This window comes from Phocoena phocoena, chromosome 1 (genome assembly GCF_963924675.1).
Source record: "Phocoena phocoena chromosome 1, mPhoPho1.1, whole genome shotgun sequence".
Taxonomy (NCBI): Eukaryota; Metazoa; Chordata; class Mammalia; order Artiodactyla; family Phocoenidae; genus Phocoena; species Phocoena phocoena.
In genome coordinates this window covers 168776381-168920559 of record NC_089219.1, presented here as the reverse complement: position 1 = coordinate 168920559, position 144179 = coordinate 168776381, and the positions used below count along the sequence as shown (strand labels likewise).

The following is a 144179-nucleotide window of genomic DNA, read 5'->3' as shown; positions in this document are numbered from 1 at the left end:
GGAAGCAGTAGAAAAAGAGATGCCAGTGAAGGAGACAGAGGACAAGTCACCAGAAAGATTGGAGCAGCATCATGGAAGCCGAGGAAAGAGTTTAGCTCATCAGTAAACTGGAGGCAGCCCACTGAATTTCTCTGTAACTTTTTTCCCATACACAAAAGGTAAATAATAACTTCTGACACTGTAATGTAGATCATGCTTTGCCTTGTTGCACGCATGATACCATATGCCAATATTTTAAACTTTATCCAAGAGTACTTTGCAAACTATAAAGTTCTACTCAGATTTACTATTATCACTTATGGTAGTCCCACAAAGTTGTCTTAAGATAATTCTATGATGGTTCAGCCTCTTGCATGTATAATTCTCTAAATGGAACTAATTTCATTATGCTAATGTCTTAAGAGGAAGGAAAAAACTGTCATTGATGAATCAATACCAATTAAAAATGTGTAATCACTTGACTTGAGCTGAGCTAATGGCCACATTTGCATTCGCGTTGGAGGGTCCACTTGACACATAGTTAAAAATAATAACTAACTTTAGAAAATGAAATTACCCTACTTACTATAGTTTTGTGTCCCTGTTGCCCTATATTCAACAATTGGCTGAAGTCACCCCTCCACAAAGTTTTCATAGCCCCAAGCTATCCCCTCTGCCTCTAAAATAATAACATTTGTATCACACGTTTGACAAGACATTCCACTGTAGAACCTGCAGACTCAGTAGATTCAGATCATTTGCCAATTGGACAAGCCAAAGATGAGATAAAGTATTTTCAACAACTGAAGGAAGTAGGAAACCAATTCCGCATTGTGTTCATGGAAGATCTAAGGCTAAGCCACACACACACACTGAACTAAAGCTCCATCAAAAGTTTCTTTTGCATCTCCTCTAATATTGGTGAGCACACATGGTAGGCATGTAAAACTCTTACTATTATGGAAAAACATAATAAAATCGTGTTAGTATTTTGAATTGCTCCTTTCTTCCTATAATTTTCAATCGCTTTCCCCCAAGTTAATGAGATTTCATTTTGTGTTTACAAAAAAAAAAAAAAGGGCTTCCTAGTGGCGCAGTGGTTGAGAGTCCGCCTGCCCTGCCGATGCAGGGGACACGGGTTCGTGCCCCGGTCCGGGAAGATCCCACATGCCGCGGAGAGGCTGGCCCGTGAGCCACGGCAGCTGAGCCTGCGCGTCCGGAGCCTGTGCTCCGGAACGGGAGAGGCCACAACAGTGAGAGGCCCGCGTACCGCAAAAAAAAAAAAAAATCCAAACAAAAGTACAATTCTTCGGTAGTCACCAAGGATTAAATTGGACAGCAGAATCTCACATTCTCCAACTCCTGAACCATTATGGAGTTAAGCTTTAGGGAGGAGATAGGAAAGGCACTTGAAATTTGGAAGGTGAAAATGACCTGGTGTCTGAATAGAAGACGTGGAAAATAATAAGAACTTGCATTTTATGGCACTTCACTGTTTTCAAAACACTTTCACATGTATTATCTTATGTGATAACCCTCGCCTTAAATCTAAAAGGCAGGCAGGGCAGGTATCATTACCCCTACTTTATTGATAAGGAACTCAGGTGCAGAATGGTTTCATGAATTATCCAAGGTCACGCAGTCGTCTTAAATATAAATGCGGAGACCTGAATTAGAGCTTTGGACCCAAATTCTGCTTTTCCCTGCATTACAGAAGAAGCCAAGGAGAGTGAAGTATTATTTTTTTTAAAAGGCACACACATTCATGAGGGGAGGTGGAGGGCTTATAAAAAGCCCTTTCAACCAAAATGCATGAAATTTCATTTTCAGTTATGATATCCAGGGCATACGGCTATTTTTCAAAATGCTTAGCAAATTGATCTTCTCCTTTAAAATGCAACTGCCCTTGTATTAGTCATAGAGGTTTAATCATTTGTGAAGAATAAAATGGCCCTAGCTTTACCAAATGCCGTTGTAATCACTTGGGTAAATAGTCTGGAGCCATTTGTATTATTCCTTACAGGGTAATGGGTTCAAAGTTGTAAAATCTGGAAATATTTTACCACAAGAATGCTGCTATAGGCATTTCCCATTTTGAACCTCAGATGTCCCTGCCCACAGTTATATCTTGCAGGTCAAGAACTTCATTTTATAATGATACATTTAGTGAACAAACCAATTCTGAAGCTACCCACACATGGCCTCATAGACCTGGAATGGACCCCAGAGAGGTCACCTCCATCTCCCACTCCCTTCTCTTCTGATGGAGGTACAACCCCTCTCCCATCAGCCCAGCTCCAATCAAGAATGTATTCCCTTCCTGGCTGTGGTTACCCTACACTCTCTGCCCTTTCCAGTGGAGAGCCTGGCATCAGTGAAATTCACCAGGCTGACCCTGTGTTGGTCGCTGGTAGGGAGAAGGTAAGAGGGTCCTTTTCTTAAAGCACTTGGGGATCATAAATGTCAAGGTGCCCACTATGAGAGTTCAACAAAGTGGAAGACATCAATGTGTCTTTACAAACACTTACCATGCACTGATAACTGCTACTTGATCTAATCCTCTCAATATTCACTGATCTTGGTGCCTTATGGATAAAAAAAAATGAGAGTCACAGGGAGGAAAGGGAATTAACATGTGTTAAAACTTATGACACAATGAGCCCCTTATACTTTCTCCAGCATTTTAATAGAGGTTAAGTGATGTGTCTAGAAACACACAATTGATCAATAACCAATCCAGCATTTGAGGTATGTCCAATGCCAAAGCCCATGTGTTTTCCATCACCTGGAAGCTTTCCAAGCTTCAGTCATTCAAAACCACCTTCATGACTTTTGCTAAAATCTTATGCCATGTACTCTATTACTTTCTTAGAGGCAGTATTGTTTAGTGGTTAGAACACAGTCCTGAAATCAACCTACCTAAGTTCCAATCCTGGTGCTGCCTCCTACTAGCTTTGTGACTTTGGGCAGCTGACTTGGCTTATGCCTCTTTCCTCGTGTTTAAAATGGGAGTGAATTCCTTGTATCTAGGAATAAAGAAAAAGTATTGAATAGTTAAATTTCCTTTTTCTAATTAAAATATGTATTTAATCAATGTTTAATGCAAAATTGGTACATACATATATCCTTAGGTTGAGGAAAAAAAATTTTGTAGCTGTTAATTTAATGAAAAATTTCTCTTGTGAATCCTTGAAAAAACAATAAGCAATACCTTTTAAAATGGTGTAACCAAAACAAAACACAAATATCAAATTAAAATTTCCCCTTATAAAAATAATAATAAATAAAATGGGGGTGAATAATAGCACCTACTTCACTGAATTGTTTTGAGGATTAAATAAATTAACATGTTAAAACACTATACTAAGTGGTCAAAGTTAACTTGCATTATTTCAGAATTTTCTTTAAATCAGGCTTTTGCTAGTTAAGGAAATATATTAAAAAGGAGAGCTTTTATAACACAGCTGTGAATCTATAAGTTTTATGTGATAGTTATATTTCAACAAACACTCAAATCAATACACTATATTTTTTTAAAAATGTGTTTGTTCATGTATCACCTAAAATATTTCCCATATCCTGCTTTGGGAATACAGTTCCATATCAGGCTGTCTGCTATCCATAAAGAGAAGAGAGGAAGTTGAGTTTTTAAAGCTTAAAGGTAATCTTAGAGAAAGTTTTAAGCTTCTTAGATGTAGGGGAAATAAGATAAAAAATAAAATAAAAAGATAGAAGTGGAATGTAATAGACCAGATGCCAAAACTCTCTAGCAAAGGAAAGAAAACACAGTTTTTGCAAGACTTCGATTTCCATGGATCCAGCTGTCTCCTGTGGGGAGGACATCCTGAGAGAACACAAGTGGCCTTCAGAACAGACCTTAGGCCAATCTTCTGACGCTTGAGTTACAAAGAGGTCCTGTGTGAGGGAGCTACAAGGGGGACAGGAGCCCAGAAGAATTCATTGCAAGAACATAAGGGAAAAGGATGTAAGATAAAAAGCCTTTAGGCAAAGAAAACAGGGCAGAGCTGAAGGGAAATAAAGATAGCCAAGAGCAGAACTGAAACACTCGTCATGTGCCACAGATGTACAAGCAGAGAAGGACACCAAAGCAAAGTAGCAAGAATTACTCAAGATGCTCAAGAATAAAACAAGAAACTCAAACATGAACCATGAGACCCTAGGATAGATGCACTGAAGGGACCCTGGAGATCATTCACCCAACGACTTCATGTCACAGAGGGAGAAAAGAAGGTCCAGGGGGAAAAGACTTATCCAAGATACGGAAGCACAGCCCAGTTCAAATCCAAGTTCATATCCAACATCCAAAATGTGACAGCAAAATAGAAACCCATTCTTTAATTAGAGGATAAAAGAGAATTCACTTAAATGGGGAAGAAAAACATAAGACATGACTCTTAAAGAGACACTCATTTAATGTTTTTAACTTTTTGAATCTCCAACATGGAATTTACAATAAGGCTTATTTACAATAAGCTCAATCTACAATTGAGCCTGTTCTCAATTGAGAACAGGCTATATAAAGGATAAAAGGTAGAATTAAGGGGGCGGAGTCAAGATGGCAGTGTGGGAAGACGCGGAGTTTGCGTCTCCCCACAACTAGGGCGCCTGCCAGCCACTAGTGGGGGAACCTCGATGCCCAAGGAGACAGGAGGAACCCCCAAGTGAACCAGTAGGACGTGGAGGGATTGGGGGGGGGAGGAAAGGTGGAGGCCAGACAGGACCAGCACCCCTGAGGGGTGGCTGAAAAGGTGGAGGGGTTCTCAGCCCTGGAGGGACCCACGGGGGCTCAGATCAGGGGGGAGCACGCCCAGCGTTTCCCCTGCCCAATTGGCCTGGGAAGTCTGCCTGGCTCTCTGGCCAGGTCCTATGGCCTCAGAGGACCCCTCCGGGCCACCTTGGTCCTGGGGGCGTAGGAGGGAGGCCGGGAGAACAGGAGAGGCAGGTGGGAGGGGCCCTCCAGGACCTGGAGAAGCAGGAGAGAAGGGCATTTGCCCCACCCACTTGAGCCCAGGAAGCCTGCTGGGCTCCCAGGTGGGATCCCCTGCCCTCTGAGACCAGAGGCACAGGCACCCTTGGGCCCTTCTGTTCTGTTGAGCCTGAGGTCCACCTCCCACACCAGCAGGGCCTTTTCCATCCCTGTGGGTCCTGAGCATAGGCCCCCCATCATCGCCCAAACCCCACCCCTGCTTAAGGCCCTCCCTCCACAGCCAAGGCCTTTTCCACCTTTTTTTTTCTTTTCTCCTCCTCTTTTTTACTACTGTGGTTCTCTTTTACCTTCCGGTTGTTGTTTCATCTGTATTTTTATTTTTATATTCTTTCTAACATATCTGTTAGTTTCCTAGTCTAATTTTATTTTTTACTTTGTTATTGTTCTCCTTTTTTCTTGTTTTTTTTGGCCACCCCACAGAGTTTGCAGGATCTTGTTTCACAAGCCCGGGGTTCAGGCTGAAGCTCCTGCAGTGGGAGCTCTGAGTCAGAACCACTGGACTAACAGAGACCCTCAGACCCCAGGGAATATTCATTGGAGTGAGGTCGCCCAGAGGTCTTCATCTCGGCACCAAGACCCAGCTCTACCCAATAGCCTACACACTCCAGTGTGGGAAACCTCAGGCCAAACAACCAGTAAGATAGGAATACAATGCCACTTATCAAAAAATAATAATAAGACGGCAAAAAAATATGTCACAGATGAAGGAGCAAGGTAAAAACCTACAAGACCAAATAAATGGAAGAGGAAATAGGCAAGCTACCTGAAAAAGAATTCAGAGTAATGATAGTATAGATGATCCAGAATCTCGGAAATAGAAGGGAAGCATGGATTGAGAAAATACGAGAAATGTTTAACAAAGATCTAGAAGAATAAAGAACAAACAAACAGAAATAAACAACACAATAATTGAAATGAAAATACACTAGAAGGAAGCAATAACAGAATAACTGAGACAGAAGAACGAATAAGTGAGGTGGAAAACAAAATGGTGGAAATAACTGCTGAGGAGCAGAATAAAGAAGAAAGAATGAAAAGAATTGAACACATCTCAGAAACCTCTAGGACAACACTATATGCACCAACATTCTAATTATAGGGGTCCCAGAAAAAGAATAGAAAAAGAAACGGTCTGAGAAAATATTTGAAGAGATTATAGTGGAAAACTCCCCTAACATGGGAAAGGAAATAGTCAATCAAGTCCAGGAAGTGCAGAGAGTTCCATACAGGATAAATCCAAAGAGAAACACACCAAGACACATATTAATCAAGCTATCAAAAATTAAATTCAAAGAAAAAATATTAAAAACAGCAGGGAAAAACAAAAAAAGTGGATACAAAGTAATCCCCATAAGATCATCAGCTGATTTTTTGGCAGAAACTCTGAAGGCCAGAAGGGAGTGGCAGGATATACTTAAAGTGATGAAACAGAAAAACCTGCAACCAAGATTACTCTACCCAGCAAGGATCTCATTCAGATTCAACAGAGAAATTAAAACCTTTACAGACAAGCAAAAGCTAAGAGAATTCAGCACACCAAACTGACTTTACAACAAATGCTAAAGAAATTTCTCTAGGTGGGAAACACAAGAGAAGAAAAAGACCCATAAAAACAAACCCAAAACAATTAAGAAAATGGTAATGGGAACATATATATCAATAATAACCTTCAATGTAAATGGATTAAATGCCCCAACCAAAAGACACAGACTGAGTGGATACAAAAAGAAGACCCAGGGGCTTCCCTGGTGGCACAGTGGTTGTGAGTCCGCCTGCCGAGGCAGGGGACACGGGTTCGTGCCCCGGTCCGGGAGGATCCCACAGGCTGCGGAGCGGCTGGGCCCGTGAGCCATGGTCACTGAGCCTGCACGTACGGAGCCTGTGCTCCGCAATGGGAGAGGCCACGGCAGTGAGAGGCCCGCATGCCACAAAAAAAAAAAAAAAAAAAAAAAAAAAAGAAGACCCATATATATGCTGTCTATAGAGACCCACTTCAGACCAAGGGACACATACAGACTGAAATTGAAGGGATGGAAAAAGATACTCCATGCAAACGGAAATCAAAAGAAAGCTGGAGTAGCAATACTCATATCAGATAAAATAGACTTTAAAATAAAGATTGTTACAAGAGATAAGGAAGGACACTACATAATGATCAAGGGCTCAATCCAAGAAGAAGATATAACAATTGTAAATATTTATGCACCAAACATAGGAGAGCCTCAATACATAAGGCAAATGCTAACAACCATAAAAGGGGAAATCGACAGTAACACTGTAATACAAGGGGACTTTAACACCTCACTTCAACCAATGGACAGATCATCCAAAATGAAAATAAATAAGGAAACACAAGCTTTAAATGATACATTAAACAAGATGGACTTAATTGATATTTACAGGACATTCCATCAAAAACAACAGAATACACTTTCTTCTCAAGTGCTCAAGGAACATTCTCCAGGATAGATCATATGTTGGGTCACAAAATGAGCCTTGGTAGATTTAAGAAAATTGAAATTGTTTCAAGTATCTTTTCCTACAACAACGCAATTACAGGAAAAAAACTGTAAATAATACAAACCCATCGAGGCTAAACAATACACTACTAAATAGCCAAGAGATCACTGAAGAAATCAAAGAGGAAATCAAAAAATACCTAGAAACAAATGACAATGAAACATGATGACCCAAAACCTATGGGATGCAGCAAAAGCAGTTCTAAGAGGGAAGTTTATAGCAATGCAATCTCACCTCAAGAAAGAAGAAAAATCTCAAATAAACAATCTAACCCTACACCTAAAGCAGCTAGAGAAAGAATAACAGAAAAAAAAAAAGTTAGCAGAAGGAAAGAAATCATAAAGATCAGATCAGAAATAAATGAAATATAAGTGAAGAAAACAAAAACAAAGATCAATAAAACCAAAACCTGGTTCTTTGAAAAGATAAACAAAATTGATAAACCTTTAGCCACACCCATCAAGAAAAAAAGGCAGAGGATGCAAATCAATAAAATTAGAAATGAAAAGGAGAAATAACAACTGACACTGCAGAAATACAAAGGATTATAAGAGACTACTACAAACAAGTATATGCCAATAAAATGGACAACCACAAAGAAATGGACAGATTCTTGGAAAGGTACAATTTTCCAAGACTGAACCAGAAAGAAATAGAAAATATAAACAGACCAGTCACAAGTAATGAAATTGAAACTGTAATTTAAAATTTTCCAACAAACAAAAGTCCAGGACCAGATGGCTTCACAGGCAAATTCTATCAAACATTTAGTGAAGAGCTAACACCTATCCTTCTCAAATTCTTCCAGAAAATTGCAGAGGGAAGAACACTCCCAAATTCATTCTACAAAGCCACCGTCACCCTGATTAAAAACCAGAAAAAGATATCACAAAAAAAGAAAATTATACGCCAATATCACTGATGAACATATATGCAAAAATCCTCAACAAAATACTAGCAAGCAGAATCCAACAGCATATTAAAAGGATCATACACCATGGTCAAGTGGGATTTATCCCAGGGATGCAAGGATTCTTCAATATATGCAAATCAATCAATGTGATACACCATATTAACAAATTAAGGTATAGAGTGAAAGAGGGGGCTTCCGGGAAGATGGCGGAAGAGTAAGACGTGGAGATCATCTTCCTCCCCACAGATACACCAGAAATACATCTACACGTGGCACAACTCCTACAGAACACCTACTGAACGCTGGCAGAAGACCTCAGACCTCCCAAAAGGCAAGAAACCCCCCACGTACCTGGGTAGGCCAAAAGAAAAAAGAATAAACAGAGACAAAAGAATAGGGACGGCACCTGCACCAGTGGGAGGGAGCTGTGAAGGAGGAAAAGTTTCCACACACTAGGAAGCCCCTTTGCAGGCGGGAGGCGGAGGGGGGACCTTCAGAGCCACGGAGGAGAGCACAGCAACAGGGGTGTGGAGGGCAAAGCGGGGAGATTCCCGCACAGAGGATCAGGGCCTACAGGCACTCACCAGCCCGAGAGGCTTGTCTGCTCACCGGCCGGGGCGGGCGGGGCTGGGAGCTGAGGCTCGGGCTTCGGTCGGAGCCCCGGAAGAGGACTGGAGTTGTTGGCGTGAACACTGCCTGCAGGGGGTTAGTGTGCCACGGCTAGCCGGGAGAGAGTCCGGGGGAACGTCTGGAGCTGCCGAAGAGGCAAGAGACTTCCTTTCCTCTTTGTTTCCTGGTGTGCGAGGAGAGGGGATTAAGAGCGCTTCTTAAAGGAGCTCCAGAGACAGGCGCGAGCCGCGGCTAACAGCGCGGACCCCAGAGACGGGCAAAAGACGCTAAGGCTGCTGCTGCCGCCACCAAGAAGACTGTGTGCGAGCACAGGTCACTCTCCACACCTCCCTTCCGGGAACCTGTGCAGCCCGCCACTGCCAAGAGGCTGGTGCAACGTCACGCCGGCCAATGCCGCCGCAGGCCCGCCCCGCACTACATGCCCCTCCCTACCCCCTCCCCACCCCCACCTCCGCCCCCGCCGCCTGAGTCAGAGCCCGCGAATCAGCGGCTCCTTTAACCCCGTCCTGTCTGAGCGAAGAACAGATGCCCTCCGGCGACCTACACTCAGAGGCGGGGCCAAATCCAAATCTGAGCCCCTGGGAGCTGTGAGAACAAAGCAGAGAAAGGGAAATCTCTCCCAGCAGCCTCAGAAGCAGCGGATTAAAGTTCCACAATCAACTTGATGTACCTGCATCTGTGGAATACCTGAATAGACAACGAATCATCCCAAACTGAGGAGGTGAACTTTGAAAGCAAGATTTATGATTTTTTCCCCTTTTCCTCTTTTTGTGAGTGTGTATATGTATGCTTCTGTGTGAGATTTTGTCAGTATAGCTTTGCTTCCACCGTTTGTCCTAGGGTTCTATCCATCCGTTTTTTTTTCTTAATAATTAATTTTTTATTTGAATAACTTTATTATATTTTATCTTACTTTATTTTATCTTTTCTTTCTTTCTTTCCTTCCTTCCCTCCTTCCTTCCTTCCCTCCTTCCTTCCTTCCTTCCTCCCTCCCTCCCTCCCTTCTTTCTTTCTTCTTCTACTAATTCTGCTTTTTCTCCCTTTTATTCTGAACCGTGTGGATGAAAGGCTCTTGGTGCTGCAGTCAGGAGTCAGTGCTGTGCCTCTGAGGTGGGAGAGCCAACTTCAGGACACTGGTCCACAAGAGACCTCCCAGCTCCACATAATATCAAACGGCGAAAATCTCCCAGAGATCTCCATCTCAACACCAGCACCCAGCTTCACTCAACGACCAGCAAGCTACAGTGCTGGACATCCTATGCCAAACAACTAGCAAGACAGGAACGCAACCCCATCCATTAGCAGAGAGGCTGCCTAAAATCATAATAAGTCCACAGACACCCCAAAACACACCACCAGACGTGGACCTGCCCATCAGAAAGACAAGATCCAGCCTCATCCAGCAGAACACAGGCACTAGTCCCCTCCATCAGGAAGCCTACACAACCCACTGAACCAACCTTACCCACTGGGGACAGACACCAAAAACAACGGGAACTACGAACCTGCAGCCTGCAAAAAGGAGACCCCAAACACAGATAAGCAAAATGAGAAGACAGAAAAACACACAGCAGATGAAGGAGCAAGATAAAAACCCACCAGACCTAACAAATGAAGAGGAAATAGGCAGTCTACCTGAAAAAGAATTCAGAATAATGATAGTAAAGATGATCCAAAATCTTGGAAACAGAATGGACAAAATGCAAGAAACATTTAACAAGGACCTAGAAGAACTAAAGATGAAACAAACAACGATGAACAACACAATAAATGAAATTAAAAATACTTTAGATGGGATCAATAGCAGAATAACTGAGGCAGAAGAACGGATAAGTGACCTGGAAGATAAAATAGTGGAAATAACTACTGCAGGGCAGAATAAAGAAAAAAGAATGAAAAGAACTGAGGACAGTCTCAGAGACCTCTGGGACAACATTAAACGCACCAACATTCAAATGATAGGGGTTCCAGAAGAAGAAGAGAAAAAGAAAGGGACTGAGAAAATATTTGAAGAGATTATAGTTGAAAACTTCCCTAATATTGGAAAGGAAATAATTAATCAAGTCCAGGAAGCACAGAGAGTCCCATACAGGATAAATCCAAGGAGAAATATACCAGACACATATTAATCAAACTGTCAAAAATTAAATACAAAGAAAACATATTAAAAGCAGCAAGGGAAAAACAACAAATAACACACAGGGGAATCCCCATAAGGTTAACAGCTGATCTTTCAGCAGAAACTCTGCAAGCTAGAAGGGACTGGCAGGACATATTTAAAGTGATGAAGGAGAAAAACCTGCAACCAAGATTACTCTACCCAGCAAGGATCTCATTCAGATTTGATGGAGAAATTAAAACCTTTACAGACAAGCAAAAGCTGAGAGAGTTCAGCAACACCAAACCAGCTTTACAACAACTGCTAAAGGAACTTCTCTAGGCAAGAAACACAAGAGAAGGAAAAGACCTACAATAACGAACCCAAAACGATTAAGAAAATGGGAATAGGAACATACATACTGATAATTACCTTAAATGTAAATGGACGAAATGCTCCCAACAAAAGACACAGATTGGCTGAATGGATACAAAAACAAGACCCATATATTTGCTGTCTACAAGAGACCCACTTCAGACCGAGGGACACATACAGACTGAAAGTAAGGGGATGGAAAAAGATATTTCATGCAAATGGAAACCAAAAGAAAACTGGAGTAGCAATTCTCATATCAGACAAAATAGACTTTAAAATAAATACTATTACAGGAGAAAAAGAAGGACACTACATAATGATCAAGGGATTGATCCAAGAAGAACACATAACAATTGTAAATATTTATGCACCCAACATAGGAGCACCTCAATACATAAGGCAAATACTAACAGCCATAAAACGGGAAATCGACTAACACAATCATAGTAGGGGACTTTAACACCCCACTTTCACCAATGGACAGATCATCCAAAATGAAAATAAATAAGGAAACACAAGCTTTAAATGGTACATTAAACAAGATGGACTTGATATTTATAGGATATTCCATCCAAAAACAACAGAATACACAGTTTTCTAAAGTGCTCATGGAACATTCTCCAGGATAGATCATATCTTGGGTCACAAGTCAAGCCTTGGTAAATTTAAGAAAATTGAAATTGTTTCAAGTATCTTTTCCGACCACAACGCTATGAGACTAGATATCAATTACAGGAAAAGATCTGTAAAAAATACAAACACATGGAGGCTAAACAATACACTACTTAATAACGAAGTGATCACTGAAGAAATCAAAGAGGAAATAAACAAATACCTAGAAACAAATGACAATGGAGACACGATGACCCAAAATCTATGGGATGCAGCAAAAGCAGTTCTAAGAGGGAAGTTTCTAGCGATACAATCCTACCTTAAGAAACAGGAAACATCTCGAATAAACAACCTAACCTTGCACCTAAATCAATTACAGAAAGAAGAACAAAACCCCCCAAAGTTAACAGACAGAAAGAAATCATAAAAATCAGATCAGAAATAAATGAAAAAGAAATGAAGGAAACAGTAGCAAAGATCAATAAAACTAAAAGCTGGTTCTTTGAGAAGATAAACAAAATAGATAAACCATTAGCCAGACTCATCAAGAAAAAAAGGGAGAAGACTCAAATCAATAGAATTAGAAATGAAAAAGGAGAAGTAACAACTGACACTGCAGAAATAAAAAAGATCATGAGAGATTACTACAAGCAACGCTATGCCAATAAAATGGACAACCTGGAAGAAATGGACAAATTCTTAGAAATGCAAAACCTGCCAAGACTGAATCAGGAAGAAATAGAAAATATGAACAGACCAATCACAAGCACTGAAATTGAGACTGTGATTAAAAATCTTCCAACAAACAAAAGCCCAGGACCAGATGGCTTCACAGGCGAATTCTATCGAACATTTAGTGAAGAGCTAACACCTATCCTTCTCAAACTCTTCCAAAATATAGCAGAGGGAGGAACACGCCCAAACTCATTCTATGAGGCCACCATCACCTTGATACCAAAACCAGACAAGGATGTCACAAAGAAAGAAAACTACAGGCCAATATCACTGATGAACATAGATGCGAAAATCCTCAACAAAATACTAGCAAACAGAATCCAACAGCACATTAGAAGGATCATACACCATGATTAAGTGGGGTTTATTCCAGGAATGCAAGGATTCTTCAATATATGCAGAACAGTCAATTTGATCAACCATATTAACAAAGTGAAGGAGAATAACCATATGATCATCTCAATCGATGCAGAGAAAGCTTTCGACAAAATTCAACACCCATTTATGGTAAAAACCCTGCAGAAAGTAGGCATAGAGGGAACTTTCCTCAACATAATGAAGGCCATATATGACAAACCCACAGCCAACATCGTCCTCAATGGTGAAAAACTGAAAGCATTTCCACTAAGATCAGGAACAAGACAAGTTGCCCACTCTCACCACTCTTATTCAACATATTTTGGAAGTTTTAGCCACAGTAATCAGAGAAGAAAAGGAAATAAAAGGAATCCAAATCGGAAAAGAAGAAGTAAAGCTGTCACTGTTTGCAGATGACATGATACTATACATAGAGAATCCTAAAGATGCTACCAGAAAACTACTAGAGCTAATCAATGAATTTGGTAAAGTAGCAGGATACAAAATTCATGCACAGAAATCTCTGGCATTCCTATACACTAATGATGAAAACTCTGAAAGTGAAATCAAGAAAACACTCCCATTTACCACTTCAACAAAAAGAATAAAGTATCTAGGAATAAACCTATCTAAGGAGACAAAAGACCTGTATGCAGAAAATTATAAGACACTGATGAAAGAAATTAAAGATGATACAAATAGATGGAGAGATATACCATGTTCTTGGATTGGAAGAATCCACATTGTGAAAATGACTCTACTACCCAAAGCAATCTACAGATTCAATGCAATCCCTATCAAACTACCAATGGCATTTTTCACAGAACTAGAACAAAAAATTTCAAAATTTGGGGCTTCCCTGGTGGTGCGGTGGTTGTGAGTCTGCCTGCCAATGAGGGGAACACGGGCTTGTGCCCCGGTCCGGGAAGATCCCACATGCCGCGGAGCAGCTGGGCCTGTGAGCCATGGCCACTGAGCCTGCGCATCTGGAGCCTGTGCTCCGCAATGGGAGAGGCCACAGCAGTGAGAGGCCTGCATACCGCCAAAAAAAATTTTTTTTCAAAATTTGTATGGAAACACAAAAGACCCCGAATAGCCACAGCAGTCTTGAGAACGAGAAACAGCTGGAGGAATCAGGCTCCCTGCCTTCAGACTATACTACAAAGTTACAGTAATCAAGACAGTATGGCACTGGCACAAAAACAGAAAGATAGATCAATGGAACAGGATAGAAAGCCTGGAGATAAATCCACGCACATACGGTCACCTTATCTTTGATAAAGGAGGCAGGAATGTACAGTGAAGAAAGGAGAGCCTCTTCAATAAGTGGTGCTGGGAAACCTAGACAACTACATGTAAAAGAATGAAATTAGAACACTTCCTAACACCATACACAAAAATAAACTCAAAATGGATTAAAGACCTAAATGTAAGACCAGACACTATAAAACTCTTAGAGGAAAGCATAGGAAAAACTCTCTGACATAAAAAACAAGATGTTTTTTGACCCACCTCTTAGAGTAATGAAAATAAAAACAAAAATAAACAAATGGGACCTAATGATACTTAAATGCTTTTGTACAGCAAAGGAAACCCTAAACAAGATGAAAAGACAACCCTCAGAATGGGAGAAACTATTTGCAAATGAAACTACAGACAAAGGATTAATCTGCAAAATATACAAACAGCTCATGGAGCTCAATATCAAAAAAAAAAGTAATCCAATTAAAAAATGGGCAGAAATACCTAAATAGAAATTTCACCAAAGAAGACATACAGATGGCAAGAGGCATATGAAAAGATGCTCAACATTGCTAATTATTAGAGAAATGCAAATCAAAACTACAATGAGCTATCACTTCACACTGGTCAGAATGGCCATTATCAAAATATCTAGAAGCAATAAATGCTGGAAAGGGTGTGGAGAAAAGGGAACCCTCTTGCACTGGTGGTGGGAATGTAAATTGATACAGCCACTATGCAGAAGAGTATGCAGGTTCCTTAAAAAACTAAAAATAGAACTACCATATGCCCCAGCAATGCCACTACTGGGCATATACCCTGAGAAAACCATAATTCAACAAGAGTCATGTACCACAATGTTCATTGCAGCTCTATTTATAATAGCCAGGACATGGAAGCAACCTAAGTGTCCATCGACAAATGAATGGATAAAGAAGATGTGGCACATATATACAATGGAATATTACTCAGCCATATAAAAAAACAAAATTGAGTTATTTGTAATGAGGTGGATGGACGTAGAGTCTGTCATACAGAGTGAAGTAAGTCAGAAGGAATAAAACAAATACTATATGCTAACACATATATATGGAATCTAAAAAAAAAAAAAAAAGGTTCTAAAGAACCTAGGGGCAGAACAGGAATAAAGACGCAGATGTAGAGAGTGTACTTAAGGGCACGGGGAAGGCGAAGGGTACGCTGGGACGAAGTGAGAGTGTAGCATTGACATATATACACTACCAAATGTAAAATAGATAGCTAGTGGGAAGCAGCTGCATAGCACAGGGAGATCAGCTCAGTGCTTTGTGACCATCTAGAGGGGTGGGATAGGGTGAGTGAGAGGGAGACGCAGGAGGGAGGAGATATGGAGATATATGTATACATATAGATGATTTACTTTGTTATATGGCAGAACCTAACACAACATTGTAAAGCAATTATACTCCAATAAAGAAGTAAAAAGAAAGAAAGAAACCTCCTGCCAATGCAGGGGACACAGGTTCAATCCCTGGTCCAGGAAGATCCCACGTGCCGTGGAACAACTAAGCCCATACACCACAACTACTGAGCCTGCATGCCACAACTACTGAAGCCTGTGCACCTAGAGCCCATGCTCCGCAACAAGAGAAGCCACCACAATGAGAAGCCCATGCACCGCAACAAAGACTAGCCCTGGCTTGCCACAACTAGAGGAAGCCCGTGCATAGCAACGAAAACCCAACACAGCCCCCAAAATTAATATAATTAAAAAAGCGAAAAACACTCTCTGGGCTTCATTTTCCTCATAAGTAAAAGAGCAAACTGACTTTGCAGACATGTGTGATGGTTAAATGAGATCATATATACATGTCAAGTACCTGGCACATAGGAGTGCTGAGTCAATGTTACCATTATATGAAGATGCAGTCTATGTTGTCAAGGAACAGCTTTATTTGAAGATATGAGACATTGTTGAATTGAATTGAACATTTGTGAAATGAATACTATTTTTAAATAATATTTTTCTGGTATTATATAAGTATCTTATACTCATTATAGAAAATGGGGTGGGGCAAAAAGTATAAAGAAGAAACACTTTTAATGGCATGGAGTCCAAACATACTCACACATAATACCCATAAAATTGTATGTAGCTTTAAGTCCATATGGTTTTCTAGAAGTAAAATTCATCAGTAGGAGATTAGATATTTATTGATATAGACATGCAATGGAATACTATGTAGCTATTAATAGAAACAGAGTGAATCTTTATGTCCTGACTTGGAAAGTAGCCAGAATATATTGCTCACTTTAACAAGCAAGTTCAAGGGAATTCCCTGGTGGTCCAGTGGTTAGGACTCCACACTCACTGCCAAGGGCCGGGGTTCAATCTCTGGTCAGGGAACTAAGATCCTGAAAGCCACACAGCATGGCCAAAATTTTTTTAAAATAAAAAGCAAGTTGAAGATAAATTGGGAGTATGGGATTAACAGATGCACACTACCATATATAAAATAGATAAACAACAAGGATAAACACAGGGAACTGTATTCAATATCTTGTAATAAATGATAATGTAAAACAATCAAAATAGAGTATAGATATATACATATGTGTGTGTGTATAACTGAATCAGTTTGCCGTACACCTGAAACTAACACACTGTTTTAAATCAATATACTTCCGTTTTTTAATACGAATAAAAAGCAAGTTGAAGAACAAAACATATAGTTGGAAATGGTTATTTTATTAAGCATGCTTTCCTCTGAGGTTTGGAATTATCTCAAACACTTTATACATGTCTGCACAATTTTGTTTTATGACAGTTTAGTAATTTAAAAAATAGTCCTAAGAAAGGCAAAAAGAAATCAAGAACCCCCAGATAACATGGAAGCAACCTAAATGTCCATCAACAGAGGAATGAATGAAGAAGATGTGGTACATATATACAATGGAATATTACTCAACCATAAAAAAGAATGAAGTAATGCCATTTGCAGTAACATGGGTGGACTTATAAATTATCATACTGAGTGAAGGAAGTCACACAGAAAAAGACAGATATCCTATGATATTGCTTATATGTGGAATCCAAAAAAAATGGTACAAATGAACTTATTTACAAAACAGAAATAGAGTCACAGATGTGGAAAACAATCTTATGGTTACCAGGGGGAAAGTGGGGGGGGGGATAAATTGGGAGATTGGGATAGACATATACACACTACTATATATAAAATAGATAACTAATAAGGACCTACTGTAGAGCACAGTAGGTGCTTCAGTGGGTTCAATACTCTGTAATGGCCTACATGGGAAAAGAATCTAAACGAGTGGATATATGTATGTGTATAACTGATTCACTTTGCTGTACAGCAGAAACTAACACAACATTGTAAATCAACTATACTCCAGTAAAAATTTTTAAAAAGAGAACTCCCAAATAACAAAAGACACTATCTTATCATATGAGCAATGGGGCTCAAAACATCTGTTTCAAATGTGATGGCCTGAAACATATGTGGGCGTGGAAGTCCAAGTCCAGGACACTGTAAAGAGGAGATAGGAGGCCAACATTGTTGGAAACCACAGATATCTCACACAGGGCATTCTTTGCGGTGAAGTGTTGAGCACTGAAGTGACTTATAAACTGTATATCAGAGCTTCATTTGAATGTTGGTGTCAAAAGAGAAAGAAAATACCTACTTGACAGACTGTGGGGTGAGAGGTGAACCACACTTCACCATTTACCTCCCTTCATTCATTCATGTATTGATGTTTGACAGATAGTTACCTGAGTATTTGGGTAACAGTCTGGCCACTGACAAGCTGTGTGACAGCCCATGCTAGGACACACACGTTAGCCAGACTCTCTCTAGCCCTGATTATTTGACACCATCTTATTGGTTACAGCAGTAGTGATGGCGGCAGTGACATGAAGAGTATTTCCTAGGAGTGACCACAAAAGAAGAAATCACCTTAGGCATCTAGCAAGTCTTCTAAGCATGATATTTAAAGGATTTTGTTTGTTTTTTGTTTGTTTTAGAGGCACTTTATTTAGACAACTAAAAACAATTAGATGCTCAGAAGCTGTGTAAAATGAAAGAGATCAAGCCAGTTACTTTATCATGTATTCCCCCTCTTCTTTATAACTAAAGCAAAAAAAATGGCTTTCTGCTTTAAGAGGAAAGTCAGAAAACTAGGCCAATATATTTTCCCTCTTCATAATAACATAAACAGCTACAAGAAATCTACCTGTAATAAGAGAAATTGGATGTTGATTTGCACATATTCATTAAAAAGACAACAGTGTTTTACATTAGGTCCTTTTCGGTTATCTATTTTAAATATAGCAGTGTGTATATGTCAATCCCAAACTCCCAATCTATCCCTCCCCGCCACCCTTCCCCCCTAGTAACCATAAGTTCATTCTCTAACTCTGTGAGTCCGTTTCTGTTTTGTAGACAAGTTCATTTGTATCATTTTTTTAGATTCTTCATATAAGCGATATCATGTGATATTTGTCTTTTTCTGGTTTACTTCACTTAGTATGACAATCTCTAGGTCCATCCATGTTGCTGCAAATGGCATTATTTCATTCTTTTTAATGGCTGAGTAATATTCCATTGCATATATGCACCACATCTTCTTTTTTCATTCATCTGTCGATGGACATTTAGGTGGCTCCCATGTCTTGGCTATTGTAAACAGCACTGCAATGAACATTGGGGTACATGTATCCTCTGAAACCCATGTTTTCCTCCAGATATATGCCCAGTAGTGGGATTGCTGGATCATATGGTAGCTCTATTTTTAGTTTTTTAAGGAACCTCCCTACTGTTCTCCATAGTGGCTGCACCAATTTACATTCCCACCAATAGTGTAGGAGGGTTCCCTTTTCTTAAAGGATTTTTTTAATAGTCCCATGATGCAAGGAAATAAAATGAGGCAAAAGGAGAAAGTGCATTTGATTCATGTCCTAAAAATGAGACAGTCATGGAGGCAGATATATACATAGAGGGGCTCAATAAAAACAGCTAACATTTTAAAGTCACTGAGTCTTTGCCAGGAACATGTGTGATCTCATTTTATTTTCACAGCACTCCTGGGAGTAGGTATCATACCTCACGTCGAAAAGTTTGGAGGATACTGACACTCCAAGAGGTGAAGTAACTTGCCCAGGGTCACACAGCTTCTAAGTGACCTTCTAAACAGGATTTAAACGCTCATAGCCTGCTTCATTAAAATGCATCAACAAATATAAGATGTACTGAAAATATGAAAAAGAGACAAGCAGGTCCCCTGACATCTGGAACTGACACAGCTCGGCCTTGGTGTTGCTAGGATTGGCCTGGCGCTCACGGCTAAGTCAGAGTGTTCTGTTGAACACAATGTCTCAGGACATGAGTACCAGACAAGAAGCCACTCTGCCCTCTGATCTTAAGCTCAGTTAAAAATAAGAGCGCTCTGCCAGCCAGAGAAATACTGGACATCTCCCTACCCAGGATAATATGAATGACTGCTGTTCTTTACCAATTAAAACTGAAGCCTCACTTCATTCCCCTCACCTTATAGACAGAATTCATTAAGACACCCAGTCATAGAATTATCCCACTTGCCGGCAGCATCTAACCCAGGGCAAAGCCCCCCTTCCTTGAATCCTCCCCCAGATCAGCTAACACAGCCCAGATGCTGTAACAAATCCTAGTGAACACACTCTTGCTAAGATGCTTCATGGTTCCCCATGGTGGACAGTCCCCTCCCTACATTGAACATTAAAACCCATTTGTTTTATTATTTATCCACAGGTGTGTCCTGGTGGTCTGTGGCTGAAAGGCAGTGACAGCCGTGGAGCTGAAGCCCTCACTGCTTCTGACTGGAACCTGGACCCAGGAACCCTCCATAAAGCTCTTGTTGGAGACGCCAACTTGGTTGGGAGGTGAGGTCCTGCAGAATAGGGCCCTGGTAATCCACTGAAGCCCTTCAGTATTGGGTCAATTTCGCTTTCCTAGGAACAAGGTGCCTTGGGATTTTTCGGTCACGTGATCAAGTCTATATTGTTCTTTGGTGAAATAGTGGAATGTGGCCTCTGCCCTCAAGACGTTTAAAATCTAATTGGGTGCCGACACTCAAAGCTGGTCTATGCTATACATTTTGGCATTTCCACTGTGAGTGATGAGTCAAAAAGAAGACTAACTCTTGAAATCTTACTTATTAAAGTTGGTAGTTTAAAGAAGGCCTAGCATTCCTAAGAGCATTTATAGATCCGGGCTCTGTGCTGGGTACTCCACGGGGACCATCGCCGTTAATCCTCCCCAAAATCTCATGAGGCAGGAATTAAGACTTTCTCCACTTTTACAGATGGTAAAAATGAGGCTCAGGAAACTTTTTTTATTCACAGATAGTGGACTTCCTGAGGTCAAGCAGCTGGTGGAGCTGGGAGTTGACAGCAGGCAGACCCCAGAGCCAGAACACTCAAACTCCAAGCTATACTTCATAGTTTATGTGAATTCTTATAATAAAATCTCTCTGGAAACCCCTTTTCTTTTTTCGTTAATTAATTTTTATTGGAGTATAGTTGCTTTACAATGGTGTGTTAGTTTCTAGTGTACAGCAAAATGAATCAGCTATATGTATACATATATCCCCTCTTTTTTTAGATTTCCTTCCCATTTAGGTCACCACAGTGCATTAAGTAGAGCTCTCTGTGCTATACAGTAGGTTCTCATTAGCTGTCTATTTTATACATAGTATCAATAGTGTATATGTGTCAGTCCCAATCTCCCAATTCCTCTCACCTTCCTGGAAAGCCCTTTTCTATAACCTAGATTTGGTCAGGCCATGGGCCAGATCCCGTCTCCCCACTTAGGAAGCCCTCTGCTGTGCAAGTTTTGACAATAGAAAGCAAAAGCTATAAAGCAAAGCTTCAGGCATCACTCCTTCTAAAAGTGTCATATTCGTTTTTTCTAAATACTTTTGAACACCAGAGGCAGATAGAAGACCTGGTTTTTATCATCACCGCTGCAAGCACATATCGACACCAGCCACTCTAAGAATTTATACCTCCTCCTTCCCCTCCCTCCCCTGAGAAAATGCAGGCAAAAAACCCACCCAGCCCTGTGGTTAAAAATTCCATGAAAATTACATTTGCATCTCCAAGCCTAAAAGAACCAGTGTGATATACCAAATATTGTGACTCTATATGGGAGCTTATTATAATGGTACAGCCACCTCTGTGAACACATGGTTCAAGTATGAGACAAAGGAAAGTCTGCCACCCTTCTGCCTTACAAAAATGAGTGAGATCGTGGCTCTATTTCCCTGCATGGAATGTATTCATTTCAGGGCATGCTCCTGAATCAGGACACTAGGGCTGGAAGAGTGGCAGTTTGTCATCCACAGAAAATCACCCTTTGGGGCAAAGTGACATGCTAACATAGAAAAGGAAGGAATCAGAAAAAAAAGAGAGAGAGAGAAAGCAGAAAGGAAATCACTTGGCTAATCTCATTCAAAACTCAAAAAAGTGAAAATGCCTTTGTAGGGTAAACAGAACAGGCTACTGTGTGATATTCACTCCCCAACTCATACAAAACTCCATTTACCAGTCCACAAGGAACCACCATTACACCCTCTCACGTTCTAACTTCCTTAGGTTATCTTGGTGCTCTTATTGTCTGCTGAAGAAGATAAAGCTTGCTGGGGCCCAGCGGGGCAAAGGGGGGCTTTGGTGACAGGCTGAGCAGTTTGTCCTCTTCCTGGAGCAGAGGGAAACAAGAGGGTCGACAGGAAGTTCAAGGCTGGTCAGCTTTCTGCACCAGCACAGGTGTGAGGTGTTAACGCTGCGCCCAAGAAATGGGACAGGAATAGAAAAGGAGGGGCTGATGTCAAGAGTCCTTTGAAGGGAACATTTATTGAGCGTAAAGATCAGTTAGACACAGGATGAGAGGGAAGGTGGTATTAAATGTGGCATCAAGGTTCCAGCTGGTCTGGGGAGAGGAGCATGGAGGAGGGATTGTGGGCGGAATGCTCCCACTAAAACCAACAGAAGAGCATCACGGAACGGTGATTTTAGAATTGGGATAAACTCATGGATAAAGAAGATGTGGTGCATATATACAATGGATACCACTCAGCCATAACAAAAGAACAAAATAATGCCATTTGCAGCAACATGGATGCAACTAGAGATGATCATCCTAAGTGAAATAAGTCAGAAAGAGAAGGACAAATACCACACGCTATCACTTATATGGTGGAATCTAAAATATGGCACAACTGAACCTATCTAGGAAACAGAAACAGACTCACAGACATAGAGAACAGACTTGGGGTTGCCAGGAGGGAGGGGGTTGGGGGAGGGATGGAGTGGGAGGTTGGGATTAGCAGATGTAAGCCATTATATATACAATGCATAAACAACAAGGTCCTACTGTACAGCACAAGGAACTGCGTTCAGTATCCTATGATAAACCATAATGGAAAAGAATATTTTTAAAAAGAATGTATATATACATGAATAACTGAATCACCTTGCTGTACAGCAGAAATCAACACAACATTGTAAATCAACCATACTTCATTAGAGAAAAAAAGAATTGGGGTAAACTCCCAGTGAATGTGGAATGTCTGTAGACTCCCGTGGGACATCCCCAGGGAGTCCTTAGCAACAGCTCCTGGGGCTCAAGATCCTGCGTGAGGCAGGAGATGAAGTGGTAGGTCTGCTGAACACAGAGCAGCATAGATCGTGGTGGGGAAGATGTCTGCATAAAATCGTTTCACCAAAAAACTTTGTTCCTGGTATTTCCCCAATCTGCACCCTCCAACATCCCTCCTACAAAAGCTTAGCGCCTGCTGCCTTAGAGAATGAAGTCTCAGCTCTCCAGATGGGTTGCCCTCTCCCTGTTTCTTCACCCACTGAACTACCCCAAGGCTAGTTTCAAATGGAAATCTTCTGCGCTGTGCTTGACTCTACATTCTCTCCTCTTCACTTTTACCCGTGTTGACAGTACCACTGTTTAGTGCCATTTAGCTTTAAGGGGCATTTAACTGACAAAATGCGATTACAGAGATGAGAGGAGGTGGGATAAGAGCAGGAAGGATGTGAACGTCAGATTGAAAGCATAAGATAATAAAATCCATTGACACTTAACTCTGCTCTCACCTATTTGATCTCCTAGGATTCCTACAATAACCCTGTAAGGAAGATAACACAGGCTTTCGTCATTAACCTCATTTATAGATAAGAAAACTGAAGCACAGTGAAGTTAAATGATTTGTCCAAAGCCTCCAACCCGGAACACCAAGTGCTGAACCTATTCATTCATTCATTCATTCATGTGCCAGGTACTGTGGCACTGTTCCAAGCACTGGGATAGAGGCTGAAGAACACAGTGGTGGATTATACAAAGCCTTATTCTACTTGGAGAGACAGGAAATAAACAAATGCGTAATATAATGTTACCAAGCGACAGTGCTACGAAGAAACATTAAGGAAGGTAAGAGACACAGAGAGAGGCTGGGTTCTCTCTTAAATGGAGTAGTCAGAGATTCTGCAACCTAAGCCCTAGAGTACTGAGTACTTTCACCTCTGCTCCATACTCCAGACTCTTACTGCTGAAGGAAGCTAATGGTCATGAAATATTATGTAACCCTCTCCTTTTGCAGATGCTGCCCAGGGCTTAGAATGTGCACATCTGAGCACCAGAACCCGTCCAGCACAAGATCCCCCCACTCCCCGGCCATCCAGGTTACAGGTAGCTCTCTTTAAACTCCCACAAAGGTGGACTGCCTTTTTCACATATAGATTATAAACTCCTTAGAGGCAAGAAGCACTTGTACATGGTTTACAATAAGTATAAGCCAATTAATCAGTTGACTGATGGGTAGCATAAAAGCAATTGAAAGAAATGGAAGACTGTTCCCCTTATTCAATAGTTATAAAGAGAGATTTTCAGATCTATAGGGTCTCTCCCCAAAAAAGCCTAACCTCTCACCATTCCCTAAATCCCAGGAGCTCCCCTCCTACACAAACCCATTGGGTAGCCCCCACTAGAAAACCAGATCAGTCCAGGTTACAGTAAGTAAGGTAGCTGGGTCAATTGGTGACATTTCTACCAAGAGTGGAGAGCGGCAGAGGGGTGTGAAATGGAGACAGAATTAGTCCTGAATTATTAAAATCAATCCACGGAGTTACTGAGTGGAAATTGACTATGGAGTAAGTGACAAAGACAAAATGCGTTCAGCTACTTTGCGTTACTGGTTTAATTTTCACAAACATCTCTCAGTCATATATTTATTTGAAAAACTTTTTATTGATAGCACCATTGAACATCTTCACTTTTAAAGGTATGCGTCTGTGCATACATCACTGGGGGACTTCACATGCAATTAGCGATGAGTTATTGAAACTTTGTGTCTTAGGGTTTTAATAATTCCCCCAAATGTGACAATTATACTTTGGCAAAATCACCTGTGAGGACAGAAGGAAGACTTTAAGCAACAAAACTCCACAATACTGTAACATAATTTCAGACCTCCAGGAAGGGGTTATTCTCCCTTGAAAATCATCATCCTTTCCAGATTATTCCCATCAGAATTCAGAGGAGATTCAGTGTCTCTGGCCTGGCTTTGTACCAAGAGGAGCCCACTGATCCATCTAGCAATAAGCAAGAAAAGTTCCATGTAAACAAAAAAGTCCAGAATGAAACACCTGAAAAGTTCCAGAAAAATATGCACATTTTCATTAGCTAAACTCCAAATTCATAAGAACATTGAGATTGCAGTGAGGATTAGGGTCTGAGGCAAGTTCCATTTGAGCAGCTACTTCCCCGATTCAACAGCTTCATTCCTGTGGCTAATCACATGTAAATACACTCAGAAGCACAAATAGGTGACAATTTATCAAGTGAACGACAAGGGCTATACAATAGGCATGCTTACTCAGCCTAAATTAGAAACCCAGATTAGGTTGCGGTTCGTCGTTTTTTTTAAACCAGTCTTTTTTGCGATCTTTAATTGCAAGAGTGTGAAGATACATTACACGCGGGGTAATTTAAAAACAGGAAATGTATTTTGTACTCTTGGAAAAAAACGGATATGATTTGGCAAAGGATTAAGTGAGTCATGAACAATAAAAAAATGTTTTTAACATCCGAATTTGTCATAGCACTAAGATGCGCTGTTGGTCAGAAGCCAGTAACAAAAAAATATCGTCAAGTTTAAAATTGGTAGGAAATTAAACACCTTAACTCCAAGAATCAATTGTGCTGATGTAACCCCTTCTAAAGACGACTGTATTTTTATAAATAGTTTTATCTAGCCTTTAAAAATATTTTTTTAAAGAGCAAATTCTTCAGAGTGATTATATTAAAAGGATTATTGGGCCCTGGAAGGGCTTTCATCAACAATATCCCTCAAGGACCCTTAGGTTAAGTCAGTGGCTCAGAACTAGGGGCTATTCTGCTCCCCAGGGGACCTGTGGCAATGTCTGGGGACATTGTTGGTTGTCACAACTTGAGGGGATGCTACTGGCATCTAGAGGGTAGAAGCCAAGAGATGCTGCTAAAAATCCTACAAGGCCGAGACAGCCCCACACAACAAGGAGTTATCCAGTTCAAATGTCAAGGACAAGGAGATTGAAGAAGCATAGCAAAAGCTCTTGCTACCTCAAAAGGCAGTTTATTACAATCCAAAATCTACCCCAGTGATTTCTTTGACATTCAAAGCACCCATTCCTACTGAACTTTGAAGTTCCTGATTTACCTCCACTAGAGTTTGGCCAGCTGGTGGCAAAAAAAAAAAAAAAAAAAGAAAGAAGGAAAAAAAGTAACTAAACATGGAGAGTATTCTAAATTGTTCCTCAATGTCTCCCTATTTTATTGATCAAAAAATTAAAAGAATAATATTTTTTTCTGTCAACAATGGAACCTGGTAGCCCCACAGGTATTCATAACGGACAAATATCATGATAAAAAACGTAACCTCCATTTTCACAAACCGAGTTGAAAGTTGGAAAATAAAAGTAGACTTAGTTTTTCCTATAGCTGGTGCTGAACTAATGCGGAAAGGACTCTTTCCATAGAAATAGGAGGCTATCCCTCATCCCCAGGTTAGAACACCTGATGGCTGGTCCTGATCTGACACCCAGAGGATTCCCTAGACTCTTAAAAACTTATTTTCAGTTCCTTAAAAAAAAAAAGAGAGAGAATTTTCTGGAACTAACCTATGCACACAGAAACGCGAAACTGAGTAGCAGTATTTTTGTAATCTCAGGAAAAAAAGCACTGTTGTTTAGGCACCACTGCCACTTTGCAGGGCTCATTCAAAGGAAAAAAGAAAATTTTTGTGTTTCCTTGGGAGAATTAAAATGCAGGACAACTAAAGGGAGAGTAAAACCCGAGTAAAAACACCATACAGCAGGCATCACGGTGCCTGAGTGGCAAATGCAAGCACCTAACCCGATAGAAAAATATTGCACTTAATTAGCTTGTTTGGACATTATTAAACACACCGAGCCCAACTGTCTTCAAAAGGTACTATTTCACATTGACTGCACTTCATAATTTGGTATGTTCATAAATGTCCATCGAGATAATTTTCTGAGGTTAGATTTAATTATGTTGGAATTAGCCTTTTCCTTTCCAGAAAAATACTTTAGAGATTAATTAAAGAACATTATTTGGATGTAAACTAATATGCATTCCTTTACCCAGCTACACAAAAACTATAAAATTATAATTTTTCCCTTTTAATAAAAGCAGAATGATATGAAATCAAATTAGACCTTCAAATCTGGAAGTGAGAGACATTTCTTCTTCGGCTCCAATCAGTGTATCTCAACCAACATTTATACAAGAGAATTTGGTCCACATTTTACTGTGGTGAGTTTCACAGAGAATCCTCTGTTTTGTGTGAGTACATGCCATGCTTTTAATATTAAAAGTAAAAATGTTGCCTTATATCTACCCCCATTTTAGCTATTAAGTACATACTATATAATAGCTATAATACTATATAATACTATTAAGTATATATGCTTAATAAACTCCTAGGGATAAAAACATATTTAGGCATTTTTCTATTTACCTAATTCATGGCCAATTTAAACTCGGATAATAAATTTTCAAGGAATAAAAATTTTCCTATTCTACTTATCACAGTTGCTTCTTTATTTCAGCCTTAGAATTTAAAACTAAGACACAGTTTTTTAAATGGTGTTTGTGTTGAAAACTGTGGGTGCTTTTTCTGTTCCCAATCCAGCATTTCTGATGAGAACTGTGAAGATTCTAAACTGCCCAGACAATGCTTACAGCCTGAGGGGTGATCTTTTTCAGTCAATTTTGCAACCCATCAAAAAAGATTCTAGGGCTTCCCTGGTGGCAGCAGTGGTTGAGAGTCCACCTGCCGATGCAAGGGACAAGGGTTCGTGCCCCAGTCCGGAAAGATCCCACATGCCGCGGAGCGGCTGGGCCCGTGAGCCATGGCCACTGAGCCTGCGCTCTGCGACGGGAGAGGCCACAACAGTGAGAGGCCCGGGTACCGCAAAAAAAAAAAAAAAAATTCTAGTTCTTTAGCGAGGCACCTCCCGTTTTCTTATACTTATTTTGAGATTGTTCTGGTGAAAATATTGCTGCCTAAACAGTTTGTTAAATTCATGTCAGATGTTTCTCCAGTACATGGAACGAAAATCAGATTCTAATAGATGTATTTGAACTTGATAATATGGGTCAAGAGACATAAAAGAAAAAGGTAAAAGCTCCTTGAAACACATTAAAGGCAGCAATTTAATTCTCATTTCTCCCTTGGACATACACTTTTCCATCAAATTACTAGTTGGCAACTATAGTAAATACCTTAAAATATGTCTAATTAAAGGAAAGTCAATCTAGCTTATTTTTTGGGCAAGAATGCATACTCAATGCCATATATTCTCCTATCCCGAGAATACTCATTTTCTCCTGGTAAATGCTACATAGATCAATGTGATCATATAAAAGAAGACTGAAGGGAAATTTGGGCAAATAAGTAAATCATTAATAAGCAATAAATGAAAACAGTCCTAACTAGACTGACTCTAAAAGACAGTATATAGGTACTGTGTCATACTTAAAGGAGTAGAAATATTCCCACACTTCCAAGTGAAAAAAAAAGCATCTTATGTATTTGAACATTTGAAGCATCCTATAGCTGTAGTTCAGTTCACAGCAGAAAGTCTTTTTCTCTCTACCTCTCAAAATGAAGAAATCATCAAAATGCATTTTCTTCCTGCCTTTCCCCACCCCCAATAAACCTGACATCCTCTAATGTTCTGAGAATATTTTCTACCTTACTAGGTATTCGTTTTACGTTTATTCAAAAATTAGTCAAAGAAAAAAATTTCTGCAGTTATAGGACTACTTAACTTTCCTCTTTTATGATCTCCCAGTGGAATAGAAAAGAATATAGCTATTATGGTTCTTAAGTTTTTGTTTGATGTGCTTGGCTATGAGCTCACCTGAGAGCCAGCTAGCCGTTCTAAGCAATCCCAAACAAAAACTACTTTGAATCCTGTTTCCACAATTATTGAGACCCAGCCTTCAATGTCCCTGATATGTATACTAGTGCATTTGCTTCGGAAAATAAATGTTCACACAAAACTGTTGAAGAGCAGCATGAAACACCCAGGATAACGTAAAAGGGTTCTCGGTCACACAAAAATTAACAGACAAGTTCAACTAACATCCCAAACAGCCAAAACCCTTACTGAACACAGAGTGTGTGCACACTGTGAGTGTGATCAGAGTCTATGACCCACAAATCTCTTCCCACAAGCCCAGCTAGTGGTTCCAAAGTGCCTCGCCTATACAGCTTACTGATGTGGGCACCAAACTAAAAATGTGTGCTGTTGACATAACGTGAGTCCTCCTGAGATTTGCTAAGAGCTTGTCCATGGTCACTCAGACAACCTTCCAAAGATACTTCAAGAGCCACTTCTGCTGTTTGTCGTCTCTCAAGGCCATCACTCCGGGACAGGTCCAGTGGGGGACAGCCATTGTGCTCGGCACAGCCATTGACATGGGCCAGAGGCAGTGCCCCGGGGGGACAGCACAGCTGCTTGGTGCAGTCCTTGGAGATGCAGGGTGAGCTGCAGAGCAGCTGCAAGTCCTTCTGCCCCAGGGGCCCCTTCAGGTCCACCTTCTCAAACTGGATGGTCACATTGTGGATTCCTGTGTTGTGGAAGATTTCTCGAATTTTTATACTGGCATCCTGATCTCCCCCATCCTGCTGATACTTGATGTGCAGAGTGGCAATGATCTTCCCACTTATAAGTTCCCAGATGTGAACTTCATGGACACTGCTAATTCCGGGCACGGCAGAGAGTTTACTCACTAGAATAGGGGAGAGAAAACAATAGCCAAGGTGAAGGTTCCATTTGAAACATGGAACCGCCACGGGAGGATAGGGTCCCCTTAAGCATTCTCACCAGAATGATGTAGTTACTAAGAATAACAGGAAGCAAAATAGCTGTACCGTATATGGCTACATCTTCCCATACATTTTCCCATAATCTTCTTCCTCTCTGAATTCCTCTACCATACACTGTTAGCCCATAAAAGGCAATTCAAGGGGCTTCCCTGGTGGCGCAGTGGTTGAGAGTCCGCCTGCTGATGCAGGGGACATGGGTTTGTGCCCCAGTCCGGGAAGATCCCACATGCCACGGAGCGGCTGGGCCCGTGAGCCATGGCCGCTGGGCCTGCGCGTCCGGAGCCTGTGCTCCGCAACAGGAGAGGCCACAACCGTGAGAGGACCGCGTACCGCAAAAAAAAAAAAAAAAAAAGGCAATTCAAGAAAATAAGTTTCATAACAATCCTCCCCACAAAATGCCCAGGGTGGTTGAGTTTACAAAGCATTTGACGCTCTGATGGACTGGAGTGGGAATATAAAGTAGGATGCCTTTTTTAAAGGGGATTTGGCAATGTGGATCAAAAACCTCAACCAGCAATTCTAACACTAGGAATTTAACGGAAAGAAATAACCAAATATTTATGTACAAGAATGGCTTGGACAATGCTTTTTGTGTTAATGAAAAAAAATGGAAATCGTTAAATCAATTATGTGATAGAATATGATACAGCTGTGAAAAAGTAAGTTGCATATTTAAGGATATGAGAAAGTGTATATAATGTATTTTTAAGTGAAAAAGCAAATAGCTAGAATGTATATGTGGTATGACATTCTTACCTCTTTTTTTTTTTAACATCTTTACTGGAGTATAATTGCTTTACCGTGTTGTGTTAGTTTCTGCTGTATAACAAAGGGAATCAGCTATACGTATATATATCCCCATATCCCCTCCCTCTTGAGCCTCCCTCCCACCCTCCCTATCCCACCCCTCTAGGTAGTCACAAAGCGTAGAGCTGATCTCCCTGTGCTATGCGGCTGCTTCCCACTAGCTATCTATTTTACATTTGGTAGTGTATATGTGTCCATGCCACTCTCTCACTTCGTCCCAGCTTACCCTTCCCCCTCCCCGTGTCCTCAAGTCCATTCTCTACATCTACATCTTTACTCCTGTCCTGCCCCTAGGTTCTTGAGAAATTTTTTTGTTTTTAGATTCCATATATACGTGTTAGCATATAGTATTTGTTTTATTCTTTCTGACTTACTTCACTCTGTATGACAGAGTCTAGTTCCATCCACCTCACTACAAATAACTCAATTTAGTTTCTTTTTATGGCTGAGTAATATTCCATTGTACATATGTGCCACATCTTCTTTATCCATTCATCTGTCGATGGACACTTAGGTTGCTTCCATGTCCTGGCTATTGTAAATAGTGCTGCGATGAACACTGTGGTACATGACTCTTTTTTTTTTTTTTTTTTGCAGTACGCGGGCCTCTCACTGTTGTGGCCTCTCCCGTTGCGGAGCACAGGCTCCGGACGCCCAGGCTCAGCGGCCATGGCTCATGGGCCTAGCTGCTCCGTGGCACGTGGGATCTTCCCGGACTGGGGCACAAACCTGTGTCCCTTGCATTGGCAGGCGGACTCTCAACCACTGCACCACCAGGGAAGCCAACATGACTCTTTTTGAATTATGGTTTTCTCAGGGTATATGCCCACTAGTGGGATTGCTGGGTCGTATGGTTTTTAGTTTTTTAAGGAACCTCCAAACTGTTCTCCATAGTGGCTGTATCAATTTACATTCCCACCAACAGTGCAAGAGGGTTCCCTTTTCTCCACACGCTCTCCAGCATTTATTGTTTGCAGACTTTTTGATGATGGCCATTCTGACTGGTGTGAGGTGATACCTCATTGTTGTTTTTTTTTTGTTTTTTTTTTTTGTGGTACACGGGCCTCTCACTATTGCGGCCTCTCCCGTTGTGGAGCACAGGCTCCAGACATGCAGGCTCAGCAGCCATGGCTCATGGGCCTAGCCACTCCACGGCATGTGGGATCTTCCCGGACCAGGGCACGAACCCATGTCCCCTGCATCAGCAGGCAGACTGTCAACCACTGCTCCACCAGGCATTTCTCTAATGATTAATGATGTTGAGCATGCTTTCATGTGTTTGTTGGCAACATGAATATCTTCTTTGGAGAATTGTCTATTTAGGTCTTCAGCCTATTGTTGGATTGGTTTGTTTGTTTTTTTGATAATGAGCTGCATGAGCTGCTTATATATCTTCGAGATTAATCCTTTGTCAGTTGATCCATTTGCAAAGATTTTCTCCCATCTGAGGGTTGTCTTTTCATCTCGTTTATGGTTTCCTTTGATGTGCAAAAGCTTTTAAGTTTCATTAGGTCCCATTTGTTTATTTTTTTTTTTCTATTTTCACTTCTCTAGGAGGTGGGTCAAAAAGGATCTTGCTGTGATTTATGCCATAGAGTGTTCTGCCTATGTTTTCCTCTAAGAGTGTTATAGAGTCTGGTCTTACATTAAGGTCTTTAATCCATTTTGAATTTATTTTTGTGTATGGTGTTAGGGAGTGTTCTAATTTCATTCTTTAACATGTAGCTGTCCAGTTTTTCCAACACTACTTATTGAAGAGGCTGTCTTTTCTCTATTGTATATTCTTGCCTCCTTTACCAAAGATAAGGAGACCATATGCACATGGGCTTATCTCTGGGCTTTCTACCCTGTTCCATTGATCTATATTTCTGTTTTTGTGCCAGTACCATACTGTCGTGTTTACTGTAGCTTTGTAGCATAGTCTGAAGTCAGGGAGCCTGATTCCTCCAGCTCTGTTTGTCTTTCTCAAGATTGCTTTGACTGTTCAGGGTCTTTTGTGTTTCCATAGAAATTTTTTGTTCTAGTTCTGTGAAAAATGCCATTGGTAGTTTGATAGGGATTGCATTGAATCTGTAGATTGCTTTGGGTAGTAGAGCCATTTTCACAATGTTGATTCTTTCAATCCAAGAACATGGTATATCTCTCCATCTGTTTGTATCACCTTTAATTTCTTTAATCAGTGTCTTATAGTTTTCTGCATACAGGTCTTTTGTCTCCTTAGGTAGGTTTATATCTAGGTATTTTATTCTTTTTGTTGCAATGGTAAATGGGAGTGTGTTCTTAATTTCTCTTTCAGATTTTTCATCATTAGTGTATAGGAATGCTACACTATTTCTGTGCATGAATTCTGTATCCTGCTACTTTACCAAATTCATTGATTAGCTCTAGTAGTTTTTTGGTAGCATCTTTAGGATTCTCTATGTATAGCATCATGTCATCTGCAAACAGTGACAGTTTTACTTCTTCTCTTCTGATTTGGATTCCTTTTATTTCTTTTTCTTCTCTGATTGCTGTGGCTAAAACTTCCAAAACTATGTTGAACAATAGTGGTGAGGGTGGGCAGCCTTGCCTTGTTCCTGATCTTAGTGGAAATAGTTTCATTTTTTCACCACTGAGAACAGTTTCAAGTTCAGTGCTTGTGATTGGTCTGTTTATATTTTCTATTTCTTCCTGGTTCAGTCTTGGAAGTTTGTGCTTTTCTAAGAATTTGTCCATTTCTTCCAGGTTGTCCATTCTATTGGCACAGAGTTTCTTTTAGTAATCTCTCATGATCCTTTGTATTTCTGCAGCATCAGTTGTTACTTCTCCTTTTTCATTTCTAATTCTGTTGATTTGAGTCTTCTCCCTTTTTTTCTTGTTGAGTCTGGGTAATGGTTTATCAGTTTTCTTTATCTTCTCAAAGAGCCTGGAAAAGGTTTTATTATTTAGTTTTTATTTTGTTTCATTGATCTTTGCTATTGTTTCCTTCATTTGTTTTTCCTTTATTTCTGATCTGATATTTATGATTTCTTTCCTTCTGCTAACTTTGGAGTTTTTTTGTTCTTCTTTCTCTAATTGCTTTAGGTGTAAGGTTAGATTGTTTGTTTGAGATTTTTCTTATTTCTTGAGGTAGGACTGTATTGCTATAAACTTCCCTCTTATAACTGGTTTTGCTGCATCCTATAGGTTTTGGGTCGTCATGTTTTCATTCTCATTTGTTTCTAGGCATCTGTTGATTTCCTCTTTGATTTCTACAGTGATCTCTTTGTTATTTAGTAGTATATTGTTTAGCCTCCGTGTGTTTGTATTTTTTACAGTTTTTTTCCTGTTATTGATATCTAGTCTCATAGCGTTGTGGTCGGAAAAGATACTTGATCGATTTCCATTTTTTTAAGTTTACCAAGGTTTCATTTGTAACCCAAGATATGATCTATCCTGGAGAATGTTCCATGAGCACTTGAGAAGAAAGTGTATTCTGTTGTTTTTGGATGGAGTGTCCTATAAATATCAATTAAGTCCATCTTGTTTAATGTGTCATTTAAAGCTTGCGTTTCCTTATTTATTTTCATTTTGGATGATCTGTCCATTGGTGAAAATGGGGTGTTAAAGTTCCCTAGTATGATTGTGTTACTGTCAATTTCCCCTTTTATGGCTGTTAGCATTTGCCTTATGTATTGAAGTACTCCTATGTTGGGTGCACAAATATTCACAATTGTTATATCTTCTTCTTGGATTGATCCCTTGGTCATCATGTAGTGTCCTTCTTTTTCTCTTGTAATAGTATTTATTTTAAAGTCTATTTTATCTGATATGAGAACTGCTACTCCAGCTTTCTTTTGATTTCCATTTGCATGGAATATCTTTTTCCATCCACACACTTTCGGTCTGTGTGTGTCCCTTGGTCTGAAGTGAGTCTCTTGTAGACAGTATATATATGGGTCTTGTTTTTGTATCCATTCAGCCAGTGTATGTCTTTTGGTTGGAGCACTTAATCCATTTACATTTAAGGTAGTTATCGATATGTGTGTTCCTATTACCATTTTCTTTCTTTCTTTTTTTTTTTTTGCGCAGTACGCAGGCCTCTCACTGCTGTGGTCTCTCCCGTTGCGGAGCACAGGCTCCAGACGCGCAGGCCCAGCGGCCATGGCTCATGGGCCCATCCGCTCTGCGGCATGTGGTATCTTCCCGGGCCAGGGCACAAACCCTTGTCCCCTGCATTAGCAGGCGGACTATCAACCACTGCACAACCAGGGAAGCCCCTTATTACCATTTTCTTAATTGTTTTGGGTTTGTTATTGTAGGTGTTTTCCTTCTCCTGTGTTTCCTGTCTAGAGAAGTTCCTTTAGAATTTGTTGTAAAGCTGGTTTGGTAGTGTTGAATTCTCTTAGCTTTTGCTTGTCTGTAAAGGTTTTAATTTCTCTGTTGAATTTGAATGAGATCCTTGCTGGGTAGAGTAATCTTAGTTGTAGGTTTTTTCCCTTTCATCACTTTAAATATGTTCTGCCACTCTCTTCTGGCTTGCAGAGTTTCTGCTGAAAGATCAGCTGTTAACCTTATGGGGATTCCCTTGTGTGTTATTTGTTGCTTCTCCCTTGCTGCTTTTAATATTTTTTCTTTGTATTTAATTTTTGATAGTTTGATATGTGTCTTGGTGTGTTTCTCCTTGGATTTTTCCTTTATGGAACTCTCTACGCTTCCTGGACTTGACTGAATATTTCCTTTCCCATATTAGGGAATTTTTCAACTATAATCTCTTCAAATATTTTCTCAGTCCCTTTCTTTTTCTCTTCTTCTTCTGGGGCCCCTATAATTCAAATGTTGGTGCATTTAATGTTGTCCCAGAGGTCTCTGAGACTGTCCTCATTCTTTTTTCTTTATTCTGCTCTACAGAAGTTATTTCCACTATTTTATCTTCCAGGTCACTTATCCGTTCTTCTGCCTCAGTTATTCTGCTATTGATTCCTTTTAGAGAATTTTTAATTTTATTTATTGTGTTGCTCACCATTGTTTATTTGCTCTTTAGTTCTTCCAGGTTCTTGTTAAATGTTTCTTGTATTTTTTTCATTCTATTTCCAAGATTTTGGATATCTTTACTATCTTTACTCTGAATTCTTTTTCAGGTAGACTGCCTATTTCCTCTTCATTTGTTTGGCCTGGTGGGTTTTTACTTTGCTCCTTCATCTGCTACGTGTTTCTCTGTCTTCTTATTTTGCTTATCTTTCTTTTTTTAAAAAAATGAAACATCATTGTATATATACACACACAAAAATGATTTTTTTAGATAGATTAAGTCTTGTTTTATTGAATGACTGACATAAAATATTAAGAGTGGTAATTTCTGGGTGGTAGGATTATGAGAGATTTCTATTTTCTTATTTAGGCTCTTCTATATTTTCCATACTTTCTAAAATTAGTATGTATTTAGAAAGATGGTATTGAACAGTGATGACGAACAACCTGTAGCCAGCTAGAGTTTGAATCCCAGCTAATCATTTACTACCTGCATGACCTTGTAAAATTTACCCAGTCCCTCTGTGCCTCGGTTTCCTTATCTGTAAATTAGGAATGATAATGACAGTACCTCATAAGTTTATTTTAAGGATTAAAATGAGTTAATATAAGTAAAGCATTTGGACAATATTACCTAGCATGTAATAAGTATCATAAGAGTGTTCCTATTGTTATTACACTTTAATTTTTTTAATATCTGCTTTTCAATATATCTACATTATTTTGTTAAAAGGCAATATAAGCCAATATATATCACAAGTTGCTTTGTATATGCTTCTTTTGTTTTTTCCATTGGCAAACAAGCCCCTGGAAGGAAAATGATGTGGTATATCTGCTCCTCGGAGCCTCTTTTACCTCTGTCGTCCTCTGCCTGCAGCACTGGGCAATGAGTAGGCATGCAGGACAGTCACACTGTAAATCATGCCTGTAGGGGGAAAGGCTATCCACGGCTGTTTAATATATTAAGACCTATCAAATCTAATTTCAGCTATTTGTCATGAAATAAGGTCTTCCAACTTTCAGCTGCATAGTGGGCCTGGGCTATAGTTCATGTTTACTGGCTCACTGATGAAGTAATGATAGATAGAATAATAGCAAATATTCATGAAAAAAATTTTTTTCCTATAAAAACTTCATCTCCATTTAGAAACACTAGAACTAAAGTTGCACATTCAGTTTCTCACCAACATCTGGAGAGTTCCCATTCAGACATCCTACAAAGTCTATAAAAACGTTCTATCCTCAGATGCACATAAACTCAAGTGAGAGTTTGACCTATTTGAGCAAAGCAAAGAAACAGATTCCACTACTGAATGAGTGAATTTAAATATGGTCCATTTTACTGTGTTATAGGACACACGGTGACTTGTGTGCCCACAAGAATTAGTTAACTAAAAAGCAGGATCTAGAATAGGAAGGAATGACTCATGTTTTCAGAATAGGGGGAATAAAAATCAAGTCCTGGATGGAGTGGCCTTATCTGAGTTAGAATAAATCTCTGACATGAAGGTAAATAAATAGCCCAGGAATAGGTATTGCCCAAGCAACACATTCTTAAAACTTTGCAGTAGAGTCAGAGGATGATGGGCTAAAAAGGACCTTTGGTTCTCAGAGCTGTGAGTCATCTTAGTAGCAGCAGTCATCTACAAAACATGTGAGGATGTCTCTATTGCTTTGTGATTTAAAGTATTTCAGGAGACAGAAATCAAACACTGCTCTGAAATAATGCTGGCCCTTTGGCCTGAAGAACAGTCACTGGGCAGTGGTTCAAGATAAGAATCGCATGACTTACTCAGCTCTTCCATGTTGACGCCTTTGGGGACCATCTGTAGCAGAATGGCAGCAGTCTCCTTGATGAGTGGGAAGGCAGATGACAAAATAATGATGACCATGATGACAGTCAGGCTGGGGTCAATGTAGCACTGCCAGTTACATGGGTCCTCATGCTTCAGGGGAAGCACGTAGAATATGATGGCCGTAATCACCACAACCACCGACCCCAGGGCATCTCCCATCACATGTAAAAGGACCCCTGCGGGGAAGAAAGAAAGACCAATAAAGCCCACGTGACACTCACTGACTTGGCTTCCCAAGTCTATGAATACCTGTTGCTATTTGTTCTCTGTTCAGTTAGAGCAGCAGGCTGGATTTGAAAGCAAAAAACAACGGCCACTGCTGCACAAAAAACAAAACCTCAGGCCACCATCCCAGGACCCAGAGAACCTGGAACAGCCTAGGAAGATTCTGAGCCGCAGACACCTGCGGGAAGAGGGACTGTGCCAGTTCAAGGTGCCACATTGCTGCCACCTACCACCCATCAGAGGGCACCAAGCCGGAAACAGACGCTATGCAAATGGTTTCTTTTTCTTTCAGACAGGTGTCTGTGATTTCAATTGTTTCAAACATTTCTTTTTTTTGGGGGGGGTGCCATGCCACGTGGTTTGTGGGATCTTAGTTCCCCAACTAGGGATCGAACCCAGGCCCACGGCAGTAAAACCACAGAGTCTTATCCACTGGACCACCAGGGAATTCCCAAACTTTTTTTTCCTAATTGAAGTATAGTTGATTTACAACATTGTGTTAGTTTCTGGTGTACAGCAAAGTGATTCAGGTATACATATTCTTTGTCATATTCTTTTCCATTATGGTTTGTTACAGATAAATATAATATTTATATTTATTTATTCTTTGTCTTCCCTCTACCTTGATCCATTTTCCCCTTCCCTAAATGCATTTACCTACTTCTCACTTAGCCTGTGGTCACTTAAACTGCCTTTGGTTTAAGAGGTCCTCCACAGTGTCCAGCAACATTCCCACTAAATAAAGAGCCCTTTGTAACAATAAAATAACATTTAAATTCTACAGATAATAACAAAAATTGTGGATGCCTTTACTTAAGGGAACCACTTCGAAAGTTTTCAGTCATGAAACAGAAAGCATGTAATTCTAAAGAAGATCTAAGTGTCCAGTTGTTTGTTGGACACAGACTGAACTGGGATTTAGTGAATGGAGTGGAGATTTGTTAGGATTATAAAGTATAAACACAAAGGTTTTTTCTTTACAGAAAGCAACATCAGAATCTTTCTTTCCAAAGTATGGTTTGCAGACCAGAAGCACCAACATCACCTAGAAGCTTCTGAGAAAGGCAGAATCTCAGGCTCCACTTCTTATCTATTAAATCGATTCTGCTTTTTTTTTTTTTTTTTTTTTTTTTTGCCGTACGCGGGCCTCTCACTGTTGTGGCCTCTCTCGTTGTGGAGCACAGGCTCCGGACGCGCAGGCTCAGCGGCCATGGCTCACGGGCCCAGCCACTCTGTGGCATGTGGGATCTTCCCAGACCAGGGCACGAACCCGCGTGCCCTGCATCGGCAGGCGGACTCTCAACCACTGCGCCACCAGGGAAGCCCCGATTCTGCATTTTAGTAAGATTCCCAGGTGACTGAAATGCACATAAAAGTTTTCAAGGCGCTGCTCTAGAAGAAAGTATATGGACTAACCCTCCATGTATCCGAGATTCACTCAGTAGAATTAATAATCATCCAAAATACTAACAACTCACTCATGGCTGCAACTGAATAGTTTCACTTAGAAGAGGCTACTTCCTCCTGGCAGCACTTCTAAGATTCTGAGTAGCATCATAGGTCGAATGGCATTTTGTAAACACACTAAATGTAGTTTGTGGCAACCTCCCCCCGCCACCAAAAAAATACAAGAATAAAAAGAATCCCCACATCTCCTTCTGGCTGAGTGTTTACTTATGGTAATAGGGTCCCGATTCAATAAATACATTAAGTAGTCCCATTTTTTAATTCTATGCCCCCTTCTTCCCACCCCACCCCTATGGGGGCTTCTTACTCCCCAGTCCCTGTCCTCAGCCAAAAAGAGAAACTCAACATGTTCCCAAGAGTTGGTCTCTACAGCTTGTTTCTCCAGGAGGAACTGAAGATCAAAGCTCTAACCTTCTCCAGGACAGTACAAAATACTACCATAAAAATATGAAGACCAAACATTTCCTATACGCACTCGACATCATTTTCACAGCCTGAGACCATCTGTTATTCTCTTTTTCATGGATGTCAGCCTCGTTTCCTCCATTAGACTAAGTAACATGAAGGTGAGGGTCGTACCCTGCATTTCCTTTGTTTGTATTTTAGCACTGGAGGCATACAATCTAGGCACTCGAAAAAAAACAGTTTTCTGGTTGGTCAGTCATAACTCCCGCGACATAGAGTGCCTTCTGCCTTTTACTTAATTATAATAACTGTAATGCTAGCTAACATCTATGCACCAGACATTGTTGTATGTTGCATGTATTTACACATTAAGTCCTCTTAAGGACTCTCTAAAGTGGTTACTCTCTCCACTCTACAAATGAGCAAACGGAGGCACAGAGTAGCTTAGTAACTTATCCAAGAGCACACAGCTACAAAGTGTTCGTGTGGGGATATAAATCTCCATAGTATGACTAGAGAACCATTGGGCATCCTGCCCCATCGAAGTCCTAAATTCCAGTTTCAAGTTCTCCTTCTGAGAAATCTCACTACCGGACCCTAAGAATTATATAAAAGAGTGTTCAAACTTATTTTTCACATAATCCACAGTAAGAATCTTATTTTGCATCCTAGCCCAGGCACAAACACACACTGAAACAAATGTTTCTCGAAAAAACAAAACCTATCCTTACGTGGGACTTATTACTATTTTCTATTCTATTTCATTCAATCCTAGTTAGTTTTCAAAATGCTGATCATACTTTACTAAATTGATTTTACAACCCAAATTATCGTGACTTTCAGTCTGAAAAACTGCTTACAGCTTCATTTCACTAAATTCCTGAGATATTGCGGTGTGTTTTCTGGCCTTCCGTGCAAAGATGGTCATGATCTTCTGGGGACCTCAGTCCACTGGCAGGGCTCCGGATAAGTGCGTCAGTAACTTCCAGAGGGAGGATTATTCCCTGTGATGAGAAATCTCAAGAAAGGCTTCTCGAGACATGGGCAAGACTCTGAAGAGGAGACAGGCTTCAAAAGGCAATAGTTCCAGGCAGAGAAACTCAGAGAAAAGGTGTTCCAAGCAGAGAACTCAAAGGAGGCTGCAGAAGAGGATGTGCTTGTCAGGCAACATGGGAGACAGGTGCGCTACATTTAGAGTCACCGACCTGACAGTCTCTGTGAGTCATGGATCTTGGGAAAGTCAACCTCTCTGAGCGGCAAGAGTCTCACTGGTGAAATGGGAATAAGAATAGTATCGGCCTCACTTCTCGAAGAGGCTAGTTCTGAAGAGGACGTGATACTAGAAAAAATGTGTATAAACATCTAACGAAAACAAAGCCGGTGTGTGTGTGTGTGTGTGTGTGTGTGTGTGTGTGTGTGTGTGGCAGGATAAACTGTTGAAATACTGCCATGATTTGCTTTTTGCTATTAACTGTCAGGATCATAGAATAACAGAGTCAGTAGAACGCTTGGAAATTAATATGACCTAATCTGGAGCTCTGAAACTTAGTGACTCAACTATCTTGAATACATTCGTGTTGCATGTTGCTATCTCAAAGACTTTCAGGGATAATGTCTTATTATCATGCTAGTCAAAAGATGTTTTATTTGTTATTTCTATGTCTAGCTGAAATTTGAGTCACTTCCTATGCATATATAATTTATAATAAAAATAAAATGTTGTAGAAATTAAAAAAAAATAGAGGACGTGAAACAATGTCTGAAAACCCACTGAGAAGTAAGTGCACAGAACTGATGGGAAGGCAATTCATTATGTGAATCCTCTGTGCTGTTCCCATCAGCCATGTATCTCTCACAACAACACAGAGATGTCAGCACTGCTATTATCTCCCTTATGTAGATAAGGAAACTGTAGGTCCAAGAGGGAACGTTACTTGCCCAAGGTCACATAGCTAGTGGAAGGCAGAGACAGAACTCAAACCAGATCCGCCTGCCTAAGCCCTCCTCACCCCACTATATGTATGTCTTAAATGGTGGTGAGACAGGCTGGGACCTGGGACCCTTTGCTGCAGTACTTGCACCTGGACAAACGTCTCCTTGAGCAGCAAAATCAACAAGCTCATTTGTATGAGGCATCTTTAAAAAAAAAGGCTCACAGATACAGAGAACAGATTGGTGGTTGACAGAGGTGGTGGAGGGGTGGGCAAAATGGGTGAATGGAGTCAAAAGGTACAAACTTCCAGTTATAAGATAAATAAGTCATGGAGATGCCATGGACATCAGGGTGACTATAATGATGGACCTAGTGGCAGGGCAGGAATAAAGACATAGACATAGAGCATCGACTTGAGGACACCGGGTGTGGAGGGGGAAGCTGGGACGAAGTGAGAGAGTAGCATGGACATATATACACTACCAAGTGTAAAACAGATAGCTGGTGGGAAGCAGCTGCATAGCACAGGGAGATCAGCTCGGTGCTTTGTGACCACCTAGAGGGGTGGGATAGCGAGGGTGGGAGGGAGACGCAAGAGGGAGGGGATATGGGGATATATGTATATGTATAGCTGATTCACTTTGTTATAAAGCAGAAACTAACACAGTGTTATGAAGCAATTATACTCCAATAAATGTGTATTAAAAATAATAATAAAGAAAATAAGAAAAAAAATAATCCTGTACCATATATTTGAAAGTTGCCAAGAGAGTAGATCTTAAAAGTTCTCATTATGAGAAAAATTGTTACCGTGCATAATGATGGATGCTAACCAGACACTGTTATTCATGTATTTATATTTATACTGTGGTGATCATTTCACAATACATACAAAGATCGAATCATTATGTTGTACACCTGAAACTAGTGTTATATGCCAATACTATCTCAATTAAAGAAAGAATAAAAAAACAGAATGTGCTTTGAAAAGGTGAAGTGCTATGATGGTGAACTCCATCTTAAAAACCCATTAAATATATATATAGAATATATATGTTATTAATATATATTACATATGTAATATATATTAATAACATATATATTCTATATATTTATATTTAAACTGAACCTAAAAAAAAGGATAAATTAAAGGATTATGAGTTTTCATCACAGATCCTCTTTCCAAAAAGATTCACCACCATGTTTTTTAGGAATTTCCCTGTTGCAGTTAAATTTTTTTAACTGATTCATTTAGAAATTTTTAGGAGCTCATGTGCTGCTGTCGTTCTTTTCTGATTTTCCCTCCAGATTCATTCTGGGTATCACTTTGTAAAACAGATGTGAGACTCTCAGAAATGAAGGCATTTCCTGCATTATTTGTTTTTCTTTGTATTATTTACCTCTAAGCCCCACTTCAGGCTTCCTCAAACCATCTAAAGGTAAAGGGCTGCATAACTTTTGTTGAAATTCTCCATCAGATTGGGAACTGGGCTTTCTTGAATCGCTCTGAAGCAAAATCTGTGCCCAAGAAGTTGGAAAGGGGAGATGTACTGTACCATGTTGGTGTCTGGTGAGAAACCCACTTTTGAACTCCCAGGGCTCAACTTTGCCCTGGGTTTGTGACCTTGAGCGCATGGTAGGAGGGATGCAAGTGATGTGCCTTCCTCTGTCTCCCCAGAACCCCTTCTTTAGACCTTAAGGTGGAAACTCAACTGAACCAACAGACCATCTCAGGAGCAGTTTTCTGACCAAAATAAGTGAGGCAATGAGGGTCAGTCAGCAAGGTCACTTGGGGCGTAACCTTGGATCGATCCCACCTACTCTCTTCCAACCTTTATCAAAATGATATCCAATTCAAACAGGCTGCATTTTATGTTAGCAATATCCACGGGCGGGCAAAATCAAGCAGTAGCATGCCAGGGATCTGTGAGACTCTGGAGCAGGCAGCGTGAGCACGGGCCTAAGTGGAGCAAGGATAAATCATTAGCAACTCTGACTCCCCCAGAATCGATGCCGTGATTAGGCAAGAGATCTAGGTAATAGTCTCTGCATGTAACCAGCCTACTTTCTAACACACCTATGAAAAGGCAAACAGAAAGGAAGAGTCCAGCCCAGTCCATGTGTAACACTGAAAAGGATTTCAGCTTGACCCCAGGTCAATCCTACCTCTGATATTCAGGGCTTCGGACTTCTCCTTTTTCATAGTCTCTTCTGGTTCATTCTGCGTAGTCAGGGAATCACCTGCATTCAAAGAAGAAACCTTGTGTTGTGTATAAGTTCTACAAACAAAAAGAACCAATGGACTCAAAAAAACGTTTCATTATTTTCAAAGCCCACTACCTCATCAGCCCCCGCACCTCTCCAAACACACAGCCCAGAGTGGCACATTTTGGCCTTTAAATCAGCCTTGTGATTCACCTTTGGACTTCCTTCACACTTTCATTCAAGTTCAAACAAACAAACAAAAAACGAGGCAGTGGGAATCCACCCCCAACCCCAAACCCATAACTCCCAGGGGGATGGACGGATGGGCAAAGGGGGAGGGAGAAGAACAAAGTGCAGATAGTATCCAATGGAGGAGGGAGAGGTGCGGAGTGCTATCTGTTGCCCAGTAATAATAACTGATTTCCGAAAGAATCAATACTCCTATACAAAGAGAATAGGGGAAGGGGAAAAGAAGCAAAGGGGGCCCGAGGACCCAGGAGGAAAAAGAAAAGAAATCGGGGGAATACGTTCAGTTAGCGGCACAGACTTAAAGCCGGCCAGCAGAGGAAATAGTTGTGGCTTTTTTGTTTTTTTGTTTTTAAAGCAGACAGGTAAAAAGAGGGCGTGGGGCGAGGAAGAAGGGACCGGGCGCGCGGGGGAGGGAAGGGCAACGCTGTCCAGAAGATGCAACCGAAAGGCACCTGCTACGTTGGAGAACACGGTTGCCCCCTTCTCGTCCTTCCTGTCCACCGAGGCCACACGGAGGGTCACGGCCGAGTCGCGGCCGGGGGCTGGCAGGGCGGCGGCGTGCCAGCGGCCCTCGGCGCCCTGGGGAGCCGGGAAGACGCCTCGAGGGCCGCCCCCGGCCGCCGGCTGCTGATGCCGCTTCTGTTCGTGGCGGCGGCGGCCGCAGCAGGCGAACCAGGCGGCGCAGTCCCGGAAGATGAGCAGCCCTACCACGTTGACGGCCAGCCCCAGGGCGCCCACGATGAGCACCAGCTCGGGGTCATCGATGCGCTCGGGCCGGGCCAGGCGCAGCACGGCCTCCACGAAGATGGTGAAGCAGAGCGCGGTAAGGAAGACGGCGTTGCCGAGCGCGCCCACCACCTCGGCGCGGGCGTAGCCGTAGGTGGCGCTCAGGCTCCCGCGGGGGCGCCGGGCGATGTAGCCGGCGCTCAGCCCCACGCACAGCGAGATCAGGTCCGACAGCATGTTGAAGGAGTCGGACAGCAGCGCGATGGAGTTGCCCAGGTAGCCCGACACCAGCTCGGCCACGAAGAAGGCGATGGTGAGCACGAGCATGAAGAGCAGCCTGCACGTCTTGCCCGAGTAGCGGCCCATCCCCGCCCGGCCGATCGTCCCGCCGCCACAGGTCGGGGCGCGGCGCCCTGGACTCCGCCGTGGCCTGGTCCCCGCCTCCCGGGCCGCCCTGCCCGCCGGCACCCGGGCTTCTTATAAGGCGGAGGCGGAGGCAGAGCGGCCCCGGTCCCCGCACGTCCAGAGTCTAAAGGAAGGGCCGGGCGGCAGTATCTAAGGGACCTTTCGCCGCCTCCCCGACCCCTGCCCCTCCCTCGCGGCTCGGCCTCCCTTGGCACGTGGCCACGGGCCAGTGTCTTTCCTTCTAAGGACGGAAGTGGGCAGAGAGGAAAGCTGCCGAAAAGAGGGTGCGTGCCTGGATGGCACCCGTCACAGACACCCCTTAAACACAAGTGGTGTTCACCCGACGACCCTTTTTCTCCAGTCCCTCCAATCATCCGTGCCGTGACTGTCGGCTTTTAGTGATAAGGACCTTGACTGCTGTGGGGTGTGTTCGCAGTGGTGGACGTGAACACCTTCGCGTACGTGCCCAGACACCGATTCATTACAGATTCCCTAACAAGCTGGAAGCACCGACCCGTCCCACCCTGCCCTTCCGGGTGCTTCCTGCCTTGCATTTTGCGAAGTTGGAGCTGATTGCTCACTTGGCACTCCCACTCCAACACCACACGTGGTGTAGCTATTTTATCCTCTCTTCTTGCTCACAGCCTTCATAAAGGGCACACTATCGCTTCTGTCACCCCCTCATGGCCCAGCATCATCCCTGTCCGCCTTTAGGAACTTGGCTCACAAGGTCACCTTCCAGAGGTGAACTGCAGGCAGCCCTGGGGGAGAGCTCAGATCACACTTCTGTGAGCCTGGCACTCCCTCCCAGCTCTCAGAAATACAGTTTCTCTGTCATAGGTGCAGGTCCCTTGGCCACCAAAAAAAACAAGGCTGGCTTCCTCTGTGTACTTGTCTCCGTTCTCCATTGGAGAGAATACTCTCCTCACCCCCATGGGTCCCTCCCAGCATGACCTGATAGAGTTCAGTGACTAACCTACGTGAAGGCTTATTCCAAATAGAGCCTTTCTGTTGACAACAGGCTGTGTTCCAAGTAAACGTTACCCAGAAAAGGACTGTCTCCAGGACTCGGGGAAAAACCAAGGATCGGGGTCCTTGAAGATGGGTGTTTGCTCTTGGTCAGTTCAGGGACCGGGGTGGAGGAACCTTGCAGGTTTCTTTATTGGTTTGTTTTGGTTTTATACTCTTGTCTCATTCCGAAAAAGATCTGAGGGTGAAGTCTGATGATCTCTCTTCTCCCTCCCCCATTCCCAACCCCTGAACTTTAACCATTCCTAAAAAAACACATCTGCTTTTGGCTTGGAGATGAATAAAAATGTCTCACTCCAAAACAGCCACAGAATCCATTCAGGGAACATTCTAATTCTAGTCCCATTCATTGCCTTAGCCTTATAAAGCATGATCTTGTCTTTTAATGGTCCCCAAGGGTCCTTAACAAGATGCAAAAACTTCTTGGATCTGAGGGTTCCACCTTATACAAGATGAGCCTCGAAATTCTGGGACCCTGTGAGGCATTCCCTTCCCACCTCCAGGAAAATACCCCTACACTGAGAACTTGAGGAAATTGATCATTTAAAGTCTTCTCTAGGGACTTCCCTGGAGGTCCAGTGGTTAAGACTCCGTGCTACCAATGCAGGGGACACGGGTTCGATCACTGGTCAGGGATCTAAGATTCCGCATGCCCCATGGCGCGGCCAAAAATAAAATTAAAAAATAAAAAAAAACCACCACCGTTATTTCAAAAATAAATCAATAACTAAAGTCTTCTTCAAAAATTAGTATTAAAATGATCAAAACCTAAAAAGCAGTAAAGATATATAGGCTGATGAAAGTTTTGAGGCTGAATGGTCTTGCACAAGTTCCTTAATTGTCTGGGCCTGTTTTCACTACTGCAAAATGAGGGTAATAATAGTGCCCTCTCATAAGGTTGTGAGGATTGAAGGGGTTAATAGGTGTAAAGTGATTATAACTGCTATTGTATCAGATTATAATAGTAAGCACTCAATAAATGTTAACTGCTTATTTAAAAAATAAAAAAGAAGAAGCAGACAGGAAGCAAAAGAAGGTGTGAGATGAAGAAGAGAGTGGGCAAGAGAAGGGAAGAACGAAGTGGTCCAAAGGGCCACATTATAGTATTAATATTAGTATTAATATTAGTAATACAGCATGTGTAACAAAACTGCTATTGAGCCACAGATGACACATTCTAATACAAGAAGAAGCTATGCCCAAGTACTGCAGACTATGAAACCCCTGAGACATGTAACCTATGACGGAAAGCCAAGCAGTCAAAATAAGAGAGAAAGGCCTTTCGGAGATCACTTGACAGCGTTAACACAGTCCCTGCTGATTGCATTTCTCTGTCATTCACAACTGCAAGAAAAACCTGAGAACAGCAGAAATATATCACTTGTGTCTGTTGCCCAGTCATTCTCCTAACCAAAGGCATATAAGAAGAATTATGTCATTGCCCCGGGAAGGCAGTCAGTGGAACTAGAAAGCCAGCGGCTGAGGAAGCGTAGTGCCCTGCCCAGGGCCTAGTTCCTGACTTCAAGGAAGTCTAAAGACTAAGGGTGTCAACCAAAAGCACTTAAGGAAAATGTTCTGATATATATAGTTGTGTGTATATGTATATACATACATGTTGCTGTGTGTACATATATATATAGTTGTGTGTAAATATACATATATATAGTTTGTGTGTGTGTATGTATACATACACATCTATATATATATAGGTTATACACATATAATCTAAATTAATTGCCCAAAATTTAGACTTCATCTTATAGTTAGTATGAATTATGAGGTTTCGGTAGCTTTTTTTTTTTTAATTTTTATTGGAGTATAGTTGATTTACAATGTTGTGTTAGTTTCAGGCATATAGCCAGTGAATCAGTTATACATATACATATATCCACTCTTTTTTCTTTAGATTATTTTCCCATATAGGCCATTAAAGAGTATTAAATAGAGTTCCCTCTGCTATACAGTAGGTCCTTATTAGTTATCTATTTTATATATAGTAGTGTGTATATGTCAATTCCAATCTCCCGGTTTATCCCTCCCCCCCAACCCCCTGATAACTATAAGTTTGTTTTCTACATCTGTAACTCTATTTCTGTTTTGTAAAGTTCATTTGTACCATTTTTTTAAATTCCACATATAAGCAATATCATATGATATTTGTCTTTCTCTGTCTGACTTACTTCACTCAGTATGCCAATCTCTAGGTCCATCCATGTTGCTGCAAATGGCATTATTTCATTCTTCTTTATGGCTGAGTAATAGTCCATGGTATATATGTACCACATCTTCTTTATCCATTCCTCTGTTGATGGACATTTAGGTTGCTTCCATGTCTTGGCTATTGTAAATAGTGCTGTAATGAACATTGGGGTGTGTGTATCTTTTTGAATTATGGTTTTCTCCAGATATCTGCTTAGGAGTGGGAGCTTTTGGTTATTGAGCTCTGACTCTCTGCCTAGTCCTCGTGCTGAGTACTTTATAGTCATTAGCTCATTTCTTCCTCACAACAGCCCCATAAAATAAGTACAGGAAGACTTCAGAGATACTGTGGGTTCAGTTCCAGATGACCCCAATGACGGCCAATGAAGCGAATATCACAATAAAGTGAGTCACACAGAATTTATGGTTTCCCAGTGTATTTAAAAGCTATGTTTACACTATACTGTGGTCTATTAAGTGTACAATAATAGCATTATGTCTAAAAATGCAATGTACGTAACTTGATTGCTAAAAATGCTAACCATCACCTGAGCATTCAGTGAGTCATAGCAGTAACATAAAGATCACTGATCACAGATCACCAAAACAAATATAATAATAATGAAAAAATTGGAAATATTGTGAGAACTTTCAAAATGTGACACAGAGACACGAAGTGAGAAAATGCTATTGGAAAAATGGCCCCAATAGACTTACTCGATGCAGGGTTGCCACAAACCATCAATTTGTAAAACACACAATATCTGTCTACCAAGCATAATTAACCAAAGCACACACACACACAAAAATGAGGCATGCCTGTACTACTTTATAGGTGAGGAACCTAAAGCCCAAAGATTTTAAGTAACTTGGGCTTCCCTGGTGGCGCAGTGGTTGAGAGTCCGCCTGCCGATGCAGGGGACGCGGGTTCGTGCCCCGGTCCAGGAAGATCCCACGTGCCGCGGAGCGGCTGGGCCCGTGAGCCATGGCCGCTGAGCCTGCGCGTCCGGAGCCTGTGCTCCGCAACGGGAGAGGCCACAACAGTGAGAGGCCCGCGTACCGCAAAAGAAACCAAAAAAAGCAAACAAAAAACCTCTTTGCTGCTACACATCTAAGCCATATCCTGTAATATGTCATATCTATAATAAAGTTGGTGTTATGTTCAACTATCATCTGTCTCTTAGCTATCAATTGCTTCCAAACCTAGGAGAGTAAGAAAGGGGTATTCTTAATTAGTACCTAAAGCCCTAACATACTGGTGAGTTGGCAGGAACCTTGAGAAGGATAAAGGTGAGAATCTAGAGGCCAAAGTAACACATGGAGATTGAGGCTTCTGGTGAGACCAGGGCAGGCGCTGTTAAGTTTTAGGTCTCCAGTAAGTGTGAGCCAGGCAGGATTTTGACCTTGGCAAATGAAAGCAGCTTATTGCCTACAGAAGAATGGTTGTTGTTATAGATGTTTTAATAGGCCTTTGAGAGCATGAGTTTTTAAGACTGTTTTTTTACTGTGTGCTTCAGTCTTACTGTGCAAAGAAAGTGAGAGAGAGGGTAGTTTGCTCTCAAAAACAAGGACATTGCACCACAGGATGAGAGAGTTTTCTTCAGGCTAGACAAATGCAGAAAAGAAAAGGAGATGCACATCTATCTAAATATACTTAAAGAGGGGATTAGATTAGATCAGACTGGGAACTGGGAACCAAAGATATCTTTCAGAGACAGGAAGCAAGATTTCAGATGGCTGATTGGCATCTAGGAATGCACCTCACCACTCCCAGAGGGAACCAGATGCAAGGACCTATTAAAAGTCATCCTCTTAGAACAGACTTAGGGTTGCCAAGGGGTGGAGGGGAGGGATGGACTGGGAGTTGGGGATTAGCAGATGCAAACTATTATATATAGGATGGATAAACAAGGTCCCACTGTATATCATAGGGAACTATATTCAATATCCTGCGATAAACCATAATGGAAAAGAATACGAAAAAGAATGTAAATATATGTATAACTGAATCACTTTGCTGCAGTAGCAACTAACACAATACTGTAAATCAACTATACTGCGATAAAATAAATTTTAAAAAAATTTAAAGAAAGAGTCAATAGTCTTAACAAAAAAGGCCTCTTAAAGCTATGATACCATCTGAAGTAAAAGCAACTGGGGAATACAGCAATTGTCCCACATCTGCCCCATTGTCAGATGCTGGGGATCTGTGTGAATGGGGATGATGCCCACCCACTGTGGAAGTGGATGAAAGTCCAGCCCAAGGGGAGGGGCATGCTGGGAAATGCCATCAAATGGAACTTCACCAAGTTCCTCATTGACAAGAACGGCTGTGTGGTGAAGCGGTACGGTCCCATGGAAGAGCCCCTGGTGATAGAGAAGGACCTGCTGTGCTACCTCTAGCTCCACAAGTGTGCTCCCCCGACCCGAGCCTGCCACCTATGCCCCTCGGAGCACCTATGCCCCTCGGAGCCTTCCACCCGGTGTCCACGATGGTCTGCCTGAAAACCAGCCCATGGTGGGGCAGACCCGAGAACCCGGCATGCACCCCTGCCGGAGGAAGGTTCCTCGGCCCAGCTCACGGCTTGGCAACCCCACCCCCTGCTGCCTTGTGGGAATAAAACACACAATACAAATTGGAAAAAAACCCAAAAAGGCCCTTTCTTTGTTTCTTTAGTTCACAGATCTTCAGGGTGGGGATGGAGGGGAGGAGACTTAAGGAGCTGCACCTGAGGAGCCTCATTTGCCCTGGGCCCTGAATAAGATGACAAGATCCTGGACGTGAAGCTGATGCCCTATGAGATGAGACTGTAGGGGTTTGGGGAGCAGCGAATGATTTTGTATGTGGAAATGACGTGAACTATAGCTGGAGGGCAGACCGTGCAGATCGTTTTTTCCAAAGATGCCCACAACCATATCTCCTATTCCACAGGGAGACCTTGATGCTTCTATCCAGAAGTGTGTCTGAGGGCTTGATTCTCCTTCCATCTTGTCACTTGCTTGTAACCCATACAATCTGAGGTCGGGCCAGAAAAGGCATTGAGGTGTTTACCTTGTTTGATGGAACACTCATGTTTGAAACCTGACCCACCGTGGACGATGTCCTGAAGCCACGCTGTGTGAGGAAACCAAGCCCCACAGCAAGGGCCTGTGTAGGGGTCTAGTCAGCAGTCCTAGATGTTGAGACCTCCCAGCCCAGGAGCCAGACATACGATGATTGCAGCCTCTCACCATCACCTCGCTACCCCCAGCCTTTGAATCTTCCCAGCCGAGGCCTCAGACATCGTGAAGCAGACAAGCTGTTCCCACTATGTCCTTTCCCAATTCTGGCCCAGAGAATCGTCAGTATCATCAGACGATTGTTGTTTTACTGTTTTACGCCACTATTTGTGGTGGTTTGTTACACAGTAACCAGAACAGGGAACCACCATGTGAAGACTGACAGAGCTATACCAAAGCTTCTACACAATTTGGAGCTATCTGAGAGGAGAAGCCAGGAAGATTAGCATAGAATATTTAAGGTGTCATTAGATGTCCTTCAAAGCAAAACAGTTATCGTGGATGTGGCGGTTTGCCTGTGTCCTGTTGGACAGGTCAAAAACAGACAGAGCTAGGACACCAAGGTCAGGGAGAAGGAGGATGAGACGTACTGAAGGGGATCAGGCAAGAACATAAAAGTGTGAGTCCAGGCCTGGCTTAGACTTTTGGTTTATTTCGAAAATGCTTTTCAAGTGAGAAGATCCAACTCAGAGAGGTGGAAGTTGATGAGATCTGTTTGGACAACAGTTAACAGTTGCTTTTGGCAGATCCATAAACACTGAATTCATTTCCCTCACTGTGATGAGAAAAAAATCTATGTTGGAAAAATAAATGTCTGGCCCAGAAAATAAGGACCAAGTAAAAGGAAAAAAGTCCAACAAAAACACTAGCCTCATGTGGGGTAGAGAAGGAAAGAGAACAACTTTAAGAACTTATTAAGCCACGAAACCATGAGCAACTCAACTTAGCCTTCCTGAGAGAAGAGCACAAGAGGAACAAAAGCACTAGAAGCCCCTCCTACGCTTCAGAAGATTCAGCAGGAAGATCCACTCTGCAAGGCCTGAGGCAATCAAAGGCTGTGGGCAGACAATCTCTGGAGGGTCGGAAAGCAGCAGCAGGAACAACAGGATGAGCTTCCAATGTTTCAAAACAGCTTCAGCTCAGAAACCCACGGAGACTGACCCTCAGGCTGAAACAAACATGGGAGTGAGGGAGAGGCTTCCTCAGGAGGCAGGAGTCACAGGCCTAAGCAGCTCTGCAGCTGGAGACAGCAGCAGCAAATCCCTGAGGTACAGGATTAATAAGAGCCCACTCACAGGAGAGTGAGTGTAGACAGAGCGGAAATAGGCACTCAAGATGGAAATGGAATTCAGGAGTTGGCTTACTTGCATTCCTTCCTCCCTCCCTCCTTCCCTCCCTCCCTCCCTCCCACCCTCCCTCCCTCCCTCCCTCCTTTCCTTCCTTCCTTCCTTCCTTCCTTCCTTCCTTCCTTCCTTCCATCTCTCTCTCATACACACAAACACACATACACACACACACACACTGACTAGGAAGGAAAAGTGCCACAAATAAAATCTGGAGCCTAGGATGTCATTGTTGCAAATTTCTAAACTCTGCAAGTAGACAGGGAATATTTTAAATGTCACTCCCTGAAAAAGGATGCAGTGGCTTTACCAGATACAAAAATCTTGGTATCATTATTAACCTCCTGTTGTGAGGTCTGTGCCAGCAGAGCCAAGTCTGCTGGCACATACCAACCCACATCTTAGAGAGGCAGAAATCAAGAAGACTCCATCTGTCATTCACCCTTTCCTCTGACATCCTTGAGCCTCTGCTATGATCCTTGTAAGTAGTAATGAGGGCCTGGCTCATACTAACTGCTGAGTTCTGGGAACATAAACTTACCTCTATTAAATGCTCTAGCTCTGGGATAATATTATGTGGTTCTGTCAAACTTTTTGGACGCTTCAAAAAGTGTGGCAGGAAATTAAGAAAATACTCAGAGGCCAGAAATGAAGTGAAAGCCCAAATCCAGAAAGGTGAGTCGAAGCCGGAATCCGACTTAAGGATATCTGTCCAATAAAGACAAAAGCTCTAGCTTTGGATTTTAATAGCCACGTGATCAGGTATGGCATAAGAGACAAAAGTTAGATCCATGCAAGATGAGATCAGAGATTCCCCTCATAAAGGTAAATCCTTTGGTGAAAGTTTGAATCAAAACAAAGCAAATGATAAAATAAACAAAAACTCACTACCTCAAAGAAGACGGCATGGAAACTTGCATGTTTCAGCCTTGGTTTTGGGTGGAGAGAAAAACATCCCCTATGGGAAGTTGGAACGCTACTGTGGCCTTCATGTGGGAATGAAGTCTAAATTCTCACAATAATAATAATAATAATAGTCCTCAAGCAAAGAATTTTTAAAGTGCTTACAAGTTGGTAATGGCTTCAGGGACCCGATGAAAAGAAATGCAAATCTTCCGTAGAAAAATGTACTTACAATCTATTCCTCTTCCTCAGGGGGTCAACAGACTCCAAGTGGGAAACCTGAATTTCCACTTCCATCTTACAATAACAAAGCAGCGCCCCCCTCGTCCCACCAGCACCATGTCAGAGAAGGCCTGCTCAAACAGAAAATTTAAATAAGATCCACAGTCTCATAATACCCCAAACGTCCAGGATTCGTTTGAAAATCTTTCATCATACCGAAAACCAGGGAAATCTCAACTTAAGTGAGAAAGGTCACCAGTGCTGAGATGACACAGATGTTAGAATTATCTGATGAGGACTTTAAAGTAGCCATTATAAAAATACTTCCACAAGCAATTGCAAACACAATTGAAAGAAACCAAAAAGTAGAAAGTCTCAGCAAAGAAATAGAAGATATAAAGAAAAATCAAATGGAAATTTTAAGACTGAAAAATACAATAACCAAAATTTTAAAATTCAATGAGGAAGTCCCTGGAAGCCCAGTGGTTAGGACTCCATGCTCTCACTGTCGAGGGCCTGGTTTCAATCCCTGGTCAGGAAGCTAAAATCCCACATGCTACACAGCATGACAGAAGAAACCTCCATGAATAGGCTCAACAGTAGGGTGGAGAAGATAGAGAAAAAAAATCAGTGAACTTGAAGACAGAATAACAGAAAGTTCCCTATCTGAGCAACAGAGAGAAAATAGGTGGGAAAATGAACAGGAGCTTCCAGGTCGTTGAACACATCAGGATGCCGGGATGGTGGTGTACTCAGAGAGGGCGTGGGAGCTCCACACCCCTTAAATGTAAATGGTCTAAATATACCAATTAAAAGGCATAAGGTTGGCAGAGAGACTAAAAAAATACACCCAACTACCTTCATACCATGGAATAGTCACCAGTAAAAAGAAACCAACTACTGATACACAGAACAACTGGGATGGATCTTAAGGGCATTATACTGAAAGGAAAAAGCCAATTTCAAAGGTCACATATGTACGATTCCATTTATATAGCATTCCTGATATTAGAAGATTAGAAAGATGGAAAGAGTGGTTTCAAGGGCATAGAGATGGGGAGTGAGGATATGGAATTATGGGTATGATTATAAAAGGTAGCATGGGGGATAACTTTGTGGTGATGTAATCATTCTGCATCTTGATTTTGGGAGTGGCTACACAAATCTACACATGTGGTAAAATGTCATAGAACTATATACACACATTGCACCAATGTCAATTTCTGAATAAGTGCAGGTACATCTAAAGAACTACCTAGGCTACCTAGAATGCAACACAGAACAACAAAAAGTAGAAAATATGAAAAACAGTTTACAAGACATGGAGGACAGAGTAAGAAGATCTAAAATTATCTAATTACTGTTGCAGAAGGAGAAATGGGGCAGAGGCAAAACTAGAAAAGATCATATCTGAAAATCTTCCAGAATTTATAAAAGCTATAAATGCTTAGATTTGCGAAACGTGACAATTCTCAGGGGGGATAAATAAAAAGAAATTCACATTTGGAAATATTGTAGCAAAACTGAAGAACACCAAAGACAAAGAGAAGATCTTTAAAAGGCGGTGAACTTATCCAACCTTGGATGTCCTGAAGGAATGACATCTATTCCAGTGGAAAACAATCCAGATTAAAACTACTGAAGGGATCGTGACTCTCCCAGGCCTGAGAATGAACTCAGAGGAAGTTCCCAAACTGAGGAAGATTTGGTGTTTTGTGATTTTGTTTTGATTTATCTTTGATCTGGACTTTAAGTTAATAATCAGGGACTTTGATTTCTTCAGATAGAAAGTCATAAGGTCAAATATATTTAATTTTGAATTTTAATTTTTCCCTTATAATTTGATATTAACAGGGGATCCATGTTATTTAATGTTACTGACATTGAATTATTAGACTACCTTGATGCTATCATTTCATGTCACTGTGTAATCTCTAATGAGCAATAATGAACATTTTTGGGACCTCAGAGTTCATTTAACTTATATATTTTCTGTTCTAATCCATTTTAGCCGTTGAGGGGATGGGTATCAAAAGTGCTTAACACTGGTCACAAGGAAAATACCCACAGGAAACAGTGGTTATTATAGGGGATGCAGGCCTTGTGAATACTGACAGCAATACTATCATGATAACTGTCTATCTAGCTCTTCAAGGGGAGCCCCCAGTGAAGAACACATAAAGCTGGAGAGTATTGGGAGAAGATCGTTGCTCTGGTCTTGTGTTTCCATAAGGGGACCACCACGTAGGCTCTTACTGACCCCTTCATTCCCTCTCCAAACTCCATGTGAGAAGTCACTCCTGAGGTGGGAAGGTCTTCTCTCATTGGTGGGCTTAGTAAAAGGAATAGAAGTTTGGTTCAGCCCTCCCGTGCTTTACACTTTGAACTACCTGTCCTCGGAGTGTCCATTCTCTCTGCTCCTGGGTCCAACTCTGTGCCCTCCGTTGTTGAGCTTGGCCCCAAAGAAGATGGGTATGTTTACTGCTGAGATAAGTATAATATTAGGAAGCATTCTGGGACTTCCAAGGCCTATCCTCCAATTCAGTTTTTTCAAAAACAGAGCTACAATTTTTATCGCCATCTGACTATCTTTGATCCCTTAGTTCTCAGTTAGCTCTAGACTCATGAGTAGACATTATTTATTAGCCTCATAAAGTCCCAACAATGTCATCAATCAACCCTGGTCAGGAGCTATAGAACTGGTTACCGGCTCCCCTATTTTCTCTCCTGCAAAATCTCATGGTGGTTTCTTCAGGTTAACAATTCGACAGAAAACAGGTGGTCTGTCCAGGCAGTTCCTCCTTCAACCTGACTTCCTGGCTGCTCTCTTATAAGGATCCAACCTCTAGGTCTCATTGGCCTGAGTCAAGGATCATCTTTTTTTTTTTTCCAATGTCTATTGGGCTGATACATTTCTAGTGTTGTCAAGGCAGATAAAGAACAAGACCACAGATACAGTTCATCGAAAATCACTTCCCTCAAAATTCTCTCAAGACACCTTCTCAGATGTAGACAATAAATAGCAGGACACAGATGTTGGAAGACATTCTTCTAAGTAAAAGGAGTCTCTAGATATCATTGCCTCTTATAAAAAATGATGACAAAACTAGTCTATGTCATAATCATCAGAGGATTTATACAAAATGTTTTATATAAATCTCAATGACTACTGTCTCCACAAAAGAGCAAGGAGGAGGCAAAAAATAACAAATATATTCTTTATATCTTGTAAGCATCTGACCAAAGGAAAAAAATAATAAGCTTACTTTTACCCCACTTTCCTGGAAAATTAAGCCTCTCAGTAAGGAAAATAGGAATATCTAACTAGGCAGAACTGCAGGAGAACGTTTAAAAGGCAAACCATCTTATGGCAGAAAAGAGGTGTGGAAATGCAAAGTCTTGGTTCTAACATCAGTTTTGGGTTAACTATAAAACACTTCATGTCTCGGTTTCTTCATTCGTAACTGGTAAATATGTGACTTGGAAACACGAGCTACATCTGCATTGTTTTAATGAGTGATATGTTGACGTGTTAGTACCATTACAACCGTTTAAAATATATAATCTTTAACAGCTGAAAAATACAAGTAACGCCCTTCTACAAAGTGCTATCTTGAGCACTGAAGATGAGGAATGTAACATTTATGAGAGCCCTTAGAAAAATAATGCATCGTGAAGGTATTATTATTTATCAAAAGAAAAGCATGGAGATTCTTTAAAATAGGTGTAATGATACCTGAGATGAGGCTTATAATGATGAAATGTCTTCTGCAGGGTCAGACCCAGTGAAAGAGGGAAGAAGTTCCAGAACCTGTATTTTCCAGTTACAGTCCCTGCTCCAGCTGGTTCACCCCACTAAAGATGCTACTAACCTGTCATCAGGAAGACATGTGTTTTGTGAGGTGTTCCAGGAATGGCGACGGATCTGTATGGACCATACGTATGACTAACAGCAAACCGTTGTGTGTGTTGGCCCGGGATGAGGTCAGCTGCCAGTCCGTGGATGTGAAGTAGGCAAGGACCTGTCCACAGAGGGATCTTACTAACATTTCCTTTTTCCTTGTCCCTTCAGCCCTTGGACACTCACTACCAACCACCACCACCAAGTGTCATGTTGAGCAGTTTATACATGCTATATCCTTTCATCCTCACAACATCCTTAGGAGATAGATAATTCCCCACTTTACAGATCAAGAAACTGAGGTTTAATAAGTTGAAGTAACTTTCTGGAGGTCATTTAGCTAGTGGAATTAGGATCAATTTGTGGTGTATTAATTTGCACTTTTTGACATGCAATTTTGCGATTATTTCCAAATAAGTTTTCACTGTCCATGATTTTTTTTTTCTTTCTTTGGTCAAGCACAGTAGGTTTTATAATTCAACCTTCTAAGTCTTTGTCCTCTACCATTAAGTCGCTGCATGATTGTGGTCCTGACTCTGTTTCTGTTTTCTTATCTGAAAAAGTAGAAATAGCAAGTATTCTTTCTCGCTAATCATTTCACAAAACATATAATGCTCCAAATGTATGTGATATGCTGCTGTGATTATTCTCCCTAGACTTTCACAGCACCTGACAACTCACAGATGTCAAGAAAGACTTGGTTTTCATTAAGATTTAACTCAGGTGTCAGACAGAGTGGCCTCTGCATATTAGAAAAATATGGCTGAGAACAGGGAACTGGTTTCTTTATCTTCCTTTTTTTATTTCGGTTGAATTTATTTCACAAACATGAAACAGGGGCTTCTCTGGTGGCACAGTGGTTAAGAATCTGCCTGCCAGTGCAGGGGACAAAGGTTCGATCCCTGGTTCAGGAAAATCCCACATGCCGCGGAGCAACTAAGCCCGTGCGCCACAACTACTGAGCCTGTGCTCTAGAGCCCGCGAGCCACAACTACTGAAGCCCCTGCGCCTAAAGCCCATGCTCCGCAACCAGAGAAGCCACCGCAGTGAGAAGCCCGTGCACCGCAACAAAGAGTAACCCCCACTCACTGCAACTAGAGAAAGCCTGCACGCAGCAATGAAGACCCAAAGCAGCCAGAAAAAAAAACAAAAATTAATTATTATATTTTTTAAAAAACATGAAACGGCACATATTTTTCAGTCTTCCTTTAATCTTTCTTACTCGTTCCCTATAACTGACCCAGAACCCGGTCCCTGGGCAGCAAGAGAGGTGAGGCGGTACGCAAGCTGGCATGAACGTACAGAAAGCGACATAAGAGCACCTGCTCTGGAATAGATGCTGTGATCTGTGGTGGGTGTGTGTATACTTACCACTGAGTGCCCCTGTGGAACTGAACTGTTCAAAACGCTTGGAAAACAACAGTGAGTGTCAGATATGGACAAACGAGAAAGTAACAGCTTCTGGGAATGAAGCATCATGCTTCCTAAAACTGTTTAATAATTATTGCAAACGCCCAATCATTGCAATCCTGCCTCTGAAGTAGAAAGAGTACTCAGGGAACCAATATCTAGAAAGCCTTCTTCCCCTTTCTGGTTTGAAAAGCCGCCTTCACTTGTGAAGTTTCTGATCTCTGACTTACTCCGCGACTTGCTGCCGGGAGAGAGGCAGCCAATTCCCCCACCACCACCCCCAACCTTGCTCTCCTAAACCCTCGGATCCCTGCCTACTTTGCTTGTCTCTAGATAAAATCTGCTCTAAAAGGAAAACGAGTTACTTTCAGTGTCTACAGGACTGTCCGTGTAAAATATTCCCATTAGCCTATAGCACTGAGTCAACGAGAAGCTTGTGAGAGCAGCTAATCAGAAGCCTGTTAAAAGCCACCCCCCAGCAAAAAAACTTTGCTGATTACTGGGCTGGCACTGCCTCTAGCAGGTTGGCTGGGAAAATGTAATGCCACAAAGGTGGTGAGAGAGAGAGAGAGAGAGAGAGAGAGAAAGACAGGGAGGGAGAGGGAAAGAAAACAGTTTGGAACCCAAACAAAATTAACATAAATAAATACACAGGAAAGGTATTTTGTTAAAAAAAATTTTTTAATACAAACAGATATTTTAGATCTAAATTGTTGTACATGGCGAGCCTATCCAGGACAGAGCTGCACGAAATTACCTTTGGTTTAAAATAAAAGCCAATGTACAGCACAGTATTTGTTCAAATACAAGTCAAGGGCAAAGAGAGTTCTGTCCATTAAATTTTAAAGAAAACTCAAGCCTGAAAAATAATCAAAAAGAAAATGCAAACAGAAGAGATAATGTGAAAGTCAAGGTAAATTTAATAAAGTAAACAAGGTGTAGGAAAAATGCAAACAAAGCAAGTTTTGTCCCTAAATCTAGAGAAAGAGGGTAGTGGATGCCCCGTATTTCCTATGATCTGAATCGACATGTTGTTTTCACCTCTCCTCCTCTTCCCCAAACACATTTATAACTCTCTTCCCCCGAATACACTCACACATATAGCCATCCAAATTTTGGACTTTAAACCTATTTTGTTTGCTTTTTTCTTTTGTGCTTGCAATTTTTACTTTTTTCATTTTGCTTTTTACTTTAGCCAAATCTGCTCCACCATCGCCTTTTCCTGTCGGAGATGGACACCCACTGGCTAGCTACTGATCTAAGGCTTCCAGACTCCCTGTCTCAACTAAATCTTCCAGGCATTCTTTTCTCCCAGGTGATTTTTTAAATTTCTGCCTCCCTCTGTCTGATTCTTCAAAGTATCTCACTCCATGAGTCCTAGAGAGGTTTAAAGTCTTTACAGTACATACAGTCTGTTTTGCTAATATTTAAAATAAATTAGTGGTCTTATTTCCTACTCTTCTGTGATCTCAGACATAAAATATAACTCGTGTCAATTCCTACACCAGACAAAGCAAAACATGTAAAAGACCCATAGAACTGGGAGAGACTAAAGGCTTGCTAAGTAAAACATTCTCTTTGGCCACAGATCCCACCAAAAAAAGTGATGGATTATTTGATTTTGATCACTAAATCAGGAGGTACCACAGTTCTTTAGTTTTTAGGTACTTCAAAATGCTTTGAGCTAAAATTTAGATATATAGAAAATCTTTATCCTAAATTTGGGTTGAATCTTTTGAAATCAAGAATCATTTTTTCTTCATATTTTACACCTCCTGGTTTAAATCAATATGTATGGATTAATCACATTTTTTTCTTACACTAGGAGATAGTTGGGTTAATGTCAATAAGTAAGATGTATCTAAGCCAAGTATTTACTCTTTAAGCTTATTTAGGTGATGGGAAGGATATCAAAATGTATATTTTAGTGAAAGCGATAAATACATAACTCGAGACATAAATGCTAGGAAGCTAATCAGCTATCCTAAAATCACTTGGAGGATTTCTAAATTTCTAATAGAAGAATTTCTAAAATTTCTAAAGATTTCTAAATAGAAATAGAAGATTTCTAAAATTTCTAATAGAAGAATTCAGCAATACAAAAGCTACCAAAATAATAATTTTAACATAAGAACATGGACCTTAAAGCATTAGCGATATGTGTGTGTAGTACCTAAAATAATAATTTAAACATAGAACATAAATCTTAAAGCATTATCTATATGTGTATATAGTACCTATCATTACAATTATTTAAAGTAGAACACTATACAGCATCAAACACTTCAAGAGAAGATAGATAATCTGGAATTAAGACAGTAGAAACCCACGTGGTCAGGGTGAAATATTTGTCTTTAAGACTCTTGTTATCTGAGCATGGACAGAAACATTGGAAAGCACTGCTTCCCAAACAAGGGCTGAACTAAGATCTACCTGATAATAATTCAATTTATAAAAAAAAGAACTATGGCTGTCTACCAGTTTTTGCATTGGTCAAACTCTTTGCCTAAATTGCTTTTGCTATATGCAGGTAAATATCATATGTCTAGAGTAAAGACAAAATTAGAACTAAAATCACAAGTTTAGTAATGGTGACACTACCATTGTCAATACTAACCATGGGTTTGATCAGCTTCCTTGCCGTAAACTTATACTTAGCAGTAAATATTTTTTTCTTGTATCAAATATGTGAATTTTATGATCTGGAACCTCAAGGAGAAATTTTTGCATGATGACTAATGTAAACAAGGCATAAAATCTCAAGTTAACTAATTATTGCCTTTTACAAAAGACGAGGTCCTAACTGATACATTAAATCAAATAAAGATACAGACTCTAGTTTCTTGTCTGTTCCCTTTTATACTTAACACATACTGTAGGGATTCTCATAACATACATTCTACCAATAGGAAAACTTAGACCAAGATAGAATAAAGGACTGCTCCCAGCTGAGAAAGTTTACAATGGCAGGAAAGACAGCAGGAATAAAATAAAAGATGCAAACGAGTTATATGATGCCCTGACTAGTAAGAGAAAACTTTTTAGCATCAAATAAGAAAAATCTTTAAATTTCTTAAAATCCAGATGAGCAATTAGAATTCAGTGATACTGGGTGATCACATAATTCAAAGCCTTGCATTGTGGTTTCTTTAAAAAAACAATAACTAGTCTATACCAAGTGCCTATTAAGTGCTAAACACGTAGATTCCCATTGAGTCCTTACTGATTCCACATTACAGGTGGGTAAACAGCCAGGTGAAGTAATTTGACAGCTGCCCTGTAGGAGAACCATGATTTGGACCTGGTCTGTTCATGCTATACGACTCCTTTAAAAGCACTGGGAATTGCTCTTCCGCAAGAAGCTGTTTTTTTTTTTTTTTTTTTTTGCGGTACACGGGCCTCTCACTGTTGTGGCCTCTCCCGCTGCGGGGCACAGGCTCCGGACGCGCAGGCTCAGCGGCCATGGCTCACGGGCCCTGCCTCTCCGCGCACGTGGGATCTTCCCGGACCGGGCACGAACCCGTGTCCCCTGCATCGGCAGGCGGACTCTCAACCACGGCGCCACCAGGGAAGCCCTCTGCAAGAAGCTTTTAACATATATTTTTTAAATTCCTTTTGTGGCACTGAAGAAACATGGTTCCATCTGATAATTTATCTTTTGGATTTATATTTTTTTGATTTATTTTTCTCTTCCAAGATTTAACTCAATCTTTTGAATGGATGACCCAATCAGTTTTGTACCCACTCTTAAGTCCCTCCTAAAGATTCACATGTAAATAAGCTTTCCTTTTTCTCAAACAGGACAGATGTCTACAATAAATAAATACAAATATTTCCATTCAGAAGAAAGCGCTAAGTTTACTAGATCATCGTCTTTATTTTTTCTCTCCCTTTTACATCACATTCCTTGAATATATTCCTAAGAGTTGATCTGCCTAACCAGTCGTTTGCCCCTTTGCTCCATGTGAGCTGGTTATGTACCCCAATATTTTTTGAACATATTTTTAGGGGACATTGAAATATTATTTTAAAATTCAAACATAGTCGTGTCATGTCTGGGTAAACAAAAATGCGTCACTAATTAAAGCAGACTGCTTTCAATGGCACCTCTACTTTCAAAGTGCTCCCTCTATGGCCACAGTTTAGTGCCTTTCCCCCTGTCTGCCTGTCTGCATATTTTTTCATTCCCTGTGACTAAAAAAAGACCCTCATGTGGCCAGCTGCCACCCAGCTCATAAGGAACTTTGGACTGAAAGCGACTCTTTGGAGAAAGACCTTTAGTAAAGTCCGGGGGACGAGAGGGTGATCAAATGAATGGGGCCTCTCTCCATAGCACCCCCAGGGGCCCCCTAAGATAGCACCTGCCAGGACTCTGACCAAACTACAACATCTGAGGAGCCGTTTACCTGTTTCAGCGTCTCCCTGGGGCCCTGGTGCCACGCAGTAACAGCAGTCCAAGAAGATGACATAGTTAAGAACATTGAAGAGCAGCCCTACGACTCCAGCACTGAGAATCAGCAGGGGAGCCTCTGTCTTCTGGGGATCAATATACCTTTTGACAGCTTCAACCAGGATGTTGAACATCAGGGCCACAGCAAAAATGGAGTTGCCAAATGCTCCCACAACATCTGCCCGAAGAAAGCCAAACGTGCTGTTCCGGTGCTGTTTTATACTGCTGGCCCTTATGCCAAAAAGACCAATGATCATGGAGACCAAGTGGGAAAGGACGGCAAAAGAATCGGAGGCCAATGAGAGGGAGTTGCCTATGTGGGAGGTCACCAGCTCCATCACGAAAAGGAGGGTGCTCACAACGCACATGAGGATTAAACGGAAGCTTCTCCCCGAGTATCGCCCCATGGCGCTCTGCTCTCCACTGTCCCTCTCCCTTTCCTGGGAAGGCTGAGCTCTTAGGGGAGCAGCTACAGATGTAGTGATTCCAGTTCCTGGATAACTCTCCCCTTCAGCCTTTCAGTGCCTGTCATATTTGAAAATCATCTTTTACGAGCTGCTATAAAGCCATAAAACAGTTTAAAGGGCAATTAAGCAAGAGATGTCACGTGAGCGGGGACTTACTGAAACGATGACACTGACTTCCAGATATGAACTTGAGGGCTTTCTTTTATTTGTTTTTGTGTATCGTTACAGAAGTTAAGACCCTCTGTGTCTGAATCACGCAGAAACTCACACGTAGCTGTGGCCTTCTCAGATCCCACGCTCCGTGTTTGCAATAAGTGCTCCGGTATCTGAGATAAACAATCGTATCTTGTTGACCTGGCGTGTAAATGGTTTTGAATTCTGTTTACTGCATGGAACAGGGAATATTCTAGGGTCACTAATCCAGACATTAGAGCTACAGTAAGTGAAAGACAAAGGAGAAGCTAGGGTGATTTTTTTTCTACTGCCTTGCCCACTGATCTGGAATAAACAAGCACCCTACTTCCAAACGTTCTCCATAAATAAGACAAGAAAAACATTCCTCATGTTCAGGAAAGTTATAATACCTTTAAACTGGAGGAGCTAAAGACATAACCACAGTTAGTTTCAGGAAGAAGGTCAAATCCTAATTACTTGATTTAACTGATGCAAAGAAATTTTTTTTTAATCTTATCATCTGTCACTTATAACCCTTAAAGGTTTACCAGTTCCCAAATATCTAAAACAGTAGCAGCCTCTATTGTTTTGAGTAGACTGCCTACAGTCAATCCTTTAAAGAAATATAGTGAAATTACTATACCCAATATTTTCTGAATTTGAAGTCTGATTATGATGGTTAATTTTTTAAAGGTTTTTTTAAAATTATGTGTAACACAGACAAAATTATTTAAGTCAACAAATTTTTAAGGAATTTCACATGTTCTGATTCTTTCCACTGCCAATCACCTTAGTTCCTCCAAACTCATAATCTTCAAGATAAAATAGCCCTTTCAAAAAGAAGTTATCATGTAAGTCAGCCCACAATTCTTTTAGTTAGGCTTCTTTGATCTCCAGTGAAATATGGACACACTTCAAAATTCCCCACCTGTAATCTTTGGGATCCAATTTCCTCAAGCGATTTACTTTAGGACCATGTTTAGGGTCAGAAGATGGATCTGCCTGGTTCTGAATTTGACACCCTCTAAAAGTGTATTAGGTTCAAATCATATTCACTCCTAAGCCATCACACTCTAGAACAGTACAGATCATTGGGATATGCCAATACCTAAGATAAAAAGCTTGACTGTTAGGTTTTTCATAGTTTACTTGGCAGCTCTGTCTTGTAGTTCTTCCCCACAGATCTAACAGGTAATTCTACGAGTAAAGGAAACCACACAGTTAATCTATGGGGCATTTCCAACAATGTAGGTTTACAGGAAAATCCCTGATGGTTAATTTTATATGTCAAATTCACTGAGCTTCCAGGTGCCCAGACACCTGGTCAAACATTATTGTGAGTGTGTCTGTGAGGGTGTTTTTGGATGAGATTAACATTTGAGTCAGTAGACTGAGTAAAACAGATTGTCATCCTTAATGTCAGTGGGACTCCTCCAATCAGTTGAAGGCTTGAACAAAACAAACTAGCTGACCCTCCTGCAAGTAAGGGAGGAGTCCTCCTACTGACTGCCTTCAAGCTGGGACACTGGCTTTTTCTTACCTTCAGGCTCAGACCAAAAGATCAGCTCTTCCTATGTCTCGAGCCTGTGGGCTAGAACTTCACCATTGGTTCTCCTGAGTCTCCTGCTCACCATGTAGATCTTGGGACCTTCTCAGCCTTCCTAATCATGTGAGCCAATTCCTTTTAATAAGTCTGTATTTATATACACATCCAATTGGTTCTATTTATCTGGAGAACTTAGACTAACACACTGACTTTGACTAAAACCTGATACTTTAGATGCAGCCTTAATAATTTCCTTAGCACTTCATAAATAATCTCCAATTCAGTTGATATTCTAACAGTGAGACTTCTAATACAACCAAGTTGTAAAAATTATTGCACTAAGACTCTCTCGTTCATCCATCCATGCAACAAATACTGAGTTCCTACATGTCACACACAGTTCTAATCTCTGGGGAGACAGCAGTGACCAAAACAGAGAAAAATCCCTGACGTCATGAAGCTTACATTCTAATGGGGGAAGACACAGATAATGAACAAAATAGATCATAAAACATATTGAATGTCAGCTGGTAATAAAAAATGACGGAGACAAATGAAGCACAGAAGAGGGATAGAGTGTTGGCAAAGGGGTGAGGTTGTAATTTTAAATAAAGTGGTCAGGGAAGAATTTACTGAGATGTTCTTTGAGTAAAGGAGGTAAGAAACTGGGCCATGAAGACATCTGAAGAAGATCTTCTTCTAGGCAGAGGAAGCAATGGGCATAGGAAGTTAAAGGACCACCCAAAGAGTTCAGCACGGTTGAGGAGGAGTGACTGAGGGAGAGAAATAGAATATGAAGTCAGGGAGGTGATGGAGGGAGGGGGCAGATCATGTGGGGTCCTGAGACGGGAGATTATGGAGAAGAATGACAAGATCTAATTTATGTTTTAAAAGAATAATTGGATCCCACGTTGAGATTATATGGGGCAGAGATACCAGTTAGGGGGCTGTTGGCAATAATCTAAAGGAATTATGGGTGACTTAGACCAGGTAGGAAGTGGGAACATCCGGGCAGAACTAGCTATATAACTCATGCTTCTAGTACAATGGCAGTGCAGGATCCCTTGTTCAAAAATTACTGAGTTTTTAAATGGCGCAGCCACTATGGATGGTATGGCAGTTCCTCAAAAAATTGAAAATAGAAGTGCCATATGATCCAGTAATCCCACTTCTGGGTATATATTCAAAAGAATTGAAAGCAGAGTGTCAAAGGGATATTTGTACACCCATGTTCACAGCAACACTATTCTAAATAGCCAAGAGACGGAAGAAACCCAAGTATCCATTGACAGAAGAAAGGATAAACAAAATGTGACCTATACATACAACGGAATATTATTCCATCTTAAAAAGGAAGGAAACTCTGACACACGTTACAACGTAGAAGAACCTTGAGGACATTATTATGCCCTGTGAAATAAGGCAGTCGCAAAAAGACATGCTGTGTGATACCAATTATATGGGCTATTTAACATAGAAACAGAAAGTAGAATGATGGTAGCCAGGGGCTGAGTGGAGGAGGGTGTGAGGGAGTTGTTGCTTAAAGGGTTTTGAGTTTGTTTTACAAGATGAAAAAGATCTGGTGATGGGTTGCCCAACAGTGTAAACATACTCAACACTGAAGTGTACACTTAAAAATGATTAAGACTATAACTTTATGTTATTTTATCACAATTAATTTTTTTTCCTTATTCAAAGTTTCAACACAGCAACAGCAGAGCATTAAAGCAATCCCAGAGCCCTGAATATATCCAGGATATATCTGAAGTTAGAGTCAACAGCATTGGCTGAGCAATTGGATGTGAGGTATGAGAGAAAGAGAACAGTCAAGGTGACACTAAGGGTTTTGGCCTAGAAGAATGCCATTGCAACTGAGATGAAGGTAAAACAAAGGTGACAGCTGTAGGAACAGAGTGGGAGCAAGAGGTGGAAATGACGTCACTTGGTGTATCTATTAGACATCCAAGTTGAAGCGCTAAGTGGAGAGTTAAACAAGGGGGTCTGGAGTTCAGAGGAGATGGATAGGCTGGGAATACATGATCTTGAGAGTTAACAATATACAGATTTAAAAGCCACAAGACTGCCTGAGATAACCAAAGAAATGAGAGAAAATAGAAAAAGAAGATACAAATACATAAGAGGGAAGGACCAGAGGGATGAAAGGGAAAATAGGAGAGTACAGTATTCTGAAGGCCAAGAAAGAATGTGTCTCAAAGAGGAGGAGAAAGGATTAATCTCCAAAATTTCCAAGCAGCTCATGCAGCTCAATATCAAAAAAACAAACAACCCAATCCAAAAATGGGCAGAAGACCTAAATAGACATTTCTCCAAAGAAGATATACAGATTGCCAACAAACACATCATTAGAGAAATGCAAATCAAAACTACAATGAGGTATCACCTCACACCTATCAGAACGGCCATCATCAAAAAATCTACAAACAATAAATGCTGGAGAGGGTGTGGAGAAAAGGGAACCCTCTTGCACTGTTGGTGGGAATGTAAGTTGATAGAGCCACTATGGAGAACAGTATGGAGCTTCCTGAAAAAACTAAAATTAGAACTACCATATGACCCAGCAATCCCACTACTGGGCATATACCCTGAGAAAACCATAATTCAAAAAGAGTCATGTACCACAATGTTCATTGCAGCCCTATTTTATAATAGCCAGGACATGGAAGCAACCTAAGTGTCCATCGACAAATGAATGGATAAAGAAGATGTGGCACATATATACAATGGAATATTACTCAGCCATAAAAAGAAATGGAGTTTTTTGTAGTGAGGTGGATGGACTCAGAGTCTGTTTTACAGAGTGAAGTCAGAAAGAGGAAAACAAATACCATATGCTAACACATATATATGGAATCTAAGGGAAAAATATGGTCATGAAGAACCTAGGGGAAAGACGGGAATAAGACACAGACCTACTAGAGAATGGACCTGAGGACACGGGGAGGGGGAACGGTAAGCTGGGATGAAGTGAGACAGTGGCATGGACATATATACACTACCAAACGTAAAATAGCTAGCTAGTGGGAAGCAGCCACATAGCACAGGGAGATCAGCTCGGTGTTTTGTGACCACATAGAGGGGTGGGATAGGGAGGGTGGGAGGGAGGGAGATGCAAGAGGGAGAAGATATGGGAACATATGTATATGTATAGCTGATTCACTCTGTTATAAAGCAGAAACTAACACACCATTGTAAAGCAATTATACTCCAATAAAGTTGTTTAAAAAAACAAAAAAACAGGAGGAGAGAACCAGCTGAGTCAAATGTTGAGAGAGCAAGAAACATGAGGACTGGGAATGACGAATGGATTTAACCCCATGGAGGCCACTGGCGACCTTAGCAAGAGGGCAAACATGAAGTGGGTTCAAGAGAACAGAGAGGAGAAATCAGAAATGGCAAGTACAGACAATTCTTTCAAGGAGTTTTACGGTAAAGCAAAAGGAATATGGAGCCAAGAAAGGGTATTTTTAGGTTGGGGAAGATAGCAGCACAGTTGTAAGCTGATGGAAAGATCCAGTAGTGAAGAAGATGTGATGACACATGGGGAGGGTTGCTGAAGTGCCACCATTGAGAAGGCCAGAGGGGATGAGAGGACAAGGGCACAAGAGGAGGGGTTGCCCTTTGCTATGAGGAGTTCATCTGCATAAATAGACATTTCTCCAAAGAAGACATACAGATGACCAGCGAGCACATGAGAAAGGCTCAGGACCGCTAATTATCAGAGAAATGCACATCAAAACTACAATGTGAGGGGCTTCCCTGGTGGCGCAGTGGTTGAGAGTCCGCCTGCCGATGCAGGGGACACGGGCTCGTGCCCCGGTCCGGGAAGAGCCCATGTGCTGCAGAGCGGCTGGGCCCGTGAGCCATGGCCGCTGACCCTGCGCGTCCGGAGCCTGTGCTCCTCAACGGGAGAGGCCACAGCAGTGAGAGGCCCGTGTACCACAAAAAACAAACAAACAACAAAAAAAAAACCCTACCATGTGATATCACCTCACACCGGTCAGAATGGCCATCATTAAAAAATCTACAAATAACGAATGCTCGAGTGGGTGTGGAGAAAAAGGAACCCTCCTACACTGTTGGTGGGAGTGTAAATTGGTGCGGCCCTACGGGAAACAGTGTGGAGGGTCCTTAAAAAACTAAAAATAGAACTACCATATGATCCAGCAATCTCACTCCTGGGCTTACATAGGGACAAAAACATAATTCAAAAAGATTCATTTACCTCTATGTTCATAGCAGCACTATTCACAATAGCCAAGACATGGAAACAACCTACATGTCCATCGACAGATGAATGGATAAAGAAGATGTGGCAAATATATACAATGGAATATTACTCAACCTTAAAAAAGAATGAAATAATGCCATTTGCAGCAACATGGATGGACCTAGAGATTACCATACTAAGTCAGAAAGAGAAAGATAAATACCATATGATACCACTTATATGTGGAATCTAAAATAAGACACAAATGAATATATCTATGAAACAGACTCACAGACATAGAGAACAGACTTGTGGTTGCCAAGGGGGAGGGGGAAGGGAAGCATTGGGAGTTTGGGATTAGCAGATGCAAAGTATTATATATAGGATGGATAAACAACAAAGTCCTACTGTACAGCACAGGGAACTATATTCAATATCCTGGGATAAACCATTATGGAAAAGAATATGAAAAAGAGTATAACTGAGTCACTTTGCTGTACAGCAGAAATTAACACAACATTGTAAATCATATACTTCAATAAAATTTTAAAAAAAGAAGACGGTTTGTCTGAAACAGCAGAGAAGGAGGATATATGGACATATGAGTGGGGTAGATGTGGTGGAGGGTTCTGGGGGTTCTGTTCATATTTTCTCTCTTAGTGAAATAGAAATCAAAATGATCAACCAAAAGTCAGAAGGGGGAAGTATGGGAAATCCCAGGAGAAAGAAGTTATGAAATAATTGTCCAGGAGAGTGGAGAAAATTAATGAATGAGGGAAATATTATCCGATTACCTATTTAGCACATATAAAGTAACCCCGATGTGAACACTGTCGCCAGCCTGTTAAACCCCAAGCTCCTCACTCATTCAGCAGGTATTTCTCAATCACAAAATGTGGTTTTGGTGACATACTTAAAATATATTTGAAATACCCCAATTACATGAGACTTATTTAATAGGATCTGTTTATATCATTTCAGTACTATTGATGTTCCAAGTTCTTAAATCTTCCAGTAAAGTTGAACAAAGCCACTGGTTTAACATCACCTACTGAGCCATAGAAATGTGTTTGTATTTGTTGTATTAAAGCCTGATGGTGTGGCAGAATAGGGTAGTTTAATTTTCCAGCTGTTAACATCTCAAGCGTAGGGTAGTTCTCAGTGTGCTACTATTGGCAAGGATCATCTCATGACGTGTCAGTGTCAGTGTCACTAGGCAATGGCCTCCTACCATTGCTCCATCTCCCTGTCCACTTGATTGCCTGATTTTCCATCTAAAATAGAACGGCTTTGAGGAGATAAAGCCAAGAAAGGGAAAAAGCGTGTTTGGTTTAACTCACTACTGTCTGCTCTGGCACGTTGTACAGAGCGAGCACTCAATTTATTAAAGAAATAAACGGCTAGCGTTTTCTAGACGTAGTAAAAATGACAAAGGGCCAAAGATATGTTTGCAAATAACAGGGTAGGGGTAGCTGCCTCCCCAAACTTTTGATGATCCAGACAGCCGCTGAACACCACAGTTATATGATAAATGACTAATATCAATATTTATAACTAAAATCAAATATAAGTAGGGTGATATATCCACTTTCTAGTCAAATGTCTTGTTTCTGCTTGTCTTATGGAGGGTTCCACTGCTGCTGATCTTAAGACTCAAAGCCTCTCCAGTACCAGCCAAATGAGTTGCTGTTAATGTCTAATTCTCATAAAGGCTTCATGTGACTTACTGGCATAATTAGGAACTTTTTTTTTTTTGGTCTGTGTTGGGTCTTCGTTGCTGCGTGCGGGCTTTCTCTAGTTGTGGTGAGCGGGGGCTACCCTTTGTTGTGGTGTGCAGGCTACTCATTGCGGTGGCTTCTCTTGTGGAGCACGGGCTCTAGGCACGTGGGCTTCAGTAGTTGCAGCACGTGGGCTCAGTAGTTGTGGTTCGTGGGCTCAGTAGTTGCGGCACATGGGCCCTAGAGCTAGAGGGCTTCAGTAGTTGCAGCGTGTGGGCTCCGTAGCTCCGCAGCATGTGGAATCTTCCCGGACCAGCGATCAAACCCGTGTCCCCTGCATTGGCAGGCGGATTCTTAACCACTGCACCACCAGGGCAGTCCAGGAACTATTTTACACACACTGTCATGGATAAACTAGAGATTGCTAACATGTGATCTATACCGGAAATCCCAGTGAGCAGAGCCAGTAGTAAATACACCTTGACTTGTCTGTTTTCTTTTTGCAAACCACAAACGCTAGGCACACAATTACTTTTGTGGCTGTCAGTCGGGTATCTAGTTAGTGGTTGTGGTCTGCAAGTAAAAACGGTGATTATTTCTTAAACGATATTGTTTGGAGTCAGGTTTATACGCCCTCTTGAAAAGCACCACCACGCTTAACGTGTCTCAAAGAGTTCTGATATTTTAGCTGAACCTCAATTTAAGGAAATAGACAACTTATCACATGCAGATTTGGGGTGAAGGACTCCTTCCTTAGCATAACTACTTACTGTAGAGTTCCTTTAAATAGTGGATTCCATTAAAGGAGCAAAGGTCAAGCTTTTCTGTGATCAGCTCTACTTATCTGAAGCTTCAAAAAATAGCTTGGGGATTTATCTTTGCGTCAGAGATGGCCACCTCCAGAATGGCCAGGGGCTACAGAACAAAATGTGGTTATGAGTCTTGATCTACTTTTCAGGCTTTTGTCAGGGACTGGCTAAAAAAACCCTTGTCCTTTAAAGCATTTGTTAGTTTGCAGAAAAACTAAAACCAAAAACAAAAACCCCTAGGCACTAAGGTAGTATTGGTTAACTAGAGCTATAAACAAGGAGCAACTTCCAGGTGACCCTGCATCCCTGCCATAACTAACATTAGCTATTATAATGTGCTAGGTATTGTTCTGAGTACTTTATAAGGTAGAGTAACTATGAAATAGATATTAGACTTCGTCTCCATTTTACAACTGAAGGAATAGGGAGCTTACACAGCTACTAAGGGCAGAAAAACAAGATAACGCATCCTGAGCGGCCACAGATCAATAAGAAATACTGATTCTGAGGACAAAAGTGTGGCCCAGATATTTAAGCTAGGCATATGAATAGACATGCTCAAAACACTGATTTTGAAATCATGCTGTACTTAATCTTTCATTTGACAATTTCTCATCAACTGAAGGACAGTGTTGCTGTGTTCTCATACACAGCAGATACTTTGAAAGGCTTTGCATATGTTGTTCCTTCTGCCTGGAATGTTCTTCCTCTTCTATTTATTAAAATTCTACTCACCCTTCAAAACACAGCTCGAATTTCAAGTTCTCTTTTTGAAGCTTTGCCCTTTTTTGGTATATTTATCACTACCAAGTGGGAAAGCATATTGGAGCAGGGCACTGAAATAAGGAGCTATACCAAGTAGACTAGAAATGAGGGATAAAAGGCATTTCAGGCAAAGGAAGTACTCCAACAGAGTAGTAGTCCAAAAGAAGTACTCCAACAGAGAAGACGGGCCAGAGGTGAGAAACAGCACATTGTTTTTAGGAAACCCCGAATGGTTAGGTCGCAAAGGACTCTGCTGGATTGGTTGAAAAGGAGACTGGACAGGCAGGCTGAACCAGAATAGGCTAAAGGGTTTACATTTTATCCTGTTAGTGATTGATGGTGAGTCACGAAGGGATTTTAAGGGGAAGAAAAACATCTTAATAAACTGTACACTAGAAAAAAACAAAAGCCTGTGGAAATGTGGAATCTGGCCTGGAGATGAAACTGGAGGCCAGTATAGTAATCAGCATAAGAGGAAACAGGCAAGAAGGCAATCCAGATCTGTGAAAGGGTGGACCCAAGAGACATCAGAGGTAATAGCTGTTATGTTTTACAGCCAACTGAGTAGGGCTGCTGGAGGGGCTGCCTAGGAGGACTCTTGCGGCTCTGGTTTAGGTTACTGGGTCCATTTTGGTAACACTGATCTTTCAGGCAGGAAGCACTGCAGGAGGAACAGGTCTGCGAGTCGAGAGTGAAATGAGGTTTTGAGACAGGCTGCCCTGAAATGTTGACGAACACTCAAGGAAGTCCAGTATGCAGTTGGAATAGAGATCTAGAGGTCAGACTGGGAGATAAAAATGTTGGAGTCATCATCCTATTAATGCAGTTTGAAACCATGGGGTGAGATGAGGCTGATTAGGGAGCAGAAGAAGAGGACCAAGTATGGACACTGAGCTCTAAGAAGCAGGCCAAGGAAAGCCAGTGGAAGACACCTGACTGAGAAAAAGAGGCAGACAGGTAGGAGGGCAAGTCTCGGCAGTAATTTTAGTAAACAGGGGAAACGTGTTATAGAAGCAGAACTGCAGCACAGAGCTATGGCAAGACAAGGAACTAAGAAGTTAGCTTTGGGCAGCAGTGGCAGCATAAGCTCCGTGAGAACAGTGGTGCGGTGGAGGCAGAAGCAGCGTGAGGAAGGACGCAAAACAGGAAGCAGAGAGGTGAGGAGGGCTGACCACTCTCTCAGAAAGCGTGACTGGGTTTCTGAAGACCCCAGAGTAACTACGAGACACAAGAGGGAGAGAGGAGCTCAATAGAAATCGTTTTTGTTACATTCGTGGCTGTGTTTTGCTTTTTAATCCGAAAGATTTAGGGCAACTTTAAATTCAGTACGAGTTACGGAAAAGAAGTACTCCAACAGAGAAGAAACAGGAAACTGGTGGTTCAAGGTCTGAAACATGAGGGATACTGAGATCAGAGCAGCTATCTTCACCTCTTCATAGGAATTTCCCTGTAGCATAGAATTCAGGCATGTCGGAAACAAATGAATACATGGAACAGTATTGGTTCATGATATTTATTACTGGGGCTGTTTACAGAAAAGTCTCTTTTCCACTATTTAGGCATAAGAATAGATATTTTTCTCATGTGACCTCCTTTTAGATCCTTTATTTTAAAAAAAAATCATAAAACTGTCTATATCTGGGGAGATAATAGTATCAATTTTTTAAAAAGTGAAGAGAGTTGGAGATGGGGTTCTGTCTTATCCCTTAGTAACTACGACCAAACAAGGTGTAGTACTTGGCAGGGTTCTTGCCGCAGACGCACTGGGCTCCAGGCTGCAGCTCACAGAGTGGTCTGAAGGGGATGCAAAGGCTTTTAGCTCCCATCGACGGGGCACCAGGTTCAAGATCTTGATCCCTGAAATTAAAAACAAATAAGAATTCTGTTCTTTTATGCCATACATTTCTATTCTTTTTCACTGCAATACCTCATGGGTTTTATCTGTTACATGTAATTATCTTACCTGGCAGTGGTCTTTTTGATCCAATCTTCACAGTCAATTTCCCCACAGAATGGAATCTGAGCAATCTAATAAGGAAAAACGTTCAGTATTTACATTCTGTAAAAGGAACATTTGAGTTCTCTATTAAACCTATAAACAAAAAGGATAGGTCTCCCAGTCTTTTTCAGGCCATGGTACTTTTGCAAACCTGCTAGCAACTCTGCTCAGAGGTACTCGAGATAACAAAGAATGTCTTTCACTATCCCAAACCCACACATCATATAATATCCGGATGCAACAAAGAATCGTTGCAATATACTTAAATGTCCAAATAAACTGCTGCAACATAGTGCTGAAGAGAAGGAACAAAGGGTGAATTCTGAATCTTTTTCATTTCAAATTTGCACTGCTGCCTGCTCTACCTGGCCACGTGGTTACGAGGAGGATAGAGGGGAAAGGACAAATAGTAAACTGATTTTTAAGTTGTTGTTAAAATAACAATTAACAGGGGCTTCCCTGGTGGCACAGTGGTTGAGAGTCCGCCTGCCGATGCAGGGGACACGGGTTCGTGCCCCAGTCCGGGAGGATCCCACATGCCGTGGAGCGGCTGGGCCTGTGAGCCATGGCCGCTGAGCCTGCGCATCCGGAGCCTGTGCTCCGCAACGGGAGAGGCCACAACAGTGAGAGGCCCACGTATCGTAAAAAATAACAATTAACCATCAAGTAAACCTCACTTTACACATCCTTATTAAAAAAACCGTGCTGTTTTTAACATGTTACAGGTAAGTGAATCATTTTTCAAGTCCAAGGGTATTTTAAAAGTCAAAAAAAGGGGTTCCCTGGTGGCGCAGTGGTTGAGAGTCCACCTGCCAATGCAGGGGACGCGGGTTCGTACCCTGGTCCAGGAAGATCCCACATGCCGGCGCAGAGCAGCTGGGCCCGTGAGCCACGGCCTCTGAGCCTGCGTGTCCGGAGCCTGTGCTCCGCAACGGGAGAGGCCACAACAATGAGAGGCCCGCGTACCGCAAAAAAAACAAGTCAAAAAAAAAAAAAAAAAAGTCAAAAATCATTTTGTATCAGAAACAAAAACCTCTCAAATTTTCTTTCATAGACCATTTAGAATAATAGGCAGTGGGACTTCCCTGGTGGCGCAGCGGTTAAGACTGCGCTCCCAATGCAGGGGGCACGGCCGGGTTCGATCCCTGGTCAGGGAACTAGATCCCACGTGCATGCCTCAACTAAGAGTTCACATGCCACAACTAAGGAACCTCTTTGTTGCAACTGAGGCTCTGGAGAACTGCAACTAACGAGCCCAGCTGCCACAATGAAGACCCAGCACAATCAAATAAATAAATAAATGTTAAAAAAAAAAAAAAAAGAAGAGGCAGAATCAAGAGACCTGGGATTTTATCCTAATTTTGAAATTCACTGCCTATATGAAAATCTCTAGCCCTGAGCTTTCTTTTGTAAAATGTGGATACTGGACTAAACAAGAATTAAGATTCCTCACAGCTGTGAATCTTAAATTTTTCATCGCATGTCTACTTCAGAATGAGGCTTGTCTGCAATAATAATTATGCATTAGTCCTGTAAAAAATTCCTGTTAGTAGCAGAGAGATCAAAGACATGGATAATTCCCAAACGTTAGAAATGCTAGTTTAAAAGCAACTAGAAGGTCATCCAGCTTCTTTGCCAACTTCCCATCAACTAGTCCCAGCCACACCTTCCATGCTCAAATCGAGTCCCTTCTGGAAACCCTTCCTTGCACTTGGGATTTAGTTAAACATTTTTCAAAAGGCTTCTCTAAGAAGTAAAGTAAAAGTAAATAGAGATGAGGACATTACAGAAAAAAGAGTAGTTCAACAGGAGAACGTTATTGCAGGGCAAAGAAGCGTTAGTTTTCTACATCTCTTGTGTTGATTAAGCAAAATATGTTAGCCAAATTCCCAAAGCTGATAAACTGTTATTTTGATGATGTGCATTAAGACAATAAAGAGGTGGTCAATTTCTAGGTATGGTGGGTGGGACGAACGGGTGAAGGGCAGGCGGAAAGGATGGTAATAACAAGTATTTTGAAAAATTTTAGTATAGGTTTTAAAATATATACTTAAATTATATATTAACAATTATATAATTACTTTAAATATATACTTTAATTAAATATACAAATAATATAAAATTAATAATTATTGGATATATAAATAATACAAAATTTAAATATAGAAATTGTTCAATGAAAACTGAAGCAAAAACAAACCTAGAGACATAAGAGCTGAAATAACACAAAGTTATTTACCTGTATTGAAACTTGGTAAATCATTAGCACTTATGCAAACAAAAAGCATGAAAAAACTGTACATTCATAAAAGAATTACAATTCATTCCAAAAGACAGAATGGGGGAAAACTTTAACCAGTCTCTAATTATGTAATGATAAAAATATTAAGACAATTACAAAGAATGTTTTTGAATAATAAATTTGGCTTCTCAGAAATTTTACTTTTGTTAACTCACAACACTTAAAGCTATTTTATAACTTCCACAAAGTTTACAGTAAGTAGTCTTATTTTCTTTTCTCCAAGCAAAAAAATCACTAAGCCTTGAAAAAGTATTTCTAAAGTAATAATTTTTAAAATTAAAATGGTGCAGCATGTGAACAAATTCAACGAAAACTGTTATTAGCTTCAAAGTGAAGTTTAGATGATATGACCTGAAATTTCTTTTTACTACACACATAATTCATTAATATGAAAGGAGAACATGCATTTTTAGGCTATTTATTCAGCCATGGAAAGGTTTTTACCTTTTTATCTTTTATTATTTCTACATCTATGTTTTAAAAAGACACAATCTTTTATAATATATAATATCTTGAACTCCGCAACAGAAAATGGTAATGACGAGAAATATTAAAAAATCATTGATCAATAGATTAATAATGAATATCAACAGTAATAAGTATGTTACATATAAATGACATTTATTTTTCATTCAATTAAGATCATATCCCCTTGGAAAAATTTGCTAAAATCAAGTCCTATAAATCAGACATTAAAAAAAATGTTTTTTTTCGTTTATACCAACAGGGAAGAGTAGAAAATCAAACTCTCACCTACATTCAAGTTCTGAAGATCCCTTCCTCCTTCTCCCCTCCCAGTAAATCCACCTTTATAAACAACAGCCTCAAAGCTTGCTTGATGGTCAGTCAACATACCTAAGCTGACCAACCGTGAGGTGAGATGAGGGATGAAACTGACTACTGAATACAAGAAACAAAATCTGCTTGGTCTCTACACGATCTTTGGACACACAACTAAAATACTATATTCTGGTTCAGGAGAGATGTTGAAATCTCTCCTGTAGCTTATCTAATATTAGAATAAAAGATACGATTCCACTAATATTTGCTGAGATTCATTTCTTTGACAGCAATGGATTAACTGATACTCTATCAATTTATTAACTCTTATGCAATGTCTTTAAGACTGTACTGCAAAAGTGACTACTGTGTTTCTATAATAAAGGAAATTTTAAAAGTCAATAATTAATGGAACAAAAAATTATAAAAAATAAATTAGAGTGAAAGAAAAAATATACACGGAATCAGATGGCTATCCATTCTCCAGGCAGAGGGCTAGAAGAAATAGAGATTAGAAGTATACAGTTTGAAGTCACATGGCAAATTACAGACACCAGAAAGGTGGAAGATTACAAACCAAGAATAACAGAAGGCTAAATACTGAAGAGTTATGATCTGAAGGGGATTTTGTACTCATTTCACAGATTAGTAAACTGAGAGCCAGAGAGATTAACATTTTCTCAGCTCATGCAATAAGAGACATATTAGGAGGGAATGAACATAGCCAAGCAAAATTTTGTCTTACACCCTCAGCATGAATTTAAAAAAAAAAAAAAAAAAAAAGATACAGAGGAAAGTACATTAACACATTTTTGACCAGAGACATATTACAGCCACAGGCATTCGTTTCTGCAAAACTCCCCCAGTCGATAATATGTTAAGCTGAATCAGAAGAGAAATCTAAATTCTAATACGAGGTCTGCTTCTGTACGGCTTGGGGTAATTTATTTAGACTCTGGTCCATGGTTTTCTCATTTATAACCTGGGGACACAGGACGTGCACCAAAGTTCATAAGGGATTCATTCCAGGAATTAATAACTTTGCAAATCAACACCTCTTCTTTATGAAAATTAAGTTTCGGCTGGCAACATCTGCATATACACAACACATAAAGCTGATAAAATCTTAAAGAGCCATTAGGGAAACCTGTGTGGTTTTAAGGACTCCAGAAGTACACACTCATTCTCAAAAACAGACTTAGAGATAAGTCATATGTTTCACTTATTATTCAGAAAGCTCAGTCAGTTAAGATCTGGGTAAGTATACGTGCTCAGAGAATAAAACGGGCCTTCCTTATTTTAGGAATCTGCACATTACATTTCTAAAACTAGAACAATGCTTACTTTAGGGACTTTTATCAAACTGAGAAAACAAAATTTTTCAATAATAAAAATATTAGGGGTCATACAGAATGAATTTTGTTCAGCCAGCATAATGAGCATGAGAAAAAAACTTTTACATCATCAGTTTACAGTGTTATCCGAAAATGACATGTTGTAATGCTGCAGGAAAGACAGTGGAAAACAAGAGTATGTAATGCGGAGTAATATATAATCCTTTTGTGTGACAGGCTTTGAAAAAGGGATTAACATCACGCATAAATTCAGTGAGTCTTAAAACACCATTTACTGAAACATGTTTATATTCAAAACTTTGCAGAAGTCTCTTACCTTCCCAGAATCAAGTTCCTTCTGAAAGTCCTCCATTGTATTAGCCACAACCATGTGAGTCTTAAGGTCTTCAGAAGCCCTATCAAACAATTAAAAAAGAATAAATATTTTTTCTTACTAATATGACAAAGTTTTTTTTAATAGCATAATTTAATAAAAGAATAACAACCTGGAAGAGAGAAGAATTCAATATGAACCTCAACTCTGTCTCTAGCAGTGACATTCAGTAAATCTCAGTTAGCTCATCACTGCATAATCGTGAACACTAAATGAATGGAGAATTTGCCAAGCACGCACAGGTAACAATCATTTTTGTAATCGCCATTAAATCTCTACTGATCAACATTCTAATTCCTGGCATTACCACTTATTACCTACAAGAGTCTGGGTTATTATTTAAACCTCTCTGGTCTTAGTTTTCCCTTCTACAAAATTGGAAAAATATTCAAATCTAACTACGATATCAAACTGTTGTTAGAATCAAATACAAAGGCATGAAAATGTTTAAGAAAGGAAAAACACATAAATATACATTATTCGAGCTATTTTCACATACTATGTAAGTCTTTTGTAAGAACCTCAGGTTTCAGAAATAGGAATAAATATTATTCTCTTCCACACTCAAAGTCACACATTACATGAGGTGGTGACCAAGGAAGAGAAGGCATATTTTTCTTTTCTGAACCTCAGGGCTTGACTTGTATGTATGGACCCTGGCAGCAACTTGCTACCTGTCCACCAAATCTGTTTCCTTTTCTTCCAACTTTTTTGCAGTGAGGTGGGCCCAAGTGACTAAGTTATAGCCAGTGAGATGCAGAGGAAGGAACTCGCCACTTCCCAGGCTGAAGCCTCAAGGAGAGAAAAAAATGCACCTTTTAGCAACTTACATTAATAAATTTACTGAATAAAAATGTCAACAAAAAACCCTGCTTTTTAGTCACTAAAGCAGTGGTTTTCCAACCAAGGGTGTACATGTGTATCACAGAGAGAGCATTTTAACATTACAGATAACCTGAAGGTATCTTTTTTTTTTAATAAATTTATTTATTTATTTTTGGCTGCATTGTGTCTTCATTGTCACACGCGGGCTTTCCCTAGTTGCGGCAAGCCGGGGCTACTCTTTGTTCCGGTACACAGACTTCTCATTGCAGTGGCTTCTCTTGTTGCGGAGCACAGGCTCTAGGTGCACGGGCTTCAGTAGTTGTGGCATGCGGGCTCAGTAGTTGTGGCTCGCGGGCTCTAGAGCGCAGGCTCAGTAGTTGTGGAGCAGGGGCTTAGTTTCTCCACGGCATGTGGGATCTTCCCGGACCAGGGCTCGAACCTGTGCCCCCTGCGTTGGCAGGTGGATTCTTAACCACTGCGCCACCAGGGAGGCCCGACCTGAAGGTATCTTAAAACTAATGAGTCAGAATCTCCAGGTACGAGGCTCAGGTAAGTTTCTATTCCCAAAGCTCCCAGGTGATCCTGAGGAGAATCTCTGGAAGAGAACCTCTGCACTGAGAGCACTGTTCGAATGGCAGCAACAAGGACAGGCAGCTTTCTAATCTTTCCTCTCTGACAGTATCACCTGTTCTGCGTTCAGATGAACTTCACGTGAATTATGGATTTGTAGGCCAAATAAATCCGTGAAGTAACCCTTCAAAAGATATATTATCATTCGCATTTTCGGACAAGCAAGCCAAGAGAAGCAAAATCTCTTGCCTAAAATCACATAAATAAGCACCAAAGCCAAGGCTAAAACTGGTTCACTCCTTAAATGCAAGATTTATTGAACATGAATATGAATCAGGCACAAGGTATTAGAAGATAAACGAGTAAGATACAGGCATTACTCTCCCCTAGAACTGAGCCTCTATCCCCAGTGGCCATGGGTCTTCCTCTCTGCTTCAGGTGGGTAGGAAGGAAAACAGGGTGCCACACATATGCCACCAATCTTGTAGTGCCTCTGCCTTGAGATCTGTGATTCTAAAAGTCCCCTCTCCAGAGGTCAGGGCAGCCCCGAGGCCTCCCCTCACCTTTCACCCCCAATCCCAATCAGGAGGTTCTTAGCCTTGGTGACACATCATAATCACCTAGGGAGCGTTTAATACTCCAGGTGCCAGGCCCACTCTAGACCAGTTAAATTAACATCCCTTGGGGAGAGTCCCAGGCACAAGTATTTTGAAAAGCTTCCCACGTGCTGCTAATGTGTATCCAACAGGTGAGAATCAATGCCTTTGACCCTCAAATTTTATATATCATGAAAGCCTGGATCTAAAATTAACCCAAATTACTCCATGGGGCAGACAGTCCATCACTGCAAACTTAGTAAGAAGCAGAAAGCATATAGAAAAACATTCATAATACAAGTTAAAAAACACAAAGAGAAAGGCCAATTAAGAACCATGAGAGTTCAGAGGGAAAGAGTACTTTCCATAGGGGCAATCAAGGATTCCTGGGTATACCTCTCAAAGGCTGAGCACAATGTGAAGAGGAGAGACACAAGCAACTCTAAGGAACTGACCGGGTGAAGAGGTTAACATGGATGTCTTCCAAAATAGCGTGAAGTTTCGTCTCAGCCTCATTCTCAGCAACTGTCAGCTTTTCTCCAGTGTCTCGTCTGACAGCAACAAACTGACAGCTCTTCATATCACGTGGCCCGACTTCAAGCCTAATCGGAACTCCCTAGGAGAAAGGCATTTAAACATAATACATGCATGTCTCCAACTGAATATATAGACTTATTCCATGGCTTTACCTACTACAAGTCATAAAAATCCAAAAAACAAAGACAGAAACAAACCACTTTAAAAAGTAGGTAACACTCCTGAGATATTACAGAAACCTCTTCCAATGAGAAGGCATAAACCTAAGGAAAGAAGGTACTGCCCGAGTGGTTCTGAGCTAAGAGTTTAACGGGGAACCATGAGGGTGGTTGCAGCTGTCTAGCTCAGTGTTCCTAACTTCTCTCCCATAACGCACACATAGAAAATTACACTTGTATGGCACATGGCGGTAAATACAGAAGGCTTCTTGAGGCTGAAGCCACCCCAAGCCACCTTGGTACATCCTTGACTCATTCATGGCACGTGGTGTGCTTTGGTTGGGAAGCCTTAGCTCTGGCTGCTTTAACCTGAGTATCAGAATCACTGAACGGCTTGTCCAAGCACAGACTGCTGGGCTCCACCACCCGAGTTTCTGATCACAGTAGGTCCAGCGAAGGGGCCTGAGAAATTATATTTCTAACAAGTCCTCAGGTGATGCTGAGACTGCTGGTCCTGGGACTGCACTTTGAGAACCATTCCCCAGTAGTCTATGGTTTTTACAGAGGAGCTTAAGGACCGTACACAAGTTTAAGCCTTGGAAATGTTCAATCCTTGTTAATGCACATAAGAAGTCTGTTCTGTGGGTGGATTAAGGCTTAGCGAGACCTCACTTTTAGGGCCTGGATGGAACCTGACCTGACAAACAGTAGGTTTTTAACAATTTTTTTTTTTTTTTTTGCGGTACGCGGGCCTCTCACTGTTGTGGCCTCTCCCATTGCGGAGCACAGGCTCCGGATGCGCAGGCTCAGTGGCCATGGCTCATGGGCCCAGCCACTCCGCGGCATGTGGGGTCTTCCCGGACCGGGGCACGAACCCGTATCCCCTGCATCGATGGGCGGACTCTCAACCACTGTGCCACCCTCTAAAACTAATTTGGGGTTTCTGAATTTAAATTAGAAAACTCTATATACGGTTTAGCTGATCGGTGATCCCCCAAATCAACGTCAAAGGAAAAAATTTAAATGCTACTCTAGAAAAAATCACCCCTAGAGAAGACTGATTTTATAAACTATCGGGAACAAAACACTGTATACTATTACATTATTTTATTGTTTTCTTTACTCGTGCAATGCACGCATGTGTAAGAAACAGTGTTAAGTGCCATGAGATTTAAAAGATGAATAAGAAAGAGATCCTGTCCTCAAGAAGCTTCATGTTTTGCACGGTAAATAAGGCATGCATACAAATAATAAAAATCAGTACAGAAAATCAGAAGTGAGAAACTATCCTCAGTTGGAAGAGAGAAGAAAAGTTACTGGAGAAGGCAAAAATTAATGAGTAAATTCATCAGAATCGAAGAACACTCTATAAAATAACTGACCTATATTTACAAAAATGTCAATGCCATGAATGACAAAGAAAGGCTGAGGAACTACTTCTAATTAAAGGAAACTAAAAAGACATGATAATAAAATGCAATAGAACTACATCCTGTACTGGAAAAGGGGAGAGCTGGGACAGCTCAGAGCAAGGTTTCAAAGCTGCAGCTGGGTGAAAAGGCATCTTCACAGGAGAAGAGCCTGGCACGGGGTGTCAGAGCCCATGAGGGATGAGGAGGGCATTCATGCAGGGGAGTGGGTGGCAACAGCAATGAGAGAGTGGATGAACAGCAATGAGAGAGTGGATGAACAACAGCAATGAGAGAGTGGATGTGTTCATCCACTCTCTCATCAAATAAACATACTAAGGACAACTGGAGCTAGGTTTTTCACTGTCAGAGAAGAGTTAAAATTCGGAATGGGAGAAAACTAGATCAGGTCATGTGGGTTTTGACTGGAATTGAAGGTATCAGTGTGAACTCACGGTTATCAAATTACATAGATGGATACAGAAAAATAGATGTAAATACATGTGAGTATGTACGTACGTGTGTGTGTGTGTGTGTGTGTGTGTACACACGCACACGCATTCCATAGCTCCATCTACTGAGAAGGCTTGGAAGCAGTGAGAGCTCAAAAGTGATGGGCATACCCACACTAAATACCATTCTTTCCTAAAAAGAACCAGGGCTTCTTAGATATATGGCTAATTGCAGAGTTGGGGGAGAGATCGAGAACAAGATAAACCCTACAAGATCTTCTGCCAAAAAGCAAGGACGTGCTAAAGAACACAAAAGTGAGCTTTAAGGGATCCTACTGGTCCCGTCGAAGACATATTTGAGCATCAAAATAAATAATAATAGTAACAGATTATAACCCATTGAATAATCTCAGAAACCATGGGTCCATAAAAAATTTTAATTAAGTAAAAAGCTAGTGAGGAATGTCAAGACCATGATAACTAAAGAAAAACTGAGGAACTATTCCAGACTAAAAGAGACTAAAGGGACATGATAACTATATGCAACACATAATTCTGAACTAGATCCTTCTGCTATGAAGGACACTAGTTGGACAACTCACAAAACCTGAATGGGTCCCAGAATTAGATGGCAATAAGTCTCAATGTTAACATCCTGATTTTATAGGCTTTATTGTGATTATAAAGGAGAACATGTTTGTAGAGTGACGGGGCATCAAGGTAGCATCTTGTTTTCAAATGGTTCAGGCAGGAAAAAAATTTTTGTACTGTACTTCCTTTATTGTAAATTTGTGTTTGTTTCATGATAACAAATTTTATAACCCAAGTGGAAGAAACAGCACAAGCAAAGACACAGAGGAAGAAAAAGAGACTGAGAAGAGGGAAAAGATCTATGAAAGGGGATAACGGAAAACAAAAGTGGAAAGATCATCTGAGGCCAAGTCATACAAGAGGCATGTATTTTACTGGTAGTTTTTCTAAGTAACTAGTTATGAATTTACTTATAAGGGACTCCTGTTTTTTGTTTGTTTTTCAACAGCAATACAAAATTATCTTAATCATCCGATACAGTAAAAAAAAAAAAAGTAGTTAATTCACTCATATTATTTTCCCCTTTCTATTTCCCATTTTCCCCTATTTTCTAACGAAGAGTTATGGGAGTCAGTCGCTGGGTCCTAGTCTGGCAACCAAACCATACATCTCATTTATTAATCTGGGTGAGCTTCACAATACATACATCACACACACACACACACACACACACACACACACACGTGCACACACTTTACAAAGTGAATCACTATCGAATAAATATGAATCTAGATCTCCCAAACTGTTTTCTTTCCTTGGAAATTCCTGGCCTTAAATGCAGTAGCAGTGCTTTTCACTAGCTAACAAACTCTCTTTCTCAGTGTTCTTTAATTTTCGGCATCAAGTTTAGAACTTAGGGGCTTTGCTTTCTTTCCTAACTACTGTAGACAAGGAAGCTGCAGCGGAGCCAGGTCACACTAAGGTGCCTCCCCCACACAGTACAGGTTCACCAGGGTCCTGCAAAGAAGAGGGACAGAGACAAAGTCACGTCAGTCCGAGGAGGAGGAGTGAGATGAAAGAGGAAGGGAAAGAGGAGAGACACAGAAGTAAGTGTGGATGACTTTTGTTCTTCCCTTTCAGTCCAGCTAGTAGCAAGGAACAGGTTTCTTTTTGGTACCTCAGGCAAGTACAAATGGGTTTAGACAAGGTATTACTGCAATCACACAACCACTATTTCAAAGTAAGTAAAAAAGACTGCAATTAAAGGGAAATTACAGAGAAAATATTCACCTTTAAAGTCTTCATTAAAGGTAGGAGAGTAATATATTTTTTTCCTTTGTTAAAGGAAAAAATACATTACAAAAAGGAAAGCAATATCAATATAACTACTATTCTTCAGCACAGAGATTTATCTTAGGGGCCATTTAAAACAAATATGGGGATAAAGATTAGCAACTTTGGGAACCCGACATGTACACTGAATAATCCCAGTATTACTGAGCTTCCATATTTGAAAGATTGAAGCTGCAATGTCACTACACCTTCTTATCCACTGCCTGTAATATGAGTTTATAAATTCTTGACTCCTAATTGCTAGTTCTAACAAGATCCCCGTCTCATCATAAGAAAAGAAGTTAAATCCCAGAAGTTTGAAAAATGGAATAAAGAATACAGATCATCTATTAATGACAATGTGCAACAAATAAAATTTATATCAAAAACATTAAGCCAGAATTTAGACTAGCCTTGAATATACAAAATAAAAATCAACAAACCGCTGTGAAACAATGTGGTGTGAAAAACCAAGTATGAACTTAATCTCTGATTAGTTGTAACAATGACAGCTAGTTGATGCCCATGCACCACTATTCTGATAGTCTTACCATTTAAATAACGTATTTATTTTATGAATTCTTGATATAAACATTTTAGTAACAACCATATGAGGTTTATTAACCATAAACAAGGTCTTCACGATCACTTTAATTCTAATGTACCAAAAATCCAAACTGGGAGCATGGGAGTAAAATATGCAACTGAAGAATTTACCTTGAGCTCCCAGTGATTGAACTTCCAACCTGGTGAATAGTTATCTCGCAAATCAGCTCTAACTCGAATATTAACACTGAGTAACCGCCTTCGATAATCATTGCATTTTGCAATCAGAGCATCTCTGTCTTCTTCAGAAAGTGCATTTGTAATGCCACAAGGAATAACCACCACCTAGAATCCAGCACAGTATCACAAATTTATACAAAGGAGCAGTATATGGAAGTAATGAAGTCAAATCACCACATGGTATCCAGGAGTCAAAACCTCCTAGTGACTATAAACCTTCACACAAATCAACTTGGATGGTTTCTAATCTACACAGAATATCTAGCAACTATTTAATAGCTGCATATTGTTTGTCCATGTTAAATACATCTGTTTTTCATTTAACCTATTATGAACCATTATTCAAAAAATAATTTCTAAAACTTTTATAAAGTAGGTAAAAAAATTAAAAAACAGTAACACAAATAATATACATAGTTACACAATACCAAGGTCTAGACTGTATTCTACATTGTTTCTGTATCAGCTAAATCTACCTGAATGACACTCAGAAAAAAAAATCACACTTTAAAATTTTCTTCGCTAAATATGGCTTGTATTTTATGAAAGAAATGATAAACAGAAATATTTTCCTTACCTGAACACAGGCTACGCGGGGTGGTAATACTAAGCCCATGTTGTCCCCATGAACCATGGTCATAACACCAATAGTTCGAGTTGTCAGGCCCCAGGAGTTTTGATAGGCAAATTGCTTCTCTCCTGGTGTCTTTGGATCTTCAAAAATGATTTCAAACATTTTAGAAAAGTTCTTCCCTAAATGATGTGATGTTGCTCCCTAAAATAGAGATACACATCTTTTAATTTTGATAACCTATTAATGCCTTTGAAAATAATTACTGTAAGATCACACACCTTAAAATGGCACTAGACCTACTTTACCTGCCCTGATTTTTTATATTAAATAAGTTTTTAAAGCATAACTGATACAACAAAGAGACTAAGATTAGTCAAAAAATATATAGTAGCATACAGCTATGAGCAGCCCCTCTTACAGGAGTTACTTTAATTACAAAGGTTTTTAAAAAAATCCATGCTTTGGTAATTCAGGATATAAGCCTTGATTTAACTGACCTTGGAGATTTACAGGGAATGGGACAGATTGGCCTGAAATTATAATATGGCCTTAGAAAACATGTGATATACTGATTTTTAAGAGTCTACTTCTCTGATGACAGAAGAAACTGGTCAGATCTGCCCACAGGCTATGATTACAGTCACCTAGGAATCCTACGCAGCAGTCTGATACCTGGATAGCTCTTCCACTGGCAGATATAAATGCTTCTACTGTAGTTGTGTAGTCTCCTCCCGCAAATTTCTCCTTTTCAGTCTTTCTTCCCTTTACAACAGGAATTGCCAGGAGTTCTTCATATACCTTAGCATATAAGTCAAGTATCTGCAAAACCTGTAATGTTTTAAATGAAAAGTGTTCAAATTTATGGTATATTTACTGATGATAGATCTATAAAAACTGTACTATTTAAAACTGATTGTGGGGCTTCCCTGGTGGCGCAGTGGTTGAGACTCCGCCTGCCAGTGCAGGGGACACTGGTCCGGGAAGATCCCACGTGCGAGAGCGCAACTAAGCCCACGCGCCACAACTACTGAGCCTGCGCTCTAGAGCCCGCAAGCCACAACTACTGAGCCCACATGTCGCAACTACTGAAGCCCACATGCCTAGAGCCCATGCTCTGCAATAAGAGAAGCCACTGCAATGAGAAGCCTGCACACTGCAATGAAGAGTAGCCCCCGCTCGCCGCAACTAGAGAAAGCCCACGCAGCAACAACAAAGACCCAACTCAGACAAAAATAAAATAAATAAATGTATTAAAAAAGAAAAGAAAAAAAAACTAATTGTGGTGGGAAAAGCACTTCAAACAATAAAAATAAAAATCTTTTTTTATGGAAAGGTCAAAGCAGCCAGTGTGAATTTATTAAAATATTCAACAAAGCAGTATGCAAAATAAGTGGAATAAGTTTTTAAAATATAAATAACTTTAGAATATAAGAGAAAATAAACGCTTATGAAAGATACACAGTAACCAGGGTAAAAATCTCCTGAAGAATAATTAATTTCACCCATGGGATTATAATTTCTTCTACACATTGAAGTCCAAAACTATTTTCATCTGAAAATTTAAGACGGCACATTTTCTAATAAAATTTCAGTAAGCAGTTTCTTAAGTCCACGTACATTTGAATTAACTTGTTTCTTCTTTTAACAGATACATGAATTTTAAGGAACAAAATAATTTATACCAGGAAATTATCTTTTTTTTTTTTTTTTTCGGTACGCGGGCCTCTCACTGCTGTGGCCTCTCCCATTGCAGAGCACAGGCTCCGGACGCACAGGCTCAGCGGCCATGGCTCACGGGCCCAGCCGCTCCGCAGCACGTGGGATCCTCCCGGACCGGGGCACGAACCCGTGTCCCCTGCATCGGCAGGCGGACCCTCAACCACTGCGCCACCAGGGAAGCCCAGGAAATTATCTTTTAATGTCATTTTGAGATCAGACCAAATTTCAACTTAGTTATTTACTGAATGATTACTACGTAAATAGATAGCACTACATTACTTACAGCTGCGGCGGGGGGAAGCACAGCCTGGACAAAGAATTAGAACATAATTAGTATGGAAGACAACTGTTATACCTCTTCTGCTGCCTCTTCAAATGTAGCAAATGCACTGTGCCCCTCCTGCCAAAGGAATTCACGAGTACGTAGGAAAGGCTGAGGATGCTTGAACTCCCAACGCTGGAAGAGGCAAGAACACAATTTAATCTTTAGAGAGAGCTTTTCAATTTTTGGTAACAACTTTATATGGTAAGTAATCAGAAATCATAACTGTAATCCAAAATACTTCAAAAATGCTTCCATACTCCCAATCCTTTGAATATAAAAACAAGAAAAAAAAAATGTGTGTGTTTGTGTGTGTGTGTGTGTGTGTGTTTAAATGAATAAGAAGAATAATGAAAGAATATAAGAAGGGGTGTGCACCTACCACCACATTGCACCACTGATTGAGCCTGATGGGCAGGTCTCTGTGGGACTGCACCCATTTCGCGTATGCAGGATACATTACTGAAAAGACACAGGAAAATACAGGCAGTTAGTACTAAAGGTTTTATTCCCCTTTGAAGGCCGGTTAGTGTTAAACAGGAAACATAATTAATAGGAATTAAAATGCTGTGCTTGTGCAGGTAAGTGAACGGTATTGTATTCCATCAAACGAATTAGTCAAGGGAATAAGTCCAACTAAAACTGACCGTATTTTATTTTCTTCACAATGAGATTTACATTTAATTTTATAGCTTTTCGGCTGTTTTACTTCTAAAAACACTAAGTGAGTGCTCGCTTCGGCAGCACATATACTAAAAACACTAAGTGAACATCTTATAGTTATACTGTGTTCTATGTTAAGTTCTTTCATTTCATTATCCTGTTCAATCCTCACATTCAACCCATGAAATGGATATCATAATCTCAATATTGACAACGTGGAAGCTGAGCTTAGAGAAGTTAAATCACTTGCTGAATCCAGCACAGTTACCCATTAGAAACAGACTTTAGGTTAAATCCATCTGATGCATCTACCCAGGGTCTGAAACCTCTTGCCATCAACTGCTAATTTAAGTGAAGGTGCCTTTCTTATCATAGCCCATTCAGGATTATCTATAATTAGTAAAACAAAATATAACTTTGCCAATTTGGTATGTGAAAAAAAGCTGGTGTCATAATTTTAATAATACATCATTATATACTATTATACAAGAGTATCGCTAAAAGTATCAAATAAAAAGCAAACAATCCTTAACTCTAAAGATAGATAATCCCTTTGGAGACAGTGACAAGCCCGAACACTCAAAATTTCCAAGCGGTACTCCCATTTATTATGTGCAATTTTAGGAAAATCATTTAACCCTTCAGAGATCTTTTTTTTAACCTGCAAAATGGAAATAACAATAGCTGTCCCTACTTTCCTAACTACACTACTGTTAGAATAATACAAGGTGTAAATGAAATCACTTAGTAACCTATAAAAACCCTATATAAATGCAAATGTAATATTAAAATGACTAATTTGAAGAAAATAAGGCAGTAAACATTAGTGTTTGCAATTTTATAATCAATTCCAAGAATAAAAACTATTCTAAGAATATAACTTCTTGGAAAGCTCTGAAAAATTAGAGCATGAAATTAAAAATGATTTACAAGTGCTTTAAAAACAATCTTTATCCTAATGATAAACAGCTCCACAATGAATACTGTACAGAGAATAAAATTCTATGCCACTTAAGTCTGCATTTATCTTCATCAACATTCATTAAACTTGATATCATCAATAAGGATTATAAATATCACAAAATAAAAGGTAAGACTCAACTCTAGAAGCTGTCTCTAATGTTCAATGAGCTTTTCTCCTGTGTTCCAAGGCCCATCCTCACCTGTTTCACTGGTAGGACGAACAGCAATTGGTTCTGCCAACTCTGTTTTGCCAGATCTTGTCACCCAAGCAACCTAGTAAGATGAAATCATTTTTCATACATTTTTAAAACAGCACTTTAGAGGAAGAGCACAGTTATAGTCAAAACTCTATTTCAAGTTTTGCTATATCAATTAAGGCAAGTTAAAGTAACTGCTTCTGTTCACTGTGAGAAAAGGTAGGTACTTACTGTCCTTATAATGTTTACTGAAAAGTAAAAGCCAGTTAATTAGTGAATGTAACAAAAAGAATCATGACTTGCCCTGATGAAAGAAATCTAATTTTTTTTAAATGGCTTTACATTTCTCTAAGTTGGCTGCAGTAACTTGCTTTTTAAATTACTATTCAAGTATGAACTGAAAATATACTTCTGAGTTCATGACAGAAAACTGCAAAAATAAATAAAGCAGGCTAACTTACCTCAGGGGCAAAGTCAGCAACATGAGTCTTCTCTTTCTCTAATGCACCTTGAGACACAAACATGGGGAAATAGCAGTTTTCAACACCAAGTTTCTTGATCTCAGCATCAAAAAAGTCCTTGATGGATTCCCAAATGGAATATGCCCAGGGACGAAGGATATAGCAGCCACTTACATCATAGTATTCAATCATTTCTGACTTTGTGATGACCTTTTTAAAAGAAAAATATAGTCTATGAAGCCTAAATTGAACCAAAATTATAGTATAAGTGCCAAGAGTATGACAGCCAAGCTTCAAGTCTGGAGGCTTCCCCTGTTGGTGCATCCTCTTAATGTGCGTGTAAAATGGATCATTCTAGACTGAGAAACACCAGGGCTCTAAATTCTTAAGACGACTTGAATTCTAACCTTGCTTCTGCTGTTTTACTATTTTGTGACTTAGGACTAATCCCTTTATCTCACCAAAAAAAAACAAAACAAAACAAAATAAAAAATCAAATAATGACTATCTCATAGGGCTACTTCTCAATTCAATACTTTCTGTGACATTGCTTTGAAAACTGACATGTTACATGACTATGCTATGTATTTTAAAGGCAATATGCATTATTACTTTGTGTCTGGATTTCAGAATCTAAAGTAGCCTTTGAGAAATTTAAAACATAAAAATCAACAGAACCCATACTCACTTGAGAATACCAATCTGCAAGATTTTCTTCTTTTTTTGCCTCAAGACCCAACCTGCAGATATAAAAAATACAAATCTCTTCATCCAGCAATTGCTTTGTGGCTGAATGGAAATAAACCTCTAAACCTCAAAAGAGCTTGGTTTTCCTTCAGTCTGAGTTATTTCTATATTTATATCTCTTCTATATTCATTCCCATGATGTTTTTAACCTAGAAAACAGTTCAATTATCTCTTAAAAGATCGTGTGATGCTATCCACCAAAAGCTAGGAAAACTAATAAGCGTAACAAAAGCTATGATTTTAATGCAGACATTCCTTTTACAAAGTTCTTTATAAGGAACTGTATTTGTACCAAAGATAGAGCCTATTCACATAGTGTTCTCACTAAAAAATAAAAAGAATCTTTTGCCAGTTTCAATCCAGATAAAAATATAGTTAGTAAGATCAGTGTCTCATTGAAAGTAATATGTAAAAAGTAGTAAAGACAATGGCTATATGTATACATGTGTCAATACATAAGTGTGTATATATATATATATATATATACCCTTACATGTAAGTTTTTTTCTATAAGTTTTTCCTTTAACCACAGTAAATAAAAGTTGCAGAGACAGATGCTTCCAAAATAAATTAGATCTGCAATAAAAAACTATTCTAGAGATATGGGAACATATGTATATGTGTAACTGATTCACTTTGTTATAAAGCAGAAACTAACACACCATTGTAAAGCAATTATACTCCAATAAAGATGTTAAAAAAAAGTTTGAAGTCATTAATGATGGTGATTTTGCAATAAACTCTAAGAAATTAAAAAAAAAAACTATTCTAGACAATAATCTTCTTAATGAAACACCAACCATTATTCAGGAAACTGTGGTCTTATGATCCACATAGAAAAATCTACCCATTAGTTATATTTTATAAAAGGTACATCTTTTTAGAGTTTACAAACAAGGCTTTATTGGCTTAAAATCTTAATGGATTTATGTTTGAATTCTCTGTTGTTTCACTTTGATACATCTCAACAAAATGCCTACATGAAATCTGGCCGTTTCACAAGAAGTCAGAAGGTAAAAAATGAGAAGTTCTATTCTCACTTCTACTATTCTATAATGCTGATCAGCCAGTCAATGGGCAAGAAAATAACTGTTGTATTCTCTTGTTTGAGGAGACACTGTGTGTATACTGTGAGTGATGAGAGGGAGAATTTGAAATTCAGCTAAACAAATCTAACACCAAAGTATCTCTAAATAGTAGCTGCTAACAACAGCCTAACTTAGGTTCAGCTTAGAGCGAACCTCACATAAAGTTCACTCTAATTTTGGGATGTGGATAATGGGGGAATCATATTGTTCATATGGATTAGAAGACATTGAAACACCATCTATTCCACAGTGCTGTCTTTAAACCAGCTTTGTTTTATATTTAACCAATTTTAAAAGCCTACTGAGAACAAAGTTCTTGTTTAGTCCCCACAAAAGATTTTCATTTGAAAAATCTGCTAAAGTGCAAAACAACGTGTACAGCTAAGCTAACAATTGTGTTACAAGGGAGAAAGAGGAGGAAAAAATATGTATATATATATATATATATATATATATATATACACACACACACATATATATTTGTTTTTACTTGTGTAAGCAATGAAAATCTCTCAGTGGATAGGGAAGAAACTAGTAACAGTGGTTACCAATTCATTATGGTGGTAGGAGGAACTGGGAAGATGGGAAAGAAGCATAGGAGTGAGACTGCACTGAACTTTTTATATTCTAAGATTCTTGAACCAAGCAAACGAATGTGTTACCTATTTAAATAAACAGAAAATGAACAAAAACTATCTGCTGACATTATACCTTTAGCATTCTCCAATTTAATGTGATAGTCAAACTACCCAAAATTTGTTTTTTTAAAAAAATAATTAAAAGTTCACTTCATCCAAAACTTTCCTTCACTTCCAATGAAGTTTCCACGTTTTATTACCTGGTCTGCTTCTTAGGCCCTTGTCCTTCTCCTGGTCCACTTGATGACAGCCCACTTCCTTGGTTTTTAGAAGAGTCTTTCTTTTGGCCATCGTTTTGTTTCTGAGTTTTATTCTGCTTTTCAGATTTATTTTCCTTTTCTTTCTTTTTCTTATCTTTTTCCTCAGCCCCATTGGCAGAGACAGGCTTATAATCTACTCCCGTCAGAGACTTGTACTGTGCCTTCAGCTGAAGGAGTTCTTGTACAGCTGTATCTACTTGATCCTTTAATAAAAGAGGAAAAAGAGAAGAGAGCATTTAATTCAAATCACTGTCTAAGCACCAATGTCCAACGCTTTATAAGCAGATTTGAAAACACAAAGGCAGAGGGTATGGGGTAGGGGTGGAGAATGTTAAATACACACTACTGAAAATGAATAAAAGAGCATGAGAAACAGAAACAGAACTGGAAAAGACTGACTAAAAAATTGTACTATAACTGCACTGTTCAAAGAATAGCCACTGGCCACCTGTGGCCGATTAAATTTAAATTAAATAAAACTTAAAATTCAGTTCCTCAGTCACGGAGCCGCATTGCAAGGGCTCAACAGCCCTTGCGGCTAGTAACTACTGTACTGGACAGAACTGTTAGAGAACATTTCCATCATTTCAGAAAGTCCTATGAGAAAGCACTAGGATATAATATGTATTCTACTTTAAGTTGAGTCATTAAATTATATAAGTTGAACACTTCACAGTTATAAAAAATGACAGTAATCAAGTTTCTATATTACTGGTTAAACTTCAAAACCTATAACGACTTACTGTTTTCCACTCATCTGAATCGGTACCAACAAATCCTCCTCCTATAAAGATAATACAACTAGCGCACACTATACTGGAGCTCAAGATAAAACTTGCCATTTGAGATTGACAGAGCTTTAGGAGAATGAGTCAAACAAAGAGTACGCATCAAGGGCCTACAATATGCCAGGCACTGATATGGTCTAGGTCCCTATTCTCAAGGATCTTACAGACGAGAGAGAAAACAGACAACTTAACAATTAAACTAGCTGTTAAACGATTTAAGTGTTATGTCAGAGAAAGGCAGTGTCATATGAGAATGACCAGGCCACTCTAGCTGGGATGGAGGATGGGGGTTAGGATCAACGAACGCTTCTCTAAAAGGCAAGATCAAAGAGCTGAGAACCGACATCGTGAGTAGAAGTTAGCCAGATCTGACGGGACACAAAGGGTTCCAGGCAAAGAAAACGGCCTGTAGTGTAAGAAACAAAAACACACAAACCTAATACCACACTAACCTTAGAAGCTTTTTCAGCTTTAAGTTTTCGAACTACTTCTCCTTGAGTTGCTACTTTGTCAAAAAGTGATTTGGCTTCTGGTGTTTCTGGACCACGAGACTCAGAGCTTCTGGATGGACTTGAATCTGAACTTTGTGATGATGGGGGCTGACCAGGAATGTACTCCTTCCCAGTTTTTTCTTTATACTGAGCTTTCAGGGACAGTAAGCATTCTACAGCTTCATTTATTTTAGCCTGAGATAAAAGAGAAAAAAAAAGTATTTAACGCTTTCTAAAATTTCTGAAAATTTCAATGATTATTAAAAATCATTAACTACCACCAAAATATCCCTGTAAATAAGCATCATGGAGAAACCCAAGCACAAAGGAGCTAAATCATCAGCCTAAAATAGCAGGTGAAAGCTAAAGAAAAGTTCAAAATATAAATATATATACAAATCATAAAAGTAAACATAAATGCACATACACATATAATACTGTCACTTTACATATGTAAACAGACAAATTATAGAACATCCCAGCAAACTGCCCGTTTCCAAGCCCTGCGACGGTAAACAGTGGAGCCAGAATTTACAAAATCAGAATTTGCCTGTATGAATCCTTATTTTCTTCAGCCTATTAAACAGACACTAAATACAGCACTGGAAAAAAAAACCACGGTATGGACTCAACTAAAGAATAGCTACATCACTCTTAAAAATTTACAGTGAAATGAGAAGGTATGTTGAGGTTTTAATTAGACATTCACCTATATATATCAGCCTCTGATACTTCAACAGAATTATGATGAAAAAGAATGAAATACTCAGCCCAACTGAGACACTTGTGACTTCAGCAGAGAAGGACAGGCAAAGGGCCCACGCTGGACACCTTACCTGAATGGTGATACCATCTAACCACAAACTACACTATATACTATATACTATACCACTGGAAAGTCAAGGCATCAATCGAAACAGAGAAAAAGTGCCTCCCAATTACCTTATCCAAGTTTTATGGCTATGTTCTAACAGTGCTCCAAATAGCTAAGAGGAACCCAACACAAGCAGAAAGAATACTAAAATGGGGGTCAAAGGAACACAGGAAGAACCGGTATACCTTCAAAGAATTTGCATGTACAAAATAGCAACTGACATTTCCTTGTCTAATGCTTTATGATACAGCTTTGCTGCCTGTTAGTGTCTACCACACTAGGCATCACAGAGGAAGTAAAGGTTAAGAGGAGAAATTGCAAAGAGAAATGAGTAGGTTGTCTGATTTGTACTCCTGACCTGTCTCTTGTTTATATTCTGTCTTTAGAACTGAATGTTTCCACAACAAAATCCTAAGAAAAAGAACATAGTTTATCAGACACACAAGAATCAAGAAACTTCCATCAGCTAAGAGAAAAAAAATGGCATAAAATAGTTAAGCGACTTTCCTGTAACCATTTCTATAAAAAGAGGCCTATTTGAAAGAAGCTCCATTTTATACTATAAGCAGGTATTGACTAGAGTTTGAAGTCAGATGGCACACATTTCACAAAGGAAAAACCCTTGTGTGGCAAGATTACAATTTGAAATATTATAAAGGAGAAAATTAATATGGACAAACCACTTCATTACTGAATGAAATATTCTAAAAGTGGAGTAAAATTATATATGTCTATATCCTCTCCAACTAAATTATTATTAGTTAACTAAATTATTCAGACTATTTTTCCAAACAGTGAAATCATACTACTTGCTATGCAGTCTTATCTGATGATTTAGAAGGTACCTAAAGATTCTTGAAAGAATTAGGATTATCAATATAAAACATAATTACTATCATTTTATGGCCTATTTACTCTGTGCCAGATACTACGCTAAGTGCTTTACATGGACCATCTTATTCAATTCTCAAAACAACCCTGATCCATTTTATAGAAGAAAGAAGAAAAGCTTAGAAAGATTAAGTACCTTACCCAAAGTTATACAGTAAGTGGTAGAGCGAGAATTTTAATCTACGGTTTATTCTAGTCTTTCATCTTGAACACAACAGTATGCATTGCATTACAGAAGGTATGAGACAATGATCTAAATTTCAACGTTCATTTTAATCCTACTAAGTAACATGCCATGAACACTGCTTTTTCAAAAGAGGTCTTTGATTCTCACTTGAATACGTCTCATAGAATGAGAAAAAAATAATTTCTTTTAATATTCTAGTTTTCTGGATCAAAAGACATTTACAAAGAGAAATTGGATAGTACTACTCAGTAGTACAAGATTACACAACAGTAGAATGCTAAAAAGCACTTGTTAATAGATCTTAAGTCTTTAATGGACAAAGGCTGTTTTAAACTCACCTAACATGTGCCAACACAGACAAGAAAAAAGTTTTCAATAAATAATTGTTGATGCGGATGAATGAGAATGGAAACAGCCTACAAAAAGACTTCAGTAAAGGTTTAAGATGGGAATTTGAGGAAGTAAAAATGACGTTGAAAGAATGATTTTAAACATGACTGAAAATGTAGAAAATGGACAAGAACACACCTGGTTGGAATGCATGAAAAGTACACAAACTGTCTTTGCGGCAGCCACTAGATGGAAACACTTCCCCATGGGGAAAGGTGGCAACTTTAATAAAAAGAAAAACCTAGAACTTAACCAATTCAAAATAGTAAGAACAGAACCTTTCAAAATGGCCTCAGCACCTCAACGATCAGTGAAAAAAGCTTTAAAAACTACTTCTTTCAAACTGTATTTTTTTCCCAACTCTATTCACAGTCACCAACCTTTGCTCCTCACTAACACAGCTGAGGGAATTACACCTCCACACATTAATGAGGACTCCCCAGAGCAAAGATTCTCACTTCGCTGGGGGGGGGGGGGGGGGGGCGGGGGTTGGTGGTGAATGGTAATCAGAAGAGAGAGTCTTTCAAATGTGGGAGAGGGAGTGTGAAGTTTGTATCATATTAAAAAGTCTGCTTGGGGGCTTCCCTGGTGGCGCAGTGGTTGAGAGTCTGCCTGCCGATGCAGGGGATGCGGGTTCGTGCTCTGGTCCGGGAAGATCCCACATGCCGCGGAGCGGCTGGGCCCGTGAGCCATGGCTGCTGAGCCTGCGTGTCTGGAGCCTGTGCTCCGCAGCGGGAGAGGCCACGACAGTTAGAGGCCCATGTACCGCCAAAAAAAAAAAAAAGTCTGCTTGGAGATTTAGCAAACTTAAAGTTTGAAGGTTTTCAAAGAAACGCATTTTTTCTCTAAATCAATGGATCAGAAATCTATGTTTAGCTTAAGCCTGGAAGAAACAGCCGGTTTAGTGAACCTGGATCCCAGGAACCAATACAGCACAGGAAAGGGCCCAGACTCCTCAGTCAACCTGGATTAGAACACCTGTTTTGCCATTTCTCACCTGGTTCACTTACCTGCATCACAATGTATCTGCTACTTTTCTGACACAAATAAATCAATACAAACTCCTCCGATTTTCCTAGAAGATCCTTCAGCTGAAGTAAGTCTTGTGAAATGTCTTCTTTCACAAGATGGTTGGATTTATACTTGCTTAGAGCAAATTTAAGTTTGCATTAAGTACCACATACAAATATAGCAGAAACCCACTAACACAAATTCCAAACAAGAAGCTCAAAACCATCAAGGGAAAGACGGGTTTGTTTCTTCTCATTTTCTCCGCCTACGACATTTATTTTTTGGCCTGAGAATTCTTAAGGCTATTTGGGGTGGGTATGAGGAGTAGTGGTTTTCCAGAACAGCCTGTTTAATGGACAAAGGGATATAAGAATGTGTTTCCTTTCTTGATAAACTGTGATTTGGGTTTTAAAACCAAAAACATTGGTGTAAAATACAAAAGAGCAAAGGTTGGTGAAACATTTAAGATGAATTACTGGGGGCATGAAATGCAAGGTGCTGTGAATTAAAATGCTGCAGGCGCAGAAGTAAAAGGTGACCAGCACCCCCTCAACACAGACGAGGTTTGACAAGACGAAACAATTGTGGATTATTATTTTGATTCAACGTAGTCATCATCTGATTTTGCTGCCATTCATTACTTCAATTTTTAAAATCCTTAACTGTAAAGGTTCTGAAAGTCTTTCCACTAAGGGAAAGACTTTTCAATAATAAAGGGCCCAGGTCAGACAGTAAATATATTAGGCTTTGCAAGTCTGTTGCAACTACTCAGCTCTGGAATTACAGGGCTAAAACGGCCATGGACAATATGTAAACTAGTAAGTGTGGTTGTGTTCCAGTAACATTTTACTTAACAGAACACAGGTGCAGGCCACAGTTTGCCAAGCCCTGTCCTGGAGTCTGAAGTGTCATAGTATTCCATAAAACCTTTGATTTACCATTTTCTGACTCCCATTTCAAGAAATCCTATAAATTCATGTTCAAAACACTTCACTCACAAAAAAAAAAAAAAAAAAAACACTCAAATTTCAAATGAGAGGAATCTGTTCAAAATCAAAACTTTGTTTTTTGGAACTGTAACTTTAAAACTTTCAAAGTTAATACTTAAAATGTGAAAAGTAGCCTTAACTATTAAAGTAACTCAGCGGTAAGAGTTATTAAATATTTGGTGTGTTCTTGGATTTCCACCTCACACTTTGCTTGATCCCCACTTTAATGCAACAATCTACTGGGCAGGAGGAAAAGGAAAGGGGAGCAGAAGGTGGACTTGAAGGGGCACGGAGGGTGAACTTGAAGGTTTTTATTCTTTGCCCACATTATGCTTATATTCTGCCTTCATGCTTAAAAGTTCGTGCACAGAATCACCGATCTGATCCTGAAAAAGAAAAGGGGGTGGGGGGGAACGAATAGAGGAAGAAAAGTCTCGTTGAAACCTGTAACTATAAAACCTCAGCCGACCACTTTCCTTACTTTAGTGGTAGTAATGTGACATAGGAAATGGAATGATAAAGCGGCTTAGAGAAATTATTAATGTTAAAACAAGCACAGACTTGCTTAATAAATAACAAACTAGTAAAACCATGACTCTCTGGTGCTTAGAATGTCTCTAACTGGAAATAACTTGGGAATGAGTCAAAATTGGAATCCACGCTTTGCAAACTTCAGGAAGTTACTTTCACATTCATATTCACTTCAGAAAGTAGTTTCTCATTGGCTACTAAAACCAACAAATAAAAAAAGGAGTATTATTTGAATATTATTGTATGTGGTGTTGTGAGGATTAAATGCAAAAATAGTAATGTATAGTGAACAGTGCCAGATATAGTCTACATAACACTTCCATTCAGAGTAACTGTGTTGGTTCTCTAGGAAAAAAGAGCAATTTACTACTGTTAGCATTTAGAGAAAGAAAAAAAAAAAATATATATATAAGTAATATTTTGAAACACAGATATGGTACATTGTAGGCTTTCAATAAATGTAGGTTAAACTACACTGAAGTCAGATTCATTTCAGTACCACATTTATCATCATCAAAAAGCACCTAGTGAAAGTACCTGCCCAATTTCCAAAGAAATTTAGAGTTTTTTACCCACAGGCTGATTTTCGTAACTTCAGCAGTGCTATTTTATGAATGTAATCCATTAACCCAACAGGATGGGAAATAAGAGTTAGCTGTTGCTCTGAGTATAATGGTTGCCGTTGTTACTACCCCACACATAAGTAGCTGACCAAGAATCAGCACGGAATATCACATGCTCTACTCAGAATGAAGGAATTTAAAGAGCAAAGCCCTTCCCCTCAAATTATATCTAGAAAAGGGTCCATAGTTAGTGTATGACATATACAGAGAGTACAAATGCTCCTAACCTCACCACAGGATAGGAAATATCAAGGGTTTATATGCCGAACCCATACACCTACCAGCCTTTATTCCTTGAAGCAAAGCTGTTTTAGAGCATCACAGCTATGCAGGACTTCAACAGGCTCGTTAAAGAGAAAGGAGAAGAGATTTCTCACACTTCACAATGAAGAGACAGAAAAATAATAACTTCTGGAGCAAAACCCAAGATCTCCCCAAAGCGTTTGCTCTCCTCAGCAGAGGTCAAATGTCCATGAATGAAAGTATCTTAGGGGACAGGGTCAGATGCAGAAAAACTTGTTAATGAGGTGAGGAAATTTACAACCTCAAGTTACTTAATCACTCTCCAACCAAAGCCCAGGATGTTGACCAGACCACAGATCCCCAGGAACATTTTAGAACAGATCTCCTCCAGTCCCATAAGTCAAGCCCAGTGGTTCATCACACCTCTCTGTGTTCATGCCACAGCCCAGATTCTACAGGTTTTGGTAGCTTATCCAGTTACAGCACTACTAGTTTGATCATGTTTTAGAACTATGCTACTATTTGAGTAGAACCACATGTCTTGATTATTAAACTTGATTCTTCTCTATCCCAGATGCCATTCCTTTTGCCTCTTATTTAGAACAAGCAATCCTGTTCCACACTCAGTGCTACCATCCACTTGGCTAAATGTTTTGCCTAAAGATATCGTTAAAACGAGAATGAAATTTATACTTCAGTCAAAATGTGGTATCACTTGAGGGCTCCCCTACAAAAAATCTGAAATAGTCACTGGTCAGAAACCTCTTGACAACTCATTATTCCCTGAATATCCCTCGACCTTTTGCTGGTGCATCTTCTACAGCCAGTCCCAGGCTAGCGGCATCAGCACCACCTGAACAACTCTTTACAAATGCATACTCTCTGCATGCTCTGGACTTACTGAAGCAGACACTCAAGAGGCAGGGCCCAGCAGCCTGTGTTTTAGCCAGCTCTCCGGTAATTCTGATGCACAATGAAGCTTGAGAACCACAGATCTACACTTAAGAGTACCTCCTCTGAAAGTCATTCACCTTAAAGGGCTTTTTCTACTTCAGGACTACTTTAAATATCCTCTATAACTGTTCCCCCTTGCCTGCCACTTACAGACACAGACACTTCTGAGAGCCATTTATACATATCCCACAGGATTACAGTCTGTGCATGGCTCTTACTCAGCCCCACGCCCCCACTAGATGGTAAGCTGCCTTGCAATAATATTTCCAGAGCTTGGCAGATAGCACGTATCAATAAGTGTTGACTGTTACATCAAAATACTCAATCGGACAGTCTATAGACAACATGTCTCGTAAGATGAGACTAGCCTAGGTCGTTTGACCTCATAAGCTTACTTACAATGTGTCTAAACTCGTTCCAGGATACTGACCTTAGGGGCTTTTTCAGCTTTCAGTTTACGAACCACCTCCCCTTGTGCAGCAACTTCATCATACAGAGATTTACTTTCCAGAATATCTGATGATGATGTAGAAGAAACATTCTGTACTATCGCAGCAGGAGGATTTCCAAGTTTATATTCCTGGCCAGTTTTCTCCTTATATTCAGCCTTCAAAGCCAAAAGCTGTTTTACAGCTGCATCTATATCTTCCTTTGCTGCTTTCTTGGCTTTTAATTCACGAACCACATCCCCTTGAACAGCCACTCTGTTGTAAAGGACCAAGGAATCCTCAGACGTAGCACAAGTATTATTCAAAGGAGCTGACATTGTCTTAAGAGGAGTAGCTTCCTACAGAGGCAGAAAACCAAAAGTAAAATTAATTCATGTTAAAAATCTTTCCATAAAATTATATCAAACTGTTCTCTAATGTTTTAAGTTAAAAACAAAATTTAAAAATTTTACTCCTTAAAAAGTTTAAATGAATAATCTCATTCCTAAAAATTTATCCTAATGAGAAAAAACAGAAGTAAACAAAGGTAGAGGTACACAGATATTCACTGGAGCATTTTTATTACAGCAAAAAACTGAACCTAAATCATTACCATTAGAGGACTATTTAAAGAAATTATGACACACCCACCAGATCTGAGAATAAATCACTGCTCTACCACACACTAGCTGTGCAACCTTGAATTAGTTACTTAAGCCAGTTCTGCTTTTTAACCATAAGGGAGGGATAATAATTGTATTGAACCCATCAGGTTGATGGGAAATAAAAGGTAATAAATCTATGTAAAGCTCTTAGTTACAAAGGCTGAGAAAATGTAAATATCAATGAGTTAGGTATTATTACTAATTTTTTAAAAGATGAGATATATCTAGATTGTTGACAAGGCAAGAGCTCCATGAAATACTGTGAAACAATTTTATAGTAATGCTGTGAAACAATTCCATTTGTGTAAAATTATACATATATAGGCATATGGTTGTATATAAGCATGTGCAACAAATCCAGAGATATGTTCCCTAAATTGATTTCTGGATAATGAATAACTATACTATATTTATTCTCAATGACATGCTCTTCTTTCGCTTAGAATGTTTTCCTCCTACTGAAACCCTTCCAACTTTAAAACCCTGCTACACCATACCTTCCCTGTGACTTTTTTCTTTAATGGTCTTCTACTTAGTTTTTCAGAATAATCTCATACATATTCATTGAGCCATACGTATTAAACTCCAAAATGTTTGGCTCTACTCCATAACTCTGTCCTGATACCAGACCCAGTATTCTCAATGGTCTTCTAGACATCTTTACCTGGATAGCTAAGAGGCACTTCAAGCTGTATCAAAGTTGCATTTTACATGAAGATTAGGTTCTAAAATCACCATGTAAGTCAAAAACCACATACACTAAAAAATTAGTCCCCCAAAATTCCTTAAATCACTCATAATTTATAGTATTTTTTTGGTGAGGTATATATATATATATATATATATATATATATATATATACACAATCATAAACATTAATATGCATATATAAGTGCATAATATTATATAATAAGGGAAGACTACAATAAAGGAAGCCATTGTATCAAAACTATATACAGGGCTTCCCTGTTGGCGCGGTGGTTGGGAGTCTGCCTGCCAATGCAGGGGGCACGGGTTCATGCCCCGGTCCGGCAGGATCCCGCGTGCCGTGGAACGGCTGGGCCCGTGAGTCATGGCTTCTGAGCCTGCGCGTCCGGGGCCTGTGCTCCGCAGCGGGAGGGGCCGCAGCGGTGGGAGGCCCACGTACCGCAAAAAAAAAAAAAAACTATATATAGTCTGTTCTGCTACACTTATTTTTGGTAAGATGAACTGACTCATTCATGGTTGGTAAACAGGGGAACAATATCAATATAATGCTGAAAAATCACGTCACCTTGTACGTGATTACTCCCAGTGTGTTAATGTTTTATGTCAAAGGAGCATAAAGGAAAAAGCTTACTCACAATTGAAGAGAAAGCTTTAGAAATACATGACAATCTTACAGAAGAATGAGAAAGTCTGTATAAGTGCATTCCTTTAGGGCAGGTGGTACTTTAAAAAAAATGTTTTCCATAACATTAAACCATCTAATGACGGTGTAAGCATGGATGAAGAAGCTTCAAAGATATATATCCTCTTCTGCTCAAAAAAAAGTGTTGAAGCAGGGTACTCCCTGGATCAGACTTTAATTTTTTTTAATTAATTTATTTATTTACTTATTTATTTTTGGCTGTGTTGGGTCTTCATTACTGTGCGCGGGCTTTCTCTAGTTGTAGTGAGCGGGGGCTACTCTTTGTTGAAGTGCGCGGGCTTCTCACTGTCGTGGCTTTGCTAGTTGTGGAGCATGGGCTCTAGGCACGCAGGCTGCAGCAGTTGTGGCACGTGCGCTCAGTAGTTGTAGCTTGCAGGCTCTAGAGCTCAGGCTCAGTACTTGTGCTGCACGGGATTAGTTGCTCCACGGCATGTGAGATCTTCCTGGGCCAGGGCTCGAACCCATGTCCCTTGCACTGGCAGGTGGATTTTTAACGACTGCGCCACCAGGGAAGCCCCAGACTTTAATTTTGATAACAGCGGTATCTACTGGAGGCAAATACCATCAAAGATCTATACATCAAAAGAGAGAGCAATACCCCTAAGGTTTAAGGCTGCAATGATGGTTGACTGCAATGTTGGGTACAAATGCCCGTCAACTGTATTTTAACTTCTATTAGGATCTGCGCAGCTTTCAAAGCTTTTCCAAAACCTTTTGGATACTCCTCCCACCAAGAAGCCTCTACATCCTCTCCCTTGAATCTGGGCAAGGTTATGACTGTTCAACCAATACAACACGGCAGAAGGGACTCTATGCGAGGTTTCCGAGGTTAAATCATAAACCATACAGTGATGCTTCGAACCTGTCTACTGGACACTCACTTTTGGAGCCCTGATCTGTCATATACGAAGTCTCACTACCCTGACACTCATGCTGCAGCTCTCTGTCAACACCTCCACTGAGCTCCTAGCCAACAGCCAGCATCAACTGCCACCCATGTGGGTGAGCCATTTGGGATGTCTGGCCTCACTGAGCCTTCAATGACTGCTACCCAGCCACAATATGAATGAAACCATAAAAGATGTAGTTTTCAGTGGTTTGCCCCAATCCTATTTTTCCTGATTAGTATGTCATCTTGTAGAACATAAAGTTTTTCAGAACACATGCACTGGGGCTTCCCTGGTGGCACAGTGGTTAAGAATCTGCCTGCCAATGCAGAGGACACGGGTTCAAGCCCTGGTGCAGGAAGATCCCACATGCAGAGCAACTAAAGCCCGTGGGCCACAACTACTGAGCCTGCGCTCTAGGGGCTGCGAGCCACAACTACTGAGCCCGCATGCCACAACTACTGAAGCTCGCATGCCTAGAGCCCGTGCTCCGCAACAAGAGAAGCCACCACAATGAGAAGCCCGCACACCACAACAAAGAGCAGCCCCTGCTCGCCACAACTAGAGAAAGCCCGTGTGCAGCAATGAAGACCGAAAATAAAGAACACATACATTAACTCATAGCATAATGCTAATAACTTTACAGGAAATGTAAAAGATGAGAGGCACAGGTGTAAATTGGGACCAATGAGGGAACAGTAGCCAAATTTCCCATCTCGTGCTATTCTAGTATATATACTAGCAGTTCTCAAGGTGTGGCCTACAAACCCCAGAGGGTTTCTGAGACCTTTTCAAAGGAGGTCTGCAAGGTCACAGCTATTTTCATGATAATAATAAGATGTAATTTGTAGTTTTTGCTCTCACTCTCTCATGAGCACACAGTGCAGTTTTATGGAGGCTAAGGCAAATTAAAAAGATTTGTAAAAATGCAAAACCATACCACTCTCCTAACTGACCCAAGTTTTCTTTTAGAAAACAGTTACTTTTCATAAAAAAATGTTATTTATATAAACAGTTTTTATTATTGCTATTTTTTAAATGAATTAATAAATTCTTTTAATACTTCTCAATTTTAATGGCAAACACTGATAAATATAATCCATGTAAACGAAGGTCCTCAATCATTTCTAAGTGTGAAACCAAAAAGTTTGAGAACTGCTGGTATATAAATAGCACAGGGATACTACCCTACTTAAATTCTTACTTCTCTTCCTTTAATTTTCTTTTGGCTAAGACTACATAGCTTTTAGTTTGTGTAAATTAAAAGCTCAAGTCATGACATTCCCGCTCTTAACAGCTCCAAACTTGTATCTCCTAATAAACTGTGCTTCGGTCTTCCCTAGCTCAGGTTATTTACCACTCACTTACCTAGTCAACCAAAACAAAACTAGAAGTTACTGTCTTCCTATTTTACTTCCTGAATTCATGTCCTACTTTATTTCCTCCATGCCCTCATGCTCTGGCTTCCTGACCACTTATCACACCTTCTAATCCTACGTCCAATCCACCCTCGAAACTGTCTTCTTCACTGCTACCAAATCTTCAATGACTACCCAACTGCCAACACCTATGGACCCCAAAGTATGCAGCAAGGTGTTCCAGGGAGCCACTGGAAATTCCTAGGGACACCACGGGATGTTTTAAATATCTAAGGTAAACAGTAACATATCCAACATCTGTCAAACACTGCATACTACAAGTTCAAGGTGGCTCGGTTTCAACATTAGTTTGTGCTACATTCCTTTCAATGATGCCATATCTTTGCAAAGCTGGATTTTTCACAGCTGTTTTGTTAAAAATCAAATACCACAGGAAAATCACTGTGGAAACAGAAAATAAGCAAGGTAGTGTCCAATCTGAGTCCAAGGTTCAAGAAAGAAATAAAAGTATTATTTTTTTCTTTCAATTGATATGTCATTTTAAGAATGAAATAAAAATAAGAATGTAATTTAAATATCTAACATTTAAGAACAAAATCTTTTATAAATGAAATTTAAGTTTCTCTTCCTTCAATTTATGCATATTATTTTTTTCAAATGGCTACTAAGTTACTGGGATATAAACATTTATCTAGTTGCTTGAACTTAACTACTTAATAAAGAGAACAGTTAGGAATTTCATTCAGCCTAGAGGTGTCATGAAAAAAATTACTGGGAAACTAAGGGTGCTATGAAATGAGGAAGCTTGAGGACCTCTGGCCTGCACAATAAACCCCCTAATTCTCTAGACATGTCACGGCCTCTCAAATCCACATCCTGTAAAATGAGGACAGAAGCTGTGTCTCCATCTGGAATGTCCTCCAGAGCCGGACTGCCAGGAAGATTCCTAACTCATTCTTAAAGACAGAGATTAAGCATTACCCCCAAGATGAAAAAAAAAAACCAGAAAGAGGCAAAGTTTCTCATTTGCCCTTTTTCTCTTTTCTAACCCTCAATGACTGCTGGGAGCTCTTCTCCAAGATGCACTGGAGTTTGATAAAGTGCAGACAGGGAGCCAGAAAACCAGGTCACTGTCCTAACACTGTCGTAACGACTTGTTTTCTTGGGCAAGGATCTACTACAGCTCTATTAGAATTAAAAAAAGCCTTTTCTAAAAGATTCTTTTAATCTAGTCTTTCTTACTCTTTCACATAAAAAAAATTAACTTTTGAAAATCTTGTTTTGCAGGGTGTTTTAAAACCTTACAAGAAAGAACAACAACAACAAAAATCGCAAAAGTTAAGAGTTATTGTCTTCTTCGATCTCAACAGTGAGGAAGACAATCTTTGTAAACAAACAGATTCTAAACCCTAGGACAGAAAGATCACTGATTAGAGACATATCCATAAAAGTAAATTATTTACCTCATTCTTTGTTGTTTCTACTTTGGCCTTTTCCTTTGACCCAGATGTTGGCATTTCCTTCGTATGCCCATCAGGAATGTATATCAGAATGCATGGAGCTTCTATGCAACTATATGGACTAAAAAGAAAATGAAGGGACAAAAAAGTTTGTTTCAACAAAATTATCTGAACAGCAATTAAAACTGAATTCCTAGATTACTTCAATGGCACTGTTAATACTTTTCAAGGTATAAGTAAATAGTCCATTCTCTTATTCAAATCAGTCTCTTCAGAGTAGTTTAAAAACAATATATAAAAATTGACATGTCATATAAACTTTCAATTTATGAACTTTCATGAATATGAAAATGCTAAGTCCAGGACAAAGTTACATCTACTCTGGCCACCAGAAATGGCATTAGTGGATGTTCATGGTCTCACTCTTGACTTAAAAGAAATGCATCTACATACCACACCTCATCTGCTTATGAGCAGAAGAATTTCTGTAAAACATTTATTTTGTAAGAATTTCTCAATTCTAAAGGGTACAGTCATTAGCAAAATCCACTGCCCTTGAGACTACTCATAAGCAAAATATTTTTTTGAATTTTGTGGCAAAGGCCACAGAGTAAAAATAAGTGGGAGAATTTAATAACAATAGAATGCTATACATCTCTTCAGTATTTCTGAATACGGCCTTATTGAAATATAATTCACATACCAAAAAAATCCACCCTTTGAAAGTACACTATTCCCTGGTTACATAAAATTGTACAACCATCACCACTATCTAATTTTTTTTTTTTTTTTTTTTTTTTTTTTTTTTTTTTTTAATTTATTTATTCATTTATTTATTTTTGGCTGTGTTGGGTCTTCGTTTCTGTGCGAGGGCTTTCTCTAGTTGTGGCAAGCGGGGGCCACTCTTCATCGCGGTGCGCGGGCCTCTCACTGTCGCGGCCTCTCTTGCTGCGGAGCACAGGCTCCAGACGCGCAGAGCTCAGTATTTGTAGCTCACGGGCCCAGCTGCTCCGTGGCATGTGGGATCTTCCCAGACCAGGGCTTGAACCCGTGTCCCCTGCATTGGCAGGCAGACTCTCAACCACTGCGCCACCAGGGAAGCCCACCACTATCTAATTTTAAAACATTCTCACCACCCTAAAAAGAATCTTTGTACCCTTTATCTATCACTTGCCAGTCTCCCATGCCTCTGGTCCCTAGCAACCACTAATCTAACTTTGTTTGTATGAATTTGTCTATTCTGGACATGTCATATAAATGAAATCATACAATACGTGGTCTGTTGCAACTAGCTTACTTCACTTAGCATAATGCTTACAAGGTTCACGCATGTTATAGCACGAATCAGCGCTTCACTTTTTTTTATGGCTGAACAAGGTTCCCTTGTATGGATACACCACATTTTGTTTATCCATTCATCAGCTGTTGGACATTTGGGTTGTTCGTACCTTTTGTCTATTACGAATGATGCTGCTGTACATTCCTGTACAAATTTTTGTGTGAACATATGTTATTACTTTTCTTGGGTATATATATAAAAGTGGAAATGCTAGGTCAAATGATAACACCATATTTAACTTTTTGAGGAACTGCCACTTTGTTTTCCAAAGTAACTACATCATTTTACAATCCTATTAGCGATGTATGAGGGTTCCAATTTCTCCACATCCTCAACACTTGTTACTGCCTGCCTTCTTGATTACAGCCATCCAAGGGGATATGGAATTATATCTCACTGTGGTCTTGATCTGCATTTTCCTAATAACTAATAACATTGAGCATCTATTCATGTGCTTATTGACCACTTGTATATCTGCTTTGGAGAATGTCTTTGTCCGTTTTTAACTGTCTTTTCATTATCAAGTTGTAAGGATTCTTTATTTATTCTGCATACAAGTCCTTTATCAGATACATGTGCAAATATTTTTCTCTCATTCTGTGGACTGTCTTTTCACTTTCCTGATGGTGTCCTCTGAAGCACAAAAATTTCTGATATAGTCCAATTTATGTATATTTTCTTTGGTTGCTTATGCTTTAGGTGTTATATTTAAGAAAGCACTGCTAAGATTACAAAGACTTAAATGTTTCCTTTAAGAGTTTTATAGTTTAGCTCTTACATTCAGGTCTTTGATCCATATTTGAGTTAATTTTTATACATGGTATGAGGTAGGGGTTCGTTCACTCTTGCACGTGGTTGCTGATACAGCACCATTTGTCGAAACGTTCAACAATCTTTCAGAATAAACTGAGAGCCTACTCTCTTCTGGGCATGACTCTAGTTGGCACCATCACTACCACTACCACTACCACCACCACCACCACCACCATCACTAAATATTTAACAAGGGCTTAATAAGTACTGGGCACTGTGCATGCTGTTTACACACATGGTCTTATTTGACTAACGGCAACGTGATACTAAGATGAACATGAAAAAAGTATCTGCCCTTAATGAATTTCCAGTGGTGGAAACAAGATAGATAGACAGACAGAAAGACAGATACAACAGCATGTGATAAATATTCTAAAGAGGAAAGTGCTTGCTGCAATGGGGACACATAGGTTGGGTGCCTATCCAGATTAGAGGAATACAAGAAAGCTCTGGAAGAAGTAACATTTGAAAGGTTACCCAGATGAAGAAAAAAAGAAGCACGGCCATTCCAGGAAAAAGCAAGAAGTTCAAAGGTAGCTGATGACTTTGGAAAGCCCCAAGCAGTGCAGTATCTTGAACAGAAGGGAGGAAGAGGTCAGCTACAACACAGATGGCTCAGGTGGGTCGAGAGGCCATTACATGGAAACTCTTGCATGCCAAACTAAGAAGTTTAGATTTTCCTCTGAAGCTAACAAGAATTATTAAGCAGGGGGGGATAATGTGATAAAATTGTTACTCTGAAATTTTTAGACCGGGGGCCATATAAAAAGTGGATCAGAAAAGTGCAAAACTGGAAGGAAGAGACTACTTTAGAAACTGTTTTGGCAATCAAGGAAGAAATGCTAAGGGCCTGAAACAAAGGCAGAGCAATAGAAGCACAGAGATGAACCAGGCAAGCAGTACAAACAACAAGGTTTACTGATTAGAATGGGGGATGAAGGAGAAGAACTGAGGAGAGATGGTAACCAGGATCTTGAATTTTGAAGTTTGAGGTACTTGAAAGTTATCTATTCAGAGATGTCTAAAAGGCATTAATTAGACTCACAAGTCTGGAGTTCAGGAGTGAGGTCTGATCACAAAGTTAAAGAGATGCAATAAAAAACAGCAAAGACAAAAAAAAAGAAACGCGAACCAAAATTCAGAGACTGAAAGTTCTCCCAGTAATTCTATTACTTCATGGTTTAAAAAAAACACAATCCTTTGTTATAATCCTCTAACTGTACCTGCTGTACTATTTGTATTCTACAATATATCTAACTAAAGTACACTATAAAGAAAAGCTGCCTGTGATAAACCATAATGGAAAAGAATATGAAAACGTATATATATATATGTGCATCTGAGTTACTCTGCTGTACAGCGGTAATTAATACAACACTGTAAATCAACTATACTTCAATAAAAAATAAATTTAGAAAAAAAAGAAAAGGTAATAGTTATAATGTTTATCCAAAGATAACACTGAAATTTTTTTCTTTTTACTTGGACCATGTGAAGATGAATGGTTTAGTTCTAGAAATAAAATTTGTTATTATGCTGTTTCAAAGTTAAAATTTGTTACAATGATGTCTGAAACAGTAAATACAGAAGAACAAATGAAACCGAACAGAGAATTGTCAGGTACAGTATTTTAGTGGAAGTTCAATCTTTAAAATATTATTCACTATAAGAATTTTAAGCATTTTCATTTAAATGTTCAGTTACACTGATTTACCTAATGGGTTCATAAGGTTGATCACATATGAAGAAGCCTCTTCTCTGGAGTTGTATAATGTCTCCTTTTTTCAAATCCTTAAGGCAGGGATCCCCCAGCATTAATTCTTCATGCTGTAAAGATGGTATAAGACCAAAATACACTTTCTTGAACATCAAAGCACTAAAAACAACCCTAAAATGCAAGCAGTTTTTCCAGTAGCTGCAACAGGATATGTTAAAAACTTTACTACTTAAGCACATGCAGTAAAACAGTGAAATGTTAAAATAAATAACAATTATTCATTATATTTCTAAAAGTTAACATTTATATACTGATGGGCTTCATGAACTTTTTAACTAACTTAATTGGTGTCCCTTCAGATATAAAGAAATTTCCCACTATAAATATGAAGTACAATACAAGAAGCACACAGACCTAGCTGAAAGGCACGCTGGCGCAGCACTAAAGCACAAGGGCTCTAGAGTCAGGAGGCCTGGGTTTGAACCCCAGCTCTACGCCTTATTTCCTGTCCTCAAGCAACTTACTGAACCTCACTGTGCCTCGGTTTCTAGAATTTATAAAATGGGAACATTATTCTTTTATATCATTTTTAACAAAATTCTAGAAATCTTTTCCATTTTATCTGAGGAAACAAATACTTAAAACTAATTTTAAAAATTATAAAGAAAAGGTTATACTGATACAACAGAGCAAGATGAAATAGGGTTTCTTTCAGGAGGCTACCTTACTGTTCTTGTTGACATACTGCTTAAAGTCCTCGTCTTTTCCCAGTACGGGCTTTGTGATCAAGTGCTCGTAAGTGACACAGATTGCTGGGACAGGAAGAGCACGTTCGGTCTCGGCAAGCCATGTGATCTTAGTGGTTTTCTTATAGTCTTTGTTCTCCAAATTCAATTTTGCATCAAGAGATACAATTTTTCCTTCTGCATTTCTAAAAATAAGATAGGAAAGTGTTTTCAGAAAACAAACCTTAACTGCCAGAAATGCATTATTTTGTTCTGTACCTGTAATAAATGGATAGGGAATTTTCTTTGGAAAAATTTCAAATAAAACATTTGAGTTTCTAGTAGGTGCCAGACATTAACTGGTTAAGAGATGAATGAAGTAGAGTCCCTGCTATCAAGATACTAATATGTGGACAGATCCCCCATACATCTGATGAAGAACATGAACATGTTTATGAATTTTAAAGTCACCTGGAGTAAACATTAAAAAATCTACAATACTGTATTTTCAAAACATTTATCAATTACTTGACATCATATGTAATGACACGACAATTGATATTTCAGAGTTTACTAAATTAATCTTAGCATACTATGTCCCATTTGTGTAATCTTAAGAACTGGTAAGTGTAGCACACTATAATAACTGGAAAGTTCATATTCAGCACAAAACGATTAAATTTAAAGTAGATTTTAGTGTCCATCAACAGAGTAATGGATAAAAAAAATGTGGTACATATATACAATGGAATATTAGCCATAAAAAGGAACAAAAGTGGGTCATTTGTAGAGACGTGGATGGACCTAGAGACTGTCATATAGAGTGAAGTAAGTCAGAAAGAGAAAAACAAATATCGTATATTAACCCATACATGTGGAATCTAGAAAAATGGTAGAGAGGACCATATTCGGAAAGCAGAAACAGAGACACAGACGTAGAGAACAAAAGTATGGATACCAAGGGGGAAAGGGGTGGGGCGGGAGGAATTAGGAGACTGGGACTGACACACATACACTACTGATACTAGGTATAAAATAGACAACTGATGGGAACATACTGTATAGCACAGGGAATTCTACTTAATGCCCTGTGGTGTCCTAAATGGGAGGGAAAGCCAAAAGGGAGGGGATATATGTATATGTACAGCTGATTCATTTTGCTGTGCAGTAGAAGCTAACACAACATTGTAAAGCAACTGTACTCCAATAAAAATTAATTAATAAAAAAAATTTAAAAATAAAAAATAAAGTAGACTTTAGGATATACAGAATGTTATACATACAATTTCTGTCCAAAGGATCTCTCCACCATGCAATCGCATTCTGAGAATTAGATGATAAAAGGGGGGCCTAAAGCATTAGAATTATTTTTTATATCTACATGCTGTCGTTTTCAACATCACAAGCAATATCCTAATACCCTATTAATGTAATGAAACATATATGGAAAAAAACCTTTATGCGTCCAGAATTTGCAGCATCTATGCCTGGGTAGATGTACCAGCCAGCACCATCAATGGGTCTGAATTAGGTAATTTTTAATAAATGAATAAACATAAAAGACTTTCCTTCCATATTTATTTGAAAACAAACAAAAAGTTCTTACCTGTGTATTTTAGTAATATTGATGTTGCCCCAATTTATAAATGTAACCGTCTCACCCTCTGACAACGTCTCTGCGTCAGCACCTTCAATGAAAACTTTAGGACTATACCAGACGGGTTTCAAGCCAACATCAGGATTCTGATTAAAAAAAAAAAAAAAAAGAGAATGTTGGTTGAAACAACAACTATTGAAACCAGTATGAAATTTATACATTCATTCATTTTATTCCTTAACAAAAACAGCAGTCATCTGTATTAGTCTGATTCCCAGCTCTGTGACCCTGGGTCAGACACCTGACCAATAATGTACTGGAGTCAGAAGAGGGTGGCCTGCCCCTGAGATTACTTCCAGCCTAAAACAATCATTCTTTGTTTTTAGAGCTAAGACAGTATTTGTCTCACAGTGTCCCTCCAACCAGAATCTGCTTTGCTAGCCCTCAAAAATCTCATTGCTTTTGCAGCAAAGGAGAAAATAAAGTCATTCCTCATCAGTGGCTGTGGAACGTCACTATAGGAACAGACGTCATCTTAGCAGGAAATGGTAGATCTTTCACATTTTAGGAGACACATTTGAAAGACAGTAGCATACATGTACAGAAAGATGAATTTTCTGCCTTTTCAGTATATATTATATGAAGAAGAAAAAGAGATCCGGAAAATACAAAGAATGCTATATTTGTTAAATTTCAGATTTCTGTTTGACCAAAATCAAAAGAAAAAAAAAGTGTAAGAAGATCCTTTGAATAAATGTTAAATAAAACGCGTTCAATAATTGTTCATTGAATGCACCAATGCACTTGAAAAAACTCAGTATGTTGCAACAACTTATACTATGCTGGGCTCAGAACAGAATACTGACAGGCTAAATATAGAACACTTTGTGAGGGAAAGGATAATGAAAATTCCACAGAGCAAACTGAGCAATCCAGTCATCATTTAAAGTGTTTCCTAATCAATTAGTTATTTAACTATTACTTATTCTTTATTATTACAAATAAGCACCCTTAAAAGTTTTATTCTCACCGTTCAAATTTTAAAACATTAAGCTTCACATTTAAACTAACTGTAGTGGGCAATATGATATATCAGAAACCACCATGCACCTGGTTGAACCCATCAGATGCAAGATAAAGGCAACAGTAAAGCCAAATCAATCTCACACTCACACACACACACACACACTCTCTCTCTCTCTCTCTCTCTCTCTCTCTCTCTCTCTCTCTCTCCCCAAGTCTTATTAGGGGTACCCTTAAAATAAGTCTTCCAAATTAAAAAGAAGCTAATGTCATACAGAGAAAGGCAATCATAGGCTACCACTTAAAACATTTATAGCTGTTCATGAAACATATCACCTTACACCTGAGTAAGTCTATGAACATAACATAGTTATGAGTAAGGTTACGAATATATTAGTCTATTAGTATATGAGTGAGTTAGTCTATGGACGTAAGTTTCATTGGATAATAAAGATGTTTACAGACAACTCACAAAGCTGGAACAAAAGGATCTATTTTTTCTTCAAGACTATCAACCTAGCAGTTATAACCGTGTGAGACAACAAACATGGCTTAACTAAGAGGAACTCCCTGCTACCTGTATTTAAGATTTATATTCCGAATTCAGATAGACGGATATCATTGTCACTTCACTGATATTTTCTAAAACAGAACCAATGGCAGCATGATAGACTCTGGACTCAAGCTGTGATTCAATACTATTAGGTCAAATGTTTTGGCTTAAAGGCAACAGCGAATAACCCAGCTAATAGAGAATGCACCTCAGCTTTCACACAGAGATAAGAGCATGGATTATATAATACCTCCAGGAAGAAATAAATTCTTATTATACACTAATATGCTATCTCCACAAAATAAAAAATAGGCACCGAGTGTAACAGTTCTGTGTGATGTGCTGTGGATAGTAATACCGCTAGCATAAATTTCTTCAGTAAGAAATCCACAAAAACATTTACTTCAATTAGTATCCAATTCTTAAACAGCTCATACAGTTCAACATCAAAAAAATAAACAAGCCAATTTAAAACTGGACAGAAGAAGTGAATAGACGTTTTGCCAGAGGAAATGGCCAACAGGCATATGAAAAGATGCGTAACATTGATAATCATCAGGGAAATGCAAACCAAAACCACAATGAGATACTGTAACCTAGCACCTGTCAGAACGGCTATCATCAAAAAGAACACAAATAACAAATGCTGGCGAGGATGTGGAGAGAAGAGAACACTTGTGCACTGTTGGTGGGAACGTAAATTGGTGCAGCCACTGTGGAAAACGGCATGGAGGTTTCTCCAAAAACTAAACATAAAAGTACCATAAGACTCAGCAATTCCACTCCTGGGTATATATCCGAGAAAAACAAAAACACTAATTCGAAAAGATACATGCACCCCGATGTGCACAGCAGCATTGCTTACAACTGCCAAGATATGGAAGCAACCGAAGTGTCCATCAACAGATAAATGGACAAAGACGTGGTGTGTACACACATACACACACACACAAACACACACACACACACACTGGAATACTCAGCCATAAAAAAGAATGAGATTTGCAGCAACATGGATGGACTTGGGAGGCATTCTGCTAAGTGAAATAAGTCAGACAGAGAAAGACAAATACTATATGATATGACTTACATGTGGAATCTAAAAAATACAACAAACTAGTGAATATAACAAAAAGAAGCAGACTCACAGATACAGAGAACAAATTAGTGGTTACCAGCTGGGGAGACGTGGGGGACAGGACAATATAGGGGTGAAGGGTGGTACGTACAACAAATGGGTATAAGATAAGCTCAAGGATGTACAACACGGAGAATATAGCCAATATTTTGTAATAACTGTAAACAGAAAGTAACCTTTAAAAACTGTATAAAAAATTGAAAAAAAATTTTTTTAATTAGTATGAAATCCTGACAAATAATGCTGGATCAAAAATGGTCCCCAGGGCTTCCCTGGTGGCGCAGTGGTTGAGAGTCCGCCTGCCAATGCAGGGGACACGGGTTCGTGCCCCGGTCCAGGAAGATCCCACATGCCGCGGAGCAGCTGGGCCCGTGAGCCATGGCCGCTGAGCCTGCGCATCCGGAGCCTGTGCTCCACAATGGGAGAGGCCACAATAGTGAGAGGCCCGCGTAACGCAAAAAAAAAAAAAATGGTCCCCAATCATGCTATTGCCACCAAAGTACATTTTTCCTTTTGATTATCCTGCTCCTTTAACAGAGAGAACAACATTGGTGAAACCGGAGAGCGACCTTCGGGTGTCTGGCCACTTCTTTCATCTCCTCCTGGGCCTCAGGGATGTCCACCGGGATCACCTCTTTCTTCAGTAACGCGACGTATCGTGGAGCCACCGGGTCAATAACCTGCAACAAAGGCGTCCTTGTGTTAAAACATTCAGAGATTTTTTAGAACTTCATCAATAAAATAAGTAATAGCACAGGAATAACAACTGGCATTCTTTGTTACTGCATTTACTAATTTTTTGGTTTACCAGCTAACTCTTCTCTAACATTTAGCTGTCAAGTAGAAAAAAGAAAAACAATCATAAACAAAGACTGCATGAAGGATTTAGAGTTCCCTTCCAAGAATAACTACTGACAAGTGAAGAGAAGCCAATAGTTAAAGCATATTAGAAATATTCTGAAAGTAATTTTTAACTCTGATATTAGAAAGGAAAATTATCCTGTGGGGTTATGTAACAGTCCTACAGGTAAATGTGATACTCCATTTTGTATTGTTGGAGAAGACTGTTTTGAAGGAATATAGAAATATGTGTTTTAGTATCATTTTCTATAAGCAGTGCTAGGCAACACACCACCATCAAAAGCAGAACAGCATTAGGTCACTATAATAAGGCAATTCTATAGATTAAAAGTAAACAAGTATTTCTACTGGTCTGCATGCTATATATATATACACACGTATATAGGGACCACTGTGTTCCCAAGGGCCTGGCACATGCAGGTAGTCAACACATATTTACAGGTTAACTGAATGAACGGTAGTACTCATTACATTCTAACCTACTCTACCTCCAAAACAGAAGCAGCACCCCCTTCTGGATCCGATGTATCTTTCTCATTTCACTATTCAATTTAAAATTATCCATGATGACCAATCACAACAGCAGTATTTAGATAGTAAATAAAGCATTTGGAAGAAAAATGTAGACAGAAGCAAGTGCGGAGTCAAATAGCTAAGTAAAGTAATGAAAGTCATTTTCTTCCCATTAGAAGGATGCAGGAAATAGTGGTATGGCTAATTAAACTCGGCTGTGTCTTTTGGTTTATATTGGGTTTTTGTTTCTATTGTTTGGCTGGTATTTTGTTGTTGTTGTTTGCTTTGAGAGTATTTCTCAGAAATTCTGAATGAACAGAGAAGAAACCATGCTCAGAGGGTCAGTCAGAAAAGTCTGAAAAGCCATCTAACTTCCCCTTGATGGCTACTCCTTACCTGCTTATATTTCATGCCAGTACTAAATCAGCGCCAGCCCCCCTCTAAACTTACTGTTTCATTCTTTCCTTCCCTGAGGTTTAAAAGTCATTCTTACTGGTTAAGGGTTCCTTCTTTCAGCTTCTACTGGGTTAGAATGATCACAGATTTAATTTGTGACTACTCAGTTTAGTATTTAAGCCAGTAAGATACAATTTCTTCTTTTAAAGAAGCTAAAACTAGACAATCCAACCTGAGAAACTTACTTCAGTTCACTGCAGCTCAGTTTCCTCAACTGACAAAGAGAGCAGAAGACTGTTTCCCACACTTGACTAATTACAATGATCCCTTAGGGCACTGGCTGGCACAGAGTTTCATGCCACTTAACCCTGAACGACAACGATTCTAATCGTCTGAAGTAAAGTCTGGAATTTTTTTTTTTTTTTTTTTTTGTGGTACGCGGGCCTCTCACTGCTGTGGCCTTTCCCGTTGTGGAGCACAGGCTCCGGACGCGCAGGCTCAGCGGCCATGGCTCACGGGCCCAGCCGCTCCGCGGCATGGGGGATCTTCCCGGACCAGGGCACGAACCTGTGTCCCCTGCATCAGCAGGCGGACTCCCAACCACTGCGCCACCAGGGAAGCCCTGGAAATCTATTTTTAAACAAGCATTCCATTGGATGGTTAGGATCAGACAAGTTTGGGAAATCTTGGATTAACAGATTTTAAAGTCTTCTTCAGTTCTAAAATTGTACAATTCTCAAAATCTCTGGATCAGTGGTTTTAAATTACTCCAAAAGGTCCAGAGACTCTTCTTCTGAAGCTGAGGGTTCTGCTCTGAGACAAGGGTATTAAGAAAATGTATGATATTAAATGTCAAGTCCCCAGAGTTTTCCCCAGTCAGTTCCAAAGCCCTGGCAGTCAGACCTTCACACTTCTGGCAACTTGACTGAAAGAAACTCCTCTGGAAAAACTGCCTAGGTCCAAGAGATGAGATGTAAGGTTACTGACGTCGAGGCTTTTCAGTTAACCGGCCAGCCAGACCATCCTACAGTGAGACACAGCTGACAAGCCCAATCTTTTTCTCAGGGCTTCCAATCCCTCTCTCAGTCCCCTGTGTTAAAGATGAGCAGATAACCAAGGCTCACCAGATGTCTGAGAAATGCCTTTAATATCAAAGAAAAAACAAAATAAACAACCTGGAGGAAAGACATAAGAAAAAATACCATTGATTATATTATAACCATGAAATAGGAACAGGAAGTTATTCTGAAAATTCAAAGCACAAACGAGAAATCTTGGAAATATGACAGCATAAATGAAAAACTCAACAGAAGTTGAGAAGATAGGGCTGAGTACATCTACCAGAAAGTAGAGCCAAAAGATGAGATGGAAAATAAGAGAGAAAACAAAATTAGAGCAACAGTCCAGGAAATCCAACATGTGCTCAAGAAACGTTCCACAGAGGAGAAAGACAACATAGTTGAGAAAAAAACAAAGAAACAGAAGGAACTTAGGAACATTTCCCAGAACTGACGGAATGAGTTTCCAGTCTGGAAGCCACATGTTCTTCCAATGGATATGAATGAAAACAGACCCACCCCAAGGCACATCACTGTGAAATTTCAAAGTGAAGAAGCTGTTCATATAAAAGTCTCAAAAATCTTCATCCCATGCTCCCCTTCTCAGGGAGCCACCAGAGGATATAGTACAGCAAAGCAAAAAGGCAATAAAAAGAGAAGGAAGATCCAAGAACCAGATGATCCATCACAGAAGAAAAGCAAAGGGAATTCTCAGGATGATGAGGAAGAGTGACCTGGGAGCACAGCTGGGCTTCAGAAGTTAACAGGTCTCTCATCTAGATCAGATGTGAGCAGCACGAAGGCCCCGGCAGAGACGTCTCTAACGTGAAACTGAAATACCTGAGGCATGTGAACATTTTGGCAGGAAATTTAGATAACTTGCGCAGAGTCTGAGATGGAATTAGAAAATTAAACAAACGAGGGAAACAAAAACCTAACAATTAGCCACAAGAAAGCCAACGAGTTATGAGAAAAAATAGGAGACCTAAATCCTCATCTTCCATTGTGAAAAGTAAACTGATGATGCCTAAAGCAAACAAACAAACAAAGAATCAAGAAGAAGCAAAACACACATCTCATTTAGAGATATGGGCAATAAATACCAAAAAAAATTATCTAGAAGAGCTGAAAGTGATTTATCTAGCAAGAGAAAATGGAAGGAAAGAAGACAGGGGAATATGCTGTTCATTTAACAGACCCTATAGAATTATCGGCCTGTAGTGAAATGTATTTCTTATATTTGAACTAAATGTACACGGATTATTAATGAAAAGTATTCCAATGTTAACTCTGCCTATAAGTTTTGAATGTATTTATTAGTAACTGCAGCAACAGAGCGAACCAATTAATAATTCCATTATGTATCCAAAAACTGACTAAACACAAAAGACAAAATAAATTCAAGACACATGCGAGACAAGCAACTATTTTTTGAGGCAAGGCATCAGCACAATCAAGCAGCAATACAAAGAAAAGGAATTTACAGAACACAATCACAGAAACCATAGTTTAAAACATGGCACTTCAATGATTTGCCTTATTATAGTGTCTAAGCATCTGCTTCCAATTAACAATGTCAATATGCAGTATTCCTCATTTGACTTTTATGTAAGACACAGCTTTTTTTTTTTAAGCTAGATTCAATAAGACACAGGGATTATAATTAACGAACCTTCAATACAATTCAATGAAATCTGTAACTTTAAAACTCTATGTCCTCTCAGTAAACAAGGGAACAGGAGAATGGAGTTAGCCAAATCTTCCCTTTGCCACTAAGAAAACTAGAGGACATGTTTTTTTAAACTAGGAATAATGCATTTCAGTGGGTCTGTATAAGCAAGTCTCATATAAATGTGATTGTGCTTCAAAGCTGTATAACATCTCAGGTTATAACATGTAAGATGCTAAAAGCTATGTGCTAAGTAAGGCAAATAAAAGCATTAAGTAATACCTTCTTACAGAGAGCTCGCAGCTTGAAAGCAGAAAAATGAAATGCAAAGTGTTCAAAAAAGATTTAAGGAAAAAACTGTTACCATTCCCCATAACTCCAAGTTTGTTTTAATCATTGTTCTTGTTTGGTATCATTTATAGGCTTATTGCACTTTATACGTTTAAAAAAGTAAAACATTCCATTTTCCTGAAAACTCTGCAAAACTGTAATATTCTTCACAAAATTTTCCCTGCCATGAGCACACTAATGAATTCTACACGTAATCTATTACTTAGGAGTTAGGCATGAAAAAAAGAGGACCAGGAGTCAAAACATGTACCTTTTTGTTAAATGCCCAAATTTTGTCCCATTCCATGTTCACAACTGAACGTGAAGAACCCTAGAAAAACAATAATAGAACAGCTTAAAGGGCAAGAAGTATTAACCAGAATATTTTCTTTAAGTCAAGCATGCCAGAAAATAAACCCAGTCAACACTTACAAGTTTACTTCCACTGGAATATAAAACTTAGTCTGTACACACTAATCTCGTTACCCTGAACAGTTAAGAGTCAACAGTCATAGATTTCACTGTGTGAAAACACCACAGCTGCCTTTGTCCAACCCTAGCATAGTTTAGGACATTCTCAATTTTCCACTATCACAACAGTGTTTTTTTCAAAAACATTCTGCCCTTGCATTATAAGCAACAAGCAAAGAACAGAAAGAACAACAGGAGTAATAAAGACTAAAAGGATATTATTAGATACTTAAAAATCCAAACAGAGGAGCTGGAAAAGAAACTATAACTCACCTGAGCAGCAATAAACTGTTTCAGTCCTTCAACTGTCATCCCTCTTCTCAGCACACCGCGAACCGTAGGAAATCGTGGGTCATCCCTGGAAAATACGGCAAAGTTTTAAGAACCAAGGAGACATATTTAACATGTAGATGCAGAGAGTACAATATACCTTATTGCATAACATTATATTCCGTTTGTTAAATATTTCGACTAAGAGCTGGTTATAATAATTAGGCAGATCATAATACCATTGAGCCCAAGTTCATGGAAGAAGAAAGCTGCTTACTAGTCAAAAATTACTCAGTAAAATAAAGGCACTACTGGAAACAGTAAAAGTACATTTGAAAAGAGACACAAAGGTGACATTTTCAAATACAGAAAACATATGCATTACAACATTTTTATTTGCTTTTTATTTAACAAACATACAAGATCCCTATTCTACATATGACGATGAGACACAGATAAGAGATGGTTAGCCTCTCATTCATGTACAAATACACTTTATAAAGCCTTTTGGGTTGTAAAAAATATACATGTTGGTTATTAATATTCTGCAGAGATCTGCAAACTTCAGTAAGTTTGCAATAACACCCTTCGTATGCGGCCCAAGGTAAACTTCCCCTTTATCAAATTCAGCTCCACAGTAAAACAGTCTAAAATCACATATTATTCAATATATATTTAATATGTGTCACTATTACATGATACTAATAAAAACTAAACTTGTTAATTCATGTAAAAAAACAAATTCTTAGGCTTATAAGTATGGTAACCCAACTGAACAGGTTTCATTTACATGGATACATGCCTCTAAGATGACTTTAATTTTTATACTCATCGTTCTCATGGAAATCCCATATAGGTTATTAACGTGCTACAGAGATTTTCAAACTATAGGTTATAAATGTGCTACGGAGATTTTCCAACTTTTTCTAGTCCCAAACATGGACTCCATCTTTGTGCCCAAACATGGGCACTCCATGTCTGCTGCATTAAAGCAAAAGACAGCAGTACCTGAGAACCTGGATAAAATAAAGACAAGGACCAGAAACCCTACAGCCCTATCCATTTCAACCCCTCCCATTCATCCTCCCCACCCCTCAAAGCAGTTTAAAAATTAGTGATATACCATGTCCTGACTTCCTCTCAAAATTCTAGGTAACAGCAAACATACCATCCGTCTACTAGACCTTCATTGACAAACCATGTGAGCTTTCTTTTGGATAGCACTGTGTTGTTGAGATTTAGCCGACTATATTCCCAAATGTACGGTTTTCTTAGGCCTAAAGCTTCAATAATCCAGTAAAACTGTTCATCTCTGTCATGGTATTCTGTTGTTCTCAGGGCATGTGTAACACCTTCAATGCTGTCAACTATGGGGCAGGCAAAATCATACGTCGGATAAACACTAGGAAAAAAAGTGAATATGTTGAAAACAATGAAGGATTTTACCCTTTTCACCTCAGATTAGGCATTATAAGCAGCTGTACTAATTTAAAACATAATTCTTTATAAGGTAAGAATTTCTTAAAAACCAACAGGTGTTATGACTCATAATACTCAAAGTACATCAAAACATTTTTTTTAATCAGACTTTAAGGACAATGAATCAGTTACCCACTCAATACTCAAACACAAAAGCAAATATGCAACTTAACAGACAATTGGATACTGGTGCAGTGAATTCTATAATCATATTCCTGTAATGGCCAATGTATACCATGGTAAGAAGCAATAATAATTTCAAGGGAATTTAGCTTTTCAATATCTTAAATAATCCCACACTCAAGTAAATCTCTAGGTTTAATACTTTCATAAGTAAATGCATTCAAGAACAGAATGTTTCCTCCTCTCTCAAGTAAAAGAGAAGAAAATTATTAGGTTGATTAAAATTCCATTTAAGATGGAATAGTCTTAAAAACAATTTCTGTCTAAAATAATGTACGCAACGCATCCACAGTCTCCATTTGAATTTTTTAAAATGTATTACTGCATTACGCCTTCTAATTTTTAAGATACAACTTCATTAAGATGCTACTGCACTATGCTTTGCAATTATCTGATACTGAAAATGTGTATCCAAACTCACTTTTCCAAGTGTATTCAAAGTATCTGTTTAGTAAACAAGGAGCAATTGCCCTGTTAAAAATTAAGGACATATATATACACACATGAAGTGTTTGTCCAGATACAGACACACATACCTGTACCCACAAGTGTAAAGAAAGTTATATTAGCTACTCAGGAAATCATTTACATTCACCAATCTCTTCAGAAGTTACAATTCAGCATTTGTATGTTGTAGGCCTCTTCAAAGTATAAGAAAATATATTCTATGGTTACTTTATAAATTAATGGCCAGGTGGGGGAGATTTAAAGAAAAAAAATCTATTAACCTGAAAACCACACAGAAAACTAACCAAAATTAGAAAAAACACGATACTTTCTTGTTCATATTTCTTTAAATCTTCTATCATGTTTACGAATAAACTTATGTCTAGCAGAATCAAAGTTTATAATAGGAAAAGAAGTATCTTCATCTAAAGAAACACACCACAGTATACCTGATCAATACATAAAATGCAACTTTAGGCAGACTCAAGGACTTTTATAGATGGAAATGATCTTAGACATAACCTAGTATAACGTTAATTGATAGGTAAGTAACGAGAGGCTACATGCTTTACCGAAGGCCACAAATGAACAAAGATCCAGATCTCTTGACTATTCTGCAGCTACTCCCTACTCCACGTTCACAGAAGCATCAAAGCAAAAGCATAGTAAGCTACTGAGCATAATGAGTGAAATACACCTACTTGTATTTATTTCCAGTTCTTGGGTGTGGCTGAATTTTGCAGCGATAAAGCGTTGGGTCCCTCATGCACCCATTGTTACTACTCATGTCAATTTTTGCTCGCAAACAGCAGGACTGACCAAACTGGCTTCCTTTTTTCATTTCTTCCCACATTTGTAGATTCTTCTCAACAGCTATAAAATGATAGTTATACTATAGTTTATCTAATGTATTACTCATCTGGTTGAATTCAAATTATTTTAACAGCCTTATAATTTGACAGAAATTTTTACATTCTGATTTTATAAGCACACTGCACTAGTTTAAAAGTACCGTAACAGTTCCAATATTTGATACCAAGAGTAAATGCAGTTTTTTTAATGAAGAAATTCCACAAAACACTTAGGAAACGTACTCTCTCCCTGTTTTAGAAGTCAATACATTCCACTGATGTAGCACTGATGAAGGGTAAGAGATGATGTCTAAGGCCTGAAGGCTTCTCTCAGCCAGTGTTTTCCATGTTCCCATCATGGCACAACTGGCCGATCAGTCGCCCCCTCCAATTTAACACTGGGTGTTGGAAGCAGAAGCGTTCTGTTCCTTTGCCACCTCACACCCATGGGACAGACCGGTTTGACCCGGCCCAGGCATCGGTACTGCAGCACATGCCCATCTAAAGAACACATCTCTGGCTGAGAGCCTGAGCCCCTCGGCTCCCCAAAAGCACCTTCAGTCATTCCAGCAGAAAGCAGGATACTCTTGGATCCCCAAAAATGAGAGATGATAGAAAAAGTGATACAAGTTTATCCCAGGGAAAAAACTCTATATCCCCACTGACTACGGTCCTACCTATGTCAGGTAGGTACCTGCCCCATATGAATAAGAAAGAACTGTTAAACAATGATTCTCTGTGGAATCTACTGAAGATACCACGGACACTTTACCTGTTCTCAAAGAATCAGGTTAGGTCTAAAAGTCCAGTTGTTAACTATCTGAAAATGTAGAGAAACATTTAAAAGGGGGTAAAAAAAAAAAAAAAAAAAGACTTCCATAACACTTTGAATTTACTACACTTCCCAAATGTGACACTCAAGATTTATCTTAAGTATAGGGCTTCCCTGGTGGAGCAGTGGTTAAGAATCTGCCTGCCAATGCAGGGGACACGGGTTCGATCCCTGGTCCAGGAAGATCCCACATGCCGCGGAGCAACTCAGCCTGTGTGCCACAGCTACTGAGCCTGCGCTCTAGAGCTCACGAGCCACAACTACTGAAGCCGCATGCCTAGAGCCCATGCTCCGCAACAAGAGAAGCCACCACAATGTGAAGCACGTGAACCACAACAAAGAGTAGCCCCCACTCGCCACAACTAGAGAAATCCCGTGTGCAGCAACGAAGACCCAACACAGACAAAAATAAATTAATTAATTTTAAAAAAAGGTATATATATATATATATATATATATATATATATATATATATACTAAAAAAAGACTGGATAATAAAATTTTAAAAACTTTAAAAAAAAACATTTAAGTATAGTAGTGTGGAAGTTCTGGAACATAATTACAGAATAAAAACAGCCAGATTCAGAAGCTCAGGAACAAGTAATAACAAATATGCTTTTTTGTTAAGTGATATTTCAGACATAGGGTAGCATCAAGCTTACATATTATATTCACATTTACTCACATGCTGATAGGAAGATGTGGGTATGGCTAACATTATCATCAAACATTCTAATTAGAAAGGCTAAGTATTTAAATTGAGAGAACTACAAAAAGCTACAGAAGGAATTACATGGAGTGAATGCAGTGCAAAAGACTACAGGTAACAAGTGAGATGCTGAGGGCACACACATGCTAACAAAGTAATAACAACGTAAAGATGATAGAGAAAGAAAAGATTTCTAAGGGATGAATTAACATATGAAAGATATTTCCAAACATGTTTCAAACCATCATCTTTCACAGAAATCATTTTCTACTGAAGAAGCAGAATACAAGAAGAATATCGATTAAAATATAAAACACGAAATGTGCCTTACGGTTTCTTCTATGTTTGGATTCTATCCTCTGCTCACGTTCTGCTTTCATCTGCTCAGCAGGAGTGTCATCCACATAAGCCTTCCCTTCCTGAATCAGCTTCTCTGCGTATTTCATTATAGTTTCAAAATGATCCGAGGTGTAAGTAAATTGATCTGGTTTGATATGCAACATTGCGACATCTTCCAAGATAACCTGCAGTAAGAATCCAAAATAACCATCAGTTTATCTTTCGCATTTTCTTGTGTATTTTCAATCCTTGACACTGCATTTGGGCAAATGTAATAATACACCATCTGTCTTACAGAGCCTGGAAATGGCTGTGGAAGCTGTATGATATTAGATCAGAAAAGAAAAAAAAAAAAACAAACAAAAGAGAGAGATATTCATTACACTAGCCTCCAAATTTCCAGCTGAGAAAGCTGATCTCATGGTGCTTTCCATTTATTCTGGAAAAGCTGATTATTATTGGTCATGCTGACAATCATTTGCCCTCTCTTTGAATATATTACAGTGCTTCTAAACAGATGATATAAGAGGCTAGGAAACCTTCACATTTTCCAACACCTACTTAGTGTTCGTTTCATTCATAAAATTATATGACAAAAAGGAAACCTGCCTCTAGTGACCAATTCATTTAAGAAAGTGATACTTGCAGGAAAATGTAACACTTAAGTAAATTCTACAACAGTTGAGGAGGAAGAAAATAAACTGACGTTTTTTGGTATGGGAGCTCAACAATTCTTGGCTTAGGTCTCAGGCAAAGAATACATAGATGAGCAAAAGAAGCAGCTATGAGAACAAACTTAAATTTTCATACCATGAAGGTACCAGGTCACCCTCTAATTTTAATCAACTTTACTGACAAAGGGTCATCACTACACCTTTAATTACCTTCTCAAAATCTTCCTTTTCTTTTTCAGGATTTGTGTCATCAAATCTCATGATCAGTTTCCCTTTAAAGTTAACCTGGTAGTGCTGGTTCAGAAGAGCAGCTTTCGCATGCCCAATGTGTAAGTAACTAAAACAAAAACATTTTACAAAGAAACTCATTAACATGTTTTAACTAAATACTTAAACTTAACCTTTTTGAGGAGATGAGAACTAAACAGAAATCCTTCTAGCTGGTATTCCAGTCTTGTTTTATTTGCTAACAAGAAGTACTGTAATAGAAAATCTGCCCCTGAGGAAGAAAAAGACTACAACATTTATAAAATAGTCATAAGAAACAATTTCATATGTAACCTCTCACAAAGGAATTAAGTTATTGACAAACATTACAACCTTAAGGCTAATCTCTATTTTCCTTTTTTTTTTTTTTTCTTACTGAGGAATGAAAGGTAATTTAGTTAGAGGAAAACTGCTTCCAAAACTGTTTGCAATGCTACACAATAGTGGATCTTTACTAAGACCAGATGCTACTGAGAACTGGCAGCCCGTCCATTGCAAACAAGACAGAAGCACCTCTGAGGATGCCACTGTGACTGTGACAATTAAATAAAAGAGCACATGAGAATTAGAAAGCCACAAGAAAGCACTTTACTTCTCTAGGCTTTAGTTTTCTCAGAAGCCAAAATGAAAAGATTTTAACTAAATGATCTTGAAGGTCTCATCCAGTACCAATATTCCACAGATCACAACCTATGGGCAGCTGACCATTACACAGAATAAAATAAATCAGAGGCACTGTTAATATTATTACATATCAACATCCTCCTCTATCAATGAAGTGGGTGAAAAGCAATATCCTAAACCACTATTGTTGAAAATACACTTTTCATCAATAACAGCAGCCACAGTTGCACTGCTCTACAGTCACCTGGTTTCATGCACACCTCTGATCTCAGTTGATATCAAGAGCTCCGGGAGGGAAAAGTACAATGATATGTCTTTATATCATTTCTAAAATCAGTCTATTTCTTTAGATAGTCACACAGCATTCTAGGTCAATGATTCAATTTTAAGGAGTTTATATGCATAGGTTAATGCAGACAAGTACAATGCAATGCATTGAGGGTTACTCAAAACTTTCTGCATAAAATAAAGCACCATAAGTAGCATCCCAGATGAGATCCTGGAAGAGAAAAAGGACATTAGGGAAGAACTAATGAAATCTAAAAAAGTATGGAGTTTAGGTAATAACTATATATCAATATTGGTTCATTAATTGTGACAAAGGTACCATAGTAATGTAAGATGTTAGTTAACATTAGGGAAAACTGGGTACAGGTAGAAGGTAACTTTTGGGGTTTCTTTTTTTTCCTGCAATATTCCTATAAATCTAAAACTACTCTAAAATTTAAGGTTTATTAAAAGTAAAACAAAGGACTGTGAGTTCTGAAAATGAAACAGAAATACTTTGTGCAGTTTTCACTGAAAGTGCTACACCCAATAACATGTTAAGAAGAGAAAAAAGAAGACTAATAATCACTGACTACCTACTAATTGACAGTTAATGTGCTTTACATACAGGAATTACCCTTAAGAGGTGTGATGAAATCAAACTATTACACTTAAAGATACTATCTCTGAATCTAAAATAATGTGTGCAATTCTAACAATTCTAAACCTCAAAAAGCTAACAGGACTATAAAATATTCACAAGGTAAGTAAAATAATTGGCTCAAGAGACAACTACGTCAGGAGAGCTAAAGAAAACTATGTTCCATGCTGCACTAGTTAGTACTGATGCTATATTGGGCTTTTCCCACACAAAACAGACATAGGCACGTAATTTTCAGTCATATGGATTCTAGAGCCAGACAGCGTAGGTTTGCATTTGGCAAGTTGCTAAAACGTTGTATGAATCAGTTTCTGAAACCATTTGGAAAACGAGATAATAACAGTGCCTTCTTCACAGGGCTAACAGGATTAAACAAGTTACTACATGTAAAGTGCTTGGTAAGTACCTGCACATAACAGATGCTAATCTATGTGTTAGCTATGAATATGAATAAAAGGCAAAATTCAAGCCTCTGGCCTTCATGAAAGACACAGGAAAAAAAAATGATTAAAAAACCAATTAAAGAAGACTTGTTTTGCAGTATAAGGAGATATGATCAAAATTATGAATGTTTTTAAACCTGAACACTGACTTATATTCCAAATTCCAAAACTGTATTCAACTGTTGGACTGAAATGACATAACTCACAACAAATAAACATATTTTATACAGTAAATAATAAATATGAGGAGCTCACTATTCCAAGAAGTGAGAGTGACAGAAAATATAAAAAGATTCAAAAGGGACAAATGTTCAAATGGCATAGCTATAAAGAGCCATGGCTAAAAAACTAGCTTTTATCAAACCATTAAAGTCACTACCCAACGGAACAACCATGACCTCTCACACCAAGAACACAAGAGCAGAATATTGGGTGGTAGGGACCCAGGATATCTGAGGGAATTAAACTATGTAAAGTAAGTATTATTTATGACTGACTCCACTTAGCTATCAATCAATCATTTAATGATTCAGTCTGTGTATTTCCCAGAACCGTTATTTCCCTTTCATCTCCTTCTACCTGTCCTTTATTTCACCACCTAAATCGGCAAACTTAGAAAAGCAGAGAGAAAATGTGGAATTCTAACACTGGCTTGCTGTTAATGGCACTTATAAAATAGCTTGTGAAGAACTATATTAAGAACGGCTAAAATAAAATAGTTTCCTTATCTGCCACTTCCTACTGTCTACATACTCCATTTATCACAGATGGGTAAGAATTTGGCTATAGAATACAAAATCTGAAATTAAACAAAATTTGGGGGAAAAAAACCATCTCATGTGTAAAATATGACACAATACTTTCCCAATGGCTAAGTTCCTAAGGCTAACTGCTTTAACAAAAGGCATTTTATTATATTAGCATCACCGGAAGGGTTCTTTTACAAAGTTCGTCCAGCATGAGTCACAGAGACTGACATGTGCAAAGGCAGAGACTGCCCTCAGCCTTGGGGAATGCTGGGCAAGGACCCAGGCAGACCCATGCCGGTGGCTCCAGCCACAGCAGTCCTTTTCCCTAACAAGCTAGTCATATATTATTATTTTCTATGGCTGCCAAAAGTGAAAAGGGTTTTGAAACCTACTAATAGTGGAAACTAATGAATAGGAATGGGCTTTTCAGGACTCCACTTACTTTATTTGGGAAAAAAAATAACTTAAAATACGTCTACCATAACTTCTTCGGCTAACTGAAAGGATTGCTCAGGGTACAAATACAAACCCTTATTAAAAGATACCCCCAAAATCTCAAAATGTTAATAAAACTTAAGCCTTTCTATTAATGGATGTTTTTCTATTTACAATTAAAATTCTGCCTGGAATAAAATTAAAATGTTATTTTTCCTATTGCTTTAATAAGCGAAAACTACAAACTTTTTATAAATTAACTATCAATAATTTTAAAACTATTAAGATGTTTAGAATTTTAACTCCCACAATTAAAATCTTACTTATTTCCTTCTATATATTAACCTATTGATTTTTAAAGTATTTGATAACTGTCTTAAAGCTTTTCCACTAAATGTATCCAATTATAAGGTATATTTTCTTACCCACTAGCCTCTGGAGGAAATCTGACGGTAACCTTTCCCATCTCAGCACCTGGAAGCTCAACAAATTTCCCAACATCTTGCTTTTTCTCAGGTACCTGAAAAGCAGAACAACAACAACAAAAATAGTTACATGGTTAAATGTTTAAAGAATAAATTCATTCAACAAATACTTACTCAGTACCCACTATGCACCAAGCTTGGTTATGAGAAAAAACTGGCTAGAATATTGTCCCTGCACTTGAAGATTCAAAATCAGTTGAAGTTAACCAACAGCATTTAGGGTCGTCAGGAAAATGCTTAAAAGGAGGCAAGAACCAAGCTGCACCTTGAAAAATAAATGCAAATATATCAGATGGAGAGTATACAAGGGCAGTCATTCTAAGAAAAGGAATAACAGCACAGGTAAGACTGAAAGTCAGGGAAAAGCAGTGCAATGTTAGGAGTACATGTTGAGTGGGTAGGCAAGATGCTGATAGTCGATTAAGCCCAAAACATGAAGGCCTTTATAAGGTTGACTTTTATGTTTCTGGCAGTGGGGAATCCTCAGGGGTATGGAATTACTTATCTGTATTTTCTAAAACTATACCCAGTACACTGCAAAGTCTCAACGAGAAAAAAGAAGAGACCAAAAAACAAAAGGAAGTTCAGTGATGAGATTATGGTCTTAAAACAAACTGGGGGTAATGAGGCCTCAATAAAAATCAACAGCAGTGGAGATAGAAGACAAATCTATAGATACAAGTAATAATAATGGAACTTGTTGACCAGTTAAGAGGTGGAAAGTGGTGAATACTTTCTCAGAACAACTGAGGTGACTGTGGTGTCTTTACCCAAGCAGACAACAGTTTTCAAATTGTACTGCATCGGAGTAAAATTTGTAATATGTAAATATGTAAACATATTCTCTGTAATATGTAAACAGATCAAAGTAAAGCGACTGTAATTGGGGGAAAGGCCTTTTTCTAATGTATTCAATGTCACGTCTTCCTACAGAATCAACAAAAAGGCTCTACAGAACCCCAGGACTCAAAGGTCACAATGGTTCAAAACCCAGAGAATAGAAAATCTGGGAGGAAGAAAAGATGGTATAGTTATAAAATAATTTAAGTTACTTGGACTTTGGATTTCCTAAGGGACGCACAATGGATGATCATAATCATCTAGAAATATAATTATGAAGATTAAGGCTTAACGTAGGCAAGCAGTTAAAGGCAAGCCAAGACTCAACAATGACAAATTCTTCCAAGAAGATCCTTTTTAATCAGGGAAAAAAAAAAAAAACAACCAAACTATGAACATAATTTTCTTTTCAGATCTAAGATCTCAGGCAGACAAGATGTGAGCATTAAAAAAAATTTTAAAGGCTTACCACTTTAGCTTTGGTTGTTGAAACATTCCACTTGGTGCCTACTGACTGGAAGGCCTGCTGGGCTTCAAGAAAACCAAACCAGCGTTTTACATGAACTGGAGCTTTGTTCTGTTCCAACTGTTCCTGCCATGCAGCATTTCCTATTAGCAAACATAATTTTAAAACCATTCAACATATCTGCAAATTCAAAAGCAAAGTTCCAGTCGTGGTTAATTTAAGTAAATGAGATGGCTTAAAGCTGTGCTTCTATAATGCAATTTTAAAAATCTGGGTACACATGGAAGTGATTTCTAATACTTCAACATATTTTAAGAATTCACAAAAATTAATTTAAAATATTTTTTCATTTCAGTTCACTAGAGTGAATCCTAAATCCTGCCCTCACCACTGCCACACACCCACTAGAAGGCCAATGCTACATTTCATAACTGAGGAAAAGCTTTAAGTGGATCCACTAGAGAACAAAATAAAAATCAAGATCAAGAAGTAGCTCTTTTCTTCAGTTGTAATATCAAAAATGGTACTGAAGGAAAGTTTATGTAATTCTTTAGCATCACAAAGCTACCTCCATAAGATATTATCTTCCTTTTATGAACATTAACTCAAAAATCAAAAGACCAAAATGTCATAAACCTACAGATGAAAAGTTCTAGCTAGGAAAGTCCTTCATTTTACATTGGTTATTGTTATAACAATTTAATTTAATTTGGAGAAAAGGTTAAGCCACAAAAAAAAGTACAGAGAGGGAGTTTTCTGGTGGCCCAGTGGTTAGGACTCCATGCTTTCATGGCCGAGGGCGCTGGTTCAGCATCCCTGGTCAGGGAACTAAGATCCTGCAAGCCGCGGGGTGTGGCCCAAAAAAAAGGTACAGAGTATATTAAAGAAATTTTTAAAATGCTCACATAACCCAGATTTAAAGAATGATAAAACATTTTGGCATATTTGCTGCAGGGTTTTTTTGTTTTTTAAATAAACTAACAAAATTCAAGCCCCCTTTGTGTCTCTCATCAATCCCATATTCTGACTACTCATAGAAGATGGAAAAGGTGACCTCCCAGAGAAACAACTCCAGCTCACCCCGCCCCCCACACACATACTGGACAACCAGAAACAACAGTAACTGGAGTTAAGTAATGGCTGAGACAGGAAAGGTGCTGACATAAATGGGATGAGGAACAAGGCCAGCTCCAAAGGCAAGAGAGGAGCTGCAGTAGCAAGATGGGGTCAACCTCCAGGGACAGCAGAGGATGGGGAATTCCTTTAACCGGAGAGGAATAAAATAGCCAGGGAGGTCGTTCCTTTGTGAGAAAGTCCTAAGTGACTGCCATGAGGTAGATAGATGCTCATATACGTAGAAATACATGTACCTCTTATCCAGCAAAATATTAAATAATTAAAATAGAAATTCTTCAAGAAGAATTACTGATACCTTTTAGGGTGGCCCAAACACATAAATCTGCTAAGCTCAAGGAGTTTCCAACTAAGTATGTTCTCAGAGATAGGCAATGACTGAGTTCGTTGATTGCAGAAGTAAACAAATCACATGAAGACAATTTTGTAGCACTAAACTCCAACCAGTGATCAATCTGTGAAAAGAAATGCATCCCAGGGTTTAGAGTTAAACAAACAAGCAAACAAACAACCTCAGTTAGAACCATGCCTGTCTCATCTCAATTACAGAATTTACCATTATGTGGATTTAACTGTAATTGCCTGGGATCTAAACTGGCACTTAAACACATATGGTTATTTTTCTCTGTTTTCTTTTTTTTTTTTTTTTTTGCAGGGGTGTGAAGAGGCACTTCAGGGAAGAAAAAGGAAAATATGAAAACTGGAAGCAGAAAGGAATAATGAGCCTGACCGAATGCAACAGACAGTACCCAGCCAAACAGATTCATCCACTTGCGGAATTTAGAAGTAAATACCTGGAAACTATTCTTTATATTCTGAATTTTGTAAGATTTAGGAAAGTTAGAGCTGAATACAAACAGGGGAAAAAAAGGCATCTAAAGTGCCGTATTGAAAGTTAATCTACTACTGCTATAGTTAATAAGGTATATACTTGAAAAGGAAAATGTGTGTGACCCTGAGCCCTTGTAACTTTTCAAGAACTGCTGCCTCATCTGCCAGGTAAGAAAGCTGCATAAGAGCATAAGATGACCTTTGCAGTCACATCCAGCTATGAAATTCCAGGAATCCAGGAAGAGGAAGTCAGCACTAAATGACCCAACAGCTGGTATGGGTTTGAAAGTGCAAACTTAGGAGCTAAGACTTTTTTTTCTGAAAATAAAAACAGATGAGAATTCCTTAACTTGGTCTCTGATTAACACTCTGTTAATATCCTTAAACAGAGTAATAGTCCATAAGCCAACAATAAAATGAAGTTCGCAAAAGAGCCAAAGCCTAAATCAAAACAAAATAAAACACACCCAAGGAAACGTTCATTCCTTACCTCAGTATGTTCCAACAGGTTACAGCCATACAGCCCAGCTGTAGTTGCAATTCTAGCCAAGTAGCGAAGTATGGAATTTATATCCGTGAATACCACATTTCTAGAATATATAAGTATGAGATAAAATATTACTGTGGCTCTAGCAAATCAGTAAGTCATGAGACTTATGAAAAATGTAAAAATAGAAATCTTATAAAAGAGACAAATATATGCCATGTATTTTCTAGTATAGTAAAAAAAATAGATCCAATTTGTTCTTTACTCTGTTCTATCAAATTCTAATTTGTTTTGAGATGTTCAGCTAAATCCAATAATTCACTTCAGAGTAGACTATCTATATGATGTTTTATCTTTCTAACTATTGGTTTCTACGTGTCTATTCAGCGGTGAAAGTATGAAAATTGGGATATCGAGAATAAAGTGATTTAAAATAAATCAAGGCAATGAAGCCAAGGATATACCGTCATAAAGAAGCTGGTTTTATCAACTTACAGGTAAACATGGTAGATCAAACCTCATCAAAACTGATCCTATAAGGAAAAAGAGACTAAGGAGAAGAGACAATAGCAGTAAAATTTCAGAAGCTAGAAAGCAGATGGAGTTAATAGGCCTGAAAAAACTGAATCTTAACTGGACAGTGGACAAAGCTGAAAACCAACCCAATTTAAATTTTAGAATCCTCTAAAGACTTACGCATCAATGAAACCAGGTATCCTTGGAAGTGAGAGTGAATTGGGACTAAAATAAGGAGGCTTGGTTGAAAGTCTACTTAAAAATCAGTCAGAAAAAAAAAAAAAAATCAGTCAGAAACACAGATAGCTCCAAACTCTATGCTGCAGAGCTTGGCTACTCCCCTTACCCAATCCTGGCAAAAACCGGAGCCTTATTCTCTAAAGACTAAAACAGAGGGTCTCTCAAATGGGGGAAATCTGGCACAGGTGCAAGTTGGTCTATAGAGGTAACAAAGAGAATAAAAGAATACACGTATACTGGATGCTGAGATCCTCAGCTTTCTTCCCACCCTCAGCTCCCAAAATATTCTGGCACCCGCTCTCCTTCACCTTCCGAACAGGAGACTGAAAGTCATCTCTGGATAGATAATCTGATCCACCCAGGAAGAAAAGAATCAAGGATGCTAACACCAGAAGTTCCTTCAAATGAGCAGCTCAGTCTGATCGCCCCAGAGTAAAGCTCAGAACTGACAGGCTCACCTTGGAGTTCAGAACTTGTAAGCAGCTTTACTCTCCCAGTCAAAATCTAAGAAAACCATAAGAAGTTACCAAATATCTGAAGAAAGCCTTTAACTTAAAAGGTAGCAACCAAAACAAACACACAGATGTAAACTGAACAAATCAAGGAATAGAAAACTTTAAAAGTAAGTGAATAAATTTCCTCTGAGCAATGAAAAAATATAGTGCAGGGCTTCCCTAGTGGTGGAGTGGTTGAGATTCCGCCTGCCAATGCAGGGGACACGGGTTCGTGCCCCTGTCCGGGAAGATCCCACATGCCGCAGAGCGGCTGGGCCCGTGAGCCATGGCCGCTGAGCCTGCACGTCTGGAGCCTGTGCTTCGCAACGGGAGAGGCCACAACAGTGAGAGGCCCGCGTACCGCAAAAAAGAAAAAACAAAACAAAACACAGTGCAATCGTAAAATAAGAACAGGATACTATATCTAGATAATAAATAACAGAAAGCTCAGATACAAAAAAATGTAACAGCAAAAACAAAAACTCAATAGAAAAACAGAATAAAAAAAGTTGAAGAACTCTCCAGAAAGTGAGGAAAAATGAAAAAAAAAAAAAAGGAAAGTGACAGCGACACTTTAAGAAAATAAGAGGACAAATCCTAGCACCCACATAAAGAACAGAAAATGGAAAGTTACCACAGAAAATATTTTCTAATTCCCCAAAAGAGGATTTCTAAGTTTCCACATTAAAGGGAGCAATCAAGCACCCAGAAGAACAGATGAAAAATAGATCCAGACTAAGGCATATTATTGTGAAATTTCTAAATACTGAATCCTAAGGGAAGATGTCTGCAAACTTCCTGCAAGTCACACAGAAAAGATAGGAATCAGAAAGGCTTCAGAAGAGAACAAAGCAAACAACAATAATTCCACGGAAAAGTAAAAATTGTACATGAAGAGCAATCATACATACGTTGTATACGTTGCATACGTTGCCCTTCCCCAATACAAGTCTTTCTGTCAGTTTATTATAGACCATTTAAACCATTTCAGAATTCTGCATCCTGCTTGAGAATACCCTTGAAACCCTCTTTCAATGTGGTCCAAATTCCACCATCTGGCAAAATATTCTTAAAAGGATCTGAAACCATGTTGTGTTTATTCCTTAGTTTCGTTAAACAAGAGAATGTTTCCCTTCCCAGTTCTTTTAAATTCTTTTCAGTGGGTTCCAAAAGAAAGAGATAAGTCCAAGGGCACGCAATCTTCCCTATATCCTGGGATGCAAATAATCCATCTTAATCAAGAACATACAGTATATGCTCATTACAGAAAATTCTGAAAACACAGAGAAGCAAAAAGAAAAAAAAAACCCCACAATTCCAAAACTCAGAAAGAAATATTAAAAGTGCTGTATACTTCTCATTTTTTTCTTTGTAGATATGTAATTTTACATTTATGTCTTGCTTTTTTACTAACATTAGATTATGAACATATCCACCATTAAAAATTCTTCATAAGCCTTTTTTTCACAGATGCCTAATATTCTATGCTGTGGACTTACCAAATTTATTTCCTATTATTACTGATTTTAAAAACGTCCAATTTTCCACCAGAATACATTACAACAGAATTAAAAACCCATATACATAAATCCTTCTGTACATCTCTAGTTTCTTTCTGACAGATTAGATATATGATCAGATAGTGTGCTGACAGATATGTCTCCGGATATAGTTCTTTTAGAATGAGGAAGAAAGTATACTTCTTTTTAGGGACCGTTTACCAGTTAGCAAGTGAAACAAGCATACAACATTTAATCCTAAATATTTTAAAAATGCTGTTCAGTACTGAAAACCAGATATAAAAGCACTTACTCAGATACACGAAGAATATTCTCTTTCCCTTCTTCAACAGAAATGCTGACGTTGTCTTTCACATGTTCTACTGCCAACAAAGCTCCTAAAAATGAGATGAAAAGATTTCTCTTTATAAACAATGTGGTATTTAAAACCTGAATCATAAAGCAATGAGAATGAGTCAACAAACCAGTATTAAGACCTGCAAGGAGTAAACATTTTTCCCTAGAGTCTGTAAACGCAAAGTATGGCCTTCTGGTCTTGGAGAAGTAACAAACCAGAAACCATTCCCTGGCATAATCCAACTGTTTTTGAATATACTCAGTGTCCAGTTAGGGACACTGAAATTAATCTTTCCCTCTCTCAGGAGAAAAGAAGAAATTAGAATAGTTCCTTGTATAAAAGCTATTGTTGATAGTATTAGAGTGATTGCTATGTGGTGGGGACTGTGCTAAATGCCTTACATTCATTATCATTTTCAATCTCTGTAGTAACCTTAAGAGGTAGGCACCTTTATCTCTGTTTTATAGAAGAGAAAACTGAGGCTTGGAGGGGTTAAGTAACTAGCCCGAAGTCCTTGATTAATATGTGGCAGGCAGGATTTGAACGCAGGTCTACGGCAGTCCAGAACTCATATTCTAAAACAGTGATATGTGCCTCTCAACACATCATCAAGTTTACTAAATATTCATTAATCCGTTGTCCTTAATTTATCTAAGATGGACAACTGGTAACCAGATACTGGTTTCTAAATACCATGCTCCACTGGAGACAGGGCTGTGGTAGGGAAGGTACAAGATAAACCTGGAAAATTTCACTGTGCTAGAAAGCAAGAAGTACTCAAAGAATGATAAAAGATATGCCAAAAGGACACAGAGGTCAGCCTGGAGGGGCTCCCACTGGCAAATAGAGCCAATTTAACCACTAAAGTAAATAATCTAAGTTTTAGAGTACCGACACCGAAGAATCCTATACAGCAAATTTTGAAACTGAATTCCTATTACAGGCAACAAGATAGATGAATCTCAAAGAACTATCCTATGTACAAAAGAATAGTTTCATATGATTCAATGTATATGAAGTTCTAGGAAAAGCAGAAAAAAATAGTGACAGAAAGCAGATCAGTGACTATCAAGGGCCAGAGATGGGGGAAGGGGACTGACTGCAAAGAGGCATGAGGGAACTTTCTGAAGTGAGGGAAGTATTTTATTTCATTATTTTGGTGGTTACACACTGTACACATCTGTCAATCAATTTACAACTTAAAACTGGCAAACTTTATTATATGCAACTTGTAACTCAATAAAACTAATTTTAAAAATAAAAATTTTTAACTTTAAAAACAGAAAATGAAAAATAATTCGGAGTATAACCTATTAAGTATATTTTGCTATGAATTTTTTTAAACGAGAAAAAGATCTTCTCAGGAAAAAAAGCCAACTAATACATGTGGAAAAAACGGCAGAACTGAAGGTCACCATCTGGCATCATCTTAATCATAATCAAGTTGGGCAGGAAGCACTAACGGATGCTGAATCCAGTGGGTAAAGGTTTGACGGGGAGTGAAATGTTTACATGGTACCAGAGCATCTCCACACAAAATGCCCGTTAACTGCAAAATGGAAAACTCTGCAGTGGGGAAAGCTGTCAGACACCATCTTAAGTACTCAAGATTAGATCATCAGTAATGGGAAAAATTCAGGTACCAATTATTGGGCTGCAATGAAGAACAACGAATTGTTTCTATGCTATTTCTGCCAAAGATCTGTAGCCTGAATCTAGTCACAAGGGACCATGAAACACCTGATCAGGGGACATTCTTTAAGTAAGCGGCCTGTAATCTCCAGAGAGGTTAAATCTATGAAAGACTAAAAAAACCAGCCCAGGTTGAAAGAAACTGGGGAGACGTAACGAGTAGGTGCAAGGTATGATCCTAGATTTTGATCCTTGCACTACGAAGATGGATGAATTGTATCAATGTGTATTTCCTGATTTTAATGGTCCTGTGAAGTCATATAGAGTTTTCTTACTTAAGAGAGATGTATATTGGAGTATCCTGGGGTGCTGAAGCATCATTACCTGCAGTATGCTCTTCAAAGGCACTGGAGAAAAAATATTCTTTGTTCTATTCTTATACCTTTTTAAGTGTGAACTTATTTTAACATTAAAAAATATGGTGAATGCATATAAAATAAGGGAAATTCTCACAATGCAATCTGTTTTTCTGAATGTTTCATCTAATTATATTGATTATTTAAAAACAGAATGTATTTGAATTAAACAATTGGGAACAATTAAATCAAAAACAAAAAAAGGAGGGAGAGAAGCAAATAGAAACATATATTCTATAATTGGACTATAGTTCACAATGACAACAAATTTCTTTAAGACCCACTTTCAGTATACTGGCAGATGTGATTCTCAGTATTATAATTCACTAAGGAAACAGATCTATCATATTCAGGGTGATTTTCTAAATTACATCAGTAAAAACGACAGCTATTTATTGAGTATCTACAGTGTGTCAGGAACTTGACCTGCAGTCTCATTTGATTCTGGCAAGCAACTGTATGTGGGAGATATTATTCCATGTTTCTCAAACAAGGAAACAGTGGGAGATGCCAAAAAAGGAATTGCCAAGGTTCCACAACTAGTAAGTGGCAGTCGGGATGGACCTGGTCTCCAAGAAGCAAGTGTCATTGCCCTTAACCATGAGGTCACACTGTTTAGTGCTTTCCAACTGCAGAATCAAACCCAGTTCTTTCAGAGTTCAGTGATTTGTGTGAGGTTAGCCCATAATTACTTGAACCAATATGCTAAAAGATCATTTTTTAAAGTATTTTAAATGGCTATTAAATTGTGTTTTTTGTTCCAACAGACACTAAACACCCTGTCATGAGAATGTACTGCGTAATCATCAGCCCTATGTGGGCAACTGTATCTAAAAGTCTAGGCCTCTCAAACATTAGAAAAGTACTTGCATGCATATGTTAAGAAATGCATTAGCAAATATAAGCTCAATAAACTGATTATTTTGTGTAATTTCTGAAAACAATAGAAAAAAACAGCAGAAAGTCTAAGCTATCTATCCACAGTAACCTTGGCCACGTTGAAAATGCAATTCCAAATCGAATTTAAGATGTATCAGGAAGATGACAAGTCAGACCTTTTCTCTGACGTTTACTACCTCCATCGGATGTGTAGTAAACCAACCCCATCAGTCCGCAGTGTACTTGGGTGTTCCAGCAATCACCCTTCAACCTTTAATTAATATAAATGCAACCTCGGTTAAAATTTTAAATACTTCTACGACCATCTTCCTCGTTCCCTTTGAACCCAATGAAACGTAAAGAAAAGTTAAGTCAAGGGGGTTGAAGATCTTTTCTGAGGACGAAGGAAGGGAGGTAAAGATAAGTGGATTTAGGGGAAAACGCTAAAAGAGGGGGAGCGAAGTAATGGGATTTCAAGTTTTAAAAATGTTATTTCTACGTCCGGTGCTCGGTCTCCAGGAGACATCATTTCTAAAAGGGAAAGGAGAGTAAGCTGGGAGTCATCCCTCTGGGAGAGAAGGTCCGAAGCTGAGCCTCGGGTGGCCCTGCCCCGGCTCACACAGCGCCCACCTCCACGCCCCAGAGAAACGTCTTCAGGAGCAAATCCACCTGCCAGGGACATAGGGCGAGGGGCGCAGAGCCTACCCCGTGTACACTTCGGGGGTGAGAGGCAGGCCTAACCTCCCAGACCGTGACCGTCACTGCGCCAAGACTGGGCGCGGCGACTTTCCCCGCCCCGCACCCTCCCGGGCTGATGCAACCCACACAGGTTGGCGGCCCCGGGCCCTTACCCAGCGGAGGGTCTCCCGAATTCACAGTCAGACAGAGCGTCGCCATCTGCACTGCTCCGCCGGTCTATCTATCAGTGCGCCTGTCCTGCCACCCGAAATCACCCCCGACTCGCCCAAGGCGAGAAGGTGCAACGTGTGCGCACGCCTGACGCTGCGGAAGCCTTCGCCCCTCCCCCGCGCCGCAGCCAGCGTCTTGGCGCACAGCACAGTGCGTCATCACCGCCCGCCGCAGCCGTCTGGCGGCTGCTCCGGGAACCTTAGACCGTGCCCCGGGCATCTAGGGTCACGAGGGCCAACGTGCAGTTTCAAGCCGCTGAAGGGGGAGAGACGCTGAAACTCACGACATTTTTCGACAGTTCGTAAAGCGAGAAAAGT

At 39.4% G+C, this 144179-nt stretch overlaps 2 protein-coding genes across 3 annotated transcripts; both read right to left on the bottom strand.

Annotated features, from left to right (window-relative positions):
- Positions 1 to 29316: 29316 nt before the first annotated feature.
- On the bottom strand, positions 29317 to 64104 carry SLC30A10 (solute carrier family 30 member 10). Of its 2 annotated transcripts, none has more exons than XM_065892179.1 (4): positions 63654 to 64104; positions 43762 to 43836; positions 37502 to 37741; positions 29317 to 29816 (listed from the first exon to the last, which is right to left on the bottom strand). In XM_065892179.1, exons 1-4 carry the CDS (start codon positions 64102 to 64104, stop codon positions 29317 to 29319), a joined length of 1266 nt encoding a protein of 421 aa, XP_065748251.1. The 2 variants fall into 2 exon arrangements, with proteins under 2 accessions (XP_065748251.1, XP_065748242.1); XM_065892170.1 differs by lacking the exon at positions 63654 to 64104 and adding an exon at positions 44502 to 45141.
- Positions 64105 to 74906: 10802 nt separating this feature from the next.
- On the bottom strand, positions 74907 to 143967 carry EPRS1 (glutamyl-prolyl-tRNA synthetase 1). Its single transcript, XM_065895980.1, has 32 exons — positions 143805 to 143967; positions 139982 to 140066; positions 136923 to 137022; positions 135900 to 136056; positions 134471 to 134610; positions 133102 to 133196; positions 129441 to 129567; positions 128549 to 128741; positions 126527 to 126698; positions 124885 to 125118; positions 123720 to 123804; positions 123247 to 123306; positions 118718 to 118828; positions 115444 to 115580; positions 113836 to 114043; positions 113110 to 113222; positions 109247 to 109364; positions 103444 to 103800; positions 96282 to 96515; positions 94982 to 95244; positions 92997 to 93048; positions 92309 to 92518; positions 91851 to 91923; positions 90407 to 90486; positions 90058 to 90159; positions 88656 to 88811; positions 87987 to 88184; positions 87341 to 87514; positions 82660 to 82820; positions 80157 to 80235; positions 75368 to 75432; positions 74907 to 75261 (listed from the first exon to the last, which is right to left on the bottom strand). Exons 1-32 carry the CDS (start codon positions 143848 to 143850, stop codon positions 75111 to 75113), a joined length of 4536 nt encoding a protein of 1511 aa, XP_065752052.1. The 5' UTR covers positions 143851 to 143967; the 3' UTR covers positions 74907 to 75110.
- Positions 143968 to 144179: the final 212 nt, after the last annotated feature.

Coding starts and splice junctions, on each gene's coding strand:
- EPRS1 (XM_065895980.1), bottom strand. CDS start 143,850: ATGGCGACGCTCTGTCTGACTGTGAATTCGGGAGACCCTCCGCTGG. Junction 133,197..134,470: donor CAACAACCAAAGCTAAAGTG/GTAAGCCTTTAA, acceptor TCTGCTTTTCAG/GTACCTGAGAAAAAGCAAGA. Junction 128,742..129,440: donor AAAAGGAAGATTTTGAGAAG/GTAATTAAAGGT, acceptor TTCTTACTGCAG/GTTATCTTGGAAGATGTCGC.
- SLC30A10 (XM_065892170.1), bottom strand. CDS start 45,141: ATGGGCCGCTACTCGGGCAAGACGTGCAGGCTGCTCTTCATGCTCGTG. Junction 37,742..43,761: donor CGAAGCCCTGAATATCAGAG/GTAGGATTGACC, acceptor TCTTCCCCGCAG/GGGTCCTTTTACATGTGATG. Junction 29,817..37,501: donor CGTCAACATGGAAGAGCTGA/GTAAGTCATGCG, acceptor CCCCTATTCTAG/TGAGTAAACTCTCTGCCGTG.